The 109,181-nt window shown below is 37.1% G+C and overlaps 1 protein-coding gene and 1 pseudogene across 4 annotated transcripts; both read right to left on the bottom strand.

The window, feature by feature from the left end:
- Positions 1-19,206: 19,206 nt before the first annotated feature.
- TUBGCP5 (tubulin gamma complex component 5) lies at positions 19,207-72,560 on the bottom strand. 4 transcript variants are annotated; one of them, XM_072614561.1, is made up of 23 exons: positions 72,269-72,560; positions 65,915-65,968; positions 65,371-65,479; positions 62,715-62,811; positions 62,340-62,419; positions 61,565-61,700; positions 56,807-56,924; positions 55,962-56,051; positions 54,934-55,027; positions 53,793-54,039; positions 53,431-53,633; positions 44,818-44,933; positions 39,785-40,053; positions 37,888-38,086; positions 36,985-37,173; positions 36,486-36,668; positions 32,480-32,564; positions 32,262-32,382; positions 31,567-31,745; positions 30,615-30,740; positions 29,947-30,035; positions 21,614-21,714; positions 19,207-19,903 (listed from the first exon to the last, which is right to left on the bottom strand). In XM_072614561.1, the coding sequence occupies exons 1-23, from the start codon at positions 72,412-72,414 to the stop codon at positions 19,857-19,859; spliced, it is 3,078 nt and encodes a 1,025-aa protein (XP_072470662.1). In that variant the 5' UTR covers positions 72,415-72,560; the 3' UTR covers positions 19,207-19,856. The 4 variants fall into 4 exon arrangements, with proteins under 4 accessions (XP_072470662.1, XP_072470663.1, XP_072470659.1 ...); XM_072614562.1 differs by having other exon boundaries at positions 21,610-21,714; positions 72,269-72,559; XM_072614558.1 differs by lacking the exon at positions 19,207-19,903 and adding an exon at positions 20,568-20,674 and having other exon boundaries at positions 72,269-72,559.
- On the bottom strand, positions 59,084-59,861 carry LOC140503622 (splicing factor U2AF 35 kDa subunit-like; annotated as a pseudogene).
- Positions 72,561-109,181: the final 36,621 nt, after the last annotated feature.

The raw sequence follows: 109,181 nt of genomic DNA, 5'->3' as shown, positions 1-109,181 counted from the left end.
GATTTCTGTTCCAGAGAGCCCTGACAACCTCTCGCAAAAGGTCCGTTGCACCCCGGACCCGGAGCCGAGCCCAGTCCTGCCTTGGCCATGCGGCACCGAGAGGAGCAGATCTGAGAGGGCTTCAGAGACAGAATCTCCAGCAGCCACGTGGGTCCCTCCACCCACGGGCCCCAAAGGTTGGTGAGAGGGTCCTCTTGGCTTGCCGAGAGGGGAGTGGGGTGCCCCCATAACTCAGGCTCCCTCGGGAGGCAGCAGCGGAGACGGGAGCAGACAGGGGCTCCCCAAGCAGGCAGGAGCCAGGATCCATTGTGGAAGGTCTCTGCATAAACCCCCTGAGGGAACTGAGCCCCGTGAGGTGGCCCTGCCCCTACCTGAGCACCTGAACTTAATCTCATATTAAATGGCAGCTCCGCCCTCACAGAAGCCCTGAGGCTGGGAAGCAGCATTTGAATCTCAGACCCCAAGCTCTGGCTGGGTGGATCTGGAGGCAAAGTGGGTGTGAAGAGAATACTCAGAAGTCAAGTCACTAGCTGGGAAAATGCCCAGAAAAGGGAAAAAAAAAATAAGACTATAGAAGGTTACTTTCTTGGTGAACAGATATTTCCTCCCTTCCTTTCTGATGAGGAAGAACAATGCTTACCATCAGGGAAAGACACAGAAGTCAAGGCTTCTCTATCCCAGCCCATTCAATGGGCTCAGGCCATGGAAGAGCTCAAAAAGGATTTTGAAAATCAACTTAGAGAGGTGGAGGAAAAGCTGGGAAGAGAAATGAGAGACATGCAAGTAAAGCATGAAAAACAAGTAAACACCCTGCTAAAGGAGACCCCAAAAAATGCTGAAGAAAATAACACCTTGAAAAATAGGCTAACTCAATTGGCAAAAGAGGTTCAAAAAGCCAATGAGGAGAAGAATGCTTTCAAAAGCAGAATTAGCCAAATGGAAAAGGAGATTCAAAAGCTCACTGAAGAAAATAGTTCTTTCAAAATTAGAATGCAACAGATGGAGGCTAATGACTTTATGAGAAACCAAGAAATCACAGAACAAAACCAAAAGAATGAAAAAATGGAAGATAATGTGAAATATCTCATTGGAAAAACAACTGAGCTGGAAAATAGATCCAGGAGAGACAATTTAAAAATTATGGGCCTACCTGAAAGCCATGATCAAAAAAAGAGCCTAGACATCATCTTTCATGAAATTATTAAGGAAAACTGCCCTGAGATTCTAGAACCAGAGGGCAAAATAAGTATTCAAGGAATCCACTGATCACCACCTGAAAGAGATCCTAGGAACATTGTGGCCAAATTCCAGAGTTCCCTGGTCAAGGAGAAAATAGTGCAAGCAGCTAGAAAGAAACAATTCAAGTATTGTGGAAATACAATTAGGATAATATAAGATCTAGCAGCTTCTACATTAAGGGATCGAAGGGCATGGAACATGGTATTTCAGAAGTCAAAGGAACTAGGACTAAAACCAAGAATCACCTACCCAGCAAAACTGAGTATAATACTTCAGGGGAAAAATTGGTCTTTCAATGAAATAGAGGACTTTCAAGCATTCTTGATGAAAAGACCAGAGCTGAAAAGAAAATTTGACTTTCAAACACAAGAATGAAGAGAAGCATGAAAAGGTAAACAGCAAAGAGAAGTCATAAGGGACTAACTAAAGTTGAACTGTTAACATTCCTACATGGAAAGACAATATTTGTAACTCTTGAAACTATTCAGTATCTGGGTACTTGGTGGGATTACACACACACACATGCACATGCACACGCACACGCACACACACATAGAGACAGTGCACAGAGTGAAATGAAGAGGATGGGATCATATCTTAAAAAAATGAAATCAAGCAGTGAGAGAGAAATATATTGGGAGGAGAAAGGGAGAAATGGAATGGGGCAAATTATCTCTCATAAAAGAGGCAAGCAAAAGACTTATTAGTGGAGGGATAAAGAGGGGAAGTGAGAGAAAAACATGAAGTTTACTCTCATCACATCCCACTAAAGGAAGGAATAAAATGCACACTCATTTTGGTATGAAAACCTATCTTACAATACAGGAAAGTGGGGGGATAAGGGGATAAGCAGGGTGGGGGGGATGATGGAAGGGAGGGCATGGGGAGGAGGGAGCAATTTGAGGTCAACACTCATGGGGAGGGACAGGATCAAAAGAGAATAGAAGTAATGGGGGACAGGATAGGATGGAGGGAAATATAGTTAGTCTTATACAACACAACTATTATGGAAGTCATTTGCAAAACTACACAGATTTGGCCTATATTGAATTGCTTGCCTTCCAAAGGGAAGAGGTGGGGAGGGAGGGAGGAAGAGAAGTTGGAACTCAAAGTTTTAGGAACAACTGTTGAGTACTGTTCTTGCTACTAGGAAACAAGAAATACAGGTAAAGGGGTATAGAAAGTTATTTCGCCCTACAGGACAAAAGAGAAGATGGAGACAAGGGCAGAGAGGGATGATAGAAAAGAGGGCAGATTGGTGATAGGGGCAGTTAGAATGCTTGGTGTTTTGGGGTGGGGGGAGGGAACAAAAGGGGAGAAAATTTGGAACCCAACATTTTGTGAAAATGAATGTTAAAAGTTAAATAAATAAATAAATAGATTTAAAAAAATAAAAAAAAAAATCACATTTAACAAAAAAACAAACAAATTAGGCCAAATGATAAAAGAGGTCCAAAAAACCAATGAGGAGAAGAATACCTTAAAAAGCAGAATTGGCCAAATAGAAAAGGAGGTCCAAAAGCCCACTGAAGAAAATAATTCTTTAGAAGTTAGAATGGAGCAAATGGAGGCTAATGACTTTATGAGAAACCAAGAAACAATAAAACAAATCCAAAAGAATAAAAAAAAAAAGACAATGTGAAATATCTCACTGGAAAAACAACTCACCTGGAAAATAAATCTAGGAGAGATGACTTAAAAATTATTGGACTACCTGAAAGCCATAATCCAAAGAATCTAGACATTATCTTTCAAGAAATTATCAAAGAATATTGTCTTGATATTCAAGCACCAGAGGATAAAATAGAAATTGAAAAAATCGACAAATAACCTGCTGAAAGAGATCCCAAAATGAAACTGCCTGGAATATTATAGCCAAATTCCAGAGTTCCCAGGTCAAGGAGAAAATATTGCAAGCAGCCGGAAAAACAATTCAAGTACGGTGGAGCTACAGTCAGGATAACACAAGATTTAGCAGCTTCTACATTAAAGAACTGGAGGGCTTGAAATATGATATTCCAGAGGGCAAAGAAACTTGGATTACAATCAAGAATCATCTACCTAGCAAAACTGAGTAGAATCCTTAAGAGAAAAAAAAATGGACAGTCAATGAGATAGAGGACTTTCAAGCATTTTTGATGAAAAGATCGGAGGTTAATAGAAAATTTGACTTTCAGACGTAAGACTCAAGAGAGGCATAAAAAGGTAAACAGGAAAGGGAAATCATAAGGGATTTAATAAGGTTAAACTGTTTACATTCCTATATGGGAAGATGATTTTTGTAACTCAAAAGACCTTTCTCATTATTAAAGAGGAAGGGAGAGAATTTGAAACTCCAAGTTTTAAAAACAAATACTCAAAATTGTTTTTACTTTTTTATTGGGGAGAAAATAAAAATAAAATACTTATTAAAAAGAAAATAATTTAACTTTCTTTGCCATTAGTCATGCAATTTATGTGTAATATCCAATTTTAAGAACTTATTACCAAAACATGCTCAAAGTCTGAATTTCCATGATAAATTTTGGAAGCCAGCCATATATAACTGTATGTAATTCTTAGAAAAAAGTAATCCTGTTGCTTTTCTCAAATTTTACTACTTCATTTAACTAGAAAACTTTTTCATTACATCTTTGCATTAATATCTTGTTTAATCATTTCCCCCTAAGGAAGATATCATTCCTATATTATAATTTGACCACAAATCTAGTTTAAGATGAAAAATGTTCATACTTGCATCTCATCACAGTAACTCAGAGATGTTTCAGTATTAATGTATTATTTAATAGATTTAGTATTGTACTTACAAAACTTTTTTTTAAAGTTTTTAACATTTTTATTTAAAGTTCTGAGTTCCAAATTTTATCCCTCCATTGTTCCCTTCCCTCCCCACTCCCTGGTAAGCAATCAGATATGTTATCCATTTGCAGTTATGTAAAACACTTCCATATTAATCATTTTGCACAAGAAGACTTGAATAAAAGAAAAAAAATGAAAGAAACTGAAAAACAATGCTTTCATCTGTATTCAATTAATGTCAGTTCTTTCTCTGAAGGTGGACCGTATGCTTCATCTCTAGTTCTTTGGGACTGTCTCGGATAATTGTATTGCTGAGAATAGCTAAGTCATTCACAATTCATTGAACAATATTACTGTTACTGTGTACAATGTTCTTCTGGTTCTGTTCACTTCACTATGCATCAATTCATGTAAGTCCAAGTTTTTTGAAATCATCCTGTTTGTCATCTCTCACAGCACAATAATAGTGCATTACAATCATATACCACAGCTTGTTTAGCCATTCCCCAATTGATGAGTATCCTTTTGATCTCCAGTTCTTAGCCACCACAAAAAGAGCTGCTATAAATATTTTTGTACATATAGGTCTTTCCCCCTTTTGTGGGAGGTCTTTGGGATACAGACCTAGCAGTGATATTATTGAATCAAGAGAATGCACAGCTTTATAAACTTTTGGGTACAGTTTCAAATTTTTCTCCAGAATGGTTGGATCAGTTTACAACTCCACTAACAGTGCATTAGTATTCCAGTCTTCCCACATCCCCTCCAACATCCAACATGTTCCTTTTTTTGTCATATTATCCACTCTGATAGGTGTTATGTGGTACCTCAGAGTTGTTTTAATTTACAGTCATCTAATCAATAGTGATTTAAAGCATTTTTTCACATGTCTATAGGTAGTTTTTATTTCTTTGTCTGAAAATCACCTGTTTATATCCTTGGACTATTTATCAATTGGAGAATGACTTGTATTTTTATAAATGTGAGGCAGTTCTCTACATATTTCAGAAATGAAGCCTTTATCAGAGATACTTGTTGCAAATTTTCCCCCATTTTTTTGCTTTCCTTATAATTTTTTTTTGCATTGGCTTTGTGCAAAACCTTTTTAATTTTATGTAATCAAAATTACCTATTTTACATGTTGTAATGCTCTCTATATCTTCTTTGGTTCTAACTTCTTCCCTTATCCATAAATCTGACACTCTGAGATTATTTCCAAATGAACTGCCTTCCTTCATTGCCCTACAACAATGAAACTATTAATCTTGTCATTTACTTTAGAAATTTTCATAAAATCTAATCCTTATTTTGTCTTAAAACAAATTCTACATAGTGGTACCCTAAAACTTGCTTTTTCAGAAGGGAGTGAGTTTCTGCCAATGCCCCTGCAATCTTAAAATGATTCCTTTCAAGCTTGTTACTCTTCTAAAATGTTTTTAGTAATTCCACAAACTTTGATTATCTAAGTTTATTTCTATAGTTCCAATATAGCCAAAACTGAAATGACAGGAGAAAAAAGTGTCTTGCAGATTTTTTCTTTTTCTCTTTTGTTAGAACCTAATCTCCCTCGGAAAGCCTGAAGTGGGAGTTAGTCCTGCTTACTGGGACGATTGCTTCAACTCTGAAAGTTTATTAATCTTTCCCAATGTTCTAAACTCTCTTGCTGCAGCCCTTTGAAGTTTTTCTGATTGGCTGCACTTTAAATCTTCCAAGGTAACAGAATCTAGCTCACAACACAAATACCACACAGACATTAGACTTTTCCAAAAACACAAACACAAACAAAATGACAAGACAGATACAAATAGACACAGATAATTTTAACAAAGCACACAGTTACAATCCATACAAAGGCACACAGTTACTGAAGCATGCAGTTTCAACTTTATAAAGGGGTGCAGTTTAAAAACAGTAGAGGCACACAGAGGGACAAAAAGCATGCAGTTACAATTAACAGAGGTGTGCAGTTACCCAAATGATCCAAGATGAACTGGGTCACCAGAGGGGACCTGGAATTTTCCTGACAAAGAATGGTGAGCTCCACCAAGGTGGGAGCTCAGAGGATTGGAGCAATGACAATGCAGAGGACTCACAAGATGAGGGAGAGATCAGACTCTGGAGAAATACATCTCCAGTGGCACCTAGTCCATTCCCACTGGTACCAGAAAGTCCAGTGGCCTGATTCCATGTCTAATCCCACTTCTGATATCAATGGCCTCTAACCTATGGGTAGAGAAGGCTAGAGACAGTAAAATTAGGAATCAAATAAAAGTTTAATTTCAAAGTGAGGGAAACAGCTTGCAAGCAAGGAGGGAATAAGATACATGCCCCTAGGTGGGGGCAAAGGCACTTTAGTATGGTCAAATCTCAATACTTATACCTATGGCTACACAGTGAGCTGTAGCCCTGACAGTGATGAGTAATAGCAACAATGAGTCAAGTTTCATTCATAGCAGGACTTTGTGATGGGAACATGGGTACTTGTCTGATGCTTTTCCAGACAGTGCTTGTCCAAGCTCAGAGAACACCTGGTGCTAGTAAAAGCAATACAATAATTATGTGATTTTGCCAAAGGGTGCGATTATCCAGAGAGTGAATGCAAAGGATTGTTGTTATGTGAAGCACACAGCTTCACATAAGGCACAGCTTACTGGGCCTTAGCTCTGGAAAACAGAGTGTCCCCTAATATCTTAACATTGTTCAGTCATTTTCAGTTGTGTATGATTCTTCCTGACCCCATTTGGGGTTTTCTTGACAAGGATACTGGAGTGGTTTATCATTTCTTTCTCCAGCTCATTTTATAGATGAGGAAACTGAGGCAGACAAGGTGAACTGACTTGCCCAAGGTCATACAACTAGTGTCTGAGGACATGTAGAAGGGATTCATTCATTGTACGTGTGTCCCCAGAATTGGTACATTGTCGATGCTTAGTAAATGCTTGTTGATTAACTGAAAGGCACTAAGTTGACCATACTTTCTTGATGCTCTGATTTGGTCAAAGAACTGGAGATACAGCTCCACGAAGCAAAAAGAGCTATACACATCTATCCTGTAAGAGCTAATAAGATTACCCAAGAAGAGAAGTTGAGACAACATGGCTTAAAGATGAGGCTTGGGGAACACACATTTAGAGGGTGGTTGGAAAAAAATAAATAAGTGAAAGAGACTGAGAAGAAGCAGTAAGAAAGATAGGAGAAGAACCAGGATAGAACAGTGCCATGGAAACCAAGGGATGCAGAAAGAAAGGGTGGTTAACAGTTATATAAGGGTCAAGGAGGAAGAGACAAGTTGGTATTACAATTTTAACTACTTTACTGGAAATTGAAAGTTCATGGAATAGGAGTAGTGAAATAAGTCTGGAAGACCTTCCAAAAATCTATGAAGATCTTCAGATACCAAGTTAATGAGCTCACATGCACTTTGTAGGCAATGGGGAGCCACTGAATGTGTTTGGCAGGGAAGTGACATGATAAAAATGGTGTTTTAGAAACATAATCTCTACCTCATCATAATATCTTTACCTTATCAGTAAAAGAGGGAATCAGACTATATGGTCTCTAAGGTTCCTTCCACCTCTAAATCCGTGGTCTTGAGGAAAAATAATTTGACAACTCACATGGTCTAGATGTGAAGGTAGAAAGAGCTTTGAGGCAAGGAAATGGCCTCAGAACTGATTTCTTCTTGACGATGAAGCTTTCCCTGATCTCTCCCTCCAGCATTCTCATAGCATTTTTGTACTTATTTCTTATATTTGATTTCTGTATTCTGGTTATTTGTATATAAGTTTCATCTTCCCAACTTAATAGTAGAAATAACCTTATGCATCTTTGTCTCTCTCTTGGCTTTTATAGCAGCACTGCAATTAATAATAGATGGATGGATAGAAGAACGAAAAAGCACTTATTAAGCATTTACTATGAACCAAGTGCCAGGATACAAGTACAAAAGCAAGAACTCAGGGGACTCCTGCCCAGGGAATTTTTTTGTGTGTGTACATGTGTAAAACATGTGTTTATTAACTTTCAAACTTCCCTCACACAGGTCCATAAAAAATTCTCTATTTTCATTATACATGAGTCTAACTTCTTTATACATAGTTACAATGGCATATATATTTATACTTTGAGCTTATATTTTAATAGGAAGAAAAGCCTGTAAGTTTATGTATGTTTGCAGCTGTGAGGCTAAGGGCACAACCAAGAGGTCTCTTTTGTCTCAGAAGCTAGATGGATAACAAAATCTGGTTTTCCAGAGGGTACAATGGCAGAGAAAATAATTTCTGGATAAATATGTGTTTCTGGATAAATATTAATCATTATTTGTTGAGTTGAAATTGCTAGGATTTTAGATTAACCAGGTACAATGATATAGACATATGGTAAGCTGGATTTGGACAAGGTTTGTAGACAAGCAAAGGGAGAGTGAAATATCAAAAATTACCCCAAGATGTAATGCCTAGGTGGAACCACTGACAAATTGAGAAGAATGGTAGGTTTTGGGGGAAAGATGAGATTGGGTTTTAGACTTGCTGATTTTGAGGTGATGAGAAGAGGATGAGAACTTGAAGAAACCTTAGCAATCATTTAGTCTAATCTCACTATCTAGTAAGAAAGGAAATCAAAGCCCAGAAGAATTAATTAATGATTTGTCCAGGGTCTCACAAGCTAGTGTACCTTTTATAAGTTAGAATTGCCCTTTATAGTGTATACCATAGCTACCACTGAAAAAGAAGAAAACTTGGAAGATATATGGAAATACAGACTTGGAGCTTTGGAGAGAGATATTGGGGTTAGAGATATATATATCTGGAGATCATTCTTATAAAGCTGAAGTTGCAGAAGTGTGTATAATCTCAGAGGAAGTGTAGAGAAGAAAGAGTAAGAACCAAAGACTTCCCGCTGGAAGATTTGGTGTCTGGCCACACCAAAATTGATGCTCCTACATCAATCACCCCATTTCTCGTAGAACCTCAGGCCTAGATTTGGGCTATTAAAGAAAGAGGTAAGCCTGATGATTCTAAACACCCACAGAATTTCCAGGAGCTTGTGATTTGTACTTGGGGATCTAGTGTTTGATGTAAAACTAATGAAGATTAGAACTTGCTATGACACTTTGAGACTTGCCTGTGTTCACATGGGAAGTATGTGACCCAGGCAAAATTTGAACCCAGGAATTCTTGTCTCAAAGGCTACTTGTGTATTCACTACCCCCATGCTGCCTTGCTGCAACAAAATTCATCTCTGTTTCTTTTGGAATGTCACACACAGCACCTTCTGAAAAAGGAGGAGATAAGAAGGAAGGGAGTTCTCTTGAAGATCTCTGCCAAAGCAATTTTAACTGTGTCTCAAACTAATAAAGCCCTATACAATATACATCTATTTAGAGCTTATATAGAGAGAGATATATAGATATAGATATATAAATATATGGTAGAACCAGCATGGTGTAAGGAAAAGGAATTATTTGTCTTCCCCAGTGGACAGACCACAAATAAAGAGTTGTGGGAAAAATGAGCATAGTAGATCCAAATTCTAGTCTTGGCTCTGTCATTTACTTGGAGTATAAAATAGATGTTTGGTAGACTGAACACTATATAAAGCAGAATGTATTTCATGAATATTAATTATAAGTATAAACAAATCAACAGGTACTTATTAGGGGCATATTCTAGGGACTGTGCTAAGAACTACAAATTCAGATTTAAGATATAATTATCCCTTTTATGCTGCAATTTTTCCCATTGAGGTTTCAATATATCTTGGGTTGTCATAAGAAATTAAATGGGGTTTTGGGGGGAGTTTTGAAGAAGTTGTAGACAACACAGGAAAGCTAGCAGATGACCTAGAAGCTTAGTGTATGTACTACATGTATGTATAGTATTGTATGATATCGACATAGTTTATCTTATAATACCATAATAATTCAGAGTTCTCCTCTGGTATGAAGGGAGGGCTAAAAAACTTTACCTGGATTTTCCAGATCAAGCAGGTGCTGCGTCCTTAACCCTGCAATGTGGAAGGGACAACTGTAGTTCCTACTCTCAAGAAGTGTACATTCCAATGGGAGACAGAACATATATAGATATAGATATGTATGTATATATGTGTATTTATTTCTCTCTTTTATACAACAGTCGACATTCACTGATGGCTTAAAAATAACATCTCATCTACAAATTACTGAACCAAGAGGGCTGTATCTGTAGTTTTATATTCACTTGTTTAAATCTGGTATTTTTTTTAAAAAACCTTAGCCTCTAGATGGCACTGATGCATGCTTTTTCCTTTCAGAAGTCATTATTTACCACAATGTAATCTAATGTTGGGCTTTAGAAAAAATGTGAGTCTACGAACCTTAGGGATGGGGCAGTACTCAAAATATTTCTTCCCTAAATCTCAACAGATAAACACTATTATTTTCTAAATGAGAGACACTATTATTTGTATTGATGATAAACTTTTTTTTCCTTTTAAACTAACCTATGATTTCATCTGTATGGGGAAATTGCGGTGAGGCACTTTCTTTACCAAAGTAGGTCAGTATCTTCCTGGTAATTTATTTCCTCAGATAGCTGCATGGGGCACTGAAAGGTTAAGTGATTTGCCCAGGTTACCACATCCTATATGTGACAGAGGAGAAATGTGAATGCAGTTCTTCCTTACACCAAGGCCAGCTATGACACGAGGCTGATAAAACATAATAAATTGCAATTGGTATGATTTGAGCAGTTTTTGTATTAAATTCAAAGCTTAGCACTGAGCTTTTTGGTGATGCATCCAAAGTTGTATCACTGAAATGATCATTTTAGGTATGATTCCAGTTTGATCTGATGTGGAAATCTGAACAGAAATATTTTACTTTATAAAATAATCTTTTCTTTTGTGGAAAGATTTGTCATGGGAATTAATGTGTTCATTTGAACAATGAGTTTAGGGGGCGGAGCCAAGATGGCGGAGAAGAAAGATGCATATACGCATAGCTCCGAACCCACAACCCATAGAACATCAGTAAAAAGGAACTCACGGCGAATTCTGGAGTAGTAGAGGCCACAGCACAGTGGAGCAAAGGAGATTTCTGTTCCAGAGGGACCTGCAAACCTCTCACAAAAGGTCCATCGCGCTGCGGACACGGAGCCCAGCCCAGCCCTGTCGCGGCCGCAGCACGGAGAGGAGAAGATCTGAGCGGGCTTCAGGGACGGGATCTCCAGCGGCCACACGGGTCCCTCCACCCACAGGTGACGGGGGTCAGTGAGAGGGTCTTCTTGGCAGGTCGAGAGGGGAGTGTGGTGCCCCCATAACTCAGGCCCCCTCGGGAGGCAGTAGCTGACACAGCGGCAGACCAGGGCTCCCCAAGCAGGCAGGAGCCTGGATCCATTGTTGAAGGTCTCTGCATAAACCCCCTGAGGGAACTGTGCCTGAGAGGCAGCCCTGCCCTGAACTGAGTACCTGAACTTAATCTCACACTGAATAGCAGCCCCGCCCCTGCGGAAGCCCTGAGGCTGGGAAGCAGCATTTGAACCTCAGACCCCAAGCTCTGGCTGGGAGGATCAGGAGGTGAGGTGGGTGTGAGGAGAATATTCAGAGGTCAAGTCACTGGCTGGGGAAAATGCCCAGAAAAGGGAAAAGAAATAAGACTATAGAAGGTTACTTTCATGGTGAACAGGAATCTCCTCCCTTCCCTTCTGATGAGGAAGAACAATGCTTACCATCAGGCAAAGACATAGAAGTCAAGGCCTCTGTATCCCAAACATCCAGACTAAATATTCTGTGGGCTCAGGCCATGGAAGAGCTCAAAAAGGATTTTGAAAATCAACTTAGAGAGGTGGAGGAAAAGCTGGGAAGAGAAATGAGAGATATACAGTCAAAGCATGAACAGCAGGTCAGCACTCTGCTAAAGGAGACCCAAAAAAGTGCTGAAGAAAATAACACCTTGAAAAATAGGCTAACTCAATTGGCAAAAGAGGTTCAAAAAGCCAATGAGGAGAAGAATGCTTTCAAAAGCAGAATTAGCCAAATGGAAAAGGAGATTCAAAAGCTCACTGAAGAAAATAGTTCTTTCAAAATTAGAATGGCACAGATGGAGGCTAATGACTTTATGAGAAACCAAGAAATCACAGAACAAAACCAAAAGAATGAAAAAATGGAAGATAATGTGAAATATCTTATTGGAAAAACAACTGAGCTGGAAAATAGATCCAGGAGAGACAATTTAAAAATTATGGGCCTACCTGAAAGCCATGATCAAAAAAAGAGCCTAGACATCATCTTTCATGAAATTATTAAGGAAAACTGCCCTGAGATTCTAGAACCAGAGGGCAAAATAAGTATTCAAGGAATCCACAGATCACTGCCTGAAAGAGATCCCAAAAGAGAAACTCCTAGGAACATTGTGGCTAAATTCCAGAGTTCCCAGGTCAAGGAGAAAATATTGCAAGCAGCTAGAAAGAAACAATTCAAGTATTGTGGAAATACAATCAGGATAACACAAGATCTAGCAGCTTCTACATTAAGGGATCAAAAAGCGTGGAACAGGATATTCCAGAAGTCAAAGGAACTAGGACTAAAACCAAGAATCACCTACCCAGCAAAACTGAGTATAATACTTCAGGGGAAAAATTGGTCTTTCAATGAAATAGAGGACTTTCAAGCATTCTTGATGAAAAGACCAGAGCTGAAAAGAAAATTTGACTTTCAAACACAAGAATGAAGAGAAGCATGAAAAGGTAAACAGCAAAGAGAAGTCATAAAGGACTTACTAAAGTTGAACTGTTTACATTCCTACATGGAAAGGCAATATTTGTAACTCTTGAAACTATTCAGTATCTGGGTACTGGGTGGGATTACACATGCACACATGCACACACACACATAGAGACAGAGTGCACAGAGTGAATTGAAGAGGATGGGATCATATCTTAAAAAAAAAATGAAATCAAGCAGTGAGAGAGAAATATATTGGGAGGAGAAAGGGAGAAATGGAATGGGGCAAATTATCTCTCATAAAAGAGGCAAGCAAAAGACTTATTAGTGGAGGGATAAAGAGGGGAGGTGAGAGAAAAACATGAAGTTTACTCTCATCATATCCCACTAAAGGAAGGAATAAAATGCACGCTCATTTTGGTATGAAAACCTATCTTACAATACAGGAAAGTGGGGGGATAAGGGGATAAGCAGGGTGGGGGGGATGATGGAAGGGAGGGCATGGGGAGGAGGGAGCAATTTGAGGTTGACACTCATGGGGAGGGACAGGATCAAAAGAGAATAGAAGTAATGGGGGACAGGATAGGATGGAGGGAAATATAGTCAGTCTTATACAACACAACTATTATGGAAGTCATTTGCAAAACTACACAGATTTGGCCTATATTGAATTGCTTGCCTTCCAAAGGGAAGGGGTGGGGAGAGAGGGAGGTAAAGAAGTTGGAACTCAAAGTTTTAGGAACAACTGTCGAGTACTGTTCTTGATACTAGGAAATAAGAAATACAGGTGAAGGGGTATAGAAAGTTATCTGGCCCTACAGGACAAAAGAGAAGATGGAGACAAGGGCAGAGAGGGATGATAGAAGAGAGAGCAGATTGGTGATAGGGGCAATTAGAATGCTCGGTGTTTGGGGGGGAGGGGACAAAAGGGGAGAAAATTTGGAACCCAAAATTTTGTTAAAATGAATGTCAAATAAATAAATTAAAAAAAAAAAGAATAATGAGTTTACCTGGTATGTTTTAAATGATTCTGTTTACAAAAATTCATTTTTTAATATTTATGCACACCTTTCTAGGACCGCGTGTACTGGGTAAATAACATAAGAAAGTGTAGGTGTTAGATAAACATTTCCTAAACTATGCTCTTTCTTCATTGTAACTGTAAGAAAATTTCAATGCTAGTAACATTTGTCTCTCAAGAATATTAAATGTCATACTTGATTCAAGCAACAATCTGAGAATGTTGATAAAAACTTGATTACAGAAGCAAAGATTCTCAGAGCTGGAATATACTTTGGAAGACACTGAGTCCAACCTATATCTGACCAAAAATTTCCTGTACAAACGTACTCAATAGCTTCTGTTTAAACACTTATCATTTTAAGAATTTCAATAGTATTTTGTTTTTCTAATTACACGTAAAGACAATTGTCAACATCCATTTCTTGAAAGATTTTGAGTTCTAAATTTTTCTCCTTCTCTCCCTTTTTCTACCCTTTCCCTAAGAGAGCAAGCAGTCCCCAAGATAGCAAGGCTATATACATGTAATCAGGTATTTCCACATTAGTCAAGTTGTAAAAGAAGAAAAAGAAAAGGTAAAAAACATGAAAAAATTAAAAATAGTTTGCTTCTATTTAAAGGAAAGAAGAAACAACGACAACAGCAACAAAAAAAGAGCAAATAGTCTGCTTTGATCAGCATGCAGACTCGATAGTTCTTTCTCAGTATGTGGATAGCATTTTTCATCAGGAGTCTTTTGGAGTTGTGTTGGACCATTGTATTGCTGAGAAGAGGTAAGTCTATCAAAGTTAGTCATCGAACAACGTTGCTGTTATTGTGTACAGTATTCTCCTGGTTCTGCTCACTTCACTCAGCATCAGTTCATGTAAGTCTTTCCAGATTTTTTTAAAGTCTGCTCATCATTTCTCATGGAACAATAGTATTCCATTACATTCAGAATATGTCACAACTTGTTCAGCCATTCCCCAATCAATGGGCATCCCCTCAATTTCCAGTTCTTGGCCACCACAAAAAGAACTGCTATAATTATTTTTGTGCGTGTGAGTCCTTCCCCCATTTTTATGATCTCTTTGGGATACAGCCCTATAAGTGGTATTGCGGGGTCAGAGGGTATGTACAGTTTTATAGCTCTTTGGGCATAATTTCAAATTGCTGGCTGGATCAGTTCACAACTCCACTAACAATGCATTAATGTTCCAATTTTCCCACATCTTCTCCAGCATTTATCATTTTCCTGTTTTGTCATGTTAGCCAATCTGATAGGTGTGATGTAGTACCTCAGAGTCATTTAAATTTGCATTTCTCTAATCAATAGCGATTTAGAGCATTTTTTCATATGACTATAGATGGTTTTAATTTCATCTGAAAATTGCCTGTTCATCTTTGACCATTTATCAATTGGGGAATGGCTTGTATTCTTATAAATTTGACTTAGTTCTCTACATGTTTTAGAAATGACGCCTTTATCAGAGACATTGACTGTAAAAATTATTTCCCAGCTTTGTTTCCTTTCTAATCTTGGTTGCATTGGCTTTGTTTGTGCAAAACATTTTTTAATGAAATTATCCTTTGTGCATTTAATAATGTTCCCTATCTCTTGTTTGGTCATAAATTCTTCCATTGTCATACATTCATCACTTCTTATGGAACAATAGTTTTGAATACTTCTAAAGGGGGGAAAGCACCACCTCCGTTCCACTTTTGTATAGCTCTAATTGTTAGGAAGTCTTTTCATATATCAAGTCTAAGTTTTTACCCATTGTTGCTAGTTATGCCCTTGAATAAATCTAATCCCTCTTCTACCACATAGCCCTTCAGATACTTAAGCATAGCTAGCTATCAAGTCCCTGCCAAGTTCTCTCTTCTCCAGGCTAACCTGGCCCAATTTCTTCAAACAATCCCTTTCAAAACCTTTCACCATCTTGACTGCCCTCATCTGGACACTCTCCAGCTCATCAGTGTTCTTCCAAAAATGTGGTATCTAAAATTAAACATAGGACGTGGCCTGATTAGAGCAAAGAACAGCAAGACTTCTTAGCCCCCAGACCACAGATTTAGAACTGGAGGGAGCTCTTAGAGGCCATCTAATCCAAATTCCTTATTTTATGGATGAGGAAATTGAAGCCTGGAGAGGTTAATCAACTTGCCCAAGGTCACAGAGGTTACTCAAGTCCTCTGAAACTTTTGCAGTACACCACACTGCTTTTCAACACAGGCTAAGCCCATGTTAACTTTTTGAGCAACATACTGTTGACTTAGTATAAAGTTGTGTTCCACTAACCTCTTTCCCACAATTATTTCTGGATAGTTTATCTAGCAATACTTCACTCATCTTGAACTCATGAGGTTGACTTTATTGAACTTTAGTGTAAGAAATTATATTTATTCCTATTAATTTCATTTTAGATTCGGTCCAGCACTCTAGCCTACTGAGATCAAAGCAGTATGACCCTGGGTGAATCACTTAACCTTTTGTCTGCCTATTTCCTCATCTGTAAAATGGGAATAATATCATCTAGCTCCTAGAGTTGTTGTGAGGATAAAATAAGAAATCTGTAAAGCACTTTACAAACTTTAAAGCATTATAAAGATAATGGCTATATTATTTTAATCTTGTCACCCCATGTGTTATTCATCCCAGTTATCTGAAAATGTCATAAACCTCTACTTTGCTATAAAATTTCCTGCTTTTTTCAACCACCTTTCCTTCCTTTTCATCCTTATTTATCGAAGGTACATTGCATGACCCCAGACTAGCATTTATGGACTTTTTAAAAATCCCAAGTGTTCTGTGCCCAAATCAATTTTAGAAAACACTGTACTAAAAATGTAGCCAGTAATTTCTCATGAAGAGAGGTGGTTCCATATACACTAAACAGCTTTTAAGAAGTGGGAATTAATACATTACATATTGCTTTCAATTCTGAAGGCTGGATGCCAAGAGATCCCCAATTACTATTCATTCAAAAAACAATTATGAAACTTCTTTTCAAGTTTTTTCAAACTACTTTTTTCAAGACACTGGTCTAGTATCCAATGTTGACATTTTGATAGTACACTTTCTTTCATCTCAAGAAAACGAGGGGAGAGCTAACAACTCTATGATTATGCTGAGTAAAGAACAAATTCTGAGGAAAGAAATAACAGCCATAAATGAGCATAAGCATGCTTCTAACATGAAGGAAAAGTTGATGAGCTCACATTGAGGTGATGGATTATAACTGGGTACAGTGCAGTTAAACCAGATGGCTAGGAGACATTAAATGGCTATAATCAGTGGAGGACTGAAACGGTGCATTAGGAAATAGAGTTTACAACATTGCTCTTGGTTTCTCACAGGGATTGTATAATATTGTTCTTAAGTTAGATCTTTAAATCAATGTAGTAAGAGAAGGTAGAAATTTATTTCTAAATTTTACTTCTAAAACTCTGGCACTATAACTTTTTAAAATACATTTCGGAAATATTTACTAGCTCAATTACTCAATTTCCCACTTATAAAAAAACTGGATTAGATTATTTCTGAGGTCTTTTCTAGTTCTGACATTTTGTAATTCTATGATTCTAAATTCTTCTAAATACTTAGATAAAGGCCACTTAATCCAGGTTGTTTCTATCAAGAAATGGCAACTGGATTCAGATTTTTAAAAAAAGTATGTGTTTAGTAATCAAAAAAACACAATCCTACAAACTGCTTAAAGATTAATTCAAAGAAATACTCATTTTAGCAATTTGGCCTGTCAGATTCTTCATTCCAAGAGTAATAATCAAAATCAAACTTAAAGAAACCATTCCAACTCCACTGCTAAAGTGAACTTTACATATGTTCTTGTGGACAAATATTCTTGGAGCCCAAAAAGGCTTTGCACCATTCTTTGGGTAGCAAAGGGATCATTAGCTAGTGTACCAGAAGGCCAACCAAATAAATGAAGCTTAGAAGTTGGTACATTTATAAAATCCTAACTAAAAGGAAAGCCAGAGTGAGAAACAGGTATGAAACTAAAAATCAATCCTACTGCCTCAGTAGGCTGAACACTTAAAGCTGGTCAACAAATAAGGACTGACAGTAGTTGTCAGTAAATGTTTTCTTTTTCATAGAGGGTAAGGGAGCCAATCTATGTTGCTTGAAAGGGTTCTCTCAAGATATTTGGAAAAATTCTCTTATGTCACTAGAATGGTCCTTATTTGGCCAGTCACTCAATCTCATTCAAGAGTGAGAGAATATCAATAAATATCTTACATCATGGAGAATTTTAAAGGTAGGGTCCTTACCCAACAAATGTATCTAGTCTTCTAATATATATGATAAAAAAAAACTACAACATGTAATAATCAGAAAGTACAGTATCTGTTATACAACTCCAAAATGAGACCAAGACAGAGGAAAAAGTACAGACTGAGTTAGGATCTGGGTTCTAATTTCAATTTCATGTGACCTTGTTGGACAAGTCATTTCCTTTCCTCGGGCTTCATTTTTCTCATTTGTAAAAGGAGAGGGATGGGTTGGGGTTGGATGATCTTTAAGGTTTCCTTTCAACTCTAATATTCTGTAACTCTAAGACACGTTAAGTTGTTCTTTGTTTTTGAAGAGGACCCATGACATAACAGGGTGATGTCTTGATTTGTGGGTTATATTTAAGTTAGGCAGAGTTGCACAAAGTCATCTGCCTCACTCCTTCTTCCAGAGTCATCAAAGCCCAGTGGCAGGACAAAGGTCAAAACTGGCAATGGCCCAGTATGCAGTGGATGACCACAGCATCTTCAATGTCTGACCAAGCTCTAAGTGCTTCACAGTGCCTATTTCAAGGCACTTTCATGGATGGTGGAACAAACTGTTCTCATTCTGCTAGGCGAAGTCTTCACATGGTTGAGGTAGACATCTCTCTCATTTACCTATGGGTCTGAGGTCTGTCAGTTACCCTTAACCTGATTTAGTCCATCTGCCAATAGTTTTACCATGGTATTGCCACACTGCACATGCTACAGCTTCTTGGAGATACAGGTGAGAGTTGGGTGAAGAGGGGCACCAAAGGTGGATAAGTAACCCTGAAAAAGGCTCACCCCAGAGTGCTAGTCCTCCTGGAACACCCCATTTTTTTGAAATTACAAGAAAAAATGTTACAGGTTTACTAAAAATTAAAGTAGGAGTGAAAGTAACTGAATTTCCAGATGAGGTTTGCCTACTGACTTAATAGGGGGCATGTTTTTAACATAATTGGTTTATTTCATAAAGCAAGTCTATGAAACATACAATCTGTGACCCAACATTATTGATTATTCCCATGCTCCTTTACCTATAAAGACCTCTAGTAAAATGTGCTGCAGGGTTTTTTTTTCCTTCCATTTTTTGTTTTAAGAAATAACTGCAAAACTACAGATGGTATAAAGATCAAGTCAAATGTGAGCAGGAGCCTGTCATAAGGTTTACCAAAAAAAAATACAAACACATTGCATGGCAACCACATTTTATTTTGTCTGGCTAAAGCAAGTTGTTGATTAACAGCAAACAAAAGTAGGTATGCTCTAGTGGTTGGCATTATGGCATAATAAGCATTTTCTATTTGTAACATCTGATGAAATTTTTTTTGGTCAGTGTATTTTCTCTACCTGATAGCTCTCATGTAAAAAAAAATAAGATAAATGTGATTCAGGGAAGGGTAAAATGAATTCAAAGCAACCTTCAGGGAAATAGATAGTCTAAGACTACATTTAAAAATTCTATGTTGAATGTATAGCAGCAAAATGAGAATTTAAAGTGCCTTAAGTCTGTTTCAAAAATAAGCAATTAAAAATATGAAATATTTCAGTTTATGGTCTAATTAAGATACTTCAGACAATATCATGAATCTATAGCTTACAAAAGGAAAAAATAAAGTACTAATACCATGTACTTAATATATATTATTTACATACTTTCATATGCACAATTCCATATAGTTTATAATAGTCTCTGAAGAGAAACAATAGTAAAATATTTATCCAGTTATACAATAGATAGTATTATTTCTTTAAGAAAACCTAAAACGTACAGAAATATAATGCAGAAAATAAAGCCTACAAGACTAACTTTTTGAGGTATTCATTCAACTGCAAATGTCTTAACTCTGCTCCATGCCTGCCATGAGTGACAATGCCAGAGACTCCACTGCAGAATAAAAAAAAATAAGTGAAGAAATGTTTAGATCAGTCTTCAATAACTTTAATAATAACCTTATAAATAGAATTTTTATGTTTATCTGATCAACATTTAAGTATATAGCAAAAATTGTACCCAAGTAAATTAGACAAGTTTTGTTTTTTTCTTTTTAAATTCATAACCTGCATTTCTAGATAAATAGCTGTCTCAGTATTTACAATCTGAGGACTTTGGTTTTGGTTAGAACTTTTAGGGCAACTGTCTCAATCGCAGAGATGAGAAAACGGAAGCCAGAAATGTCTAGTGACTTTGCTAAAATATAACCCTAGTCTTATAAGCCTCTCCAAAGTCTACTGTTTGGATTTTTTTTTTTTTGGACATCACCATGCAGCAATCCAGCTACATCTTGTATCATAAATACTTAAAGAGATGAATTGTTGACATAAAGTTGCTATAATCATACTGGTGTATATTCTACTTGTATATCTTACATACTACATATAGTTATAATCTACTATACTACATAGTAAACACCCAACAAAAAAATCCCAATGAGAGATCAAAACTAACACAAATCTGGCAATAACTGCTACTGTGACATGATACATATTAAAAGACTACATTTTCAATAGATTTCTGTAGCAAACAGATTCAACCTACCAAATTTTCTAAACAATATGTGGCAAAAAGTTGACTACTTATGTTCTCTGTTTCCACTCACTCTGACTCATCAGGTAGTTTCTTCTCAAAATTATTTATTTCACATACCCTCTTCTGAATCTGGTAGAACCGAATTTCATTGCATTAACTGGCAGTCCAAGAGTTAACTTAGCAAAATAAGAATAACATTCAATATTTTTTTTAAAGGAGTAGCAAAAACCTACCAATGGTAATAGTAAATGTAAATGAAATTCATATCAGTTTCTGATTTATATTAAAATAAAAATAAAGCAACTGAAGGCCAACGGTGTGGCAAATTCTGTCATATCTACCCATTAACTAGGGGTGCAATGCAAGAGGATCATCATTCTTAGTTTTTAAAATCTAATATTTGTTTTGTTATATGACTAATAAGAAAATTCAATATAGAACTGCTAAGAGGTTTTACCACTGCTTAAAATGCTAAGGAACACTACCTATTACTTTCCAGTGAGACTAAAGACACAATAAAGTGACTCAGTCTTAGTCCCTACACAAAAATTACCATTAATATAATCTACAAGGGAAAAGGAAGAGCTATAATTCAGGTCAATCTTATGACATGTCAGCAGGTAACAGCTTCCATCATCTACTGATATATTCATGGAGTGTTGATTTGTTTTTAGGGGGAATGTGCTAATGACATAACAGATGGTGCTTACATTTTTCTTTGTGGAGGGAATACATATGTCTATAATGCATTCAATGATTTCATGTGCAACGTGTAAACTTTACAAGGCTATTCTAGGAGACATCTTCTTTTCCTATGTCCTAAGTCATCGTGAAGATAGTACTTTTACAAACTATAAAAAGTACTATGCCTAGACATACATGCGGGTTATCATTCCTATTTCCTAAGACCAGTCAAAAGCCAGTCCTGTTTATCAAAAACTAATAATATTATTAATCAAATCATTAAATAAATCTTAAGATAAAGATTTTTAAAACACCTCAATTTTATATAGCATCCATCATAGCTCAAAAGATGTTCAAATATATTAACTGATTATATATACTCACAATGTGGAAAGGATCCTCTACAGACTGCCTTATTCAAAACAGTTACAAGAAACATGTGACAGTTTTTAAAATCTGACTCCATCTTTTCAATTGATTCCATCCTAGAGAAGAAAAATACAACCTGATTAAAAGTACAGTGATGAAATCATGCATACAAAGCAAGTCATTAGGTATATAAATCTTACTTTGGAATTAATTTCAAATTACCTTATTTTAATTATAAAAATCTTAAGCCAAGAAGTACACCAAAGATTAAAACAAATTTTATCACAGCCTCTCAGAATTAAAATGAACCTTTGAGATCATCCAATCTAGCTCGTGCCTGAACAGGCCCCTTTTACAACAGCCCTGAAAAGTGAATATTGTTAAAAAGAGGAAAATCCCCCCCCCTTCCTCTCATGTAACGTCATCCCCCTTCAGAAGAGACATAATTGAAATAAACCTAAATCTGCTTCTCTGAAACTTGTGCCAATTGCTCCTAATTATTTTCTGAAACCAATGAGAACAAATTCCAACTCTCTTAAAGCCTTTCAAATACCTGAAGACAGCTCTCATGACCCCTACTTGCCATATTTTCTTTTTTTCAGGCTAATCATGGCTCCTGCCCCTAATCTGCTCCTTCAACTGATATTTCTATAACATAGTGTCCAAGTCTCATCACCGTCCTCAGCCACTGACTTCTGAATCTGACCCAGTAATATACTTTCTATGGAGCCCATAACTAAACAATTTAATTCAGACGTCTGACCAAGGCCTTTGTTAATGCAGTCTTACACCACATAACCTTTTTGGGCTGCCTTGTTATACTGTTGCCTCAAATTCAGCTTTTAGTTAACTAAAACTATGTTTTTCACCTAAATATTTGTTTAGTCAGGACTCTTCTATCTCATACTTGTACAATTAATTTTTTGAACCCATACAAAGCTTACTTCCTCTTCTACCAAATGAAAGCTTATCAAAGCTTTGTCTTAAAATAGGTTCATAATGATGTAAAAGAGAAGCAGTGTGCGGTAACAGACAAGAAACTAGCCTCAGACTCAGGAGACAAGTCCCATCTCCGATACATGTTGGCCACAGGACCCGAGGCAAGTTATTAAACTGAGATATCCCAAGACAACTCTCTACAGCTATATGTTTCCGAGCAAGTGAATTAAACAAGTATTTGTTAAGTGCCTACTATGTGCTAGGCACTGTACGAAGCACCAGAGATGCAAAAAAAGGCAAAAAGTCCCTAGTTCTACAGTCTATTGAAGGAGACAACACAAAGACAATTATGTACAGACAAGATACAGACCTATAATAGACAATCTCGGAGGGAAGGCACTAGCCTTGAGGAGGTCCAGGAAAGTCTTTCTGCAAAGGTGGGATTTTAGCTGATACTTGAGGGAAGCCAGAGAAACCAAGAAGCGGGGAGAGGATTTCAGGAATGGGGAATAAGCAGTAGAAATGTAGGGAGTCAGGAAGTGGAGTGTCTGATGGCCAGTATCACTGCATCTCAGAGTAAGGTATCAGAAGACTGATTAGGTAGGAAAGAGCCAAGCCAAGACAGGCTTTAAATCTGGAGACAGGACTGGATGGGGTCAGCACTAGATTAGTAGCAGTGTCAGAGGACAGAAGGGGTCATATTGGAGAGATGCTGCAAAAGTAAAACTGACAGGCCTTGGCAACAGATTGGATATGTGTGTGTGTGTGTGTGTGTGTGTGTGTGTGTGTGTGTGTGTGTGTGTGTGTGTGTGTGTGTCTGTGTCTGTGTCTGTGTGTGTCTTACAGTGAAAAATCCTGAAGTACTCCTATGCTTGTGAACCTGAGGGACTGACTGGGAGGATCATGGTGTCCTCTACACTAATAAGAAAGATACACAGAGGGGAATGGGTGGGGGGAAGGGTCAGGGGGAAAGATAATGACTTTTGCTGGGCTCATGTTTCAGATGCCTACTGGACATCCAGTTGGAGATATGTGAAAGGCATCTGAAGAAGTAAGACTGGAAATCAGCCTCATCAGCACAGAGATGATAACTGAATCCATGGTAGCTGATGAAATCACCAATGAAACAACATAAAGGAAGAAAAGAAGAAGGTCCAGGACAGGGACTTGTCAAGAATAATCAGGCATGACCATGATGAAAAAGGGGCAAAGAAAGCTAAGGAGAATGGTCAGGTGTGTAGAAATCAGGAGAGGTCGGTGTCACAAAACCTAGAAAGAAGAGGCTATAAAGGAGAAGAGCATGATTGACAGTTAATGGCTATGTCAGGAAGGATGAGGGCTGAGAAAAGGCCATCAGATTAGGTAGGGGCAGTTAGGTGGCACAGTGGATATAGCACTGGTCCTGGACTCAGGAGCACTTAAATTCAAATCCAGCCTCACATTTACTAGCTGTGTGACCTTGAGCAAGTCACTTAACCCTGATTCCCTCCAAAAAAAAATTCATCGGTAACTCTGGAGAAATCAGTAGTATCAGATGAATCATGAGGTCAGAAGCCAGAATGCAAAGTTAAGATGAGAGTGAAAAGGAAGTGAGAATAAAAACTGGAAGCTGATCTCCACTGAGAGAGGAGGTTTCTTCACTGAGAGTTCCATATACCAAAGAAATCACAGGTACATAGAAAATAAAAAGCAAAACCTACTATTTTAATGAAGCACATACCACAATGCTATTGATTTTCTACCTCTCATCAGTATGATCAGATGTTAGTTTAGCTCATAGTTTTATGGAAAAAGGTACATTTTAAGTATTTTGAGACTAGGGTTACAACTCTTCTTTGACAGATTCATGTGATTTCACTAAATTATTCAACCATCCTCTGTTTTCAATTTTCCCCTCACAAAACAAAGAAGACAGCTGCAGTCTAACTTATTAAGATATTGAGGTTTATAAGAGATCAGGTTTGTAGTGTACTCTCATCCCCTTAGACTAAAGCACTGAATGTAAGATAGTATTGAAATAGAGACCAAACAGGCAGCAAAAGAGAAAAAAAAGGAGGAGGTAAGTGGGCTTAGATATCTACTGACTGAGGCTACTGCTAGCATGGGGGTGAAGAGGGAAAATTTGCTAAATGCTGACTATTCCCATCTGGGAGACAAGGATATTGGGAAAGAAAGTACTTTGCTATACTATAAAAGTTTGGGTTCCTGAGATGGCAGTGAAAAACTGAGGACATTCAGCAGCTGAGATAAGTGGCTCTATATCATAACTTATTCAATCATTTCCTAACTGATGAGCACACCCTTAGATTGCTATGCTTTATCACCACAAAGTACTACTATAAATATTTTTCTATATCTAGGTCCTTTTCCTCTTTCTGTCATCTCTTTTGAGATCAAAGGCCTAGCAGTACTATCACTAAGTCAAAGAGTATGCATAGTTTAATAACTTTTAGGGCATAGTTCCAAAATTACTTTTTCTAAAATGACTAAGCCAATTCACAGTTCCAACAACAGTAAATTACCATTCATGGTTTATGAATGTAGTGGAATACTATTGTGCCACAAGAAATGACAAAAGGAATAGTTTAAGAGAAAACCTGGGGAGATTTGTATGAATTGATGAAAATGAAATTAACAGAACTAAGAGAATAATTTATATTGTGAGAATAACATTGGGAAGACAATTTTGAAAGACAAAAGAACCCTGACTGATGCAATGACCAGTTACAAAGGATGAGTGATGAAGTATGCCAACTCTCTTGACAGAGGTGACATATACAATATGCAGAATGAGAAACATTTTGGGACATGGCTATGTTAGAATTTTTCTTGCTTGACTATGTAAATCTGTTACAAGGGTTTTCCTTTTATGGGAGTTGGGAGTTAGAAGGGAGGAGAGAAATTAAATGCTTGTTACCTGAAAATTTTTTTTTAAAAAAAAAAGAGTTAAGTGTAAATTGGTCTTCCTGATAAAAAAGTAAAAGAATTTTAATTTACTGGGAAGGATGAACTGTTCCCCAACAGAATTAAGAAAGACTTACACATGGTATTTATCACCAATGGTGACTGGTGGCACATCCGTTAGAAAAGTAGTATTTAGGAAATGAACAGCTGGCTAAAAAGATGTCATCTGAGATTAGAATCTGGCTTTCAGATCAAGTTAACAACACTAGTGTCAAATTCAAATAGAAATAAAGGTCACTAAAATCATACATAAGGCTCCCTGCAGGCTGCAAGCTGACTTAGAAAACCACAAATTAACATTATCTTTGTTTTGGTGTTATTTTTATTTTGTTAAATATTTCCCAATTGCATTTTAATCTGGTTCTCACCACACCCCAGAGAGTTGTGGGCCACATCCAGCTTGTCTGACACCTCTGGTTTAGGATACAGGAACAATATACTTTTTAGCCAAGGGGCAAAATGAACAGAATTTCCAGCCATCTCTTCATTTTCCATCAGTTGTGTGCTTGGTTTCAGTTCTTCAGCTCAATTCAATTCCAGGAAACCAATGTTTCCCCCAGGATAAGCTCAGGACAACCTGAAATTTCAGGTTATTTCAGGATACCCTGAAATCTTGTCAGCAGGGAGACTGCTTCAGCTTTGCTACTCAGCACTTCCTCAATACCCTCAGCTGCCTCTTCCCTCTGAATGGAGGGCTAGAGGGCAGACTCAGAATTCTGAGCCATCTCTCTATTGTCCCACCAGGGGCTCTGCTTACTTACAACTCCACCAACATCATGCTCCTTCTCCTTTTCCGTTTCCTTTAGGGCACTGTCTTCCCCCACTGATTTCACTGAGAGCAGAGACTCTTGTTTGTTTGTGACCCCAGTACTTAGTAGGCACTACGGTGTTTATTTATTCATTGTATTGTACTATATAATGTTATACTGAATCACGTCAAAAGAGTCAGGAAAAAATATATTTGCTAATGATTGATTCGGTTAAAACAGCTTTAAAATGAAAAGAGAGGAATGAAAGAAAGGCTGAAGACATAGTTACCTATCCAAATAATGGAAACAGTATGTGGATAGAGATGCTGAAAGAATAGCAGCAGAAGTACTCAAGAATTCAGGAGACTATGACTAAGAAAAGAGGAAGAAATCATACTTTGGCCTTAAGATGAATGTACATATATACACACACATACACACACATACAACAAAGATTATAGGCAATTTAAAAAAAAGTGAGCTAGAGATCTAGACACAACTTCAGAGGCATCATAGAATCTTAGTGGAATGTGACTCAAAACTAAAATAAAGCAATGTAAAGGTACAGGTTTTATGACTCCTGCGTTCACATGACTCAGTTAAGTAAAGAAGCAACAGAGTGAACTTCACTCCCGACCTTAGCAGCATGGAAGGTTCCTTGTAGTTTGCTTCTTGATCAAGTACATACTTTAAAGCCTGAATCTGTTCTGATAACCAGATTTTCCCATTTATTTCCCCTTGGATTTTGTTGCTCTTCAGGTACTCTGGGGGTGCCACCCCAGTTTCGTCTTCATCTTCTCTCAACTCATATCACACTTCCTCTCTGGGTAGGGAATGTCGTTTGCTCTTCTAACCAAGAGAGTGGCCTAATTAGCTACGTATGTCTCTAGGCCAAGGATAACCACCTGATACATTACATGGAGAGAGTAGCAGAACAATATTCTACAAAAAAGTGATGTTCATCCATGTAGAATCTGAGCAGCAGAGCATGATAACATAATACGTTCTGGTGAAGCTCAAAGAAGAAACAAGTGCTATCAGGGCACCAATGCATGAGCAGCTACGGAAATGGATGACAAGTTTCTGATGCGGGTCAAGAAGCCCAACAGTGACATGGGACCTGAGTGATCTCTCCTGATAGATCCCTTCCTTGTCTCACTGACAGGTTATCATGAAGTGATTCTGATCACAAAGGAGGAGATGACTGCTGAAGTGACTGTGATGATGGCCTTGGAGGCAAGGATCACGCCCTCAATGTCTACTACAGTATATTCTAGTTTAGAGTTCAGAGATAGGCTGGAAACCCAAGGCTTGAAACTAAAAACCCCCCAGAAAACAACAGGTTGAAGAAAAGTAATTGCCTCTCAGGAAGATAATCACAAATAAGTCTAAGGGGGAATAAATGGAGAAGACTGATGTGGTTCACGAAGTATCTCAGATTTAAAAGAACATGTAGAAGAAATAAAAGCAAAGGCAGGTAACTGAGGATGAATGCCAAGAGAGGCACAGTTCTGTGTGAACAATGTCAGGAAATATAAAGCTGAGCATGAGCTAAACCTTAGGACAAAGTGCTAAGAACAACCATCAAATGGGATGGAGCAGCACTGTTGGAGGAAAGAAGACGACCAAGAAAACAACGAGGATCCTTTTGGGAGAGGTGGAGATGATTATGAAGGACCAAAAACTGTGCAACTCCTAATTATTTTTAGACTGAGTATGATAGAATCAATGAGTTTGAGTCTCCTGGTAATCTGAGTCCCAGGGTACAAAAAGAACTTGTGGATTTGGCTGCTCAGCCTCTGTGCTTGATCTCTGAGGAATTGTGGCAAAAAAAATTCCCACAGCTCCAGAGCAGAAGTGTTGAAGAAGCAAAGGCAGGTAAACCACAGTCCTAATTTTTAAAAAGGGAAACAAGATTGATATTTCGAACTATAGGCCAGGGTATTTGACAGTGGGTTCTTGGTAATATGATCAAACAGATTACTTAAGGTGTGGTTTATGAATATTCACAAGAAAGAGAAAAGTACCAGGAGTCAGTGTGGGCGGAATAAAAACAAGTCATGCCTTGTTACCATCACTTCTTATTTAACACAGTTAAGGAGACCATTAGACATAATTCAGTTAGAGTTTAACAAGAAATTTAACAAAGCTTTTTCACCATATCCTGGGAATAAAGAAAAGAGAGATGTGGACAGGACAGTTGCACAGTTTGGTGGATCAATGTCATAGATAAAACTAAGAGCCATTCCCCAATGGATTAGTGGTCAAAGAAAATGAACAAATAGTTCTCAAAAGAAGAATTAGAAATGATTAACAGCTATTTGAAAGACTACCCTAAATAATAAGAGAAATGCAAATCAAAATAATTAAAGTTTTATGTGATACAAACACCCAAATTGCAAGATAAACAAAGGAACTGGCAGAAGGAAATAGGATAATTAGCCTGAAAAGATGACTAATAATGAAAATTAACAATCATCAGTAATAATTTTAAATGTAAAGTCTTTGAGGGCCAGGACTGGTTTTTACTTCAATAACTACCACAGTAAACACTAAATAAATTTGTGGACTGATGGTATAATAAGCATATAATAAGTGGATGTAAAATCTTACATTTAAATGCACTGTAGGGTAATAAAACATTTCCAGATACAATCTCATCTGATAACAATCTTGGGAGACAGACAAGCAATACACACAGACTTTGGGGACACTGTATTCTCCTCATTTTACGAAGGAAGAACGCAAGACCTAGAGAGGTTAACATTCCTACCATGTGGTGGGGCCAGAATGCAATCTCAGATCTTCTGGCTCTCAGTCTAGTGGCAAGCTTAGGAAGTACATGGCTACCATCATCAAATATTTAAGAAGGTGACAAACAGAGATGGATTAGATTTGTTCTGTTTCACTCTATACACGGAATACAACAGACAAAATGATACGGAATCAATTTTTTGGAAGTGAGCCTCCTATCACTGGGGGTTTTCAAGCAGAGGCTGAATGAGCCCCTGAAAATGTGGCAGACGATAAGCATCCTTTGGTCAGGAAGTAGACTAGATGATTTTTAAAGTTCCCTGTGTAACTCTACAATTCTGTGATTCTGTAACAATGCTATGAAACGATTCACGTTTTTAGGAAGAATATCAGAATGATTATTATCCTAATTTCACAATAAGAAAACAAAGCAGAAGAATCATGTTTCTTAGTTAAAGGCAGTGCAGAGAGAACTAGATAAAAACAGAGGTCTCTGAATTTCAATTTGTTGTTTAACCTGGGGCAGTTGCCTTCCAAACCTGAGTGAAAAATCTGAATCAACAAATGGTAAACTCTTTTAAAGTTCTCCAAACACACAATCATTAATGATAATGAAGCAAAATAAAATGAGGAAACATAACGTAAGATCAGCCCATTCCCATCTGTTAGTACAAAAACTTTTTCTAAAAACTTCTCTCCAGACTTTTATTACTAACATTTAACCTTGTGAATTATTTTTAAAAAAAGGTCACAGTGGTGTCCCTGATACTAGTTTAAGTGAACAAACATCAAACTTAACCCTCCTTTTAAATAAGAATTAAGGCCAAGTTGTTTCAAAAGAAAAAAAAACAAACAAACAACAAACCCTACCACAAAATGAATCCAACTTAAAACTGCTAAAACATTCAAAAGAGTAGCATTTTAAAAATGACTCCTACTTACTTCCAGGCTCCCAAACCAGCCTGCCAACGATCAGCAAACATGAGGACTAAATTTAAAACTTTCATGATAGCTTCCTTCACAAAACTCACCTGTTTGGAATTAGAAATACAAAAAATAAACATTCCTTTTGAAGGCTAGGATTTTGATCATTTTAATCCAGAGAAGACAGGACCATTTCATATTCACTCTAAATGAAATGACAGTGCAACATTATCATCAATATTTACTAAGCACTTACTCTAAGACACCGAAACATGCAGAGACTGAAGCAGACTGGGACACTGACACAGAATAAGGGACACACGTATGCTCTCAGCACCATGTTCTAACCAACCAGACCATAATCTCCTATCGTAAGTATAAATCATCTATCATTTAATCATAAAATTTGGCAGGAAGTATCAATGCATTGAGTCTTCCTCAACATTACAAACTCACACACAACTGGAAACTTTTCTCAATTATGTCTCTATCAAATAAATGAAATTATTCTTTTACAAGTAAGTAGTAGAACTAACTTTTTATAACATAATCATCTCAGTAGTATGGACATTGGTGGTCCATTAACTATAACTTATCAAAACCATATAAACTGCTTGATTACCAATTCCCAGGACAATCTGCTGCCTGGATAGGCAAAGTATCTGCAGTTTTATTTGCTACTGTACCTTTTCTCTCAGAAGACATCGATCATGAATTGTAGACAAATATCTATAATGAATTTTAATCAGTTGATCTAAATCCTTTGCTTCCTCCACTTGGTGCTGAAACTCCAGACCTGTACTGTGAAGAATCTTGGAAAAGAGAAATAAGAAGCTTTAGCTCTTCAAACTGATCATTTTTCTCTTCCCTGAACTTGTATACTTTTTATGGAATCTTCTACTGTTTTCTCCAATTTCTGTTTCAAATTCATCCTGAAAATACGGAAGTTTGTGAAGTTGTACAAACTAAATTCGTCAAGGTTTTCCATACTGTTTCTTTATGACTATTTGACATAAAACATGCTTGACATTAATGGGAAGTTGCTCAAGACATATATTTTGCACAAAGTGAAACACTTTGTAACTATGCCATTAACACAAAATCAAAATTAATGTCTAATAAAACCAATCTTATTAACTTCGTAGTCACACTTGGTGAGGAGGGGGTAAAGAAGTGGTGGTGATAGTGATACAGGGTTTTTTAAATTAAATCCACTATTACATAGGTTGATCATCCATCTCGATACCAGAACTGATGACAAAATGGTTTTGGGTTCTTTTAAAAATTAAATCTGCCCAACGAGAGACAAAGATTTGCCAAACCTGAAGATATTCAAATGAATATGCTATAGGACATGAAGACAATTCCAAAACGAATTCCAAAAATGATGTGAGTAAGGGACAGCAATATTCAAAAAACTATTTAGTCTCTTAACGGTACCTTTGTGAAGGAATGATGCTCTTTTGGGCTTATAATTTTTTGAGAAATCAATCACATGACTTTATATTTAAGTATTCTGCACTCCAACTAGAATGTAAACTTCTTGAGGATGCATATGTTCTTATGAGAAATGCTGAATAACTCCTTTTAAACTGTCAGTAAGAATGAGGAATGGGATAAAGCGTTAGAGGCACGTACCCTCGTCATGATGTAGTTGTGTAAACTGTTAACAAAATGCATGAGCTTCACCCTCAAGAGAAACATTCGATGAATCTGTTGTTTCACAGGTTCCTTTTGTGGTCCAAACTGAGCAACAGAGTCTGGTTCAAATAATGGTCCTTCTTTAATTGGTGGCTTTTCTGCAGTACTAACCAATTCTAGAGAAGAAAAAAGATGACAACGGGTAGGAATCTCATCTACGTAAAACAATATACTTATCATTACAGACAGTCTAGAATTCTGATGGAAGTGGTTACTGACATTTCAAAGGATGTGCCCAAACAGGAATACTTTGAAAAAGACTGGGAAAGAGGTTCCAATTTCAATGGCTTGGGAAAAGAAGATAATGAGAGGTTTCCCATTCTTCCTTTACTATCACAGTCATATAAAAAGGAAAACTCACATTTCATTAACATTAACTTCTCATTTAAAAAACAACTTTGGCAATGCCTCTATTCACATTACCCAGGTAGAAGAGTATGTTTGCTAAATTCTAAATTAAATTATAGTATTTCAGTTTAATATCTGCCTAAATATCCTAGGGAATTTAGCTTCAACTTTGAACCAATAAAATAATCGGTTCAAAGGTATCATCTCAGTGTTTGTGTGTATGTAGAAATGTCAAAGACTATTCCAAACACCTTAATTTTTGACAATTAACCATAATTTCTTACCATCAAATCGTAAAACATCTAGACTGTATTTGGCCCACTTTATTTGCAATAGAAGAAGAAACACCTGATTATAAATTTTTTGGCATTCTAAACTTATAACAATGTCCACTGGCCAGGGAACCTAGGAAAAGAACAGGAAAAATGAATGGAAAATAATATGTTCTCCTGAATGATTTATAAAAGAAAGCAATTTTTTGGTAATCAAGATAATTACATACCTTGTAACTCAATGTTAGGCCATCCAAGATATGAACAGGGAGTTTCTTCTTCGTTGGGTCAACATTTTCAAAAGATATTGATAAGCTAAATAAAGAAATTTCAAAGTTTGAGTTTATAAATCTATTCCTTAGCTATCCATAATTTTTTTGTTAATAATTAATTTGTTTTCAATTTGCAACAATCACTTCCCATAAGTTTTAAATTTTTCTACCTTTAACTCCCCCTTCCCTTCCCACGATGACATGCAATCTTATATGGGCTTGACACATACATTCTTATTAAACACATTTTCACATTAGTCATGTTGCATTGAAGAATTAAAATGAATGGGAGAAACCACAAGAAAAGCCAAACCAAAACAAAATATCACACAGGAGAAAACAGTCTGCTTCATTCTGAGTTCTGACTGCACAGTTCCTTCTCTGCATGCAGACGGCAAATTGCATCAAGAGTCCTTTGGAAATGTTTTAGGTCCAAAACATTTTTTAGGAAATAAAATCTTTTTATCAAGAAAAACTTTCAGAATCATTCTCTAAAAGTAAAAGCTCATAAACAGAAGGCCTTCCTTCGAAATGAGATTTCCCTAGAAAACAAAGGCGCACGCATGCTGCATCATTGCTGAGATGTTGGGTTTTCTTTTTTCCAGTGGTAGGGAGAAGTATCCAAAATCAATAAAAGAAACTGGAGCGGTGCATGGTAATCTTCCATCTGTAAGTAACTGAAGCTGCTTTTAAATTGTTCAGCTCTTCTACGTAAAATAAACCATTTGGCATTAGATTAAAAAGACCCAATACTGAAGAGCTCACTTCACATACTCTGTATATTACGTTGACTTTCTTCTTTTTATATTAATTTTGTTTTCAGCGTTCTACAATCACTACTATATAACTTAGATTATTTTTTTCCTCTCCCTTCCCCCTCCTTCCCCGAGACGGCATACAGTTTTATGCAGGTTGTACACATACATTCCTATTAAATACATTTTCACTATAGTCATGTTGCATAGAAGAATTAAAATGAATGGGAGAAATCATATAACAAACCAAAACATAATACAAAAGAAAATGATCTGCTACATTCTGTGATTGAATTCCAAAGTTCTTTCTCTGGGTATAGAAGGCACTTTGCCTTAAAAGACCAATGGGAATTTTTTTAAGTCTTCGCATTGCAATGAAGTTCCAAGTCTACCAGAAAAATTCCTCACACACCATGGTTGTTGCTGTGTGCAAAATTCTCCTGGTTATGCTCCTTTCACTCAGCACCAGACCATATATAAGTCTTTTCAGGCCTCTCTGAAGTCTTCCTGTTCATCATTCCTTACAGCACAATAGTATTCCATTACAGTCATATACCATAATTTATTCAGCCATTCCCCAATTGATGGGTATCCCCTTGATTTCCAGTTTTTGGCCACCACAAAGAGTGCTGCTTATAAATATTTTTGTACATGTGGAACCCTTTTCCATTTTTATGATCTCTTGGGGATACAGTCCTAGAAGTGGTATTGCTAGGTCAAAGGGTATGCACTTTTTTGTAGCCCTTTGGGCACAGTTCCAAATTGCTCTCCAGGATCAGCTCACAGCTCCACCAACAATGAATTAGTGTTCCAACATCTTCTCCAACATTTATCATCTAACTGTTCTGTCATGTTAGCCAATCTGATAGGTGTGATGTGGTATCTCAAGAGTTGTTTTGATTTGCATCTCTCTAATCAATAGTGATTCAGAGCACTTTTTTCATATGATTATAGATATCTTTAATTTCTTCCTCTGAAAACTGCCTGTTCATATCCTTTGATCATTTATCAATTGGGGAATGACTTGTATTCTTGTACATTTGACTCAGTTCTCTATATATTTTAGAAATGAGGCCTTTATCACAGATACTAGTTGCAAAAATTCTTTCCCAGTTTTCTGCTTCCCTCCTAATCTTGACTGCATTGGATTTGGTTGTGCAAAAACTTTTCAGTTTAATGTAATCAAAATTATTCATTTTGCACTTTATAATTCTTTCTATCTCTCCTTCAGTCAAAAATTCTTCCCTTCTCCATAAATCTGATAAATACACTAATCCTTGCTCCACTAATTTGTTTATAGTATCAATCTTTATACCTAGATCATGTACCCATTTGGACTTTATTCTTGTGTATGGTGTCAGGCATTGGTCTATGCCTAGTTGACTTTCTTTAGTGCAGGAAAGATTGTTTACTTACTGTATGCACATGGAGTACTGTAATCTCCCTACTCTGTTGCACAGTTATTATATTTTACAGGGTATATTGTTAGAATTTCTCATTGTTAAGAATTTTGTACCTGAAATCTTGGAAAAGGCAGCTTACTGTTATATCTATGCATCTTTGGGGGTTTGAACACAAGATTTTATTCTTTTGATGGCGTAAAGAGAAACCGTTTTTAAAAACCTAAGATGGAAACTCTGCAACTCCATATAAAACTTTTGGGGTTTGTTTTTGGTTTTTAACAATAAAGCAGCATGGACTGAGAATGCAAAAAAAAAAAAAAAGAAATAAAATCTTAATCATCTTTAAAAATAAAAACATTCAGTTTTGCATATACTGATTTACCTTTTTAATGTTTTATCAAAGGAAGCATTGTATAAATATTTCATATAATATTCCAGAAGGGAGATCCTAATTATATTAAACATATAATTAACAATCATTAAGCTAAATATATACAATAACAATCCTGGAAGACCATGTACAGTTCTGGCCCCATTTCAGAAGGGGCAATGATAACAAGCTGAAATGCATCAAGAGGAGAAAGGAATGGGCTCATTTAGTGACACAACAATGTCATCAATTACAGGAAGTGAATATGGTGAAACTGAAGAGGGGAAGACTCCGCCGCAGTGAGAAGAGCCAGAGAACTATCTGGTCTAAGCTCCTCGTTTGACAGACGAGGCCCAGTGAAGGGAAGGGACTTGCAAAAGGCCACATAAGCAGTTGATATCAGAGAAAAGATGAATCCGGGTCTTTTGTTTCTAAAGCCAAATCTCTTTCCATTACATCCTAGTGCATTTTTAAGACCATCATATCTAAGATCTGTCTGACTAGGTCATGGGAACAAAGGAACAAGATAAGAGAGGGACATGGTATAATGGTAATTTAAATAGGAAGCCTTTTCCATTCATTAATAGGCCCATGCGATCTGCTTAGATCACATGGAAGCATAATCAAGGTACCACAAGGTCACTGGAAGCCAGACAGCAAAGGCTTGACAAGTGAGTGAAATGAGATGTGGAGGTATCAAGTACAAATAAGTTTTCCCCAGGAATTTGGCTTTCAAAAGGGGAGAGATATATGAGAACAGCCTGAGCGGAAAGCAGGGTTTAGTATGGATATTTTTAAGGATGGGGGAGACTTCAGGGTGTTGGTAGAATTTTATGGTTCTATCATTAGTAAAAATTATTAAATATAAACTCCAGTTAACCCCTGCAGACTTATATGATCTGATGCTGAGTGAAAGGAGCAGGAGAACTTTGTACACAGCAACAACCACAGTGTGTGAGGAATTTTTCTGGTAGACTTAGTCCTTCACAGCAACGTAAGGACCTAAAACATTTCCAAAGGGCTCATGATGCAAAGTGCCAACCACATCCAGAGAAAAAATAATGGAGTCAGGACACAGAATGAAGCAGACTATATTCTCTTTGGTTATGTTTTGTTTTTCTCATGGTTTCTCCCATTCGCTATAATTCTTTTATGCAACATGACTAATGTGCAAATGTGTTTAATGGGACTGTATGTGTAGAGCCCATATAAGACTGCATGCCAAGTTGGGGAGGGAGAGAGGAAGGACGGAGAGAAAATTTAAAACTTATGGAAGTGAATGTTGAAAGTGGAAAACAAATGAATAAATTTGGAAAAAATAATATAATATTACTAATATAGGATAATAACAAATGTTTGTTGCCTAAAAAAAAAAAAAAGTTCATAGCATGGTATTCTTTTATGACTGTATTATTATGAAACCTCCCAAATTTTACCGTGAACTGTCTTCTGTATAACGTTGTCCAACAGCTTCCTGGAGTTGAACATTAAGAAAGGAAACATTCTGCCAGGTTTCCTTTTCTCTTATTTTATCAAAAATCGAAGTGTAAAAGTCATACATTGTGTCTCCAGCTTCAAGTAGGAAAAAATTTCTCATGGCCTGTAGATATTCAACCAATCTAAATGGAAAAAACAAAGACAAAAAAACAACTTAAAACAACATCTTGAATTCACAAGACTGGAAGCATGAAAAATTTTGTCTTTTGTGTACCACATCAAGTTAAATGGTTATTTAATAGCGAAGTTATTTGCATTATTTAATTATAAATGGAAAATACCAAATAATGTACTGAAAGACAAATTGTTCCAAATGCAACAATTTAAAATGAACTTAAAATCTGGAAAATAAGTCCCTGCAATCACACCTCTTGAACTGTTCTTAAAATATAATAAACAGCCAACCATTATAAACTATAAATTCATTTCCCTTCTTACTTGTAATCTTTCTTCAAAGTTTGCATTAGATTTCCACAGCATTTCAGATACTGCTTATCAATATGAGGGTAAAGGCAGGATCTCAGGGTTAGTTCAAAAGTCTGGCACGTCACGGATTCAGATGATCTATCCATACAAATATCACCACACGTGAACTTTTCATGAAAGTCACTCTGCTCCAAATACAACCTTCAAAATAAAAATATGAATCTTGATTTTTCACTGCTGCCAGCAACTAGATTATTTAGACTCAGAAATGCACTGACTTGTTTTTACGCTGACTTATCCTTCGTAGAAATATCAAACATCCTAAAAGCAGCAAAAGGCATATCACAAAAACAGTACTTTAGTATGTGAAAATTTATTAGCCTATAGCCCTATTGTTATTAAATTCAGGCATCTTTAGAAGTTTTAATTCTTCTGAGCTAGTAGAGCATGATTTAGTGAATAACAACTTTAGGACACTATGGCAATTACATGGTACTAACATCGGAGCAGCCCTATAAAGTTAAAGTTTTTAAAAGTGTCATACTTCCAAGCTAAAGTTTACCCAGTGAAGGAATGTGACTTAATATGTTACATAACATCTGCCCAGGACCAAAGCCTGCAGAAAATTCCCTTTTCTGAAATATTTTCTTCAGGTATTTGAGAGAAAAAATAAAGCAACAAATCTACATCCTTGCGCTGATGCCAATTAACGTATCACAGCAAACCTCACATGAGGTAAGAAAAAGACCAAATGATGCTGCTGAAAATGTTCACAATGTCATTCTCTCCTTCTCTAGACAAACTAATTTGTGTGTTTTGTTGTTACTGTTTTTTAAAAGCTTTACCTGACCAGTTACTAGACACTGCACGGACTCTGGGACTTCCACGGTCACAAATCTGACAAGTCTGTGTTACCTCGCAAAGTTAATGGCCAGCAAGGGATCATGAACATCATCCAGCTCCAGGTGTCTCTCTGCTATAGACTGCATCTTAATCAAACTCTCCTTGGTAGCCTGTTCTTCTGTGATGGCATCTGTAAAGGAATCTTCCCCATGCCGAAGACGGGACTGCACAGACTCAAGAAACAGGGCGTATAAGCTTTTTCTTTCTGCATCTAAAGCACAAAGGAAAATTATTTAGCATAAAATTTGCCCTGGTAAATAAAGCTGATTAATTCATGCCCAAATAAGTAATTCCATGTTAATACTGGCCTAAAAGTAACGACATTTATCTTTAAGTGTGAGGAAGAATCCTTTATCATCATCATGGTCTATGGAGAGTAGTAATGTTGAGGTTCAGGGTACCCAAAATACTGACGCCCTGCTTCCTGCTCAAATGAATTTGGAACAAGTCTTCTTAAAGTCAAAGAAAAACAAAGTTTATTAAAGGTTCACCATACTGGGTTGCCTCTTAAGGAGCCTAAGCATTTTTTAAGCTTGTATTAACAAGTGGGCCAGACAGACTCTTAGCTAGACAGAGTCTGAGCTGGATTGAATCTGAGCATCTTCATGGAGGCGAGATGGAACTCAAATACAGTAAAAGACTGAGGGAAGAATCCAGGTGTCGCCAAGTAGTCTGGTGGCCCCAGGGATGGTCTTGATAGGGGAAAGTCAGCCTGGAATATAGATCAAGTCCAGGGAGGATCCTGATAGGAGTGACTGGGAGTGCAACCTGGACCTCAAGAGAATGCTAAATCAAATCAGGGGACTCCAAGGAGGCCCCCAAAGCCAGCCTTTCCGGGGTCCATCAGACAAATGGGACCAAAACCCTCCTGGTCCAAGGGACAAAGGTCTCTGCTTGAGCTCATACTCCATTGGGAATAGGTTTTGTGTAAATGCAACAAAATATGAGTGGCTTTGTACTGAATAAATTTCCTCTGTACCTCTCTCCACAAAAGCTGAGAACCATTCTAAAGTGCCACCATCAACATAAGCACAACTTTCAAAAGCAGTATATATTTACTGTGGTAAAATGACCACAATGGACAATATTGTGCTAACATTCAAGGAGTCACACTTTAGTCTGCAAAAATTACTCAAGACAGTTGTCCTAGATAATTAGCCTGCCTATAGGGATTGTAGAGCACTTTGAGAAGTGCCTGCAGGAAGATGGCTCATCTCCCTAGGGAAGCTACTATATTTCATAATGAGGACCTATTACTTAGAAAAGAAATATTTCTCTGAGTAGAAAAAATGCTAAAAAGAAACAACAAAAAGTGTGTAGTTAGAGTGGTTTAAAACAGAAAAAACAATCCACGTCTACACTTGTCAAGAGCCCATTCTTTTATGCAGATGCTGAAGTTGTTTTCTTTTGTATATCAACAGTCAGACTGTGAAGAGTGTCTCAAAATATGTAAGAAGGTCTAAACTGTCAGGATCAATGGGCATCCATGGCAGCCAATTCTACATTCTTCCTATGTAAATACGTCTGATTTCAATTCCATGCTTTATTTAGCCCACCTCATTAAGAGCTTTCTAGGGGGCTGTTTAAAAAAATGCCTTGGGGACAAGAATGCACATAGCACATGCACAATTTATCATTTTGCTTACTCAAACACTGTGCTAAAAGCTCCTAATGAAGACTGCGGTCTTTAAATAAACAATTTAAAATCTTCCTAGAACCATCAACACTGGCATAATTTCCTCATTTGTCAGGGTGATATACCCCTGGTAGTCTTGGCTATTTTCAAAAGGTATTTCAATCATGTATAATAAGACAATTTAGATTCTAAACAGTGAGCAGCTCAAATGTGGGGAAGTCTTAACTAGGACTCTAAGGCTAAGCACACAACATGAAAAGCAAGCATTTTCACCTCTTGAAGCAGCTTGGTGTGGGCAACTGTCTGAACACTGCAGGTTCTTCAGCAACTGCATAGATTTCCCGGCCATTATAATGTGCTTTAAGACAGGTTTGAGGAAGGACACCATGGTGTGCTGCCTGCTTGAAGGAGCCTGGTCACTGCCAGAACTGGCACTAGCATTATCACTCATTTTCTCCTCATTCTCTGTCTTTTCGGATACACTATATAGTGTGTAAGTAGCATACCAAAAGTCTCGGTGATTCACCGGAACATTTTTGTTTCTAGAAAGAAAATTAAGATAACTATAAATTAAAAACTTCTCCACACTGAAAAGAAAATGCACTCACCCATTCAAGCAAACCATATCTGCTTTTCCAGGTATCCCCAAATATGTGTAGTGGCTGCATCCACTTTTAAGCTGAATAATGATGATAAAATTTAAGTGAACAGAATAGACTTGCTTGACCTGGAATATTACAAAGCATCAATGATTAATCTTTTACTTTTAATGAAATGAAACTGCCAACATAGAGTTATCAATTAAGAAATGCACCACAGCATGTCCTATTGCGTCTCCACAGTCTTAATCCAACACCGTTACTCTCTTGGTAGGGAACTAATAACCTCTCTTACCACCCTCTGTGAAAGTAATTTCAGCAAAACTATATGACTCCAGCACAGGCAAATGAAATTCTCAAGTGGATTACTTCAACAATTAAAAAAAAGTTAAACCATTTATCCCAGAAGAAGTAACTATGGCGAATCAGAGTCCCATTTAAATTAATTCTTGTTACAGGAAAGTATACAGTACAAAAATTAGTGCAAATTTTACTTTAAAAGATTCCTTTATTACTATAAAGATTAGATTTTCAAAATTACAAAAAGGAGCAAAAGCTGTCACTGATGTGTTAATTAAAATATATGTGAAAGTCAACAAGATTCAGTTCAACAGATATTTAAGTGTCCAGCTTCGCAGCATGCTAAGCTAATTTCTGGAGATGCCAAAGCTTGAAAAAGAACGACAGAATCCTGCCTTCATGAAGTTCGCCCTCTACGTTAAGACTGCTTCCATTAAATAATGTCAAAGTTATACATTCTATAATGGAAATGTAAACTGTTTTGTACCCAAGCATGCAAATGTCTGTTGGAACTATCAGAAGCTGCATGGTGTCATGAAAAACTCTGGGAGGAAGCTCTTGACAATAATAAAGACTGAGAAAATATAGAACTATTTTTAATACGTACCCCAAAAGAACAGCAATTGACTTCTGTAAGCTAATCCTATTGGGACAATGCCCAGGTACGTTAGAATACTTCAAGCTGAATCTAGTTAAATGTATTTCACAGAAACCTAAATAACATTAAAAGTGACAATCTATTAAAATGTGTTCCCTTAGCAAAAACAGCAATTTTGAAAACAAAACAATTTGTTTTTATCAGAGGATAACTTTTGGGAAAACTCTCCCATTACATTATTGCTAAACTGAACTAGGAAACATCTCTGTCTGTTCCCACCCATGCTCTCCAGGCTGACTATACCTATTCCCACCTCTTAAAAACAGAAGTAAATACATTAAAGGTCCCTGCTTTGTGCTTTGGTTCTGTTCCAAAATGAGATGCTCCAATATTTTGAAATGTTTTCTTCACAACATAAAGAGTTTGGCTTAATCATATAGCTTTACTCATTAGTACATATATCTTAGGCAGACATTAAAAATGTCCACAATTTGAGCCCCGGACTGAACCCGAGGTAGAAGAGTGAGGTGGATTACCTTTGTGAAACTGAACAGTGCTTTTAATGACGACCCCCCCCCCCCAGCTTCTCCCTGAAACAAAAGCTCATCCTTAGATCAATATTATTTGGTGCTACTATATGACTGTGAGCTACAGAACACTACACTCTCCAAGCAACTCAAGTTATGGGAACCCAAGAATACACAGACAGGGTCAGCAGGTGTTAATTGGCTACAACACATCACCAACCAATAACAGGAGAAGAAAAGTAGCAAGTACTGAAGTAACCATGGGCAAGTCAAGCTTTCTATCTGTAAAACTGGGAAAGTAGTACCAACCCAAAAATGTTGCTATCAGGATCCATGTAAGTAGAACACAGAACAAAAACATGCTATATAAACATCAGCTCACACCGAAGATATACGATTCCACCATTGTGGGAACTCCTTTACTGATTTGGATTGCACGCCATCAATAATTTTTAACTTTACACAAGTGCCTGTTCTTCAAAGAGGCTAAATGACTTACCTACGGTCATCCAGCTAATAAATATCAGAAGCAGGATTTTCCTGATTTTTTTCCCCTGATTCCAAATCCAGCTCTATACATTACACTAGATCACCTGTCATTACTACATTTATTAATACAAGCAACAGCTTATTAATCGTTGCAGATTATTCAAATAAACAGTAGAAACTGTTCAATACCTTATTATAGGTTAGGAAAAATTGAGCACCTAATGAATATCTAGCAAGACATAATCAGGTAGCTAGAAATATAAACAGAAAAATAAAATAAAAGAAAGCACTTTACACCAGAAGCTTGCTATCTTTTGTAAATAGACAAGAAATCTCCACACTAAAAATACAGACTACAGAATATCCTTGAGAATTGAACAAATCAACTTTGCTGGAACCAGCGTATTATCACAGACAAAAGTGTTGTCCAAAATTTCTCAGATATAAAACAGTGATGCATAAAAATTTAAGAATGTTTTTAATAGATGTCATCATATTAAACACTCACCATCTACAAACTATAAGGAATGAAAGGCCTTCCAAATATAACGACATAGTGGAAGAGAGTACAACCAAATGGAAGAGAAGAAGGCATACACCCTCTCTGTCACCCTGTCTACTTTGGGAGTTGTCTCAAGATGCTTTTAGTGTGTCTACGGAAGATATGCTTACACCCCAATATTTCTGCTGAACTACAAAAAAACCAGTTATTTTATCCACCTGTACAACTATATGCAGAACATCAAGTATAAAAGAATATCAGCAAGAGAAAAACTTTTCCCACAACGGTTTCCATCTGAATTCTATCACAAGGAAAATGAGCCACAGCAGGAGAATGAGACAATTGTGTCGATACATGCTTCTAATCCCCACTACTGATGGGAGGATGAGGCTGGTGGATTACTTGAGCTCAGGAGTCCTCAGCTGCAGACTAAGCCTATTAAATATAACACCAATATAGTGAGGAGGGTTGGGGGAGAAGATAGTTAGGGAGAGGGTGAACCAGCCCAGTTTGGAAAAAAAGACCTAGTTAAAGCTCTCATGCTGATTAGGAATGGGATAAGGCATGTGACTGACCCCTGCTTTTCCAGCCTTGACAAAAAAGAAAGACCCAGTCTCAAAATTAAGATAAAATCAATTAAAAGATGAGAATGAGATAATGATGATTAGTAATAATGAGACCATTGTTTCTATGTTACATCTTTCTATAACAATCTCCTCTAAGAGCCTGATTCCTAACAAAAAAAAAAAATCCCCAAAAAACAGAATTAGAAGAGTTAGTAAAACCAGCCTGGCAAATGAGAAAGTCATATAGGAACTAATTAAATAGATGAATGGTTTAAACCAAGTCATCAAGCCAGAATTGACAAATTAACAATAGCTGTCTGTCACCCTCTGTTCTTACTGACATCCTCTCCATTCATCGTATCCCACCTTAAATGTTCTCTGCTCTATGTGGCCTACCCTGAACCTTTTCCTTCCTCAAGCTTCATGATACGTAATTTATAGCTCTAATCTAAGTCATGTTCTGTTTTACATAGGATCATAGCTGTAGAGCTAGAAGAGACCTCAGAGGTGTTTTAACTGTTCTAAGCTTTAAACTGCTTGAGAACAGGGACCATTCTTTTATTATTTTGTCCCAATCTCATCAAAAACACATCAAAGAATAAAATCTACATATACTTCACAAACCTGTAATTTCCTCAGTGAAGGAATTTTTGATATAGCAAAGTCCTAGGGAACTGAATGACACATAAAGAGATTAAGTGATTTGTTTAGGGTGGAAAAGCTAGTGACAGATGTCAGGCTTAACACCCAGGTCTTTCTTGACTCCTAGATCAGTATAGCATACTTTGGAGATATTGTGGGTTTGGTTCCAGATCAATGAAATAAAGAGAATATTGCAAGTAAGAGAGTCGCACAAATTTTTTTGGTTTCCCAGTGCATAAAAGTTATGTTTACACTATACTGCATTCTATTAAGTGTGCAATAGTATTATGTCTAAAAAAAAGGACATGCCTTAATTTAAAAATTCTTTATTGCTAAAAAAATGCTAACAATTATCTGAGGCTTCAGTGAGTTATAATATAATCTCTTTGCTGTTGGAGGGTCTTACTTCAAGAATCACTGGCTGCTGACTGATGAGGGTGGTGGTTTCTTAAAGTAAGTCAAGAATGAAGTTTGCCACATCTATTAACTCTTCCTTTCACTTGAACACTGAGAGGCCATTGCAGGCTTATTAAGTGGCCTAATTTCAATACTGTTGTGTCTTGGGGAATTGGGAGAGCCAAGGAGAGGGAAATAGGAGATAGACAGGAGAAGGGCTGGTTGGTGGAGCAGTCAGAACACACGCAGCATTTATCAATGAAATTCACTGTTTTATAAGGGTGTATAGTTCACGGTGCCCCCCAAACAATGACAATACTAACATCAAAGATCACTGAGCACAGATCACCACAACAGATACAACAATAACGAAAGTTTGAAATACTGCAAGAATTACCAACATGTGACACAAAAACAGGATGTGAGCACAAGCTGGTAGAAAAATGGTGTTGAGACTTGCTCAAAGCAAGGTGGCCACAAGCCTTCAATTTGTATTTGCAAAGCACAATAAAGTGAAGTATGATAAAATGAGGTAGGCCTGTACACTATACCATACCACCCCCTTAAAGAATAAAAAGGAAGAAAATCGTTCTGTCGTGACACAGTAAAACAATGCCTGTTCAGCTTGTTTCCAGTGTTGCCACATTTATTACAAGCTGCTGACAGAGCGATTCCTTTTGCTCCTACCTTTGAATGATGAACTCTTTTGCAGGATCAAACAGGTTGCCATGTACGATCCACTCATCCACAGTCTGTAGGTACGGCCTTACAGTCTCAACCCAAAGAGAAAAAAGGAGGGAGACCTGGTAACAGCAAATTTCACAGTTTACATTTTCAGTTACAATATACAACATTGAGGAAATACATACTTTAAACATTTCTGCAACCCATTTTAAAAAAGTGATATATTTTATAGGGCAAAGTCAAGAGAAAAAAATGCAAGAAATCTCAGAAAACTAAAACAAAGGAAAAAAATCCTTATCGTTAATGTCTGCCAGGGAAAGTAACTTTTATCATTATCTTAATTACTACTTATCCTCCTGAAACAACTGACAGCCAAAGTATTCACATAGCAAAAATGATGTAACAAGAAAAGTAAGTGGTACTGATTTTTTTAAATGTCAAGTTTTCTCCCCTGGTCAAGTTTTATTTAAAGTGAAAAAATAAAAATATCTAAATGATACACAGATGCAAAAAAGACTGAGAATCATTAGAAACCACCCACATCAACCTTGAAATTTTAAAAAATGGGCTGTGAGCGTTCTCTATGTATTAAAAACGTAGACTTTTTTTTTTAATTAAAGACAACTGGAAGGACAGATGGTCTATTAATGCATAAGGCTGCACTGAATTACTGAAAATGCATCCCGAAGAATACATTTAGCATAGTGTAACAGATCCTCCTAATTAATAATACACCACAGGGACTTCCCCAAATTCTTGCCAACCGACTTTAAAGGAAATACTTTCCAGTGCTTGATATGGAATCACTTTAGCACAGCTATCCTTGGCTACCTATCATCTATGTTCATTTCTTTCCAAACTCCAATTTCAGATTGCTCCCAATACCTTCTCCATACCTACAAGCATGCTGTTGAACACCACTGGAGGAAGTTACATAGTTTTGTGGAATGGACTCATTACAAATGTATGTTACCTAATCTCAACTCAGTCCTCACTGCTACAGGAAATCTTTTTAACTTCTCTCTAACTGATTCAATATCCCATGTTGCACAGCATCTGTTTCAAACCTCTTCTCAAGCCACCCTCGCTGTCTTCTCCTTTCCTCTGAGCTGAGGATGACGTCTCAGACTTCACTGGGGAAAAAAAAAAGGAGGCTCCCCCGCCATTATGAAGGTCCTGTTGTTCCCATCGTGCACTTCAAATCTCCTCTACTTCAGATTCCATTCTCTCCTCCTTTGTTACAGTCTTAGAGAAAGAGACAATCCTTCTTGTCAACGCCAATCCCTCTACTTTATGTGCCCTGGATTCCATCCCTTTCTATCTGCTTCAGGGGCTTGCCCTTTTGAATATCCCCTATCTCATACTAACTTTCAGCCTTTATTAATTCACTGTTTCCTTCTCTGATGCCTACAAACATGCTCACATCTACCCCATTCTTAAAAAACCTTTCTTTGCCAACCTTAAAATAAACAAGAAAGAGGTTAAGGAGGTAAATAAAACTCTGGATAAGGTAGATATGATAGATCTTTGGAGAAAATTAAATGGGAATAGAAAGGAATATACTTTTTTCTCAGCGGTACATGGAACATTTACAAAAATTGACCATGTACTAGGACATAAAAATCTCACAATCCAGTGCAGAAAGGTAGAGATAATCAATGCATCCTTTTCAGATCATAATGCATTAAAAATTACATGTAATAAAAGGCCATGGAAAGAGAAACCAAAAATCAATTGGAAACTAAATAATCTAATTCTAAAGAAGGATTGGGTTAAAGAAGAAATCATAGAAACAATCAACAACTTCATTCAAGAGAATGACAATAGTGAGACAACGTACCAAAACTTATGGGACACTGCAAAAGCAGTTATTAGGGGAAGTTTTATATCTCTGAATGCTTACATAAATAAAATAGAGAAAGAGGAGATCAATGACTTAGGCTTGCAGTTGAAAAAGCTAGAAAAAGAACAAATTGAAAATCCCCAAGTAAATACCAAATTAGAAATACTGAAAACCAAAGGAGAGATTAATAAAATTGAAATAAAGAAAACTATTGAATTAATAAATAAAACCAATAGTTGGTTTTATGAAAAAACTAATAAAATTGATAAACCTTTGGTTAATCTGATCAAAAAAAAGAAAGAAGAAAACCAAATTACTAACATTAAAAATGAAAGGGGTGAACTCACCTCCAATGAGGAGGAAATTAAAACAATAATTAGAAACTACTTTGCCCAACTTTATGCCCACAAATTCGACAATCTAAACGAGATGGATGAATATTTTAAAAAATACAAATTGCCCAGATTAACAGAAGAGGAAGTTGAATACTTAAACAACCCCATCTCAGAAAAAGAAATTGAACAAGCCATCAATGAACTCCCTAGGAAAAAATCTCCAGGGCCAGATGGATTCACAAGTGAATTCTATCAAACATTTAAAGAACAGTTAATTCCAATACTACATACACTATTCTTGAAAATTGGGGAAGAAGGAGTCCTCCCAAATTCTTTCTATGATACAAATATGGTTTTGATACCCAAACCAGGAAGAGACAAAACAGAGAAAGAAAATTATAGACCAATTTCCCTAATGAATATAGATGCAAAAATTTTAAATAAGATTTTAGCAAAACGAATACAGCATCTTATCACGAGATTAATACATTATGATCAGGTAGGATTCATACCAGGACTACAGGGCTGGTTCAATATTAGGAAAACTATTAGCATTATCGATCACATCAACAACAAAGCTAACAAAAACCACATGATTATCTCAACAGATGCAGAAAAAGCTTTTGACAAAATACAACATCCATTCCTACTAAAAACATTGGAGAACGTAGGAATAAAGGGAACTTTCCATAAAATAATAAGCAGTATCTATCTAAAACCTTCAGCAAGCATTATATGCAATGGGGATAAGCTAGATGCATTCCCAATAAGATCAGGGGTGAAACAAGGTTGTCCATTATCACCACTATTATTCAATATGGTACTAGAAATGTTAGCTGTAGCAATTAGACAAGATAAAGATATTCAAGGAATTAGAATAGCCAAAGAAGAAACTAAGTTATCACTCTTTGCAGATGATATGATGATTTACCTAGAGAATCCCAGAGATTCAAGTAAAAAATTACTTGAATTAATAAACAACTTTGGCAAAGTTGCAGGGTACAAAATAAACCCACACAAATCCTCTGCATTCCTATATATTAGCAACAAAGTTCAACAGCAAGAGATAGAAAGAGAAATCCCATTTAAAGTTAGGGTAGACAGTATAAAATACTTAGGAGTCTACCTGCCAAAACAAACCCAGGGACTATATGAACACAATTACAAGACACTTTTTGCACAAATAAAGTCAGATTTAAGTAAGTGGAAAAACATTAGTTGCTCATGGGTAGGCCGTGCTAATATAATAAAAATGACAATTCTACCCAAATTAATATACTTATTTAGTGCCATACCAATTAAACTATCAGACAATTACTTTCTAGAGCTGGATAAAATAATATCAAAATTCATTTGGAAAAACAAAAGGTCCAGAATATCAAAGGGACTAATGAAAAGAAGTGCTTGGGAAGGTGGCCTAGCGCTACCAGACCTTAAACTGTACTATAAAGCAGCAATTATCAAAACCACTTGGTATTGGCTAAGAAACAGAGAGGTAGACAAGTGGAATAGACTTGGCACTCAAGATGCAGTAGGCAAGGAATATAGCAACCTTCTGTTTGATAAACCCAAGGACCCCAGCTTCTGGGATAAGAACTCATTGTTTGACAAAAATTGCTGGGAAAACTGGATAACAGTGTGGCGGAAATTAGGCATAGACCCATACCTGACACCGTACACAAGAATAAAGTCCAAATGGGTACATGATTTAGGTATAAAGATTGATACCATGAATAAACTGGAGAAGCAAGGAATAGTGTATTTATCAGATCTATGGAGAAGGGAAGAATTCTTTACTAAAGGAGAGATAGAATGCATTATGAAATGCAAAATGGATAACTTTGAGTACATTAAACTGAGAAGTTTTTGCACAACCAAACCCAATGCAACCAAAATCCGGAGGGATGTAGTAAATTGGGAAAAAATTTTTACAGCTAAGCTCGGGGATAAAGGCCTCATTTCTAGAATATATAGAGAACTGACCCAAATGTATAATCATACAAGTCATTCCCCAATTGATAAATGGTCAAAGGATATGAACAGGCAATTTTCAGAGGAAGAAATTAAAGCTATCTATAATCATATGAAAAAATGCTCTAAATCACTATTGGTTAGAGAGATGCAAATCAAAACAACTCTGAGGTACCACATCACACCTATAAGATTGGCAAACATGACAGAACAAGAAAATGATAAATGCTGGAGAGGATGTGGGAGAGTTGGAACACTAATTCATTGTTGATGGAGCTGTGAGCTCATCCAACCATTCTGGAGAGCAATTTGGAACTATGCCCAAAGGGCTACAAAAATGTGCATACCCTTTGACCCAGCAATATCGCTACTAGGACTATATCCCCAAGAGATCATAAAAATGGGAAAGGGTCCCACATGTACAAAAATATTTATAGCAGCACTCTATGTAGTTGCCAAAAACTGGAAGTCAAGGGGATGTCCATCAATTGGGGAATGGCTGAATAAATTATGGTATATGAATGTAATGGAGTACTATTGTGCCATAAGAAATGATGAACAAGAAGACTTCAGAGAGGCTTGGAAGGACTTATATGACCTGATGCTGAGTGAAAGGAGCAGAACCAGGAGAACTTTATGCACAGCAACAACCACAGTGTGTGAGAGTTTTTTCTGGTAGACTTAGATTTTTGTAATAACACAAGAACTTCTGAAAAAAAAAAAATCCCAATGGTGGACCTCAAGGCAAAATGCCTTCCACACTCAGAGAGAGAAATATGGAAGTCACTCACATAATGTAGCAGATCATGTTTGTGTATGTGTATCTGTTTGTGTATCATGTTCTGATTTGTTATACGGATTCTTTCATTTATCTTAGTCTGACTACATAGCATGACTATAGTGAAAATATACTCAATAGGAAAGTATATGTAGAATCTATACAGAATTGTATGCAGTCGTGGGGAGGGAGGGAGGTAGTGGGGGGTGGGTGGGGAGGGATAAAATCGCAATTGTATGGCAGTGATTGTTAAACATTAAAAAAATAAAAAAATTAAAAAAAAAAAAACAACCTTTCTTTGACTCCACTATCTCGTCAGGTTATTATCTCATATTTTTCTTCCCTCTGTCAGTCACTCAGCCAATTAACAAGCATTTATTAAGTGCTTCCTATTCAGGAGACTGTGCTAAGCAATGGGCATACAAAGAAAGGCCCAAGAGTTCTTGTGGTGGGGGCACTCACACTGTAATGAGGAAGGGACATGCAAACAATTATGTACGTACCAGTATATAGTGTAAACTAAAGGGAATCTTAAGAGGGAAGGAACTGGGGGTGGGGAAGGAAAACCGTCAGGAAAGTCTTCTGCACTAGGCAGGATCTAAGCTGAGTCTTGAAGGAGCCAGGAGGCAGAAGTGAGGGAGAGTGTTCCAAGCCAGGGGGACAACCAGTAAAAAAGCATGGAATCAGGAGATGGAGGATCTGGTATGGAGAAAAGCAAGGAGGCCAGTGGAGCTGCAGAGGAGTGTGCAGAAGGGAGGAAAGTATAAGACCAGAAAGGTAAGAAGGTGTCAGGTTGTGAAGGGCTATGAATACCAAACAAAGGATGCTATACTTAACCCTGGAGGTAAAGGGGAGTCAAAAGTTTCTCAGAAGGGAAAAATGAGTGACATGGTCAGACCAACACTTTAGGAAAATCACTTTGGCAAATGAGAGGAAATTCCCACCACCAATGTGGATCAGAAACTATTCTACAACTTCTAGTCTTAAAGAGAACTGAACTGAGAAATTAAGGGACACAAAAGTCAGGAACTATCTGTTATCAGAAAGAGAACTTGAGCCTAGGTTTTGCCAACTCTAAGACATCTTTCTATCTACTATCTCTATTATCTATCTCTGTCTACTTCTCTAATTCAAACTTAAATGAATTACCTTTCCCCCTAAATTAAAATTTCTTTCTAAATTTTCTATTTCTATCAAGGGCACCACCATTATTCCAGTCACTTAAGTTCACTTTGGTCATCCCCTGCCTCTTCACTTACTCACTCCCTATATCAAACCAGCTGCCAGGCCTACTCTCATCATCATCATCTTAGTGCAAGCCTTCATCACCTCTTTCCTGGACTAGTGTAAGAGCTTACTAATTAGTCTCTCTGAGTCCATCACTCTCTCTAAACTATGCCTCCCACAGCTGCAGCAGAGGTTCAGATGGTTAAGTAGACAAGCAGAGTCTGACACTGAACAAGAAGCTTCAGTAGCTCCCTATCCTCTCTCTCTAGGATAAGATACAAACTCTTCTATTGGATATCAAAGTCCCTCAGTCATCTGGCACCAGTCTATTTTTCCAGATTGATTATGTATCTCTCCCTGTCCCACACTCTATGTTCTAACCAAGCTGGTCTATTTGCTACTCTCTGTACATAATCTCCAGGTACAAGTAAAAGCAAGTTGGTCAGTGTGTGGAGAAGGGTAAAGTGTAAACAGACTCTTCAAGCCTCACCTCCAATGCCATCCTTATAAGAAGAATCTCCTGATTCTCCCTATTGTTAGGACTCCACCCTCCTATCTTATAATCACAAAATATGCATTTTATATTTACTTTTCTGAATATATGCTGTTTTCCTATCCAGCAGAAGGTAATCATGAGATATGTATTGCTTCATTTTTGTCTATTTGTACCAGCCCTGTACTTGGCATGTAGTAGATGCTTGATAAATTCATGATGAATAGAAGTTTTAAGTATTAGTCTAAGTAGCGCCTAAATCTGAGTGATAAAACTAAAATAATTCATTTTCAGTATGAATGATTTTTAAAAATAGATCATGTTTATTCTGTCTTGTTATGTATCTCACCACTTAAAATTACTTAAATCTAGAAGATCTTGTTTTTCATATAAGTACTGGAGGTAATGTTCAATAGGCTAAAGTCTAACATTAGCCTGTTGGGGTTGGCAAATGTTTTGTGTGCAATATAAACTAAAAAAAAAGAAAGAAAAAGAAAATATGCCCTCTTCAGGTATAATTTACCAAATCAATTCAGCACATAATTTGTGCTTAATCAAGATTTATAGGAGGTGGTAAGCAGTGAAAGTGATACAGAAAAAGAAGAAAATAAAGCAGAGTATCAATGAAACATAATAAAACACAGAACAGAAATTCAGAAGGTTAAATAGACAAGCAAAATTTTGTTACTAAAAGTACTTAATTTAACATGCCCTTAGAAATCAAACTATGGAACAAGAAGTTCACAATTTCACATACAATTCTTTTCCATTCTTTACAATTCTCTTTTCCATTTTTTACAGACTTAAGTGCTCATGTTTTTTGCTATTTGTTAAGTTAAAAAAATTCAAGGTAAGTAATAAATATTAACAAGGAAAGACATCATCATCACATCATGGTATTTTAGATTTCAAGGAACATCAACCGCCCTTTCTCAATCAAAGGCTGAACAGGCTAATCATGTTTAACGTTACTTGTAACTGGCATACCTTTCAAAAGAATTGCTACTTTTGCCTGAGCTATTCTGGTTATTGTGATAATATGAATCTACATTAAGATAACCCTAAAACTATTTATACCTATAAAAATACTTTATAGGTCTGTTATATTTTGGATATCTCCCCTATAGTTATCACTCAAATAAATAATGTATTTGCTGCAAAATGCTAATGTAAATCACTAACACCTAGACCAAAATAGTGAGAGGATTTTAAAGCAAAAAAAATTATGATAGAACTTAGAGACAGATAGAACCTTAAAAATCATCTAACTGAAGCCCTTGTTTTGCATATCAGGAAACTGAGGCCTAGAAATATAAAGTGGTTTGCCCAAATAGTCTGCGGTAGAACCGGGATTAGGACCTCAAATCACCTGACTCCCAGTCTAGGAGCAGGGCTCTTTCCACCACACTGTTGCCATTATCTTACTCATAAATGATGAGGTAAATATTATGAGTAAAATTATATTTATAAACTTTTGCTAGAATGAATGTTCAATTATTCTACTTTTACAGATTTTAGTCTCTAAATGTTTTCTTTCATTTCTAACTGCTTCTGTCAAAAGAAAATATAGGCTTAAAAATGTTTAGGTTTTTAAATCTCACCGCACAGCTTCAGGTGTTACATAAGCCCCAGTAAGTGTTAAATTCCTTCAATACTCCAAAAGATTCCTAATTTTATTGGTATGGGTACATCCCTGCAGCAATTCAGCTCACAGCCTTCCACACCTAAGTTGATCATCCTTTTGAATTCCTGTGGTCACTTTCTGATGATCCTCTCTGCATGCAAGTTAAGATGATTCTTTTTTTGGGGGGGGGGGGGACGGACTTAACATTCCTTCACTTGGTCTGGGATTAAAACTTCTTCAGGTTAATATAATTTGTAAAAATTTGTGGAAATCAAGGGTCACCTCCACATCATAATTTTGTCAGTCCACCTTATGTGATTTAAACTACACATCGGTTCTACATACCGTTTGTTCAGAGGCTTCACCAACATTGTCATATTCCAGAATGGCTTTGTAAAGTGTGTTCAGGAGGTGAGAAGCTCGAACAACATTTCGAGTGTCAGGTGGTACTTCTGCCACTCCAGTGCTAAAAACTTTGTGAAGAACCTTGAGTTGTACCAGTCGAGGTGATAATTTGTCTACCACTATTGAAAGAGTAACTGTTGTATCTGCAAAAAGAAACCAAATAATAAAAAATCCTAAAATTATAAGATGAATGCTATGCATGAAATTTTTAGTTTCAAATGTGCATATTAATCACAGTCAAAAAAGGTTTAAAAGTTACAAGTCACAACACCATAAGCGAAACCAAAGAATTGTTTCAATACCTTTATTAATGATGCACTTCTCAATCTCACTAAGTTCTTCTTTGAAACTAATGAAATATTTATACAAGGCCCACATAAAAGCTTGGTAGGTTCTAAATGGAGGTTCAGTAGACTTCTTGGCTGTGGAAGTATTTCCATGTAATGTACTTTCTGAACTGTGCCCCATTACTTCATCAATAAACTTCTGGAGTCTAAATACAACTTGGCCATATGCTGCTATTTGCTCCAGCACCGATCTTAAGCAGTTCTGTAAGAGTATTTCATAATTAAATTAGTCTCCCTCAAAAACAGAAAGCTCAAATTTCTACCCAGCAACATAAAAATTTGGTAGCTGTGATGTAAAATACTTAAAATATTATTTTGATTATAATTCAAAATATTTTATAAAAGAAAACAAAGAATGAGCACTCAAATTTCACATCCAGGGAAGATACACAGAAAATACTCATTCTGTAATGCTATGTTACAACAAATTATATATTTTTTACTTTTTAAAAAACCACAGAGACATCACAGAAAGTGAGGTGTAACTTAAAGGGTATGTTTCAGAGGTAAGAAATTCTACTAGGGAATGTAGTTTTTGGGTAATACCAAGGCCTAGGACTTCAAAGCGCTACATAGAAAAGACTTAAAGATCACCCAGTCCGACTCCCTCAATTTTTCAAGTGAAAATTTGAAATCTAGAAAGACTGAGAAACTCAAGACAATGAAGGAGGCGTTTTGTTTCTTCTCTCCCTCCCTACTCCAACCACTTTTTCTGCCCCTAAGGATTATCATAAATTAAAGCTCATTGGTATATTTAGTACAAATAAGTCTCACCAAAGTGTCTTCAGTGTTTAGGAACAAAGGTTCTGTCATCTGGCACACACAGCAGACCACTACTGCAGAAATGCTGAATCTATACACGAAATGTAATTTGTCCTGACACTTCTGTGACCCAGAAAGGAAGAAAAACTATCTTCCTCAGTTTACAAGTCAGGACACAGAGGCACCAGGAAGACTACATCAAATAATAAAGCCATAAGAACAATCACTTTTGATTTTTAATTGTTGACATTACTCACAGAAATCTCTTAAAACTCAGGATGAAACAACTCTGAACAAATGAAAGGAAGGAAAAGCTTGTTTACAAATAACTTACATGTGTCAAGTGCGTTACTACAATGTTATTTCTCACAGTAACTTTCCCATCATTCAACTGAAATATGAAAAGTTTTTTTACCCCTGAGAGTAACCTATAATTAAAAAAAACAGAAATTAACACACTTAAAAGCTAGAAAAAAAAGTTCTTTCACATGAATATCTGAAAAGGTGCCATAAAAGGATACAAGGTTTAAAAAATGTAAATTCTTTTTAAATGGGAAAATGAAATCAAACATATCAAATGTACATGTTAGAGTTCCATAAGGTTTTTAACCACAAAAGGTAAGGTATTTCAATTATCAAGTCTTCTAACTCAAGGGAAACATCTATAGTATTTTATTTTTCAAAATCTGACAGTCAGCTCTTCCCCAATTTCATGTCAGCCTGAAAATGATGATGAAGCCTGAAGTAATATAGTATAAACATTGCAGAATGTAGGTTCCATTGTTGCTTATATACAGTCCGATTTATGAAATCCAATTTCTTTCCATATTGAGGCCTGTAGTCACGTGCCAATTTATATGATTACTCTCAAGCTAATTAAAATAATTATGTTTATGTTTTCTTCAAAGTTTATCAGATACCTCTAGTCTCTGTTTCTAGGGATCTGCATTGTCTTATGTTTCCACTTTGAAATTATTTGGATGTTAAACCTACCATTATAGCTAATTTCTGACCTGCATTTATAATACCCTCCACATATTACCCTTTAACAAACTAAATTCCAAACTTTCCACCAATAAATTCTCTTATGCCATGTTATTTTGAATATTTAGTGCAACAGAGACAGTGAAGCATAGTGGATAGAATACAGAGTTAGAATTAAAGAACTAAGTTCAAATCCGTCTGTGACAACTATTAACTTTGTGATTTTGGACAAAGCAATTAACTTCTCTGTATCTCAAACAAATCCCCAGGATTTACCCAACTAGGTGGGGGATTCCCCTCAGTAACTTCAGAAAGTCTTAGTTCCTGCTACTTTTACTGTATAGAGCTCATTTGCATATTTGTGTAAACGAGTCTTACCAGAGCGTTTCTCGTATAACCTGTGTTTCCGTAACAAAGGTTCTGTCATCTGGCACATACAACGGATCACTACTGTACAAATGCTGATCCCTAAAGAGATTATAAACATTTGCTGTTAACATAAAATGCTTCTTTTGAAACAAAATAAGGTAGGAATCATTTTTTTTACTTTGAATATGTCTCTTATACTTTACGAGCTACCCAGTGGTAACAACCAGTGAACAATAAGAAAGTAAGCAGTGATAATTCTAATTTTAATACATTCCCAGGATTATAATCACAAGCCAAAAAGCACACTTTTAGAAAAGCTATTCAGTCATTTCAAAAGCTGTAATGATTGTTTTTCCTTATAGTCAGAATAAATAATAATACATACTATTCAGCTACTTAAAAAAACTTTCATTTTATCTTTATTGCTTTTTCCTCCTTTCAAAACAAAAATCTCATTCTATGTTTTTGGAATAAATTAATATAAATCGCTGTGGATGATCATCACTATCATCACCTTCCTCATCACCACCAGAACAACTGCACTTTCACTTTTACTTTCATTCTGACCACAGTACCCATCATTTAGCACAGTCCCTGGCACACAGAAGGTGTGATAGTTAGATAAGGTAAAATAAGTCAATAAAATAATCCATATATTGAACTGTAAAAGATAAATCAGGAGAATTCAAAACTGAAGTCAAATTTCTGAAATAATTCAACCAAGCATAAATTGCAGAAGAGTACTCTCTTTGTACAACAAACTAGCTCAGTGAAAATTCAAAGGAGATGAACAAGAACTATCCCATTGAAAGTTACTTTCATCACTATTTTTAATACTATTTTTATTATCTTACCAGACAGATGATAAGTTGGAGTGCAAATGCAAACTATGAGAGAAACGGGAGGGTCTGGCTGTCCAATACTGAAGGACAACATGCTGCTCCAACCAACTTCGTGCACCTGGTTCACCCGCTGAAAAGATATCAACTACACTATCATTCAATGTACAACAAATGGTTTCTTAATAAGAATAGTCACTGACACACAGTACTTTAAGTAGATCATATCATTTGAGCCTCACACCAGGTAGTTACAAGCATTACTATACTCATTTTTACCAATAAGGAAACTGAGGCTCAGAGAGGTTAAATGACTTAACATGTTCACAAAGCTAAAAGTGTCAGAGGCAGGATATGAGCTCAGGTGTTCTTGCCTCCAAGTTTAGCATTATACATACACTACACTCCAACAGCTAAAAACAAGTCACATTATATAGTTACTGAGGACCTCAACTGTGAAACCTAGGGCCTTTTCTCATTTCTCATCCCACCTGACCTCTCTGTAGCTTCTCACACTGTTTAACCACTCCTCCTCCCTGACCCACCTCTGTCTTGGCTTAGCAGTCTTTGGTCCTGGGTCTCTTTCTACCTGCCTGAAAGCTCCTTTCTACGGCCTCTGTGGATCATCCTCTTCTTCCTGTCTCTCAGGGGTGTCCTGGGTACTCTTCTATTCTCTCTCAACATTCTTTCTCTTCATGATTTCATTAACACAGGCTTCCAACCCATCCATGAGTTGGGGTAGTGTCTAACCCAAGCATGTGAAGACTTTTCCAAGCAGAATGGGCACATGAGAAATTGTTCCAAAGGCCAAGAAGGCAGCTGAAGCAGGTGCTGTGGGGTGCTTAGAGCTTGGTCAGGCATCAAGGGTCATCCACTGCATCCTAACTTCTGTTCTGCCAGTGGATTTCAATAACTCAGGAAGAGAGAGTGAGGCTGACAACTGTGTCTCACTTAAATCCAATTCAGAAGCAAGCAAAGCCATCACCCTGTGATGTCACTGGTCCTCTTTGAAAATGAAAGAGGACAACTCTCACAGATTCAACTATCCTCTTGATACAGACAACTTCCAATATGTGTACTCAGCCCTAATCTCTTTCCTGAATTCCCACATTACCAAATGCCTGAACATCTCCACCTGCATGGCCCACAAGCATATCCAATTCAACATGTCCAAAACACAACTTATTACATTTCTCCCAAAAAACTTTCCTTCTTCCAAACGATCCTGTTTCTGTGGGCAATGCTTCCAGTTACCCAGGGTTCACGAACCTTGAAGTCATCCTTAATTAGTCTCTCTCCTTCAACTCCCACATCTAATTACTTTTATAATCTTATCTCCTATAAAATATCTTATATCTCTCTCCTTCCCTCCACTGATAGAGATTAGCTCAGCCCTCATCTCCTCTCATTGAACTACAGCAACACCTGTAAATCAGCCCCTCATGTCTCCCTTCTCTCTTCCTCGTCAATCCATCCTCTGTACAATGAGAACTATGTAAAACAAAGACATAGTCATGTCACTGCCTCTAGTACAAAATACCAACTCCTCAGCCTGGCACTTGAAGACCTCCCCAGTCTGGCTCCTGACTAACCTTCTGGTTTTACTTTATGTGATTTTCTTTTACACACTCCTCATTCCAATCAAAAATAGCCTGCTACCTGTTTGTCATGCACAGCATTCTACCTCACACCTTCGTGACTTTGCACAGGTGTTCTCCCATGACTGGAACACGTCCCTTCTCATATTCATCTCTCGATCCCAAGCTTCCTTCAAAGCACACCTTGGATGCCATCTCCTTTCTTGATTCCTCTAATTACTATCTTTCAATTTCTCTTAAAATTACTTTGAATTTATTTGTATACTAGATTGCATCCCCTAGTGGAATGTAAGCTCCTTGAGGGTTGAGACCACTTTGGTTTTGTCTTTGTATCCCCACTATCTAATATAGTGTCTTGCACGTAGCAAGTATAAAAAACATTCAAAGAACTAAATCAAATGTTACACAGCTTAATATACACTGGTACGATGAAATACAAGATTCAATGAAATGTAATTCACTAGAACTAAAAAGTTTCCATCAAATAGAACCTCTTGTGCACACGCTACCACATGGGACAAGAAGAATAAGACGTTATCCTTGCCCTCATGGATTTCAAAGTTCAGTATGCGAAAACCATGAAATAGGAAAAGGTGCCTCTGTAAATAAAAAGGTCACAAATTCTCAATAGCTAACTAGAAAAAAAATTAATTGCAATACTATTTTCTATGAAAACTGATTGTCAACCTTCCATCTAAGTGCATGTCATCTTCTTAGTTTTTATTAATTTTACCAATTTACTAGCACTGCTGCCGCCACCACAATTGTCTTTCAACCAAGAATGACGTACACAAGATCTTGATCAGGACTTTTGCTTCTTACAATGATACCCATACAACTCCAGCTATAATTCTCTAGAGATGGGTTTCAGATGCATCAAATTGACAGAAGCCTCCTTGAGTGTATTCTCATAATAGCAACAGCAGGCTTCTATGAAGCTTGTCACAGGTGAAAGCTCCGCATGAATTACCTCTTCATTAAACCAGCGACTGTTTAAGTCAAGGACAGCCTTTTCTGCAGCTTCTTGATGGTGAAATGACACATACATTTCCTACAAGACGATCCCCAAGATTATCACAAATATTCATCTTAACTTCATCATATGCTTCTTCCATTTTTGTAAAAACTTCCTCAAAAAATTGACCATAGTGCGCTTGCCCTTCAATGCTCACTGAACAGTGTGAGCCATCAACCATTTGTGCAGTTTTGGGGGGTTTTGAATCAAGACAGTCTGGCTAAACGTTGGTTTATTGAACAACCAAGAATATCTGTCTCCATGATGACAAGCTCCAATTTTGAAACAAAATGAGCAGAAACAGTTGACTTTGTCTTTTTTCTGTGCCAAAAATGGGAGTGGTAAAATGGTGGGAGTCATAGGATTCTAGAGTGGGAACTAGGACCTCCAGAAACCATCTAGGTCAACTCTATTTTACAGATGACTAAACTGAGGTTCATAGATGTGAAGTGACTTACCAAAGGTTATACAATTAAAACCAGGATTCAGATCTAGGTCTTCTGATTCCAAATAGAGTACTCTTTACTGAATTGCTGCCTCAAATGGATAACAATAGTTCCACTGAGTTTTAAACTCAGGACCTTCTGCCAAGGCAAATATGTTAACGACACTATGGAGTCAGTTATACAGGCTGAAACATCTGACCCACCTGTGGTCCTTCTGTCCTATCTCCATCTTAATCAAAGTTCAAATTCTATCATTTTTACCTCCATCGAGGTAACCATCCCTTCCCACAATCCCACCACCAGCACTGTAGGCCATTCTGCTTCCACCTATATTACTGAAATATCTCCCCTACCTTGTTTCCTGCCCTCCAGTCTCTTCCATCTCCAATCTATTCTACCAATGCTTCAAGATTAATCTTACTATAACCAAAATATCTCTGACATTGTCAATGTCTCCAGGTTTTTTGCTTAACTGTACTCCTTTGTTACAAAGCAAAGATCCAAGGGTGGAGAAAAGGGAGACAGAGAGAACAGAAAGTAATGTTAAAAAAAAAAAATCAACATCAGTAAAAGATTTTTCAAAAAATCTCTTCTCATTTGCTCTCGTCCATTGTTGTAAAACCTTCAATGATTTTCTATTACTTACCTCCCCTAAATCCATTAAGATAGGTTTTTGTAGGCCCTGCATAATTTGGCCACAACTTACATTTCTCCAGTTTTCTCCCCCATTATCCCCTTTCACTAACATACTAAAATCTATGGTTGTGTTAATATGCCTTTCATTCTTGGTGCCCATGTGCATGCAATTTCTCCCACCTAGCATGCCTCTCCCCAGTCTCAAAAACTGTTTATTTCAAGATAAAGCTTATATGTTCCTTATATCAAGATTTATTAAAAAAAGGAAGACTTCTTTAATCCCTCTCAGCTAGAAACAGTTCTCCTGCTAAACTACTATAGCATTTTGTGCCTTTCTTACTGAACTTTCACATGATAATTTGTCTTTTTTTTCTTTTTTCTATTAGCCTATAACTCCAAGAGATCAGGGACTGTGTTTTATTTTCCCTTCAGTCTACCACATTTCCTAGGACATATTCAACAAACACTTTCTAAATGAATGCTGAAAAAATCTCAAAAAAATTTTCAATCCAACCTAAAAACACTAATTAAAATGGAAATACTAGAAGTAAGCAAACTTCAATTCTAGCGCCGATAACTAGTTGTGTGACTTTCAGTAAGTCATTAGGTTTGCTCTCTAAGTCTTTACTTTCCTCATTTATAAAATGATTGATTGGAAGATATGGTCTCTTAGGTCCACTTCAGCTTACAAGTGATATGATCCTATGACAAGTTAGAGAAGAAATTAAACTAATTTTCTTTTTTGCTTAAATCAGAATGAATTTAACCTAACCCAGAAAAATTCTATCTTAAGTTTTGTGCCTCCTCCCATGAAAACTAAAGAAAACTAAATTTACATATTTATAAAAAACACATAAACAATCAAAGAACCAAAATGTCATATAAATATTATTTTTTAATATTAACTATGCAGTGCTGCTTTTAAGTCACATATAATTAAAGGTCTCTTAATGGTTTAAAGGAGCTTTTCGAAATATGAGGAAATATAGGAACTTGAGATACATTAGCCAAATTTTAAAGTTTGATATTTTGTTAGGTAATCTCTGAATTAGAGATGGCATTTCCAACTTCACACTACCTTTCCAAGTGACATGAGGTACTATTTTCTTATTCTGATCTTGTTCTTCTAATGGTGTTCTATCCACCTGAATCCCAGAGTCTTCTCTACTAAGAGGCTGTTGATCATCGTCATCTTCACTTTCTTCAGACCAATTCTATCAAATAAGATAACAGAGCTTACTCTTAGTAAATTGTAAGAAAACTAGAGCTACTTAAACAAAAGTGAACTAGTTTGAGAATATACCAAAAGAAGAACTATGTTAATAATGCTTCTTCTTTCTTAAAACTCATAAAATAAATTTGACAATGGCTTGAGACTTTTCAATATCAAAGGTAGAACGACCTATTTGGTGAGAATATTCCTATCAAATTGGTTTGCTACAAAAAATGATTCTCAGATAAGACGACTAGCTTAACATTTTTCCTACTCAAACTCCAAGTTACTTATTATCTGGAGTATAATAATATACTTATTATATTATTTACAAATTATTTATTATTTGTAAATTTACTTATTTTATTTATACAATTTACTTATATTATTTACAAAGTATATTACAAAATAATATACTTATTATATTATTTTCAAATCTTATTATTTATGTCATGGTATAATAAGAGGACTTCTGCTTCTCTTGAGAGCAGAAGTCCCTCCAAAAGGGAAAGGTAGCTTCCTAAAAAACTTTTTTGGAAGGAGTCAGGATATAAATAAATAAGCAAATCCACCAACCCACTGAAGCAGGCTACACCAGGGAAGTGTTGAAGTATTTAACAGCAAAACTATTTTGACTTACTGGTGTATCTGCATCTGGACCCAATTCAATTTCTTCACCTTCCATCAAGTATTTTCCCCAGTCAAATTCTTCTTTCTTTTCTAAGACATAACAAAATTTTGCTTATTATTAACCTTCTCAGAAAAGATCTAAAACTACAAAAAGAAATCATGCAAATTTCAAAGTAAAATAGATTAAGAAATACAAAATTCAAGAATGAAAACTTTCAATAAACAAATACAAAAAAACCCGCTCACTTTTGTAACTTCTAATTTATATTATAATTTTTATATCTTCAAAACACATTTCATTATGAAATTAATTTTCATTTCACACAATATTTGAACTTTCACAAAAGTCCTCTTCTAATGCTATATAAATCTTCATGTAACTTACCCACTTCTTTTTCTCTTGGCTTTTCCACATAATTGGTGTTTGAAGGAGAATCAGAAAGACACAAAAGGAGTGACAATATTGCATAATGTGTATCTGTCTTTAAAACAAGTAAAAGGAATAAGATTACCATACCATAAGCATGACATCAAAACCTAAATTCCAGCTTAACTGAATAAAATCTCAACCTCTGATGGCTATATAATATTCTTTTCAAAATTTATTTTTCTGAGATAACATTAACCTGGGTAATATTATAACTACCAACTTCTAAATATTGATTATCAGATTTGAGAGTTCGAAGGGAACCAATTGGCCATTTAATCCAAGCAATACCTGATAAAAAAATTCCATATAAAAGACATACAATAAATGGTCATGCAACTTTTGATTCAAGACCTTCAACAAAGAAGAACCTGCTTCATGAGAGAGTCATTCTTCTTTAGGATAATTCTAATTGTTAGTACATGATTACTAATAGTAAGCCTTTATCTGCCTCCTGCAACTGCTATTCATTGTTTATAGTTCTTGCTATTAGTAACTTCTATTGTTCCAAATTTTGGTGAAATCTGTGAGGTTTTGTATTAAGATTAACCTTTGAATTATGGTTTGTTATTCTTGCTTTTTAGCCAAAACTTACATGGTTATCCACACTTCATATTATCAATAAGACAATTTCTAAACTTTAGGCACATTATTTATCTATACTCCAGTACTATTATTCCTATTTTACCGGTGAAGAAATTGATGCTCACAGAGATTAAGAAATTTGCCCAAAGTCATGAAGTTACAAAAAGCAGGGCCATGGCTGAAACACAGGTGTTTGGATTCCAAATTGAATTAGCTTTCTACTACAACATGCTGTCCCAGTTCAGAATGCCCTTTTAATAAATCCATTTCATAGCTACTTAAAGGTCACTGTATCCTAAATCACACAGCAAGTAGATAATTTAAATAGGTCTGAATCTCTCCCAGTGTGTAATGACAACTAAATAACAGAAAGGATCTTCTTTCTCTCTTAGAGTTCAAAATGATAGCAAGGGATATTGGTTAACTCTTTCCCAACTGTATTCCCTACCCTATGTACTCACCCTGCTTTCTAAAAGGATTTCAATTTGCTTCTACAGTGGAGAAGAAACATCCTAGTCTCTCCTCTTAGGTATCCTATTCCCCAGGTGAGAAATAGTTAAGGATAATTAAATAGTAGATAAGGGGAATGTGGTAGATATAGTTTACCTAGATTTTAGCAAAGCTTTTGATTATTTTGTATTATTCTTGAGAAGAGAATAGATATATTAGGCAATAATAAAATTCATAGAATTCAGAAATGGTTGGATGGCTGGACTCAAAGAGGCCATTTGTTAATTATTCAATGTCAACACATGAGGAGGTCTTCAATGGAATATTCCAGAGATTTGTGCCTGAAGTGCTATCATTCTTATCCGTGACTTGGATAAAGGTATAGAATATGCTCAACAAATCTGCAGATGACACAAAGCCAAAGAGAAAAGTGTTATAGTGGATAGCAGAGCCTGAACCCAAAAGGATCATGATAGGCTAGATTACTTAGCTGAATCTAACAAGATGAGGTTCAAGAGGGATAAACAGTCTTTCCCTTGATTATAAGAAAAAAGTCACCTTCACAAGTATAAGATTGGGAAGGCATAGCTAGACTAACTATTCTGAAAAACTCACTACGGTAAAGTGGCCAAGGAAAACCAATGAGGTCTGGGGCTACAATCAGAGAACCCTCTTCCATAAATAGGGAGGTAACAGTCCTATTATATTATGCCTTCAATAGAGCTTTTTTGGAGGTCTCTTCTGGAGATCTCTTCTGAACCTCTAATGTTCAGAGTGCCATAGGTTAAGAAAGAGAAGGTCCAGAGAAAGGAAAAAAGACCTTAGTCTGTGTTATAGAAGGAGAAATGTGTGAAACTACAAAAAAGCAAATTTAGGCTTAATGTCAATAAAAACTTCGTAACAATTAGAGCCGTGCCAAAACGGAATGTAGTGCCTCAAGAAATGGTATGGTCCTCCTCCTATGGGGGTTTCAAGCAGAGGCTGGACAACCAGTTGTTCGGTATGTTATAATGAAAATTGCTTTTCATATATAGGTTGGACTAAATGATTGCTGTGGTCCCCTCCAACTCTCAAATTCTGTGATCCTGTGAAAGCCAACATCAAGTATTTTTGATATATATTTTAAAGGTATCTAGCCTTCCAGGCTCTGAACTCTGTTTCTGATAGTAGGCATATGACTGGCCAAATAAAATATTTGTTTTCATCACAAGCGTAAACTGCACTCAGTGTAACAAAAATACCTGAGTCAATTCATATGTGAATAATAATAACCTCACTTCTTATATAATATTTCAAGCTTTACAAAGTACTTTCCTTACAATAAGTAACGCAAACCAATACTCAGAAAAGGAAAGTGATTTACCCAAGGTCAGAGATAACAAGACTCAAATCCAAGTCTTCTGATTTCAAATACATCATTCTTTCCCCAACAGCACACTGCTATAATCAATTAACTGATCAAACTGAAAACTAGAGGCTGAGCTTTCTTATGTGTAATGTATTTAGAATATCATGAGTGCTTAAAGGTTAATATTAACAAGATGAAAATCATCAGAATGGAATTTTTAAAATAATATACCTTTGCTCCAGTAGTAGTTGGAAGTGAAGCATGTAGAAACTCTTGAGTTAATTTCTTCCAACTGGCAGCTTTGCTGAGATCTGAATGAATGATGAGCTTTTCATAAATTCTAAAATAACAAAAGATAACTGATATTTCAAAAGAAATGTATTAACAAAAGTATTTAGGCTGAATACACATACATGTTCTCTATTCTTAATCAGATATCTTATCAAAGTGTAGTGAGAAATCTAGATTCTCAAAGGCAATGTCAAGAGATAAGTAAATTCTGTCAGGTCTTTTCAAGATGTAAAGTACTAGACTAACTGAAGACACTGTATTTGTCATCTAAGGCTCATCTTAACAAAGTTCAGAAAAGCTTATCACCAGAAGGCTGACCACAATATAATGATTTTTTTTTTGGCCACAGAAATTCACGATAACTATCTACTGAGACATAGAGGGAGTGTGACCTGCATTCGTGAAGAGAGAACCCATAGATCCCTAAAGTATTACACTACACACAGACACACAGACACACAGGCACATACACACAGTGACTTACCCCTCTATAGTCCTCTCTACTTTATGACTGCTTACATCTAGGAAACGATGGAATCTAAATGAAAGAAAATAATTTACTCATGGCAATCTTATCACATTTGCATAAAAACATCTAGCTGAAATATAAATTTGGAAGTAAAATATAAATATGTGGCATTATTTTTCCTCAGTGTATTAAAGGTTTTGATAAAATTCATTTTCCTCAACATATTTTTCACTTCAATTCAACAAACATTAACTATATGCAAAATATTGTAATACACAATGATGATACAAAGCTGAAAAATAACATAGTTCCTGCCCTCAGAGAGCCTACAATCTACTAGGGTTTCTACTGGACTAGATGTCTTCAAGAAGAAACTAAGTAACTACTTACTAGAAACAGTATAGAAAATTCCTATCCAAGTGCAGGCTGTGCTGCGTAACCACTGAGTACCTTTCTAAATCTGATATATCATGATTCTGTGACATATACTGAGATAAATGTAACACAAGGTAGTGTGTGATGGGGCAAGGAAGATATCTAGACAAGGTGCTTTAGTAATACTTGATGAATAAGAAAATACTTTCAACTGAAGTTATCAGGAAAGGCCATGGAATAAACCTCAGCTTAGCTTGGAAGAAACTTGAGCTCAGCTCTGAAGAAAAAGAAAGATATTAAAGTGCAGAGATGAGGAAGAAGTATACTTCAGGTATGATGGAAAGCTTGTGTGAATGTAAAGAGGCAAAATATAGAATAATTAAGATTAAGAACGCTAAGGAGGTCAGCTTACCTGCACCATTAAATGCTAGAAAGATAATATACACAAAAAATAATATAGAAAGATCATGTAAAATAGAGCTAGAGCTAGGCTGGAGCCAAACAGCAGAGGGCCTTACAAAACACTGGTTATGGAATTTGTATTATATCCTTTTGGTCAGGGGTTGGGAAACTAGAGCCAGTGTCTATTTCTGTAAACCCAACCAGCCAAGCTAAGAGTGGTTTTTACATTTTTAAATATAGTAAAGCTGTAAAAGGTAAAAATCATTCTTAGTTCACTGGCTATAAAAAAACAGGCAGCAGGAAGAGATGGTCCTCTGACTGATTGATCCATCTCTGCTTTAAGCAGCAGGGAATTACTGAAGGTTTTTGTGTAAGGAAGTGATATGGTCAGAGGCAGATTATTAGATTATTTTCACAGCTATGTGAAGAATGGCCTAGATAGGAAAGAAACTAGAAAGAGACCAACTTGGAAGCTATCACAATAACATAAGTGTCAGGTAATGAAGACCTGATACATGGTGGTAGCAGTATGGAGAAAATAAGAGCTACAAGAAGCAAAACAGACATGATTTGGCAATTGATTAGATGGAGGGAAGGCGCAAATCACCATCTTCTATCTGCTCACAAAGCTACTAATTCAAGCTCTGTCCTAGAAAGGAAAAAAATGCATTAAAGAATACTCCCAGGTTTTAAGGAAGATAACAGTACCACCAAGAGAAACAGCGAAACCAAGAGGAAAAGTAGGTTTAAAGAGAAAGATGACATATGCAGTTTTGAAAATACTGAGTTTAAGTATTTAAGTATTAAGCAGGTCATTCGGGTGACATATCTACCAGACTGTTGGAACTGGAAGACTGGAGCTCAGAGGAAAGATTATGGCTGAATATATAGAATTGGTAATCATCTGCATTTTGTTTGACTCTTTGTAAGCCCATTTGGGATTTTCTTGGCAAAGATACTGGAGTGTTTTGCCATTTCTTTCTCCAGTTCATTTTACAAATGAAGAAACTAAGGCAAATAGGGTGAAAGTGATTTGCCCAGGTCACATAGCTAGAAGTGTCTGAGGCTAGATTTAAACTCAGAAAGATGAATCTTCCTGACTCTAGGACCAGCCCTCTATCCACCATGCCACCTAGTTGCCTTATCATGGGCATGGAGGAATTGTATTTATTCAACCATTTGGAGCAAATTAAATCATCAAGGGAAAGAATACAGAGGAAAAATAAGAAAGCATAAAATATTTACAATTAATAACAAAGAATAATAACTACATTATATTATAATACTATAAAAAATAATAACTACCATTTATATAGAGCCTACTATACGCCAGGCACTGTGCTAATAAGGGCTTAACACAGCTAAATGCTTTTACTTTATTTAGAATAGGGGAGCAAGACTGAGATTGCTCGGAGGCTGGGCTAGCAAAAGAGACTGCAGGACCAGGTAATCTAATTCAAAAAGCATTTATTAAGAGAAGAGAAGAGGAAAAAGAAAAGAGTAAAAATGATCCTTCTATCTCACTTGATTCTTTTTCACTTAACCCCCCTGTGAAAAATACAGATATCCTCTGATTACGCAAAAGACTGAAGCAGAGACTACTGTCATTTTAGAGGGGCATCCAGACTGAGTGAATGCTATGGTCTTCATGAAGAAGACACAAGACAAAATGAGGATGTGAACAAAGAGACAGACACAGGGACAAGGAGATGAAACCTGGGCTGGGGAAAATCTACAAAACCTACAAAAATCTGTGGGGGAATGGAAAGTGGAGGAAGGTAAAGGATATGTTTACCAATTCCTTTGAACCAGTATTGGAACAAGATGAGTCAATTTTTACAACTTTAATATAAAGAGGTTGGGCTAGAAACGCCTTTAAATTTTTCTTTTTATAGCAAAAGCACCGCATCCTCCACTGAAGTCCTCTCTAATGCCCTGTGGCGGCATGAAAGTAATTATGGATTTTTTTTTTCCAAAACTCGGTTTTCTTATTATTATTGCAAATTGATAAAGTAGAAAGCAATGGTATGCTTGGATGAAACAGGCGTGAATATTTTATTTATCTAGCACATGCATTTTATTTTACTTAATTAAAATAACTGTTTATATATAAAATAATCTTTGTTGTATTGCTGTTATGTGAGGTTTTGCCATATTTGTTTATGTATACTTCTGAGAGGGAGGCCTGATTTTTGCTTTTATTTTTAAATATGGACTTGTAATTTTGTTTTTTTTTTACTTTATTTATTTCTTAATACTTCTGGATTTTTAAGGCTATGCCAGAAAAGAAAAACTCTGTTAGGCCCTACCATGTTGAAAAGACTTTAAATTTAGACCAAGTGATGGCTTACATGTCTGTTTCCCAAAGATCAGCCAACTTAGTTTGGAAAAGCTGTTTACCAGGCTGGCCACAAGGTGATACAATTTTTCATTTTAACAAGTCTAGAAGATCATTTACAAGTTATAAAGAAATATTATAAATTCTATCAGGGAAGGACATACACTAATGAAATTACAGACCTTTCAAGCACTTAACAATAAACCATGGGGAAATGGGTCTTTTGTTTGTTTTCTTTTTTTTAAGACCTTCAGGCAGTTGAGAGAAAATATTACTTTACTATTACATTAATAACCAATTATTAAATTGGGATTCGGGCCTTTCTCCTTTATTTTCTCATTAAGCTAGCTCCTGTAAAAAAAAGTCTGTCTCTGACAGATGAAGATTACCCCTAGTTGTCTAGCCCTCAAGGTAAATGATCTTTGATCTTGGTCAGGATCCCACCCACCTAGGAGATCGTACTTCTGTTTAAAGTATAAACGCAATCCAGTCTGGGAAGAATTATTACCCTAGGAAAAGTAGCCCCTGTCCTTGCACTCCTCCATTAAAATTTAGGCTGACTTGGCTCATGAAGGATAAAATCAGTCAGAGTGGTTGGATGGAGATGATTCCCCTGCCCAGATTGCTGGGGGCAGCTAAGTCTTATGATCAAGCCAAGTTCTCCACAGGAAGAGTGAAGATTTCTAGCTCACCACCTTATTAAATGTCCTCCAATCAGGACTGATTTTCACTTGTGAGGAGCATTCCCTTTCAAAAAAGTATTAAAGACTTTCCATGTGTTTGTCTTTGGCTACCAAGAGAAATCACTTACCATCAATTTATTGACTGCCAGCTAGCTTAATCAGTAAATTGGTTATTAATTACCCAGAAACTTTATCTCTTGTTTTTTTAATTCATCACACAGCAAAGTACGGGCTTTACCATCCATGAAGAAAGAGGGAAAATTCCAAATTCTGGCAGCTGAAGGGGAAGGGGTATCTCTATAATGGGCATTCAGTCACCTTATTTCTGGACAGCCATTCATTTATAAGTGATATGTATATCATATGTTAGAGGATAAAAGCCAATTCCCTTGTGCTATGTCATTTTAAATTCTATTTTTCCAATGGGACATTTCAAACTTTGTATTGCTTTCTAAATTACTATAGGAGTCCACTTTATTATTTTACAACTAAATTATTTTAGTGTCAGTATAGAGAGCATAATGCCTGCCTGCCTTCCTTCTTCTTCCTCTATCCACATAGGGAATCATAACCTCATCTCCAGGCGATCTGCCCAAAGGGATATAAATTTTGATCACTGAAACCTGGAAGACACCAGGAGTTAACAGGCTCGATTTCTTTAAGGACCATGTCTCAAACTCAAATCACCCTTGCTCTCAAAGAGTGGACAATAACAGGTCCTAGACCAAGCCTCACTTGGTCACTGTAAATAGAAATTGTTTCTGTTTCAGTCAGAAACTCTGAGGGTCTTCCCCTCCCAGATAATTTTTTTTTTCACTAGGTAAAGTTGCCTTTCTTTGCCTCATTTCTTACCTAACCTTAATCACTGAATGAGAGTTGCCATACTCTCACTATGAGTTTTGATCTAATGAGGCTAACTAAAAAATAGGACTCTGAATAAAGTCTAACTGCTTATGAGAAAACATTCTTGAAAGTTTCCATTCTTAAATGTTAATTTGAATTGCTCTTTCCCTTTACTGGTAACTATTTTTTAAAAAAACTGTCCAAGATTTTTAGCTACTCATAAAGAATACCAAAAGTTCCTATTTCAATCTCAACATCTTACTGAGACTGAAAAGGAGATTGAACTAGGCGATTTTAATGTTCAATCTGTTTACAAAGTGAGCCCAGTTAAGATGATTTCACCTTAATTCAGAAAAATCTATAGAACAGTCACAACTTATGAAACACAATTTGGCATTTACTCTCCTACATCATATTCTAGTTGTTTTCATGGACATATTCTGCCTCCCCCTCAAAATGGTAACTTCCTCAAGGACAGGGAGTCTACATTGCACTTTTGTATGGATCACACAGCTTTGTAGGCTACAGGTACAAAATAGGGACTTGATAAATATCTGACAATTCCTTATCTTCCTAATTATGGTTCAAAGATCATTTCCTCCACAAAGCCGGTCTTAAATAGATAAAATGATTCAACTTTTACTCTACTTGCCCAGTACACCATTTCTCCTCAAATACAATATGGTACCCATAAGGTAGCAATTAGCAACAGCTAACATTTATATAGCACTTACTAAGAAAAAATGTCCAATGTCTTGGCTACGTTTGCTAAAAGCTTACGGTTTTTAGACAGACGTTCACGAAGAGTGGATTACAGGTTCCCTAATGACATCTGAATGGCATTTACTCCATGCATAATCATTTTTGAGTCAAAAGATTTTAAGGAAAGTTATAGAGCTACCTGCAAATTAGTGGCAAAAGGAAAGCGGTTGTGGGAGAAAGGGATACAATGTAACAGATGGGAAACCACTAACAAACAGGTCGTCAATTCCAGTCCTATTTTTGCTGCAAAAGTCCTGTGCAGCCCTGGGAGCAAATCATCCCCTCTTTCCGTTTCTTTAATTGTAAAGACTCAAAACACACTTGCCTAGCTTACCTAGGATGGTTTTGAGGACTAAATGGGAAGACGCCTAAGACAATCTTTGAAAAGTTTAAAATATGATTCAACGATGGGCTGTCACTATCATAGGTGATTACTCTGTTTCTCTGTAGCTTTGCGGGCTAACCCCCGTCTGGGCAGCGGGCTCCTGGACCCTGGAGCTCGGGTGACTCTGCTATCGTGGGGTCATTCAGTGAACGGACAGTCCCCGAGGAGGACAGAGAAATCAACACGCCACCCGGGGGGCGAACTTCTGGGAGAAACTGAGTCCCGCAGGTCCCCGAAGACGCCGCCCCGTTCAGTCCCGCCCCCGATTCCCGCTGGGTTCCTCCTCTCAGTCCCCGGAGAGGAGGAGGCGTGGGCTGGACTAAAACCCTGGACCCCAGCAGCCGCGCGGAGCACGGGGGACTATGGTGGCCCGAAAGGGCCAGGAGAGATGGGGACACCGCCAGGAGGGCAAATCCGGGGAAGAAGCGACAAGACGCTCCGAGCCGAGCTTCCGTACCTGCCCGCGCCTATGGTGGCCCGGAAGGTTAGCGGGAATAGCAAAAGGCCGGGGAGAACCGGGGAGAAGGGGAATGCAGGCCGGGCGAGAAGGCTCGGGCTCCTCCGCCGAGCCGGGCGCTGACCTGAAATTGCTCCAGACGAAGTGCAGGGCCAGCTGGAAGTTGTGGTCCGCCTCGTCCTGGAGGCCGCTCACGCGCCGGATCAGCTCGCGCACGTCCCGCTCCTGCTGTTTGTCCAGCCGGCTCCAGGGCGGCGCGGCCCCGGCCATCGGGCCCCGCCCCCGGGCTTGGCTGGAATCAACCTCCGGAGAGAACGGGGATCTCTTTATCCTCCCGGGAGGACCGTCCCCGGCATCCGAGGCTCCCGCGGGTTCTGTTTGTGTCTGGCGGGGCTGCTGACAGCTCTCGCGAGAATCTCCCCAGCCCGTAGAGCTCGCGGAGGGAGGCGGGGAGTGAATGCGCGTGCGCGAAAGATCTGGCTGGGCTGGTCCCCGGCGGGACTGTATGTCTGGAAGACCGAGTGCTAGACGGGGAAGGGAGGCTCCCTTCGGGAGATAGCGTGGGAAAGGGGCTTAGATACCATCTAGTCCGCAGCTCTTAACGTGGGGTGCGTGCACTTGTTTTTAAAAAAATCCATTATTCTATTTCAGTATCATCCCTGATGATGATGATTTGATTTAAAATATTCTGAGAAAGGTCCACGACCCAGAAAGAGGTTTAATACCCTGATGTAGTCTAACTCCCTGGTTTAAGAGAAGGTCAGAGAGTGAGTCCTGGACTCGAACCTCTCCCTGCATCTCTGCAAGGGAGATAAAGCTGTACAAAGAATCCCCGAGACGGCCCCGATCTGCGCGAGCCTGCAGGAGTGTGGAGACGGGGAGCCCTTTGTTTCATCCGTCGTGTTTTTGGAAATATACCTGCAAGCCTCCTTGTGGCCATTTCTGAAGGGAAAAAAGAGCCTTATATATACATATAAGTATGTATACTTTATATACAAGTGTATATATATGTGTATATATATGTATATGTATACCTATGTATGTATCTATATACAGATACATATATATAAATAAAAATGATATATACAGGTGTAAACGCACACATTAACACATTTGTTGTGGTTCAGTCGAGTCTGACTTCCTGACCCCATTTGGGATTTTCTTGGCAAAGACAGTGGAGTGCTTTGCCATTTCCTTTTCCACCTCCTTTTACAACTGAGGGACTGAGGCATGAACAGGATGAAGTGGCTTGCCCAGCATCAGACACTTACTAACTGTGTGATTTATACTAACAGTGTGATTCATCTTCTCTGCTCCAAGCCCAGCACTCCATCTGCTTTGACTCTCCGTTAATTATATATACACGTGTGTATGTATATATGTGTATGTAGGTAGATACACATATAGATTTTGAAATAATATATGAATATATTATGTATTTTATTATAGGAGATAACTCTAGAAATAAGGCAGGTAAGAAATATTGAGGAAAATTTTGGTGATATAAAGAAAATTACTTAAAGCATTAAAAAAACCAGTGGGTGACAGGTGTTCTAAAGAGAAGATTAAAGGGAAAAAAAGGGTAAGAGCCAGTGATCAGGGTGTGAATGAGGGGAAGAAAGGAGAAGCCGTGGAATGGAATCAGATAATTACAGTTTAGATCACTGAATGTTGTTCATGTTGCTTCTTTCATCACCTCTTCCTCTGTTGTTGTTTAGCTGATTAGTCATGTCTGACTTTGTGACCCCATTTGGAGTTTTCTTGGCAAAGATGCTGGAGTGATTTGTCATTTCTTTCTACAGCTCATTCTGTAGATGAAGAAATGGAGGCAAACAAGGTTAAGTGATTTGTCTAGGGTCACACATCTAAGTAAGTGTCAGTGTCTGAGGTCAGATTTGAACTCAGGTCCTCTTGACTCCAGGCACTACAACACTATTCTCTGAACCACCCTGCCACCCTCTTCTGGGGGGATTGGGGGTGGGCACAGAGAGGATAAAACAGAGAAGGCTATGATGGAGGTAAAGACCCATCCTTCATCCTCTGGCCTGGGGCACTGTGCTTCAGTAGTCTTCTACTGAACTTCAGTGTTCCCCTTTTACTACTGGAGAATTCCTCTTAAAACCTTCCACCTTAGGTCTTCTCAGCTTCCTTTAAAGTGATGTCTCTCATTAGAATAGCAGCTCCACTGAGTGAAGAGAATTTTTCTTTTTGCATGTATTCGTATCCCCAACATTTCGCATAGTATCTGGCACTTTGTAGGCACTTAATGAATGCTTGTTGATTTGACTTGACTGTTAAGTCATGATAACTATGAACATAAATTGGAAAAACTTACCTATCATCTAGAAGAGTTTTGAAAGCAGAATGGAATAAAAAGTTAAATCCAACAATAGGTCTTTTACCAAAAAAAAAAAGTATTAAGATTTACACAGATAGAATAGAAACTATAACAGAATTTATTATGCTTCAAGTGAACTCAAAACAGCAAGCAAACATGGCAATCATGATGTCAGGTACAGCAATGTTAATAAGTCAGATAAAGCACTGACAAAAGAGACAAGCTTAAAGGCACCATAGACAATTAAATGCAATCAATACTTAAGTATTAATTTAATTTATTTTTATTTAATTTATATAATGTATATTATATATAGTATTAATATATAATTTATATTAATTAATTAATTTTATTAATTAATCAAAACACAATAGCATAGCATTTAAGTTCTTAAAGGAAAAGTTAATTGAATTACCAGAAAAACTAGATAACAAAATTATTGTTATACCCCTTTCAAACCTAAATAAATCTAACAAGATAAACAAGAGAAAAATTAAACATTTGATTAGAACCTCAGTAAAATTAGATATGATTGACCTCTGGTAATTACTGAATGGGAATAGAAAGGAGCATACATATATTTTGGTTGTGCATAGAGCTTAAAACCTCATAAGTCCATAAAGCTTAAATATATATTTTACTAACTATAGTATAATAAAATTATGATGAATAAAATTTGATGAAATTATTCAGATTAAAATGGAAACTAAATAATTTCATCCTAAAAATTGGTAGGTCAGAGAGCTAATCATAGAAGCAAAGAATAATTTCACCAAAGAAAATGACATAAGAAACCAAAGCTTGAGATACATCCAAAGCAGTTTTTAAAGAAAAGTTGATATCTATAAACACTTTCATCAAATAAAGGGAAAGAACAGGCCATTATATTACATTGGGCATGCAACTAGAAAAAGAACAAATTTTGTAAAAAACCAACTAAACTAAAAATGGAAATCCTGAAGATTGAAGAAGAAAAGTGAAAGCAAAACATTAAATGGATAAAATTAAAGTATTGTCAATATCTCTCTTTGTTGAATATGTTCCCACTATGTCTAAGTAAATGACACTTTGTTGACTGTTGAATTACCAACAAGTGTCTCATTTTGTTCTAATATCAAATCTTAACTATCAGGATATTGGCATGAGTCAGACCCAGCCCAAAACAACCTACCTATATGTTAACAAAACTCTGGAGAAAAAGACATTCCTTACAAAATAATTATAGATTGTAAAATAACTTGGAGTCCATCTACCAATATACACACAGGATTTATGTTTATTCCCCCTTCTGCCAAACCTCATTTGGTTTTTCTGAGGAATAAACCCTATAAGTATCATTCTGTATACAGGAGATGTGACTTAATTAAATGAAAGAATGCTTAGCACAACATTTCCTACAATTCTGAGAGTTGTAAGGAAACTATTGGAGGACACACTTTGGAAAAGGACTTTGACATAGCCAATCTTGAGAAGCAAACAGGAATTTTCGAATGGCTCCTGGACTCTCAGAGTTACTGACATATAGGGGAAGCTAGTTCCCCAAAATGTCCCTTAAATTTCTGCACTTGAAACTCTAGAGAATCCAACAGTGCAAACAGTCTCTTCCCTTGGTTTAGCTGAGGTGTATTATTTCACTCGCAGAGTTCTTTTACTATTGTTCATTCTTTGGTTTATTCTTGTCTTCGGTTTACTGTTTTACTTGAGTAAATGGATTTATATGCCAGAGAAATCCAGGTCACTTAGAAACACTTTCCCCAGTGGCCTAGCTATATCAGATCTTAAACTGTTATTATAAAGGAGCAATCATCAAAACTACTTGGTACTGGCTAAGAAACAGAGTGGTAGATCCATGGAATAGGGTAGGTACACAAGACACCATAGTAAATGACTGTATTAATCTACTGTTTGATAAACCAAAAGAGTCCAGCTTCTGGGGTAAGAACTCACTATTTCACAAAAACTTCTGTGAAAACTGGAAAATAGTATGGCAGAAACTAGACATAAACCAACATCTTACATCCTATACCAAGATAAAGTCAAAATGGGTACATGTTTAGATATAAAGGTTGATACTATAGGCAAACTAGGAGGGCAAGGAATAATTTACCTGTCAGATTTATGGACTAGAGAAGAACAAGATATAGAAAACATTATGAAACACAAATTCGATTACATTAAATTGAAAAGTTTTTGCACAAATCCAATGCAGCCAAGATTAGAAGGGAAGCAGAAAATGGGGAAACATTTTTTTTTACAGCCAGTGTCTCAGATTAAGGCCTCATTTCTAAAATATATAGAAAATTGAGTCAAATTTACAAGAACACAAGTCATTCTCCAAATGATAAACGGTCAAAGGATATGAACAGGCAGTTTTCAGAGGAAGAAATTAAAGCTATCTATAATCATATGATAAAATGCTCTAAATCATTGTTAATTAGAGAGATCTAAATCAAAACAACTCTGAGTTACCACATCACACCTATCAGTTTGGCTAACATGGCAAAACAGGAAAATGATAAATGTTGGAGAAGGTTTGGGAAAATTGGAACACTAATGCATTGTTGGTGGAGTTGTGAACTGATCCAACCATTCTGGAGAGCAACTTGGAACTATGCCCAAGGGGTTATAAAACTGTACCCTTTGATCTAGCAATACCACTTTTAGGTCTATATACAAAACAGATCATAAAAATGGGGAAAGGACCCACATGTACGAAAGTATTTATAAAAGCTCTTTTTCTGGTGGCCAAGAATTGGAAACTGAGAGGATGTCCATCAATTGGGGAATGACTGAACAAGTTATGATATATAAATGTAATAGAATACTATTGGGCAGTATGAAATGATGAGCAGATGGTCTTCAGAAAAACCTGGAAAGACTTATATGAATTGATGCTGAGTGAAATGAGCAGAACCAGGAGAACATTGTGCACAGTAACAGCAACAGTGTGAGATGACTAACTTTGATAGACTTAGCTCTTTTAAGCAATGTAAGGATCTAAGACAACTCCAAAAGAATCATGTTGGAAAATGCTTATCCACATCCAAAGAAAGAACTGTGGAGTTTGAATGCAGATTGAAGCAGACTAATTTGTTCTCTCTTTTTTTGATTGTTTTGTTTCTTCTTTCTTGTGGTTCCTCCCATTGGTTCTAATTCTTCTTCACATGACTAATGTTTAAAATATGATTAATATGAATGTATATGCAAAACCTGTTATCTGATTGCATGCCATCTTGGGGATGGGCTAGGGAAGGAAAAGGGAGAAAATATAGAACTCAAACTCTTATGAAAATGAATGTTGAAAACTAAAAATAAATAAATTAAAAATAAAAAAACCAACTTCCCCAATTATTATATGCTTGACTTTATAGCCATCACCCTCTTATTTCATGTTCAATGAGTCATTGAATGAGGGAGGTTTACTTTACCCAAACACAGCAAGGATATACAGCAAGGTTATCTTCTCTCTTCCCTCATCTCCATTTGGAAACTCCAAACATATCTGGTTAGCATGTTGTCATCAGGATTTAGCTCCTCCAGTGGTCTCAGACAGTCACCAAGTCGGAGAGGCACCCGCAACAGGCATGTGGGACCTTTTATGCTCCTACACTAGGAAACTGCATAGGAAAAACTGTGGCCAATCAGATTTTGTGGGTGGAAGAAGTCAAGGGAAATCAGGGAAATTTCACCCGGAAGATGCTGGTCTTATCAGAAAAATGCTTTTTGTATACCTGTAGAGGGCATTCCTTCTTTCTCTCTTCCCTTTGATGTCTGATGATCCTTATGCTAAATGGATTGGGGCTTGAAGGAAGTTCAGAAGGAAACACAGGCAAGCAGGATCTTTATGAAAGCAATGTGGAATTACTATATCCCCCCTTTTTTTTTAAAGCTTGTGGTATGAAATGGAAATTGACACTTCATATATAACCTTCTTGCAGAAAATCATGACCTAGATATAAAACATCACATCACAAACAAATTTGAGGAGATATCTCTATAGCCTTTGATTCTGATGATCACCTTTTCTCCAGGTTTTTGTATCCTGGCTCTCCTACCTATTTAACTGGTGCTTTTCAGTCTTCTTTGCTGGACCTTCATGTCAGTCAAGCCTGCTGACTCTGGGTGATCCCTAAATCTCTGTCCTGGGTCTTATTTTCCTTCTATACTATTTCACTAGATGATTTCATCAATTCCCTTGGATTTAATTGCCATCTCTATGGTGATGAGTCTCAGATCCAATCATCCCATGCTGATATCCCTCCCAACATTCACACTCCACTGCCTATTGGAGATCTCAAACTGGATGTCTCATAGACATCTTCAACTCAACATGACCAAAAACAAACTCATTATCCTTCCATCCAAATCTTCCTCACTTCCTAATATGTACAAAAATGTTAACAGCAGCATTTTTTTCTAGCAGCAGCAAAGAACTGAAAACTAAGAAAGTGGGTAGCCTTTAGTGGGGGAATGGCTGTACATATTTGAATGGAATGGAATGTATTGCATCGTAAGAAATTTTAGAAGTGACAGAAAATGTTAGATTTCTTGTATGCACCGATGCAGCATGAAATGAGTATCATGTTGTAAAGAAAAATATCCTTCAAAGAATTAAGGATTTTAATCATGGCAGACAAGACTCTTGGGGAACAATTAGGAGGCATGCTTCCCATTTCTTGTCAAAAAGATGATCTTTTAGAGGTACAGACATGTCCAATGGGCAGAGCTGCTTTGCTTGACTATCCTTCTTTGTTACAAGGGAAGGGTTGGGTTTTTTTTTTTTGGCAGGGTGTGGGGTGTTGAGTATTTTGGGGAACAGAAAGGGAGGCTAGTAATAGTAATTAAAAAAAAGAAGAGGAAAGAATGATAATAAGGTCAAAGAAACATTTGTATTAAATGCACAAAAGAGAGCATAAGGAGGTTAAAAGGGAATCAGACAAGTAGAACCTTATTTTTGAACCAATGTGCTGAATTTATTATGTACATTTTGTTTGTCAAGATCAGAATTATGATAAAAATTTTATAAAGAACTGGCATCCTGGGAGTACGCACTAGAGGAGTAAAAAAGAATAAGAGCTTTGGGTTGTAACTTGAAATCTAGATGGAGGCCTTCCTGTGGTTTTGTCATTTTGGGTAATATAAAATGAAGTTGTGCTTCCTAATTAAGTCATTTAATCAGAAGAAGCAGCTTGAATTTCATTGAGTATCCAATTAAATTAATACATTAAATTTCTTTAGCTTTTCTTTCTTAATCAGGGAAATAGATCCTAAGACAGAAAAATAATCTACATTGCACAAATGGAACCTGATTAACAAATTAAAATTTTATGTCAAGTAGCACATTCATTCATTCAACAAATACTTATTAAATTCTTACAGTGTGTAAAGCACTGTGACACAGTTTAGATAAGACTCATTCCCTGTTTTCATGGAACTTACAAGCTAGTGGGGAGAAAAGATGAAGATAATAATAACATACACTATTCCATGATAAATGTGTTAGAGCAGAACAAAGTGTTGTATGAGATCCAAAGGAGAAGAGATCAGAGAAAGCTTCATGAAGAGAGGGAATCTGAACTTAGTTTTAAAAAGTGAATAATAATTCATCAGACAATGTAAAGAAGTGAGGGAAACTCAAAATCTTATAAAAATGAATGTTGAAAACCATCTTTACATGTAATTGGGAGAAAATACTATTATGTAAAAACAAATAAAAAGGAAGAAAAATAAAAAAAACCCATAAGGAAATGTCCTAGGAATCTCACAGCCAAAATCCAGAGCTTCTAGGACAATTTTTCCCCCATATTTCAAGTACCCTGAAAAGAGCTGAAATATCAAAGAACCAAAGTTAGGATCATATAAGATCTAATATCATCTATTAAATAGGAGTGGAGAGCATGGAATACAAGATTCTAAAAGACAAAAGATATGGTCTTACAAAGAATTACATTCTACAAAGGTGAATATAATCCTACATGGAAAAAATAGACATTTAATTTCAAAATATTACAGATATTTATAAAGATATTTAATTTTAAAAATAGATATTTAATGGAATAGAGGACTTTTAAGTATGTGACTATGAAAAGCACAGGTGTCAAGAGGACCCTAGAAAAGCAAATTTATTTGAGCAATTGAGAAGGGTTATGCAATTTGTACTGTGCTAACATTCTTATAAAGGAGGAAGAAACAAACGTCCTTTCAGAACATTAATATCTTCAAAGAGTTTTAAGGGAGTCAAATAAGGAAAACAGAGCTTGGGTGTGGATTGATTTTGTTCTGAGAGCTTCAAAAGGGAAAGAAAAGGGGGAATGACAGTATAGAAAGGAGGAACAGGAGATGGAACCAACTGACTTGGTATGAATGAAGAATATTAAAATATAGAAGAATGGGTGGTGAATTGGGCATCAGATGAAACTTAGTTATCTGAAATGAACAAAAACTGAGCCCCCCCCCCCTCCACATACACACAAAAAAATTGGATGTAGAAATACAACAAATTCAACATGGAAACAAATGAAAATGAAATTAAGGAGGAGAATATCAGGGATAAAATAGTTACAAGCAAACCCCCCTCCCCCCAAACTTCCTAATCCTGACCTGAAGGTTGGCTTTAAAGGAAAGGAAAGTAATAGAATCTAATAAGGTTCCCATTATTTTGGGAATGACTGAACAAGCTGTGGCATATGAATGTAATGGAATTTTATTGTGCCATGATGATAATGATCATAGAGATGATTTAAGAGAATCTTGAGAAGCATGAACTAATGCAAGGTGAAATAAACAGAATCAGAAGAACAATTTACACAAGAATGACAGCACTATAAAGAAAAACAGCATTGAAAGATTTAAGATCTGATCAAAGCAATGACCAATCATGTCTGCAGAAGTCCTATGATGAAGCATTTTACCCATTTCATCACAGGGAGGTGAAGAGTTCAAGGTACAGAAAAAGACATTCACTTTCAGATATGGTCACTGTATGATTTGTTTTGCTTAACTATTTTTTTTAAAAAAATATTTATCTATTTTAATTTTCAACATCCACTTCCACAAGATTTTGAGTTCCATCTCTCCCCTCCACCCACCTCAAGAGATCATGCAGTCCAGTTATTCTTTCCCTCAATCTTCCCTCCCTTCTTTCACACCCCTCCCCTCTCTCATCCTCTCCTCTATTTTCTTGTAGAGCAAGATAGAACCCATTGCCTGTATGTCTTATCTCCCGGTTGCATGTAAAAGCAATTTTTAACATTCCTTTTTTAAAACTTTGAGTTACAACTTCTCTCCCTTTCTCCCTCCCCACCCATTCCCATTGAGAAGGCATGCAGTTCGATATAAGTTATACATGTGTAGTTCTGCAAAATACTTTCATAATAGTCATGATGTGAAGGACTAACTACATTTCCCTCCATCCTATCCTGCCCCCCATTTATTCTATTCTCTCTTTTGACCTTGTCCCTCCTCAAAAGTATTTACTTCTAATTACCCCCTCCTCCCATTTTCCCTCCCTTCTATTATCTTTCCCTTATCTCTTCCCCCCTACTTTCCTGTAGTGTAAGATAGATTTTCATACCAAAATGAGTATGTATGTTATTCCCTCCTTAAGCCAAATCCGATGAGAGTAAGGTTCACTCTTTCCCTCTCATTACCCCCTCCCTTCCATTGAAAAAACTTTTTCTTGCTTTTTACCCCATTCTATTTCTCCCTTGCTCATTCTCCCAATATATTCCTCTCCTACCCCTTAATTTTATTTTTTTTAGATATCATCCCTTCATATTTAACTCACCCTGTGCCCTCTGCCTATATGTATATAATCCCTCCAACTACCCTAATACTGGGGAAAACATCTCAAAAGTTACAAACATTATTTTTCCATGTAGGAATGGAAACAGTTCAACTTTAGTAAGTCCCTTATGATTTCTTTTTCCTGTTTACCTTTTCATGCTTCTCTTGATTCTTGTGTTTGAAAGTCAAATTTTTTATTCAGCTCTGGTCTTTTCATCAAGATTGCTTGAAAGTCCTCTATTTCATTGAGTGACCATTTTTTCCCCCTGAAGGACTATACTCAGTTTTGCTGGATGCGTGATACTTGGTTTTAATCCTAGCTCCTTTGACCTCTGGAATATCATATTCCAGCGCTCCAATCCCTTAATGTAGAAGCTGCTAGATCTTGTGTTATCCTGATTGTCTTTTCACAATACTCAAATTATTTCTTTGTGGCTGCTTGCAATATTTTCTCCTTGACCTGAAAGCTCTGGAATTTGGCTACTATATTCCTAGGAGTTTTCCTTCTGGGATCTCTTTTGGGAGGTGATCAGTGGATTCTTTCAATATCTATTTTACCTTCTCGTTCTAGACAGAGCAGTTTTTCTTGTTAATTTCTTGGAAGATGATGTCTGGGCTCTTTTTTTGATCATGGCCATCAGGTAGTCCAATAATTTTTAACCTATCTCTTCTGAATCTATTTTCCAAGTTAGTTTTTTTTTCCAATGAGATATTTCACATTATCTGCTCTTTTTTCATTTCTTTGGTTTTGTTTTATGATTTCTTGATTTTTCTTAAAGTCATTAGCTTTCATCTGCTCCATTCTAGCCTTTAAGAAATTATTTTGTTCAGTGAATTTTGGACCTCCTTTCCCATCTGCTATTGAAAGCATTCTTCTCTTCATTGGCTTTTGACATTTGGGTTAATCTTTTTACAAGGTGTTATTTTCTTCAGTACTTTTTTGGGTCTCCTTTAACAAGCAATTGGCTCAATTTTTCATGATTTTCTTGCATCACTCTCATTTCTCTTCCCAATTTTTGCTCTACATCTCTTATTTGATTTTCAAAATCCTTTTTGAGCTCTTCCATAGCCTGAGATCAATTCATATTTTTCTTGAAGGCTTTGGATGTAGGAACTTTGACTTTGTTGTCTTCTTCTGTTTGTATAGTTTGGTCTTCCTTGTCACCAAAGTAAGATTCTATAGTCTGATTCTTTTTCTGGTTTTTGCTCATTTCCCTAGTCATTTACTTGATTTTTGAGCTCTTTGTCAAGATAGTAGTAGGCCTAGAGCTCCAGAAACAGCTGCTGCCTCTGCCCCTGCTGAGGCTGCCTAGGGCTCCTCCACCCCCTCTGCCACCCTGGGACTGAGGTCTGACCACCCTACTCTCTCACATAGGTCCAACAGGTTTTTTCCACTGTCTTTCCAATTTGTCCTCTCTGTTTTGGAGTTATGAAGTCTGGAAACTACCACAGGTGCCAGAGATTTAGTCCCCTGGAAGCCTGCTCAGGGCCTGTCTGTTCCAGTATAGCCTACACTGGATTGCACTCTGCTCCCAGCTCAGTGAGATAGATGCTTCCCGTTGACGTTCCAGTAAGTCTTGGGCTGCAGATTTGTTTCATTCCATCCATTCTGTGGATTTTCCAGCTCTAGAATTTGTTTAAAGTCATTTTTTGCGGGCATTTGGCTGGGTTTGGAGGGGAGAGCTCTAGCAAGTCTCTGCTTCTACTCCACCATCTTGACTCCATCCCCCAACTATGCTTTTTTTTAATGCAGAGATTTTTTTCCCCCCCTTTTCTTTTTAACTGGGGTTGGAGGAAATTGGATGGGAGTAGGAGTTGGCCATAGTGTTGCCAAACAAAACTGAGGACTGTTGAAATATTTTTTAAAGTGCTCAGAAGAGAAGGAACTTTAGAAGGAAACACAAGCAAATAGAATGGTTTTGAAAATAACATGTAGAATGTATTATATGCTTTTAAAAAAGCAAGCAGTATGAAACAGAGATTCACAGTTTTATATACAGTACTCTTTTGGAGGTGTTTAAATTTAGAATTTAAAAAAAAATTTAAATCCAGGGAGGAAATTCTACTTAGGAGGCAGAATAACAGGGTACAGAGAGGTCAAGAAAGATGAAAGGAGGGCAGGGGAAAATCACTGGGCTTGGCAACTAGGAGGGCATAAGTGAACTTAAAGAGAACAATTTCAATAGAGTGGTGATGACCAAAAATCGATTGCCAGACTTTGAGAAAAGAATGAGTACACCAGATATAAATATATATTGCCCAGGGTTTCCCAAAGGTTTTAGGCAGTTCAGGAGCTTCGTCCTAAAAAGCTATTGTCTCTCTTTGGCTCGTTGCCCTCACCTAGAGAAGATCCAGGAAAACCTCTAAAATAAAACTTTGGTAGAGTTTATGTCTAAATTTCCTAAAGTGTGGGTAGAAGGGTCTCTAACTTCTTTACAGACATTCAGTGTATTACATGGGCATTGGATATGGGAAAGCCTTTATTTCACTACCTTAGAGACTACACAAAATGCCAAAGAAAATATGGACAAATAGAGAAACTTAAAGCACCAAAATGATGCACAAGACTCTTTAGGATCACCTTGTCCCAAAGGTAAGCACACACACCCCAAAGTAAGTACACATTTGCTGAACATACAATTCCTTGTGTCTGGACTACACTGTCTGAGCAAATCATAGCAAGAAGGGAGTTAGCCAAAGTCCAGATCCCTTGTGTCCACTGTCTTATGACTTTGGCCCTTCATCTGTTGGCAAATTCTCTTTTACCAGGTTTCCCTAAGCATCATGTTATTAAAGAAAATTGCCTCCTTCTAGGAGGCCAGTGCCCAAATGATCAAACTGAGCAACTCCCAAATTTGGAATTGAAGATGAGGTGACTCCTAAGTCTAGAAAAGTCCACTCTCTTCTCTCAAGTAACATGCAAGCACATGTCTACTGATACCATATGCTTCTACAGGAACTCTAATGCCCTAGCTGCTGCTGTATCTTGAGCACTGAAAGCCCATTCTCAGGAACTTTAGCCTTCAAACTATGCCCTGGAAAAAGAAATAAGAAGGCAAAATATGTCTAGGAACTGGAAGTCCAGGGCACTTGAGTAAGCACAAAAGGATCACTATGTATTTCTCCTGCAGGTTGCCATTTTCTACTCCTGAGGGTCAGGACAAAAATACCTTTCCCTTTCCTTCCAGTTTGGAAGTCCAAGAATGAGAGGGAGAGGAAACCACATAAAAAGAGCAGAGCTGTTTCGCAGTTCTCTTTTTTTTCTTTTTTAAGATTATGGAGAAAGGACTGCTCTGCCAACAAGAGTCCTTTCCACCTATAAGATTGGCAAACATGACAGAACAAGAAAATGATAAATGCTGGAGAGGATGTGGGAGAGTTGGAACACTAATTCATTGTTGGTGGAGCTGCAAGCGCATCCAACCATTCTGGAGAGCAATTTGGAACTATGCCCAAAGGGCTACAAAAATGTGCATACCCTTTGACCCAGCAATATCGCTTCTAGGACTATATCCCCAAGAGATCATAAAAATGGGAAAGAGTCCCACATGTACAAAAATATTTATAGCAGCACTCTTTGTAGTTGCCAAAAACTGGAAGTCAAGGGGATGTCCATCAATTGGGGAATGGCTGAATAAATTATGGTATATGAATGTAATGGAGTACTATTGTGCCATAATAAATGATGAACAAGAAGACTTCAGAGAGGCCTGGAAGGACTTATATGACCTGATGCTGAGTGAAAGGAGCAGATCCAGGAGAACTTAGTGCACAGCAACGACCACAGTGTGTGAGAGTTTTTTCTGGTAGACTTGGAATTTCGTAATAACGCAAGAACTTCTTAAAAAAAAAAAATCCCAATGTTGGTTCTCTAAGGCAAAATGCCTTCCACACTCAGAGAAAGAAATATGAAAGTCATTTGCAGAATGTAGCAGATCATGTTTGTGTATGTGTATGTTTTTGTGTATCATGTTTTGATTTGTTATATGATTTCTTCCATTTATTTTAGTCTGACTATATAGCATGACTATAGTAAAAATGTACTCAATAGGAAAGTATATGTAGAACCTATACAGAACTGTATGCAGTCATGGGGAGGGAGGGGGGTAGTGGGGGGCAGGTGTAGGGGGGACAAAATCTCAATTGTATGGCAGTGATTGTTAAACATTAAAAAATAATTAAAAAAAAAAAAAGAGTCCTTTCCTCCTTTACTCTCAGTCATCAATCATCTTGGAGGCAATCCAAACTCCATCTCCTCCCAACAAGGTGCCAGGGAGCCAGGTGATATATTTACCTCCATGGAAGGTCTTTTTTTCCATTTTTTTTAAACATTCATTTAAAAATTTTCCATTTCAATTCTCTCCTCCTCTCCCAAAACTCCCCTGCCCACTGAATAAGTAAACAATACTGTATACATGTGAAGTCATACAAAACATGTTTTCATATTACCCAAGTTGCAAAAAAAGCCACAAAAATGAAGTGAAAATAAATTTGCTTCAATCTATGCTTAAGAGTTTGTCCCCTGGAAGAGGACAGCATTTTTCATCACAAGTAAAGTTATCCTTTCAACTTATTAAATTCATCAAGCATTTACCTGATTAACTCCCTTTCATTTTTCCCAAGAATTTTAAAAATAAAAAAGAAAGAAATAGAACTGGAAGGGATAAGACTTTTTATGATTGGGAAAACCTGGACATCTTTGTAGGGATATGGAAAAGAGCTTGAAATACGTGCTATTAAATATTAAGAAATCTCATATAAATTGTATCTAAACTTGTCTGTGGTTTTTCACAGAACAACTTTCCTCTGTAAATGGAATTTGCCTTCTTTGTGAACCCCATTTGAAGGAAAATTCCTGCTTACATTTTGTCCTTCAAGCACCATTTAGGGTTTTGCATTACCTTCTTATTACTGATAGATTTGTGTACATTATTATTATGATGTATTTTTAAAACATCTGTTCCTTATAAAGTCATTTTATTTCAAACAAATGATTGTTTTCACCAAAAATGAACATTTCTCAGATTGTTTCCCCTAATATTTCTTTTTGTAGTATGAAACTATTCCTCTGGTCATGCTGATGAAAAATAACCTCATTTAAAAATCTGCCTGTATTATTGAGGCATCCAAGAGACAAAGGGGATACCATTTACAAAGATAGTAACAAGAAAAGACAAATGTCTAGGAACTAGGGTTTTAAATTATATAGCTGTACAGTTTTCACATATACACCACTAGAGGCCATCATACACCCTCATAAATAAAGCACATACTTTCTAACATTACTATCTAGCACGGTAACGTTTCCCAGATGATCCAGTGGTAGCTTCTGTAACTCAAAACATTAGTTGTTCCTGTCTTACTTATTATGAATATGTTGCCACTGCTTTTCCCATTCATCTCACAATTAGCAAACAGGAAGCTGTTAACACCTCAGTATATCAATTGCTTTCAAGAAAATATTCAGATAAAAATTCATCTTCTTGAGTTCATTCTCATTGATCAAACTGTATCACTGTCTAATGCTGCGTAGCCTAAGGATTTTGGTGGTGAGAACTTTCTTTTCTGGGTCTTCAGTAGCTATGGATGCTACAAAGGGAGAGGCTACGGCAACTGTAAGTTGCCAGATCCTCTCTTCATAAGGATTACTTTCCTGGAGTGGGCTAAATGCAGGGCTGGTGGGTGGGAGTCGGGGTGCTACAGGGGAAACAACTTCCACTTCTCTTTCCAGGGCTCTTGGGCTAGTAAATTGGTTTGTTGCTAGCAGTTAGTAGACCATTAGTGTTGGTGATGGTGAGAATGGTAGCTCCCTTTTCTATGGGATCTTTCGCTGGATGAGGACTGTCAGGGTCATGCTAGAACCAAGGCTAGCAGTCTGGGAGCAGGGAGGTGCTGCTAATTCCCTGGGGTCTTAGGATCATCTGCACGTCTTTGACTTTTGCTCCTTGGATGGCATAAGTGTTGGTGATGTCAGGAATGTTTGTCTTATTCTCAGCCAGAAAGGAAGAGTGATGGATTTAGTAACCCACTCTGAGAGCTATAAAAAGTTAAGAGAAAATTTTCCAGTCTCCTGAGGAACCTTCTTTGTTGGGACACAGTCAACACTAATTTTCACTTGTATTTTCCAACAAAGTTGAAGGAAGGCATTTCTTTCTCCTCTTCCCAAGAGACTGAGTCTATGGGAATTTGGAATTAGGTACTTACCACTAATGGGAAGTGATTTCTTCAACTGCAATATTACCACCAGAAAGATTCTAAAGTCTAATCCCAATCCTACTTTGACAGAAGATCTGGACTTTGTGATTTGCTCAAAGAATTCATATCTGAAGAAAATGTAAAATATCTGTTCAGTATTACATCCTGTTTCCTGGGAATCTTTACCTCTTGGGAGATTGCAATAGAAATGATAGGTTATAGTTTACATATGTATCAATATTTTTTTAAATTAATTTTATTTATTTTCAGTGTTCTACAATCACTACCATATAACTTAGATTTTTCCCCTCCCCCCTTACCTCCCCCTCCTTTCCTGAGATGGCATACAATTTTATATAGGTTCTACACATACATTCCTATTAAATACATTTTCACTATAGTCATGCTGTGTAGGAGAATTAAAATGAATGGGAGAATTCATATAACAAACCAAAACGTAATACACACACACACACACACACACACACACACACAAATGATCTGCTACATTCTATGATTGAATTCCATAGTTCTTTCTCTGGATGTGGAAGGCATTTTGCCTTAAAAGGCCATTGGGAATTATTTTAATTCCTTGCATTGCAATGAAGTTCCAAGTCTACCAGAAAAAACTCTCCCACACTGTAGTCGTTGCTGTGCACAAAGTTCTCCTGGTTCTGCTCCTTTCACTCAGCATCAGATCATGTAAGTCTTTCCAGGCCTCTCTGAAGTCTTCCTGTTCATTTCTTATAGCACAATAGTATTCTATTTTTTTTAATATATTCATTTTATTTATTTTTAATGCTCTACAATCACTAAAACTTAGATTTTTTTCTCCTGTCTACCCCCCACCACTCCCCTCCCTCCCCAAGACAGCATACAATTCTATATAGGATCTACACATACGTTCTTATTGAATACATTTTCATTATAGTCATGCTGTGTAGAAGAACTAAAATAAATGGGAGAAATCATATAACAAACCAAAACATAACACACACACACACACACACACACACACACACATACACACAAAGATCTGCTACATTCTGCGATTGAATTCCATAGTTCTTTCTCTGAATGTGGACGGCATTTTGCCTTAGAAGACCATTGGGAATTTTTTTTTAATGTCCTTGCATTGCTACGAAGATCCAAGTCTACCAGAAAAAACCCTCCCACAATTGGTCGTTGCTGTGCACAAAGTTCTCCTGGTTCTGCTTCTTTCACTAAGCATCAGATCGTATAGGTCTTTCCAAGCCTCTCTGAAGTCTTCCTGTTCATCATTTCTTATGGTGCAATAGTATTCCATTACATTCAGATACCATAATTTATTCAACCATTCCCCAGTTAATGGACAGCCCCTTGATTTCCAGTTTTTGGCCACTACCAAGAGTGCTGCTATAAATATTTTTGTACATGTGGGATCCTTTCCCATTTTTATGATCTCTTGGGGATATAGTCCTAGAAGCGATATTGCTGGGTCAAAGGGTATGCATATTTTTGTAGCCCTTTGGGCATAGTTCCAAATTGCTCTCTAGAATAGTTGGATGAGCTCACAGCTCCACCAATAATGAATTAGTGTTCCAACTCTCCCATATCCTCTCCAACATTTATCATCTTCCTGTTCTGTCATGTTTGCCAATCTGATAGGTGTGATGTGGTACCTCAGAGTTATTTTGATTTGCATCTCTCTAATCTCAATGTTTTCTTATAAATCTTTTATATTTTCAACATATCTTTTATCATAAAGGAAATAAATAGTTATCCTATGCCTGATATCTACTACTTTTTGCAATGAGAACCTTTTTAGAAAGATACTAGTTGATACCTTTTTGGGAAGAATCTAGACATGAGTCATACCTAAATTTTATTTTAGAAATTTTCCCCAGGACCCCAGAGTAGATGTTTTATAAACCAAAGAGTGAAAGAAAAACTTGAGTTTCCTTTTTCAGATGTCAGCCTTCCCCACCCCTCTCCTGCCTTTACCCCCACCCCCATCACCTATTTTCCCCATCCCTGACCTGGGGTGAATCTGGTCTTCTTGAACCCAGAGTCAGAACCTCTTGAGAAAGGGACCTCTTCAACCACAGCTAATGCATAAGTTAATGTACACAGTCCCTTTGAGATTTTGTAAGGATTTTTACTACTATTAACAGATAATCTATCTAGCTCATGCCCCTTCACTTTTTCTTTTTTAGGTAAGTCAGAGTTGGACACAGGTGCTATGGTGGGCAACCTGGTATAGTGTTTTTTTTCTTTTTTTATTTTTAACACAGTTTATAACAGATAAAGCAATTCAAACTTTTGGTCAGGTGATAGCAACCTGGTATAGTGAAGAGACCACTGGATTAGGAGTCATGGACCTGCGTCTGGGTTCTAGATCTGTCACTAATAATTGAATGACCTCTCTGGGCCTCAGTTTCCTCATCTATAAATTGAAGGAACTGGACTAGATGAGTGATAAGGTTCCTTCTAGCTGTAACAGGTTATGATGCTACATGAAAGAAAAAAAATCACACTCAGATTCTCCAGGTTATTTTGTTATAGGAGATGGGACAAGTATTGGGCCTTTCTCTTAAATGAGGGATAGGAAAAGATAGTTGAGTAGGGAATCAGGAGATGTTGCTGAATCTTGTCATACTACTGATAAAAACATCAAAAAGACCCTAATTCTACCATTCTCCAATCTCTTAGGTTTAAAACCTTAGATTCATCCACCATGCACTCCAAATATCTTCATGCCTTGCTCTATCTCCTACCTCCCACTGAGCACTTCAGCTTCTACCCTGGGATCCTGCAGTCCTCACTGATGAGTTCAACATATCTAAGTGCTCCCACACCCACCACAATGCTCTCTGGTCATCTTCATGTTACATCTTACATATACTTTCTCCCTAACTCTTCAACCTCCTCTTTCTCGTGAAACTTTTCACCATCAGCTCTGGGGACATAAATCAACAATGTTTTTCCTGCCAACCAATTGCCTTATGACTCAACTCGCCATCTCCATGACTTCTCCAACAACGTCTTGGCTGTCACTCCCCAATATGTGTTTTCTTCCCGTTAGAATGTAAGCTTCTTGAGAGCAGAGAATATCCTACTTTTTGTATTTGTCCAATCAGCATTTAATACAGGGTTTGGAACATAAGTGCTTAATAAATGCTTTTAAAAAAATTATTCGTTCCTTCATCTTCATGCCCCACCATATCCAATTAATGATCAAATTCTGTCAATTCTACCTCTAAAACATCTCTTGTACCCAATTCTTTCTGTATTGCTTCCTCCGTAGGACTTTTCTTAATGGTCCTAGGTGTTAGCATTGTTTAAAGTTCAAGTTATTTTATGTTCATGTATTTATTTACCTATGTATGTGTTATTTGTTCTCAGGAGAAAGTAAGACCTTTGAATGTTGGAACTGTTTTATTTTTTTCTTTCTAGCACCTCAAATAGTGCCTTTTATATAGCAGGCATTTAATACTTGTTTCTGAAATTGAATTGAAACGATGAGGCTGGAGGAGTGATTGGTAGGGACGCATAGTAGAAAAAAACGCAGAAGTTTACATTCCTTTTCTTTCTTCTAGGTGGAAGAAGGCAAAGTGTTGCACACTGGACTTGTTTAAAAAAACAACAACTGGAAATAGAATCAATCTTTTAAGCCCTTTCACTCCCTGGGAAAAAGTTATGAATTCTGGGATCATTGCTTATAGTATGCATACCACACATTCCAGTATCATCTAGATGGAGGAACAGAGAGGAAATGAATTATAAAAAAAGTTTCTCAGAGGGATTTGTTGTTGAACCATGGGGATCTTCACTACCCCATTTCATTTTATTTCTGTGAGCAATAATGGTTCAAGGAGAAAGGGCACAACTGAAGTTTTCTTACTTTATACTTAAATACCACCAACAAATGGAAAAATATTTAATTGAATAGAAAACATTGAATTTTGCATGGAACCTATGGATGTAAATGCTGGAAAAGGAAATGGTAAACCACTTCAATATCTTTGCCAAGAAAACTCCAAATAGGGTCACAAAGAGTCAGACAGGACTGAAAAAACGACTGAACAACACGGATGTAAACTGGAACAAGTCAAAGTGGTCATCTCACCAGTTTAATTTTCCTAATTAAATAAAAAACAAATTACTGCTAAGATCAGAAAGGGTTTGTGACAGTTGACTGACAGCTAATCAATTAACAAGCCTTTATTTATTATTTATTATTATTACTATACATCAAGCCTGCATAACATATGACCTGCCAAAGAATTTCAGATAGCCTGTGAAAAATGTAGAAGATGTGAAAGAAAGCAAAAGTGTAATGAGTGCTTTGTCTGTGCCCTGCTTAACCTGCTTTCCACTAGTCACTACTGTGCCCATCAGGTAACTTGGTGGGTGGGTTGCCATTGCGCACTCTCTCCTGTTTGTCATGTGACCCACATCAGTCTGTTTCTAGTCTGACAAAAACAAGCGTTGTATCTTTTTTCTGTGTTTTTGGTGTTGAACAGGAACAAAGGGAGTACAGCCACGTGCCAACACACAGCTGACACCCGCTGTGTGATGAGTGGCAGCAACTCGAGGGCTTCTTTCCCTCCCGCCCTCCAAATTACATGAGTGTCTGGTGCTGTCTCCAAGGTCAGTTCAGTATGTCTTTGTATGTGAGCAGTGGCTGCGGAGATTTTTGGTTCTAACATTAAAGTTTTGGAGGTGACTTTGCAAAGTGGGTGATAAAAGCAGTAAAGGCTTTCACAATGAAACTGAGGCTATTCAAAAACCAACTATCAAAAAGAGAAATGTGCCACTTGCCACAATGTGCCACAATGCACATATGTGCATGAAACATATTCCATTATGTAAGCATGCTGGGTTAGGAGAAAATATTCAAATGGCACTGAACTTTTGATCTAGAACTGACTGTATTCAAAGAAGCCAACATTAAACTTAAGTCAATTGAAGATCTGTTCTCTGTGGATCCACAGGAACTCCTTGAGTCTTTATGATTAGAGGTTACTGGACTTCAGTGCTCAACAGATTATGAAATAAACACAGGGAAACCAGCCTTCAAGCCTCCTACAACTTTGGACAAGGGAAAGTTTAAAAATCTGCAAGATGATGCTTTACAGGTTTTTCAGCATATTCGGGAGTACTTACACATATGAACAAATCTTCTGCTTTATGAACTTGAATACAAACAAGCAACAATCAATTATAACCGATGAACATTTGGAAGATATTTTGAAAACATCGATTTCAAACATGATTCTGGAGTACGATAAACTGCTGACAAGAAATGTAATACATCCCATTAACTAAAGGTAAACAGTAAGAAAACCTGAAAAATGTATTAAAACGTGTACTGCTTAGCAAACTAATTTTTTAAACATTAATGTGATTTCATGATAAATAAAAAAGTAATACGTGTAATTAATTGATACTAATTGAAATTTCCCTTTTAAAAAATATGGTTTATTTGCAAAAATCGTTTAACCATTATTTATACCTTTACTTGGAAAATGAGCCACTAAAAACCCATCTGCAGCACAAAGAAGTTTAGCCCATTTTAATTTTGAATCCTACCTACTGCCAAGTTGTGCAGGTCTGCTATATACCAAATGCTATGCTAAGAGGGGATGTAAAATAGTTCCTTCCTCGATGAGATTATATTCTAATGGAGAAAGACATTTGTAAATCAGTACATATCTGTATGATTTGTATATCCTACATAGTGGAAAGAGTGCTGGGCTTGGAGTCAGGAATATTCATCTTCTTGAGTTCAAATCTGGCCTCAGACACTTCCTAGCTGTGTGACCCTGGGCAAGTCACTTCACTGTTTGCATCAGTTTACTCACCTATAAAATGAGCTGAAGAAGGAAATGACCAACCACTCTAATGTCTTTGCTAAGAAAACTCCAAATGGGGTCTTGAAGACTCAGATACAACTGAAACAACTGAACGACAAGAACAAGATATGTATGTGTCCTAGGCTGTCTGAAGATGGCTCACAAATAGCATGGATAGATATCCCTGGAATCCGACATTCCCCTCTTGAAGAGAGAGGCTGTCTTTTCCTACTGTGGGTAAGTGCTTGCTCTTTCCCTTGACTCTCTCCAAAAGGAGTATCAAACCAGAATATCTATCTGCACCTCCCTACTCTCTAAATATCACTGGTTGAGTGGTTCAGAACAAAATCTACTTTTCTGTTCTATAGCTCTTAGCTTACACTGATCTGTTAACTCCTTTCCTAGCAAACTATTATGCAAACAGACAAAAATGAGCAAGATGAGGATATACCCGAAAATACACAAAAGTAAATGAACCCTTTAAATGGGAGTGAGATGAGATTTCAGCTCAACCATTGAGAGGATCAATCCCCCCTAGGGGAATATCTAAGGCAAGGTAGAAATCAGAGACATTTTGAGGAGCTGACTTCCCCTACGTGTCTGCACCTCTCAAAGTCTCTCTCTTCCCTGGAATCTGTCTCAAACTACATTTGTCTCTCTTCCAAGAAGCTCTTGCACCAACTCCATCCTTTACTGGTGTTCTCTCCACCAATCTAGAGGCACACCCAGCAGTATTCCAAATTCTACAGAAAGCTCAATTACATAGAAAACAAATACCGAATAGATAAAAGATAGCTTAGAGAGGGAGATACAAACAGCTCTAATATAAACTTAATAACGTACCATGTGTAAGATGAAAGCATGTTGAGACAGGGACCTCGAAGCACTGGAGATATGAATCCCAGGATGAGTCATCCACCCTTCTGTGGGCTTGTACCATTTGTTTGTTAGATTCCTTCCTTTGAAACACAAAGGATTGGTTTCCTGAAGGTTTGCTTTTGAGCTTAAAAGATCAACGTTATTTAGCTTTCATATCTACTTTTAAGTTTCTACCCTAATCTTCCCATAAATCAATTCTTTGATGTTTACTTAAACATCTTGTGAGATTCTTTAAAATTCCTCATTTAGTAATGATGTCATGCATTAAGCTACAATGACTGAAAGTTAGGAATGAACTTCTTGGAAACCTCATAAGTGATAAATATCAATTCAAAGTCCAAGTACAATGAATGTAACACTTTTTTTTTGTTCTTTACTTATGTTGTAACTGATCTAAAGTGTTTTTTTAAATCTAGACCAGAAATAACCTATCATTGCCAACAACAGAAAGTATTCTCCCACGTCCCAACACGTCTTCATTCCACATACTAATCCAGAATTTCAGAATCAGAGAATTTGACTTCCTTAGCTATCCAGTTCAACCCATACCTAAACAGTATCCCACATAACACGCCTGACAAGTGGTTAGTATCCTTTAGTGTATAAATACATGTCCTGTTACAGAAGATATTTAAAGGAAGGATATAAGCATTTATTAAGTACCTACTTTGTGTTAGATGCTATTCAAATATTATATCATTTTGTTGAAGTTTAAGGGGTTCAGGGACCCCTCAAAGACTAAAGTACTGGACAGAGTTGTCTGAAATTCACGGACTCAAGCATTCTTTAAGTCAAGGTGGCAAAGGTTTATTGCAAAGTGAATATAGTGGGCAGAGCTCCCTAAGGAGCTGATGATGATAAATAAATAAAGGGATGATGATAAAGCTTATGTAGGAAAAGTAGTGGATTATCTGGTAAATATGCTAATTAGGTGATAACTTACAACCTTGGTCACAGGTGTCTTTCACTACTGGAAACCAGGGGAAGGGGTTTCTCAGGGATGTTTCTTTGGTCTGTTACATTTGTAGCAAGATAGCTTTTAGAGTTGATGTCTACAGCCTGACTTCTGGATTGAATATGACAAATTTGGGAATCAATACGAGATAATTCTGTGGTTACAAAATAGTTCTGTTTTTACTAGAGAATTTCTTCAGAGGTCAGCTTGTTCTTGTGATGGGGAAAGATAGTTTGTTCTACTGGGACCCACTCATGAGTAATTGTGGGGAAAGGTAGTTTGTCTTACTGGGGCCCACTCATGAGTAATAGCGTCTTTAGACTGGGGAGAAAATTGTCAGGGATAGTGTTTTGAGGCTAGGGAGAAATGTGATCGTGGAATTGGGGTCCAAGCACAAGCACATAAGCACCCCATCAATTTGATCCTCACAACCACTTTGAGAAGTAGCTGCTGTCACTGTCCCCATTTTACCGTTGAAGAAACTGAGGTAAACAGTTCAAGGTGACAACCTAGTAAGTGTCAGAGGCCAGATTTGAACTAGGTCTTCCTGACTTGGGCACAGTGCACTGTTCCAACTAGCTGCCTTGAGTACAATAATGTTAAACAAGGCAAATCCCCACCCTTGCCCAGAGACATCTGTTTCACCTCTAACTATGGTGTTAGACAACTATTTAAAAAGCTTTCAAGAATTAAATTATGCCAAAATTCTTTATAAGTGCCTCTCTCTCCCTCTCTGTATGTATGTGTACACATATATATATATTCATATTCTCTGTGAGATCTAGGAAAATATGATTCTTTGGCCAGATAAAGACTCTGTAAACAGGAATTTTAAACACTCTGTGGGGAACTTGCCCAGGTTTTGGAAGAGAGCCCATATTTACCCTCTGGCTGTCAAACTGATATTTGTGGGCATTCTTCTCCTTAACTTGCTTCAAGCATTTAAAATTTACACAGATTTGCCCATTTGCATCCTAAAAAGTCACACAGACACAAAATAGACTGTAATTATTTTCCTCTTAGAATAATTTATGGATCCTCTTGAATCAAAATCACCACTTTATTAGTTTTCTTATATCTTCTTAACTATCCTGGCAGAGACTGCGAGGATGATTAATGACAAAAAACAAGTGACTGAATCTCCATCTGTTTATTCACCCTGCATTAATAGGCCTCCTTAAGTGTTTACTGGGAACACCATTATTAGCAGATTAAGTAGGTCATTTTCAATCCTTTAAGCAGTGAATGTCTTTATCAAAATTAGGGAAAGGTTGCTAAAGTCATCACTGTCAGTTTGTCTTAGGTGTTCATATATACTCACATATTAGACACTATACAAAGAGGTATCCGTTCTTGAAGCAGGACACTTAAGGTCAATGCCAGGGTCTAATGATTTCTTCCAGGAGGTCAGTCAGTGAACTTCTAAGTGTGTTCTCTGAGGTTTGGTGAGCTTCATCAATGGAGGAGTTAAAGAAGTAAACAGCAACCACTGCTGTTCTCTTCCCTCCCCTCACACAGTCATTAAAAAGAAAGTAAAAGAAGAAAAGGAGCCTTAGTTTACTGCTGTAGGAGAATGGACAAAGCTCCTACTATGGCAAGGAAACTTAGACGCGCATAAATACATTTGTAAATCAAGTATGTCATGATAAAGAAGAGGCAGAGGATTACTCAGAAACTCCAGAGGAGAGCAGTACAGTTATGAACATGTTTCAAATACCTCATTTACTGGTAGATTGTGTTTACTACTATTTCTGGCAGCAGGCAAGCAAGATAAAATCAGTTCAGTACTACTTTGCTGACAGATTATCTTGTTTGTTGTTCGTGAGGTATTTCTAATATCAAATTGTGTTAGGGCAGAACCGTGTAAGATAGGACAGGGCTTCTGTAAACATGGATTTCAACAGCACTGTTACGCCATCTAATATAGCCTCCAAGTTTATCTATTTTTAAAATGTTTTTCCAAGCTCAGATCTGAATAAAAATAGAAATATTTGGAAAATTGCTCTGGGAGTTTCAGGCCAACGATAGAAGCCATGAAATATTTATAGTTGCTTCTATCTATAGACGATCTAGATCAGGGGTGGGGAACCTATGGTCTTGAGGTCACATGTGATTCTGTAGGTCCTTAAGTGCAGTTCTTTGACTGAATCCAAACTTCACAGAACAAATCCTTTTAGGATTTAGGATTCGTTCCCCACTCCTGGTATAGATGTTTTGTTTTCAAAGATGTTTAAAATTTCCTTGAGGATTAATATCTGAGTATGAAATGAATCTTATATATAATATTAGATATATATATTTATGTCTTTATTCTTTTTCTACATAATTCTTTATATCTTTTCATCATTTTGATTCTTCAGAGGTTATTTATCAACTGATTTTTATTGCGTTTCCTTCAAAGTTTTCTCATGATTTATGAAAAAGTCAGGAAGCTTTGAACAAAAGGAAGGGGGGGGGGGGGCTGATATAAGAAGAAGCCAAAAGGTCATTTCCTTTTGAGGAAGATAATCACAGTAGCTCACATTTATATAGCCTGGCTGTCCCCTTATACATTCCACAGTTGCCATGGCTGTTATTGAAAGTGGCAGTGGGAACTCCCCAGCTAAAGGAAATTCAAAAGCAACAAGAGAACTGAGTCTCATACCCCATAACCAGGGTTAAAAACTCTCCTATATCAATAGAGCAATACTTGTGGCAAATTGGAATTTTCCTAATTGTCCTAAGTATTTTGCCTCACCCAGGACTTAATGTTTTGACTCCTGCATATAAGATTGCTTAAAGTATTGTGGTATAAGCAATATCTGCCATGTAGACCAGCTAGTTTTCCCCTAAATGATATTAAAACTGTCCTTAGGACTTAACTGACTCAGGGGACCAAGGCTTAGATTGTTGACATAGCTGCCTAGTAGCCTATGTACAAAAGCCAACCCACAATAAGGCAGGGTTTCTTTCCCTTTGGTGCAGGTTTGCCTGCTGCACCAACATGGCCAATTCAGAGACAGCGAAGTTGAGCTTAACTCAATCAATTTGGTATCCTTGTTGAGTGTCCTTTTCATGCTATGGCTAAGTAAAATCCCTTTTGTTAAGTTTTAGATAGTCTATGAGTATCTCATTTTACTCTAATTTTGACCTTGAAGTCCCAGACCATCTGGAATCACTATAACAATAATTATAGATAATAGTCAGCATTGGATTGGAATAGCTTTGGTAAAGTAAAGGAAAGGTGATTCATAGGATATATCTAAATCTCCTTATGTTAAAATTGTGTCTCATTCTGGTCCCCCTGACCACCCGCAATAAATAACAAAGAGGAGTCAAAAAGTTGCATACAGACTGTCCCAAAGATCAAAGGAGCATAATTTGCAAACTCTATCATATATTAACTAAAAATCACATCCTGAGATCAGAAGCCATCTTGCCCTTTCTGACAGGGTCTTTTGGTCTGATGATATATCAGTCTCAGATAAGCTTCAAACATCTGTAGCAAGACTAGCAGAACACCAAATGTTACCGATAGCTTGCAGATAATGTGGATATGTTCATGAACTAACTCTGAGGTGGCATGGATAAGAGTGAGACTGTCTTTCACCACATCCCTATAAAAATGAGATTCTAAACTCCTGCCCTCCCCTTCCCCCTACTCTTCCCTCATCTCCATCTGGGTCCATGCTGCCCAATGTTCCCAACTCTAATCCAAGGTTATGTGAGTTACTCTTGTGCCTCTCTCCCTCCCCCTTCTCTTCTATATGACCTGCCTACCTCTACCACACTATCCGTGTTCCTCTTATACTGCATTTGTACTATCACCCCCTCCTTTTTCTGTTTGTCACTGTACTTTTCTGCTATTCACCCCCACACCCTCTGTGTCTATTAAAGTATGATTGAAGCATTAATCCCTACTGCCTTAATGGTTTTTCCCAGCGAGTACCCAATTCCATAAATTAATTAGCAATTTGTTGAAGTATTGTGATCAGTACTGGACAGTGCATTTTGTGGAGAACATTAAGAATACTTTCATAAAAGGATAACCAGAATGATGAGAGAAATTATAGGAAGATTAGTTGAAAAAAATTGGGGATATTTAACCTAAAGAGAAGACTTGAAGTGGTGGTGGGGTCATTATATCTATAGCTATCAGAAAGACAGTAACACAAAAGAAGAATCAGAGTGGTTTTTCTTGGTGCCAAAGGGCCAAAGTAAGAGTAATAGGCCAAGGTTACAAGAGGCATGCTTTGACTCAATATAAAGAAAAATTGGTTTTATAAGTAAAATACAATAATTAGAGTCTCAAAGCAGAATGGTCAGTCTTGGAATTAGAGGCTTCCTCATTTCTTGAGGTCTTTAAGACAAAGCTGAATGACTAGTGTTTAGCAGAGTGCATGGCTCATATTAACTGCTTATTTAATGATGATTGACTGGTGACTACTTGTCAGGGATGTTGTATAAGGGATTCTTGGTCAAATCAACCAATCAGTCAATAAGCATTTATTGACTATGTACTATGTCCCAGGCACTGTAATGAGTACTAAAGATATAAAAAAGAGGCAAAAGACAGTCCCTACCCTCAAAGAAAGTTTGGAAGGAGGAAGAGTTTAGAAGGAAAGATAATGAGTTTGGTTTTGGATATGTTTAGTTTAAGATGTCTACTGGATATTCAGTCTGAGTTGTCTGAAAGGGAATTATTGGTGATGCCACTGGTGATGAGAGTGGCAGATGGCATGTAAGCGAGATGAGGAAGAGGGAAAAAGAAGGCACTCATGGCAAATGGCCTCATTTTTTCCTGCAAGATTCCCAGCTGAGAGAGTGGGGGGGATGGGAGGCATGGGGAGTTTTATACCTTGAAGGAGGGATGAAAAGGTGTGGGATAGCTCCTGTGAGAGGAGGGATTGATAAGGGAGGTGTCAAAGGGTTGCTTAGCATCTGTAAGGGCTTAGGTGAGGCTATGTAAAATAAATTTGTAGTAGAAAGTAGAACAGAATGGTTGTGTAATTTTCTCTGCTCTCATTCAGCAGTATGTGTATAGGAGCAAATGCAACAGATGGTGGGAATGATCAAGTATGTATTAGAATAGAACTTCTAAGGACCCTTCCAACCCTGACATTATATGATTCTAGATCAGGAAATGTTTTAGGGAGGATGCAATTTGGTCTTTAAAACAATCACGTAGGATAGAAGTGGAAGGGACCTTATAGGTCTTTAGGTCTCATTTTACCAAAGATATTCAATAGGCAGAAATGGGGACAGAGCAATGAAGGGGTGTGCATTCCAGGCACAGGCAGAACTGCACCCATTTCAGTATATCATCTTCCTGACATACAATATGAGAGCTTTTCCCCGTCTAGTCTCTCCTTTCTGAGTAGCTTGTAGAAAATAATAGCACTCTTCAACAAATAGAAAAGAATCAGATAAAGAAATGAACACGAATTTTTAGGTATTTAAAAATAGATTTTATTGATATCTGTTGTTTTTATATCACCTAAAATTTCCTCTAAGTTCTTGACTTTATCCCTTCCTGGAGGGTCATCCCATATAACCAAAAATATTTTAAAAGAAGAGGAAGAAGAGAAAAAAATAATCAGTGAATCAATCCATAGAAAAAAAATCTGAAAATATATGCAATGTTGCACCCCATGGGCCTCTTAGCTTTGCAAATGAGTGAGGGGAGGTGTTTCCTCAAGTTCTTCTTTGGGGGCCATGCTTTTTATTTATAATTTTCCAACACTCACCTTCAGTCTTTCAGTTTTTGTTGTCCTTTCCAACATCTTTGTAGTCATTGTATATGTTGTTTTTTTACATCACTTCTCTTCTTACTTCACTTTACATAAATTCATGTAATTCTTTCCATTCTTCTGATTCATCATCTTCATAGTTTCTTACAACACAGTAATATTCTTATGTACTATGATTTGTTTAGCCTTTCCTGAATTGATGGACATCTACTTTAGCACCTGTTCTTTTTATGTTTTTATGAATATCAGGAAAATGTACTTGCGTGCATATATGACTTGCCTTGTCCTTTACTAGGTAAGTCTCTAGATTTCTCTATTGTGAGTGAGACTTGGAAGTACCTACTACCCCTTTGACTCCTTCCTCTAATTGGATGGCTTCTCCTAGATCCTCCATTTAAGGAGGATGCTGAGTCCGTGTCTTTTTTTTCTCACCAGCTTGAACTCGAGACTTCTCTACCAAGCCCTGATCCCTAGTACCTTCATCTTTCATACCTTCTGCCCCCATTTTCAGCTTCCTTCTGTCCATTAGATGTCAAGCTTCTTGAAGGATGAAACTATCTTTCTTTTTACCTGTATTTGTATTCTCAGTACTTAGTACAGTGCCTGATGTGTTCAGTGCTTAATAGACTGAACGACTTATTTAAAGGACTGAAGAGAGCTCCCAGGATTTTATTTCCCATATTTGGTGGGGAAGAGGAAGAGAGAGAAAGACAGAGAGACAGAGACAGAAAGACAGAGAGAAACAGAGATTATTTTCTGGACTACATTTCCCAGAGGACTATATGTCTGTCTGTCTACAGAGTGGTGGTGTCATCAGGCAAGGACTCTGATTGTTCGTGTTATGAAAGTCGGCAACCCTAAAATAGCAAGGCTCCCAGTCAGAACCCCAGGAATGAGACAGAGAGGTAAACTTCAAGCTATAAGTGGAAACTGAGAGACCAAAGAGGGCGCATGTAGACCAATAGTGCTATGGTGTTCTAGAACCTACAAATTTCCACAGAATCCTGATATACCCTAAAACAAATTGAAGGATTTCAGTAGATGCCTGACTACCCAATATTTCCTCAAAATTTCATGAGACAAACATTACTGACTCCTGGTTTTTCAACTCTGGGCCATGAGTTCTGGGACAGAGCAAAGAATGAACATTGACTGAATAGTTTTAGATAATATTCCCCTGCAGCCTCTAAAGAATGACCTATTTTTATATGAAGGAAGTGTTACTTGTTACTTTTACTGTTTTTATGTCTTAATGCTTTTGCTACTGGATTTGTGACTTGCATGACCTGTAAATAGAAGACCTTGCAGTAGGTAGTGGGGAAGGGAGGGATTGAGCTCTGATACTTAAAACATATTACTCCAAATAGCTGAAAATAAACCTGGGAGAAATAGCAAAGGGCCCCACAAACAAAAATTTTCAGGGGTCTAATTTTTATAATTCAAAGAAACTCAGTTTGTTGATTCAAACTGGCTAAAATACAGAAGCTGTAGAAAGGAAAACATTTCTTCTTTGGCATTATTGTCCAGTGAAACATCAGATGGCTGTCATAAATGAACAGCTTTACCCTTGGAAAGATAGGAAACTCCATTTATAAAGGAAGAAAGAGTAGTGGGTTTAGGAGTAGCTGGGACAGCCAACATTTTAGACTGCTAGTGAGCATTCTGTTGGAATTCTATTAGAACTCACTAAAACTGACATCTGTCATGCTGTTTTTAACAGTTAAGAGGAATTATTGTTCATGCTTATGAAATGTAAAAATCAAAAAGAATCAAAACAAAAAAAAGCCCCCAGGAGGAATCTAAATGCTAAGGGCCAGGATTTCTTTCCACAACTGTAGCATGTGAATGCCATGAGGAAGAAAGGGCTTTAACGTAAGAGAGATAATAAAGATACTGCTCCTCAGTGAGATCACCAGTAGTCATTTTAATTATATACTACAGTCGGATTGCTGGGATGGACCTGAAACACAAAAATGATTAGGGCTGATGAATATGCCCATGTCTACATATGCAGCATGACTGACTGAATGACTGACTGAAGCATTTATTAAGGTTTGCTGTGTTAAGCCCTGGGGATACAGATAGAGAAGACAATCTGTACTTTCAAGGAGCTCACATTCTAATAAGAAAGAAAAGAGATATAGAAGGTTTCACATGAAAGTTAGATGGCAAGATCCCATGATCTTTAGAGTACAGTGTGGTAAAGGAGATAGATCCAAATGCCTCTTTTTTAGTATCATTTCCTCTGAGAAAATGCTGTCCATTATGTGATGTGGAACGAGTTGAAAGACCCAAGAACTTTGATGGTAAAAACTTTCTTTTTCTGCGTCTTCAATAAATGAGTGTAGCACCAGTTGCTAGGCTACATCTCCACAAAGTTTGTTTCCTAGGATGATGGCTGGGAGCAGTGGGCTACAAGCATTCTATTTCCAAAGGCTGTTGGATTCAAGGTCCTAGGCTACCCTGAGGTCAGAGGGGAGATCACGATGAAGGTGGTGATGATGGTTTGACTTATCTGGTGCCTTGCTGCATCAACCAGGTTGACTTGCCTGCCCTATGTATGGCAGTTGGTTGGCATTCAGTAGGGATGGCCAGCCCCCTCTTCAAAGAAGTTGTTTCCCTGGATGATGGCTGTGGGGGCTAAGATGGTGGTCTTAGAGGTGCTGCCATTCCCAGGCCTCTTTTGTCTATCTGCCTATTCATGTTAACTGGTCAGCAGTTATGGCTGGTGGCAATAAGAAGGTGGGTCCCTTCTTACTTCATTGATGGTGGGGGTAGGGGAAGAAGGGGATGGGTTAGAAGTACATATAATTGGGGCATCTAGGTGGCACAGTGAATAGAGCACCAGCCCTGGAATCAGGAAGACCTGAGTCCAAATCTGACTCTTATCACTTATCACTTACTAACTGTGTGACCTTGGGCAAGTCACTTAACCCTAATTGCCTTGCCTTCCCCTCTCCAAAAAAAAAAATAGAAGCAGATAAATTGTTCTGGAGGATACTGTCACTCCCAAGACTCCTGGCATCCTTAGATTGTTCTAAGGTTCTAGATTGCTTCCATTGGGGTCTGAGAGGAGATGGTAGTCAATATGGTGGTGGTGGTTTGACTTCCCTGGCACATTCTATCTCTGCATTAGGGTGTCTTGTACTTCAGCCAAGCTGGATCATCTTTGCTATGAGTGGTAGTTGGTCAACAGCTAGAGGGGCTAGCTGGCCTTTTCTCCAGAGGATAGTGGCTATGAGTACCATGAAATATGAAGCTAGTTCCTGAAGTCAGAGCTACTCAAGTACATTTCTTTCCCTATTGGAATGTCAGAGAATTAGACTAGATGATCTCTAAGATCTCTCTCAGGGCCAACATTTTATAGTTCAATAATCATTTTTTTTCAAGACTGGATCTCCCTATCTTACTCAAGCTGGAAATGCAAGGGTGATTCATGGGCCACTTCTGACTATCATCAGCCTAAGAGACTTCCTGTGTTTCAAATCCAAGCTACCTGCTGGGCCCCCATTCCTTCTGGCTCACCATATTAATGTTAGACTTAGTGAAGCTATCAATTGGATTAACCCACTGCAGCTCAGAACTCAAGAAACACCATAGCTCAAAAGACAGTCAATCTCAACCTTCTATATTCTTAGGCTATGATATATGAGGGTTATATAGTCTTTGCCATAGCTGGGATTCAAACACTGGGATTCAAACTGAGGTCTTCCTGGCCCAGGAGTCAATTTTCTTTCTACTGGGAGGCCCAACAACTATCTCTTGACTTGCCATGTATAAACTAACATTCTGGAGGAAAATGAAAGAGGCAAGCTGATACTGATCTTTGACACTAGAAAGACTATTTGTGGTTATTTAAAGATAATAGCTCACATTTTATGCAGTATTTTGCATAGCAAAGTACTTTACATCACATGTGATCTTTGCAACAACCTTGTGAAATAGCCGTGAAAGGTATTGTATAGTCACCATATTACAGATAAATAAACTTACTTCTGCTCATCTTGGACAAATACAGAAAAACTAGCCACCAAACCCCTTATGGACCCAGAGAGGGACCTGTGCATATTTCTTTTTTTAAATAGATTTTTGTCACTGTCTTTGGTTTTAACCTGGCCTAAATTTTCCCCTGTATCACTCCACTCCCTCCTTTAGATGGCTATCTCTTCTAGCAGAGTATTTTTTAAAAGGAAAGAGGGGGAAAAAATTAGCCAAACTATTTAACACATCAAAAAAGACTACTTTATAATTCATATATTTCAATTTAAAGTTCCTCCCTTTAGAAAGTTGTGTGTAGGGAAGCCTGTGTTTTTGACACTCTTTCCCTTCATATATTGTAGAAATGGTGATAGCTGTAATGGGGATTTCACTTTTCCAGTCTTGCTAAAGCAAACTCAGAAAAGGAAAACTTGAAATAACCAGTTTTTGAGGAGAACAAGAAAAACAGAAGAGCTTTTATTGAACAATTATTTTGTTTTTTGATTCCTGGAAACTGTTATAATCATAGACTCTATGTAGAAGAGTCCTGAGAGCATCTAGTGCGATCTATTCATTATACAGATAGAAAAATCAAGGTCTAAATGATGAAATGACATACCCAAGGTCACACACATAAGGATGGCAGATTCTAAATTCCATCTTCTTTTAACTGTACCACTCCCACAGGCTAAAGGGCAATTAACTCCTTTCCACATTTGAATTGGCTTGGCTCTGCTGGTACTAAATGAGGGGTTGTCAAGAACACCGTGTTGGTAGCCCCTGGGACTGGCTATGATTGAGTGATAAATGTCACAGGCAGTTTTTGGATATACCTTGTATAGTCTATCTCATTCAAGCTGCTCAGGAAGTGGAAAAAAAAGGTACCAGTAGCAGAGACCCACATCCGTTGTGGCTTTTGCTTTATTTCTTTGAGATGCATATGAAATGTTTTTTTCTTCCTCTCTTTTCCTGCCTGTGCAAAAGACCTTTTAATCATCTAATAGAAATATGGCAATGATGTGTTTATAAGTACAGTCATAAAATATCAAGGGTATGATATGGTTAAAGAAGATAAACCTTATATTTTGTGTAATTTGTACCATCTCAATCTTTTCCCTATTTATCAATATATCTGTATCACATGTTGTATCAGATACACAGGAGGGCTTGCTGTACAAGTTCTTAGATCTGCTTTTCTAAAAGGAAAGGCAATTTTTGAAGGGTCAACAATCACTTTAATCAAGCACATATATCATCCACTTAGTTCAGGGGAAAAAGTCAGCACCCTGAACTTCCAAGAAAATACAGAGAAACAAATATCAATCAACAGACAGGGTTTCTAACTGTCTGACCATAAGTAATACATACATCACAGATCAACAGACAGATAACTGTCTGACCATACATACATAGTTACCAGAGAGGGAAGCACTTGTTTCCAAAAACTAAGTCCCAAAGTAAAACCTCACCTCAGAATCTTTATACATTTTTCAGAGCCAGAGGGCATCACAACCCTTAGAACCAGTGTATTAAAAATTAACAAAAGTTATAGGCCTCCCCTAATCAAGCTTTCCTTAATGGGCAGGCCCATTAATGGGTGGGAAAGATCTTCAACTCTCTGATTAGCGTTACACATGTACATCAACAAACATGGAATTTTTTACAAATCCCTGGAATGAAGGGGCTATCATCCTATGGATTGGTGCCATTTTATGAGAAAACTGAGGCAGGCAGCAGTTAAGTGATGTGCCAAGGGCCATACATCTAGTAAGTTTCTGAAATGGAATTTAAACTTAGGTTTTCTTGACTCCAGTCTCAGAACTCCTAATTGCCTCAGATTATATGATAATCTTTATAATAATCTCTCTTTACCTTAGTTTCTTGCTCTGCAAAATGAGAATTATACCTATATTACCTTTTTTACAAATTGACTATAAGAAAAATACTTTGTAAAATGTAAGGAGGTGAACAAATGTGGGGCTTTAATAATAAAGAGACATGATTCAGGACAAGGAAGGTTGCTGTCCTTCTGTATTCTCTTTTTATCTACACTATTTTGTTCATTTCTCGGTGCCACATTCTAGCAAGCTCATTGATAAGACAGAGAATGTTTTAGGGAAAGGTAACCACAATGGTGAAGATTTTTAAGAACATGCCTATGTAGATCAGTTGAAGGAATTGGGGATTTTCAATAAAGAGAAAATTTAGGAGGGACCTAACTATCTTCAAGTATTTGTCACATGGAAGAAAGAATAAACTTGTCCTACCTGACCCCAGAGGACAGAACTGGAGCAATGGGTCAAAGTGGTGAAGAGACAAAATTGAAGCTTGTTATAAGAAAAAACTACCTATCAAAGCAGTCCTGAAGTGGAAATGGACTGCATTGGAACATGGTGGGTTTCTCTATCCTGTGCCCAAACCAGATATGGGTTGTACTAGATGCCCTTTGAGGTCTCTTTCAACTCTTAGTTTTATATTACTTCAAATGCATTCTAGGTACATTTCATTTTTTAAAAAATTTTTATTTTTTCCAATTACCTGTAGGGAGGAGAGAGGAAGGGGGAGAAAATTTAAGATTTATGGAAGTGATTGTTGAAAACTGAAAACAAATGAATTAATTAAATTTAAAAAAAAAAAAGATTTTGAGTTCTAAATTTTTCCTCCCTCCTTTCCCTCCCCTTTCCCCAAGATGGCAAGCAATCTGATATATGTTATACATGTGCAATTTTGTAAAGCATATTTTCACATTAGTCATGTTTTGAAAGAAGAAACAGAACAACAATAAAAAAACCCACAAAAAAACCCAAAGAAAGTGAAAATAGCATATTTCAATCTCCATTCAGACTCCATAGTTCTTTCTCTGGATTGGGTTAGCATTTTCTATCATGAGTCTTTTGGAATTGTCTTCTATTATTGTATTGCTGAGAAGAGCTAAATCAATCATAGTTGATCATCGCACAATGTTGCTAATATTGTGTCCAGTTCTCTCCTGGTTCTACTTACTTCACTCAATATTAGCTATGTAAATCTTCCCAGGTTTTTCTGAAATCTGCCGTCTTATTATTTCTTTTTTTAAATTAAAAAAAATTATTTATGTATTTATTTTTAGTTTTCGACCTTCACGAGTTCTAAATTTCCCCCTACTTCCCCCTCTCCAAGAAAACATGTAATCTAATATAGGCTATACATGTATAATCATATTGAACTTATTTCCACATTAGTCATGTTGTGAAAGAAGAATCAGAACAAAAGGGAAAGACCATGAGAAAGAAAACACAAAAACCAACAAAAAAAGTGAAAATAGAATGTTTCCATCTGCATTCAGACTTGTAGTTCTTTCT

This window comes from Notamacropus eugenii, chromosome 5 (genome assembly GCF_028372415.1).
Source record: "Notamacropus eugenii isolate mMacEug1 chromosome 5, mMacEug1.pri_v2, whole genome shotgun sequence".
NCBI lineage: Eukaryota > Metazoa > Chordata > Mammalia > Diprotodontia > Macropodidae > Notamacropus > Notamacropus eugenii.
The sequence above is the reverse complement of the archived record's forward strand: the minus strand, read 5'-3'. Positions and strand labels throughout refer to the sequence as shown.

What these genes read in the sequence shown, in the direction of transcription:
- TUBGCP5 (XM_072614562.1), bottom strand. Translation starts at nt 72,414, where the DNA reads ATGGCCGGGGCCGCGCCGCCCTGGAGCCGGCTGGACAAACAGCAGGAG. An exon ending in TCCAACTTATCATCTGTCTG is followed by an intron (nt 56,052 to 56,806) that starts GTAAGATAATAA and finishes TAATCTCTTTAG; the next exon opens with GGATCAGCATTTGTACAGTA. An exon ending in ACTTTGAAGAAAGATTACAA is followed by an intron (nt 36,669 to 36,984) that starts GTAAGAAGGGAA and finishes TTTTCCATTTAG; the next exon opens with ATTGGTTGAATATCTACAGG.